The sequence below is a fragment of the Sorex araneus genome, chromosome 1 (assembly GCF_027595985.1).
Source record: "Sorex araneus isolate mSorAra2 chromosome 1, mSorAra2.pri, whole genome shotgun sequence".
In the NCBI taxonomy this organism is placed as follows: Eukaryota; Metazoa; Chordata; class Mammalia; order Eulipotyphla; family Soricidae; genus Sorex; species Sorex araneus.
The window spans coordinates 196,831,726-196,972,282 of NC_073302.1; the positions used below are offsets into that span (position 1 = coordinate 196,831,726).

General features: G+C 58.5%; 2 protein-coding genes across 5 annotated transcripts; one reads left to right on the top strand and one right to left on the bottom strand.

Annotated features, from left to right (window-relative positions):
• Positions 1-34,521: 34,521 nt before the first annotated feature.
• MCPH1 (microcephalin 1) lies at positions 34,522-96,020 on the bottom strand. Of its 4 annotated transcripts, XM_055139331.1 has the most exons (13): positions 95,915-96,020; positions 95,289-95,380; positions 93,068-93,186; positions 89,681-89,768; positions 89,228-89,342; positions 88,612-88,749; positions 88,424-88,540; positions 84,954-85,060; positions 83,533-83,570; positions 82,841-83,003; positions 73,614-73,691; positions 37,617-37,854; positions 34,522-34,716 (listed from the first exon to the last, which is right to left on the bottom strand). In XM_055139331.1, the coding sequence occupies exons 1-13, from the start codon at positions 96,012-96,014 to the stop codon at positions 34,661-34,663; spliced, it is 1,449 nt and encodes a 482-aa protein (XP_054995306.1). In that variant the 5' UTR covers positions 96,015-96,020; the 3' UTR covers positions 34,522-34,660. The 4 variants fall into 4 exon arrangements, with proteins under 4 accessions (XP_054995306.1, XP_054995322.1, XP_054995325.1 ...); XM_055139347.1 differs by lacking the exons at positions 34,522-34,716; positions 37,617-37,854 and adding an exon at positions 53,299-54,662; XM_055139350.1 differs by lacking the exons at positions 34,522-34,716; positions 37,617-37,854 and adding an exon at positions 55,788-56,189.
• Positions 50,940-73,162, top strand: ANGPT2 (angiopoietin 2). The gene is made up of 9 exons (XM_004620489.2): positions 50,940-51,359; positions 66,085-66,240; positions 67,832-67,953; positions 68,482-68,714; positions 68,894-69,021; positions 69,105-69,206; positions 69,400-69,566; positions 71,541-71,671; positions 72,113-73,162. Exons 1-9 carry the CDS (start codon positions 51,069-51,071, stop codon positions 72,271-72,273), a joined length of 1,491 nt encoding a protein of 496 aa, XP_004620546.1. The 5' UTR covers positions 50,940-51,068; the 3' UTR covers positions 72,274-73,162.
• Positions 96,021-140,557: the final 44,537 nt, after the last annotated feature.

Here is a 140,557-nt window from a genome sequence, read left to right on the forward strand (position 1 = left end):
GGGCACTGTGTTAAAGGAAATAAGTCACAGGGGAAGGACGAATAATAGACGGTCTCCACTGTGTTTGGCCCAGAGAGGAGCAAACTGACAGAACGCACTGCCGAAGCCTCAGAGCAGCCCCGGGGTGGCCAGTAGCCACCCCGGGGCATTGGTGCTGGGACTCGGGCAGTTTAGTGGCACATGTGGAAACTGCATCAGGCCCATGACCGTCGTGACCATGTTACCTCATTCATGACAATAAACATGTTTAAGTGCCATTTTTGTAATGCGAGTAAGAATCCTAAATATAATGACCTTTTTATTATTATTATTATTATTATTAGGGGGTCACACCTGGCGATGCACAGGGGTTACTCCTGGCTTTGCACTCAGGAATTACTCCTGGTTCGGGAAACCATATGGGATGCTGGGAATCAAACCCACGTCGGCCGTGTGCAAGGCAAACTCCCTCCCCACTGTACTATTGCTCCAGTCCCCATATAATAACCTTTTTAAAAATGGAAAGAAGAGGGCAGGAGTAATAGGACAGCAGGTGGGGCGTTTGCTTTGCAACACGGCTGACCCAGGTTCGATCCCTGGCAACCCATGTGGTCCCCCAAGTCCTGCCAGAAGCTATCCCTGAGTGAAAAACCAGGAGTTAGCCCAGAGCACAGCTGGGTGTGGCCTGAAAGAAAAAGAAAAGCAAAAAGAGAGAGAAACGGTGAGTTCTTGAGTTCCAGTCATACTATGCAAAGAAAGGTCTGAAAATACACTTGAAATATTCCTTTCTTCCAGTCAGAAAAACGCTCTCTGGGTGCCGGAGTCTGCATCCCCAAACAACAAAGAATGTCTGAATGCAGCCATGCCCCATGTCTCTCTTAGCGCGGGCTCCTGATGAGGCTGGGAGTTTTCTCTCTAAAAGCTGGGAACACTGTCAAGTCCCTTTTAATTTCAAATATAGTAAATGGTGGCCAGTAAGATTACTGTTCGGAAAGTTATTTGTTAAAAAGACACTGGAGGGGCTGGAGCGATAGCACAGCGGGTAGGACGTTTGCCTTGCACGCAGCCGACCCAGGTTCTAATCCCAGCATCCCATGTGGTCCCCTGAGCACGCCAGGGGTAATTCCTGAGTGAAGAGCCAGGAGTAACCCCTGTGCATCGCCGGGTGTGACCCAAAAACCAAAAAAAAAAAAAAAAAAAAAAGACCTGGAATTGGGGATTTTGTGACAGAGCTGGGAGGGGCCCTTGGGACTCTGGTGATGGGTGTTGGAATCACAGCTGCATAAGAAGTGAAATGCACAGTGCTGTCAACCATAGCACCTCAATAAAAATGGCTAAAAAAAACACCACCGTGAGTTCAACCATCATCGAATCATCATCATTTATCATTTTGTAAATCACAGTGCCTCAAGAAAAATTGAGGGGGTTGTGGCGGCCTCAGGGACAAAACTTTTTAAGACAGGAGGAAAATGTTCTTTGTTTCAGAGCCCAGACTCTCTGGAGCAGAGCCTTCCCCAAGATTTCCAAGGCTGAGAGGAAAGAAGGTTCTGGAAGAGAAGTTTAGAGAAGGTTCTGGAAGAGAAGTTTCATTCTCAGACTCTGGACACTGAGCACGAGGAATGGACAAGAAGCCTCCAGGCCCTGCTGCTGAAGGAAGTCACCTGCTGGCCCCACCCAATCCAGAGAGCAGAGGGGAAGCGTGACTGAGCATGAAGGTGAGCGTGCAAACCTGTGTGAGTGAGCATGCAAACTACCTGTGAGTTTGTGAGAACATGAGTGTGTGAAAGTGGGAGTGTGGGAGCTTGTGAGAGTGTGAGTGAGGTGTGTGCATGTGTGTGTGAGAGAGAGAGAGCATGAGTGAGTATGTGAAAGTGGGAGCGTGTTGAGGTGTGTGTGTGAGTGTGGTTCCTCATCCAGTGAGAAGTGGGGCATCTCTTTCTGGGGAGGGGTCCCTCTTGGCCTATAGCAGGCTGGCAGGGCTCTCCCATGGTGTGTGACTTACAGGAACTGTGGAGCAATGCTCCCATAGTCGGCCTGAGGCTGTCCTCCAAGGAGAGGCTGGGGGCACCCCGTCTGCTATACAGCATGGCCACTCCCCCACAAGGGTAAGTGAGGAATGAGCTGCTTAATTCCAGACCTTTACAGAACGATTTCCAGTCATTCCTTTTGTTTTTAAAATTATCCCGGGGCTGGAGCAATAGTACAGCAGGAAGGGTGTTTGCCTTGCATGCAGCTGACCCGGGTTTGATTCCTAGCATCCCATATGGTCCCCCAAGCACCACCAGGAGTAATTCCTGAGTGCAGAGCCAGGAGCAACCCGAGAGCATCACTGGGTGTGACCAAAAAGCAAAAAAAAAAATTAATATCCCACAAAGTATTCTGTATGATTGGGGCAGAAGAGATAGTACAGTAGGCAGGGCACTTGCCTTGCTTGCAGCCATTCCCAGCACTTGGCCAGGAGTGATCCCTGAGCACAGAGCCAGAAGTGATCTCTGAGTGGCAGGGGTGGCCAAACAAACAAAAAACCCCAAATTATTCTATATGCTCCTGATTTAAAATTTATTTGCTTCATGGTACCACAGTCTTTCTGGTAAGTTCTGGTAAACTGTGTTTTCTATAGATGTCTGCTAGAATGTTTTTCACGTGTCAATCAGGATAAGTCGCCATCAGCTCAGACTTCTGTCTCCACAATGATTCTCTTATTTTCCTTGCTCTGCGATTTACTGATAAGCTTCAACATCACTAGCTGTGGTTGGGGTTTGATTAGGTTTTGTAAGGGGCTACACGTAGTGATTCTCGGGGGCTGCTCTGGTCTACCAGTTGTGCTTAGGGGTCACTATGAAAGGTTCCTGCATGCACAGCTCACACTCAGCCCTGGACCACCTCCCTGGTCCCAGACTGATCTTTATCTTTCAGTTCTACATTTTGATTTTGCATACTATATTGTAAAACTTGTGCATTGCATTCAAACAAATTGTTCTTACCTTTCTATTGAATTGGCTTCTCTAGCGACTTTGCCACATCTTTTAATCAATACGGCCACAGCATTTTCTTTCTGCTCTTCTGCTTCTCCTTCGCCCTTTGGTTCCATTACAGTGTCCTTTCATTTACACGCTGATTCCCGTAAGCCACGCACAGATGGGCCTTTGAAAATGCCCCCTGACAATTTAATTTCATTGGAATTCTGGATTTGTTCTCTTCTTTCTGGTTCTCTATGTTGGGGAAAGAGCCCAGGGCCTCACACGTGCGAGGCACGCACCTCCCACGGAACTTCATCCACTGGCTTTCACAAGACAAGCACTTCCCATTTTTAACCAAAATGTTGATGTAGAAGCCTCATGATATGGATCAGTGGTTCAAGTAATTCCAGTGAAAAGAACCAAAACCAGTTCATCAGTCTAGAAGACGGATGTTTGAAATTTCTTTTTTTTTTTTTTTGGTGTTAGTTATTTTTTCACATGCCTCAGGTTCTTACTCTTGCCCAGGGCTTACTCCTGGCTCTGTGCCCAGGAGTTACTCCTGGTGGGACTCAGGGGACCATGTGGGATGCTGGGAATTGAACCATGTGCAAGTCAAACACCCTATATTATCTTATATACTATCTCTAGCCCCTGAAGCATCACTTTCTAAATAATGTCACGTTTGGGCTGAGGGGAGGACATGGATAATGGTATCCTTTGCTAACCTGACCGTCTATGCCTGTAGTTGGTGGCTGGTGGCCCCAATTGCAAACTAGTTACTTTCTGGACTAAGGCGTTATATGCTTTGAATTCACAAGCTACTCAAAATACTTAAATACCGAGGCATGATAAATCCTCTGATCACAAAGCCACATTTCCTTTTCTTTCTTCTATTGTCCTTATACATTATTTAACACCAGGTTAGTCAACTGACATTCATCTCAAACCTGTTGGACTTGGACTTGGCTCAAAACAAGAAGCTGATGGAAGAAGCACTCTTGGCCCCTGGTGAGAGGCTAAAGCCCTAAAAATGCACTAGAGGAGATTGATTTCTGTCACGTATCGTTAAATCACCAAATAAATTCAACCCAAAGCAAATATTTATCCCCACAGGGGAAAATAAAGCTTGGGTTTATAATGGACATCAGCAAAGTCCTTGGCTTAAATTATACATTAACAAAGGGCTCATGAGCTCCAGGTTATTTGGTTTAAAATCAATCACATAGACTGTCATTCTACTTATTTCTTTGTCTTCCTAATAGAGATTTAGAGTGGGACAATTTGTGCACATGGAGCATGCGTACAAGGATAGAAGACTACTTTTCTGAGTGCTATGGGCTGGAGGGATAACTAGAGTGAGGGATGCTTTTTTCTGGGAAATAATTCTCCCTCCCCTCCCCATCCCCCACCAATCCCACCAATTCCCGTTTTAAACTTTTACCTGGTAGACAAGCAAAGGTGGATTTACTTATTCTTCTCTCTCTCTCTCTCTCTCTCTCTCTCTCTCTCTCTCTCTCTCTCTCTCTCCCTCTCTCTTTCTTTTATTATCAAATCACCATGAGATACAGTTATAAAACTTTCATTTTTGAGTTTCAGTCATACAGTGATCGAACACCCATTCCTTCACCAGTGCACATTCTCCACCACCAATGTTCCCGGTATTCCCCCCACCTTCCAACCCTCCTCCCTCTGCCTCAATGACAGACAATTTCCCCCATACTCTCTCTCTCTACTTTTGGGCACCTTGGTTTGCAATACAGATACTGAGAGGCCTCTCAGGATTTAGTTATTCTTGGCAGTGCCGGAAGGAAACCAGGGTCCCCTGCTCACAAGACACGTGCCCCGCCACAGAATCCTGGGCTGTGTTTATGTCAACAGCTCTGGATTCATTGACCCCAGAGCTAGTGTGGGACACCAGACAGCAACCCAAGTCCCTCTCGCTCTTCTCTCCTGTGGCCCTTGAATGCTTTTCTTTAAAAACGATTTTGTTGAAGGCTAGAGAGAGTGCAGTGGGGAAGGCACTCACCTTGCATCCGGCAGACCCAGGTTTGATTTCCCACCACATAGGGGCCTGCAAATCTCACCAGACTATTCCATGAGCACAGAGTAAGCCCTGACTGGTGCCTGGGAATGGCTCAAAGGAGAAGCATAATGCCCCTCGTGCGTGATCTGGGTTTGATCACCGTCACCACAGAATAAATTAATAGACTAAAACTGAGTTGACTGAAGTACCCTGGCACCCAGTGTGGTCAGCACTGGGAGGTGTCCTCTGGAAGTCCAGACAGATAATTCACCATGCAGCTCACACTTTCAGCCACTCACTTGTCCCGTCCCCCTTCCCCTCTGGCTGGCCTGACTGTCAAAAATATTCTATTTATGCGTTTGTTTCTTTGTGTATCACAGAGGAGCAAAGTCATACAATATTAGTCTTTCTTGACCTGACACATTTCACTAAAGATAATACTTTTTGTACCCATCTTCACCATCATAAAGGGTGAGATTTCCCTTTTCAAATTTTCTTTTAATTTTTAGATTTTATTTTCACAAGGTTGTTCACATTAATTAACTGCATTCAATATTTCAACGCCAATCCCACCACCATGACACCTTCCCATCGCCATTGTTTCAAATTCTCCCACCGCCATTCAAGCCTGCCTGCCACAGGCAGACGCTAGATAATTTATTTTCTGTTGCTTATTATGGATATCATGAGAGGTCGCGTGACCGTGGAAGCAGCCACATGCTCCTGGAATTCTAAAATTGTAAATGATTGGAGATTTCCCTTTTTAAAATACGGTTGCTGGTAGTAGTCCACTCTTCTGTATGTGAAGATAAGGCGGAGCTGGCATGCAGAGTCTCCTTTATCTACTCCTCTCTCCATGGACACGTGTTTCCTGCCCCGGGCTGTTGTAAATAACATTGCCATGAACATCTGGGTGGCACACACACATGCACGCACGCCTATGAATTCCGATTAATTTCTATTGACGCGCGTATCCGGGAGCAGGATGACTGGGTTACGTGGAATTCCCCTGAAGTTTTGGGGCGTCCTTGTCCTGCTTTCCAGACAGCCCTGGCCTGCGTCTCACCTGGATGCTCACCCTCCTCACCTCCTCGTTCGCTCGCTCGCTCGCCTTTGTTGACGGCTGTCTGCGTGTGCGTCGCCAGCTTCCTGTTATTTTCCGAGTGGATGATGGCGCATCTGTCGGCCGCCTATTTGTCTTCTTTAGAGAAGAATCCAAGAGGTTCTCTGCCTATTTTTCATTGATCTGGGTGTTTTTGTTTGTCTGATTTGGGGGCCACACCAAGTGGTGCTCAGGGCTGACTCCTGACTCTGTGCTCGGAGGGCCACCTGGGGTACAGGGGTCTTACCCAAGTCAGCAAGGTAAGCATCCTCTCTGCTGTGTTCTCACTCAGCCTGGATATAAGCTCCTGATGTGAAAATAGGAAACGTGAATTCCAGGACCTTTCTGCGGGGCGGCCAGGGACCAGTGTGGTGGGCCTCCCCATGTTCCTCCGAGCTCCTAGAATCTTCCCCAGCATCACTTATCACCATCTAGTCTCCTTTAGCCATCTGTGATCTAATAAAATGGACCTTGATCTCTGCTCGAAAGGGTGGCCGGAGAGCCCTGTCCATTCTGGGTCAGTAAAATGGATATTGAAGTGGCCGGTGTTGCACTCCCCAGGGCCTCCCTTGGAAATCACTTCAGTTGTCCGGGCTTCAAGAAGAGATTGAGAGGCACCGACACCTGCTCTAGCCCCAGGGGTCACTCACACAGCGAGCGGACATCCTGTCCCCTGCCCCTCCTGGCCCTGGGGTCACTCACATGGGCAGGTGTCCTGTCCCTGCCCCTCGAGTCCCTGGGGTCACACATGGGGGGAGGGCATCCTGCCCCTGCCCCTCCTGGCCCAGTGTTGCTCCTGCTTCTTCCTGCCGAGAGGCATGAGGTCTGCAGCTGCCTCTTTCCTCCACTCATCCCACCATGTAAAGTAAGCACAGTGCTGGAGACAGATGCTCTGACGGGCCCAGCATCCATCCTTCTTCCCGGCACCAGAGAATCCCCGAGAGAGTCCCCCGTGTCCCCTGCCAAGGTGCCGTGCCCCGTGTGCTAATGTTCCGGCCAGGTCACAGTCTTGACCCTAGCCGTTTTATTACCTGGCTAGGGGGTGTCTGTCTCTCTGGTGACATCACTGGGACCATCCTGGTCCTTGAGGCCAGTGAGAAAGGGCAGTTCCGTGCTCCGAGGCTGGCGAGCGTCTCTCCCCCAGATTTTCTGGGCGTCACGCACTGTCTTCCTGATGGACGCTGAAGGCCTCAGATTTTGAAATGACGTTCCCTCCCCTGACCCCCTAGGAAATCCAGGCAGGTTCCTGTTGTTTTCTGAGCAGTAATTCATGTCCACGCTCCATCTCTTTGCCCAGAGGTTGTTTGCTCAATGTCCTGGCCGCCGCTTACTCACTGTCCCCACTCGTCCCAGTTCTCGGAGTCTGACCAGGTTTCTCACTGAGCAGGGCCCAGCAGCATCCCCTCCCCCGAGGGAGAGACACAGCCTGGGCAAGGGGGCCCCGCAGTTTGGCATCAGCCGGCTCCGTGGTGTCCCTCCTGGTCCACAGCCCACAGCACCAGAATCCTGATGGGCCGGCAGGGAGGAGGGGAGCCTTACCACGGCAACCGCAGAGCCAGTCTCCCACGGCGCTGTGGGGCCAGGGACGGGGGAGAGGGCGCTGTGAGCCGGACAGTGTGAGGAGGGCGCCCAGAGGCCGGCGGGCTGCAGGCCCACTTCAGCCGCGTCCAGTCTGTACAAGCCAGAGGATGCGGACAGCTGAGGCGGGGAGGGGCCAGGGAGGGTGGGGAAGGGTCCATCGCTGAGCAGGTGGACAGCAGAAAACCAGCCGGGGGAAGCCTGCACTGGCCAGCACGGTCAGCAGCGTGAAGCCTAGAGCACCCGATTTCCTGATTTCAAAAATGCTCATCAGGGCTGCAGTGAGCAAAGCACGTGGCATGGCCGCCGGGGGCCACCGGGAGAGGGGACAGAGCCAGGGCAGTTGAGGCGGCCACTCTGCCGGTGGGGTGCAGGCTGTCCCGAGAATGCGGGTGCTCAGGGGCCAAAGAAAGAAGCCGGAGTGGTCTTAAGCTGGAGTAAAACAAGCTGCTTCAAAATGAGTCAAAACCCCTGGGGCAGAACGACAGGACAGCGGGGAGGGCGCTTGCTCTGCGTGAGGCAGACCCGGGTTCAATCCCGCAGCCCAGTGATTTCCCCGAGCCCGCCAGATGTGATAGCTGAGTGCAGAGCCACTGCTGGGTGTGGCCTCCCAACAAAAACAAAGTTGGGAGGGAGGTCAAAGCCCCACATCTTAAGCACAGAGACCATGGAACCCTTTCTTTTGATTTCTTTTAGTAGATTCTCTTAATTAACTCCCTGTGAGAGAGACCCTCACAAAGCTGTTCACGATTGGGTTTCAGTCATACAGTGTTCCAATAACCCTCCACCAGTGCACATTCCCCAGCACCAGCGTTCCCTCTCTCTCTCTCTCTCTCTCTCTCTCTCTCTCTCTCTCTCTCTCTCTCTCTCTCTCTCTCTCTCTCTCTCCCCCTCCCTCCCTCTCTGTCTCTATCTCTGTCTCTGTCTCTGTCTCTCTATCTCTCTCTCCTTTTGGACATTGTTTGCAATACAGATACTGAAAGGTTATCAGGAATAAATCTTTACCTACTTTTAACACTCAGATCTTATCTAACGTGACCATTTCCAACTATTATTGTTATACTGGTCCCTTCTCCATCTTACCTACCCTCTGCCCCCCACACACTTACACACTTGTGGTAGATTCCAACCAACATTGACCAGTCCTCCTGGCCCCTGTTTTCCCTGGCTTTGCATATTAGTCTTCTTCTTCTTCTCCTTCTCCTTCTCCTTCTCCTTCTCCTTCTCCTTCTCCTTCTCCTTCTCCTTCTTCTTTTTTTAAATATGGAGCCCTTTCAAGAAAACTGGGGAAATGCCACAAGATTGAATTTGGCACAGATTTCTCAGATATAATTCCAAAAGCACTGTCAACAAAAGAATAAAACACAAATCAGAGCCTGTCTGTCTAAAAAGTGTGTGCGTGTGTGTGGCCAAAGACCCTCTGGATAGCACGGATAGTCCACCCACGGGATAGGAGAAAATATTTGCAAATCACATGTGATGAGAGAGTAATAGTCATGACATATTTTTTAAAAATGCCCATAACTCAACAAGGATCAGCCCAGGGAAAGAACAAAGGGTCTGGGACTTGGTTATCCATTCCCCAAAGAAGATATCAGATGGCCTCAAACAGCCAGAAATGGCTGTTCAGCAGCGCTGCTCACCGACTTAGCACGGCTTGAGAGCACGCACATGCCTGACCCTTGGCAGATGGGCCCAGGCAACCTCGGGGTGGATCCAAACAAAGACACTCAGGACAGCAGAGCACACAGTACGAGCACACACGTGATCACTTCACGCCCGCCCTGGGCTCACGCGGTACCTGTCAGTGGAAGGGAAAGGGGCTGGGAGAACTGGGCAGCCACAGCGAAAAATAAACAAACTGGAACTTGAGCAGATCCACGCTCTAAAGTGAACTCAGAAGGAGCCGAGGAGCGGACGCCGTGGCTCGGGGAGAGAGCACACGCTATACGTGTGTGACACCCTGAGTGCGAGTGGCAACACGGGGGGGATCACAGACCTCAGGCAAGAATCAAAGCAATAGGACTTGGATGGAGATTGCTCTAGAGCTTGGACTCATAGCCTGTAGCCGCTGCAGCTCAATCCCCGCACCCAGTCCCTGGTCACCGCCCTCCCCACGCCCACCCTTCAGGACCAGCGTGTCCAGCTCAGTCCCCACACCCGATCCCTGAGCACTGCCTCCGAGGGCCAGCGTGTCCTCTGGCTCTTACCTTGGCCATTCAATCCCGATGGCCAAGAACCTTTGCGGAGGGGGTGGCCTGGGGTCCCCGAAGCCTCTCAGGAGCTTCCCCCTCCCCCCAGTCCTAGGCAACAGCAAGCCTTGGGCTGGCCAGGCCATTCCAGCTACAACACGCCCAACACCACCCATGGGGAGAGACTGGCCCTGATTCTGGAGATGTCGTCTGGGATGTTCACCAGAGACACGGTCCTCGGGGGGATACGGGATGAGCGGGACTTCGTTACAACAAGAAGCTCCTGCTCTGTGAAAGACAGTGTCAGGAGAATTCGATAATTAGCCCCAGACGGGAGAACAAATCTGCCAGAGATAAGCCAGAGAAAGGGCTCTTACTCAAACAGGCACACGCTCCTTAACCCAGGGAGAATCAGCTGAGAAATCCAGGCCTGGGGCTCTGCGATGCCCCACCACGGGGAACAGGGACCTCAGCTCACTCATCAGACACACACAAGTCAAAGGCGGCGCTCAGTGTGGCGAATGTGAACGCCAGCCCCTCCGCCTAGTGCCAGCGCTGGTGAGGCCACGGTCTGGCGCCCCAGCCCTGGTCCCCAAGTCCACCGCTGGTGGGGAAGCCAGAGCACCCAGGAACGCAGCTGTGGGGGTCTCTCAGCCAGTGGACGTGGCTCAGAACCGGGAGTACAGGCTTTTGCATGTGTGTGTGGTTGGTACCGGCCCGGAGGGTTGTCAGGAAGGCCCAGAGACCAGAGAGAAGAGAGAGAAGTGAGTGTTCTCATACCGTAGGGCCCCGCTGTTCTCCTGGCCTAGACCTGAAAGTATTAAAAAGTTACATCCAAGGGCTGGAGCAGTAGTACAGCAGGTAGGGCGTTTGCCTTGCATGCAGCCAATCTAGGTTTGATTCCCAGCATTCCATATGGTTCCCCGAGCACCGTCAGGAGTGATTCCTAAGTGCAGAGCCAGGAGTATTCCCTGGCATCACTGGGTGTGACCAAAAAAAGAAAAAAAAAGTTACATCCATTTCTCTCTCTCTCTCTCTCTCTCTCTCTCACACACACACACACACACACACACACACACACACAGAGTTACATCTGTTACCTCTCTCACACATACAAGAAAACAACAACAGGGGCCGGAGCGATAGCACAGTGGGTAGGGCGTTTGCCTTGCACGCGGCCGACCTGGGTTCGATCCCCGGCATCCCATATGGTCCCCCAAGCACCGCCAGGAGTAATTCCTGAGTGCAGAGCCAGGAGTAACCCCTGTGCATCGCTGGGTATGACCCAAAAAGCAAAAAAAAAAAAAAAAAAAAGAAAGAAAGAAAGAAAGAAAGAAAGAAAAAAAAGAAAACAACAACAAAGAAAGTTACACCCGTGGAAACACCCCCCCTCCCCAACAACCACTCAGCTGCAGCTGCGTCCACAGAAGCTGTGGAAAACCTTTTTCAGTAGCAAAGAGACCCACGGTGGGAAGAAGACACAAGCCATTGAGCCACCGGCAGGAGACGCACTACAAAGTGCAAAAAGCAAGTGGAAGGGGCTTTATGCAGGGACAAGGACACAGCACAGGGGTAAAGGCACTTGCTTTGAAATGCCCTGAAACGGGTTCATCCCTGGCTCTCCATACGGTCCCCCTACACACTGAGGCATAGTCCCTGAGCACAGAGCCAGGGGTAAACCATGAGCAGGTGTGCCCAAAAACAAAAGAAAGAAAAAGAAAAAAGAGAGGAAGAAAAAAGAAAAGAAAAAGAGAGATAAAGAGAAAGAAAGGAAGGAAAGAAGGAAAGAAAGAGAAAGGAAGGAAGGGAAGAATGAAAGAGGGAGGGAGGAAGGAAGGGAGAAGGAAAGAGAGAGGGGGAGGAAGGAAGGAAGGAAGAAGGAAAAAAGAGAGGAAGGAAGGGCAGAAGGAAAGAGAGGAAGGAAGGAAGGAAGGAAGGAAGGAAGGAAGGAAGGAAGGAAGGAAGGAAGGAAGGAAGTAAAAAGGAAGGAAAAAAGGAAGGAGGAAAGAGAGAGGGAGGAAGAAGGAAAGAAAGAGAAAGGAAGGGAAGAAGGAAAGAGGAAGGAAGGGAAGAAGGAAAGAGGAAGGAAGAAAGGAAGGAAAAGAGGAAGGAAGAAAGGAAGGAAGGGAAGAAGGAAAGAGGAGGGAAGAAAGGAAGGAAAGAAGGAAAGAGGAAGGAAGGAAGAAAGGAAGGAAGGAAAAAAGGAAGGAGGAAAGAGAGGGAGGAAGAAGGAAAGAAAGAAAGGAAGGGAAGAAGGAAAGAGGAAGGAAGAAAGGAAGGAAGGGAAGAAGGAAAGAGGAAGGAAGAAAGGAAGGAAGGGAAGAAGGAAAGAGGAGGGAAGAAAGGAAGGGAAGACGGAAAGAGGAAGGAAGAAAGGAAGGAAGGGAAGGAAGGAAGGAAGGAAGGAAGGAAGGAAGGAAGGAAGGAAGGAAGGAAGGAAGGAAGGAAGGAAGAGAAGGAAAGAAGAGAAGGAAGAAGGAAAGAAAGAGCGAGAAAGGAAGGAAGGAAGCAGGCGAGCAAAAGCTCTCCAGGCTGGGTCCAGGCACAGGCTATTTGGAGAAGACCAAAGCTGTGGGGCAGAGAAGGAGACGGGGTGGCCAGGGTTGGTGCAAGCCGGGAGCTACCCTTGGACTGCAGAGCCCAGGGGTGGGTCCTGCCTCTGGAGGAGCTGCACAGATGGGTATTAATACCATGGGCAGGCATTAGTACCATGGAGGCATTTATACCGTGGGCAGGTATTAATAAACACCACGGGCTGGCATTAGTGTCACGGGCTGGCATTAGTGTCGTGGCCAGCAGCGGTGCACGGGCGCGTGTGAGAGAGTGGGGACCAGGGAGATGCTTTTGTTCAACACTTCCTGTACATCTAAAACTGGCTTTTAAAAAATTGTCCTCGAACTTTATAACCACCAATTATGAACAGTCTCCAGTCTGCTCTCCCGCCCTTTCCCAGCCAGAATATAAAGCAAAGGGCCATCCCCTTCGCTCGCAGGGGTGACCTCGCTCTGTGCCTATTTGTTCCGGATTTCCTGGCTGGATATTCCTCCTTCCCAGCCCAGCCTGCGGCCAGCAGAGGTTGCTAGAAGGCAGATGTGGGCGGGAGAGGAGCCGGGGCTGCCCGGCCCACACAGGCCTGGGAAAGCATTCCGGGGCAGTTGCAAAGAATTTAGAATTCTGAGGGGCGCCTGAGCCAGACCCTCCAGAAGGAAGATCGTCCGAGCAGAGCCTCTTGCTGGAAGTTCCCGTGGAAGGGAAGTCGGAGGAAGGCATTCCTCCCATTCTCTGGTGCCCGGAGGCCCCCACTAGCTAAATTCTCAAATTCTCAAGAAAACAGAAAGACATGTCACTAGAGTTCATTAAGAACCGTCAGGGCACAAGCCTGCCTTCAACAAATTTTGCTTTTTTTTTTTTTTTTTTTTTAAAAAAAAAGGAGATTCCCAGTAACAAGAGGCTGGATAGTAGGAGCTAATTTAAACACGCACTTCTCTGAGACACCTACTTAAAGGTGTGCAACGATCTGCTCTCGGCTGCTTTCATTGAAGCTTATGAGGGATTGAGAGTTGCTAATAGGTTCACTGAACTCTCAATAAAATTCTGAATGTGATTTTGCTTTCCTCCCAGAGGTTATCCAAGAAAGGAAGTGGAGAACGTTCTTTTAGAAAGCATGAAGTGGGAAAATGTTAAACTATTTATAGCAGCACTTAGCCATGGAAATCCCAGACTTCACCATCTATTTATAGTTGTGCTTTGGGTTAAAAGGGTGAAACCAGAAATCTCGAAAATGCTGTAAGCTTTTTATCCAGCAGTTGAAACTAATAAGCTGTCTCTCTGTGGTTATGATAACCAGATACTTAGAAGAGTAATTCTGGAAATGACAATAAATACAGCTTGGGTAAGAAAAAAAAATGTCTCTTTGAATCTGAAAGAGCAATTTTTTCCCGCATGGATTAAGTGGTTTTTATTTGGTTTTAAGTGTTCAAGTTATCTGCAAACTGCATTCTGCCTGGCCTGTGGGCTGGAAGGACGTGAGGGTGGGACGGCCGGGTCGGGAAAACGGGCCAGGGCTCAGCCGTGACTTCCCAGGCCTGCCGGGTCCGTGTGAGCAGGGAAGCCTGGTGAAGCCACCGCCTCTGAGCACATCTTCGCAGGAAACGGGGGCCAAGGCTCCACCGTGAGCCGCACGTTAACCCTCCTTGGTTTGGGTGGGTGGTGCTGGGAGGGCTTGGTGCTGGGCTGGTGAGGCTGTGGTGTCTGCCTGGCCAGCGCTGTGGGGGCTCCTGGGGCTGCCCAGCGAGGTACCCTGGGCTGGGGCCACGTGGAGATGGACCTTGGGATCTCTAGCACCCAAGACTTTGCCCTGTGGCACAGTCCCCTGTCTCCCCTCTGGCGGCTCCGTGGCACAGTCTCTTGCCTCCCCTCTGGCCGGCAGCATGGCCCTGTGACACTGTCTCCTGCCTCCTTTCTGGGAAGCAGCGTGGCTCTGTGGCACAGTCTCCTGCCTCCATTCCGGCTGGCAGTGCATGCCCCTGCCTGGACGTGTCCTTCGAAGACCCCAGGAACTGGGCTGTGTCACACTGTGTCCCCGGGAGGGCTGTCCCGGGGGGTCTGCTTGGGGCTCACGAGGGGCTGGGCTCGGGCATCCCCTGCCCAGGGAGGGTTTGGAGTCAGAAGGAGCGTGGCTGGGCCCTGGAGTGCAGGTGACATGGCCACAAGCAACTTAATGGAGGGGAATGTCACTCAGCGATGTCGAACATCGTGCTCTCTGTCTGTGTAGGGTGCTGTTCTCCTGCAGTGCGGCAAATCCGCAGGGAGCCCTGCAGGTGTGTGAGGGACCCCAGGCCTGCAGGTGTGTGAGGGACCCCAGACCAGGAGGTGTGTGAGGGACCCCAGGCCTGCAGGTGTGTGAGGGACCCCAGGCCTGCAGGTGTGTGAGGGACCCCAGACCAGGAGGTGTGTGAGGGACCCCAGGCCTGCAGGTGTGTGAGGGACCCCAGGCCTGCAGGTGTGTGAGGGACCCCAGGCCTGCAGGTGTGTGAGGGACCCCAGGCCTGCAGGTATGTGAGGGACCTCAGGCCTGCAGGTGTGTGAGGGACCCCAGGCCTGCAGGTGTGTGAGAGACCCCAGGCCTGCAGATGTGAGGGACCCCCAAACCCTGCACTGTGTCCAGAGGGCAGGCAGACCAGGCCCGGGTGCGGGTATGTCAGCTCAGGTCGGTGCCTGTCACCTGCAGCTGCCCTCGTGCTTCCCAGGGTGTCACCAAGTGTCACTCGAGGGCATAGCCTTGACCTCCTGTCACCTGGCCTTCGTGCCCGGGAGCCGAGGCAGTGACAGGGCCCCGAGCTCCCTAGCCCGAGGCGGAGGCCAGCCAGCCTTTGTCCCTGGACCGCATGCTGCCTTACGCCACCGCTGACGCTCGTCCTCTCCCCGGGTTCCTGTCCCCTCCCCCCTGGAAGGACTCCCTTCCTGTGGCCCGCGTGCAAGCCCAGGGCTCCTGGGGACCGCCTGTCCCCAGGGCTGTCTTCCTGGTGGGAGCGGTTTGGGCCAGACCCTCTCCCACAGTCTCGAGCTCCCTCGTCCTGCACAGCCCTTTCTCCAGGGGTCCACCCTCTGGGGACCCTTCACATCCACTGATGCCGGCCCACAACTGGCTGATGCCCTCTGTCTACATCAGAGCCACCACGAGGGAAGAAGCAGCTCCCGTCCCCCCAGCCACGGCTGAGCAGCACCAAAGCACTGACCCCCTGGCCTTCCACCTGGGCGGGACACTGATCACCCACAAATGCTTGTCACTCAGCTGGGAATAAGGCTACTTTGTTTGTCCCAGCAAGCTCCCTGGTGTGTGTGTGTGTGTGTGTGTGTGTGTGTGTGTGTGTGTGTGGGTGGGTGGGTGGTTGGGCGGGCACGGGGATGCTCCTTGGGGCGAGGGTTGCCGCCTTGGCCAGCGTCAGAGGTGACTCTGAGCCGAGTGGCTGGGCTGTTGGGACACAGTCTGTGCCCCTCGCAGCCTTTCGGAGATGTGTGTCTGCCATCAGCTGTATCCACCAGGCAGGACACAGTGTCCACCCCAGCTGGCCCCCCGGAGGAGAGCCACAGCTTCCCCTGGGTTCCATGGAACGTGTCTCCCCGCTTATCCCCGATGGCACCACCACCATCCTGCATCTGTCTAGAAATTGTGTGGTTTTTCAAGCTCCCAGCCAGTTTGCTTCCTACCCTGCTTTATATCTTCTTTTTTTTTTGAGGTGGGGAGGCTGGTTGAGGAGCACATGCATTGGTGTTCAAGGACTATTCCCGGCTCAGTGCTTGCTGGTCATTCCTGGTGGGGAGCTGTGCAGAGCAGGGTCAAACCCAGGGCTCCGGCCAAAGAGCAGGGCCCCCTCCAGTCCACTCTCCACTTCAGACCTGCTTCTGTGATAGATTCAGATCCACCTCTGTGATGCGTCTGGCTGTGGCTATCTACTTCTTTCCAGCCAGCCTAGGAGACGCTCAGATACAAGGATCCGATCTACGCCTGACACACCTCCTAGTTGAACAAGCCAGAGTGCCGAGGGTTTGGCCCCAACACGGAGCTCCGGGGGACCTTGATTTCTCGAACAGTATCTCTGTGACAAGCTCATCCCAGCACGCATGGCCCCCCGGGCATTGCCACGGAAGTGGAGAGAGGGTAGCAGGTTTGGCCCCAACGTGGAGCGTGTATCACAGCAGTGAGCACACTTTTTGCAAACAACTCCAGAGATTGCCATCAGAATTTGTAAAAAGAAAAAAGCAGCGACTCCCTGCCAGGGTGTGACACCACAGCCCAGTCCATTGGCTTTCCCAGGGCAGGACACGGTAATCCTGAGGTTCTGGAATGGGTCCCTGGTGAGTGCATCGTGCAGGAAAGCAGAGAAGCTGGTTGAATGATTTTCAAAAAGGAGAATTAAATCTGAGGAGGGTTTCTGGTTAACCATGTTAACCAGGGAATTTGGGGGACGATGGCATTTCTGTCTCGGAACATCAGGGTTAGCTGGAGATTTATTAAACGCGAAAGCTGCCAGCATCCCGACACGCCTCTTAGCAGGCTCCAGCCTTCCAGCTGCGAACTTCAGTTCCAGACGCCCTTTCCCTTGCAAGCCGTGTGTCACGGCCGTCAGCTCAGACAGGGACTGAATCCTCGCCTGATGCACGGGCGTGCTGTGTCTCCCTCTCTTCGTGAGAAGTCAGCCGTGGCAATGCCCAGGGGCCATTCAGTTACACTGAATCCACCTGATGCTTTTATCCGGAGGCTCCCTCCAAAGGTCACCAAAGGATGCTTCAGCATGTCGTCGGATGCCAGACTCAGCACCCATCAGCACTTGGTTTCACCTACAGTTGAACGTCCCGCGTGGCCGAGACCCTTTGCGTCCCCCGTCTCTGCTGACACTGTGATTCCTAGTTAGGCTGACTTCTCGATACCTGCAGCACTGGGGGGCTCCTGAGGGCGGGCATCCACTGCCTTGTCTTCCTGGGAGTGGGAGGAGGCTCTCACAGTCCTTTGGATTCAGTAGGTTTGGGAGCCAGAGGCAGGGAATTTGGCTCTGCCACTTGGAAGTGGGTGACCCCAGCAGCAGACAGTTCTGCTGCTGGGATGTTCTAGAATGTTCCCCTCTTTCATGTCCGTGACCTGCCTCTGCAGAAGTCCCTGACTTCTCAACCTCGGGGCGCTTCCTCTCCTCAGATCGTGGCTGAGGGTGCGTGAGGAATGTGAGTTCTGGCGTGGGAACAGCTGTGGGCGTCACGGGGGCTGATTGGTGTGTGGGGGCAACTGGGGTGACTGCCGAGGGGTCCCAGTTAGAGGGACATGCATGGACCCTCCTCCCAGAGGGGGGCACTGACCGGGGGCCTCCCCGACCCCTGAAGCCCGGCGGGTACAGAGCAAGGGCAGGTGTGTGTGCAGGGCGCTGGTGTGCTGGCGGAGCTGCGTCCACACTGTGGGCCATATACACACGCACACACACCTCTGCCCCGGCACCTTCTCTATGGCCCTGCAAGGGGGCCTTGTGACTTCCTCTCACTGCCCACCCATCTGTGGGCACCCAGGAGAGCTGAAGTGAGGTCTGAACAGCAGAAGGGCTGAATGAGCCAAGGGCCTCAGAGCCAACTTCCTGGGTGCTTCCCTTCATGTAGCTATCTGCCCCATGTTCTGTGGCTGCCCTCCCTGGCCACAGTTTATGCCCAGGGACCCCAGTTGACCCCCATGGACCATGGTTGACCCCCATGGACCATAGTTGATCTCCATGGACCATTGTTGACCTCCAAGAACTATAGTTGACCCCCATGGATCATGGTTGACCCCTATGGACCATGGTTGACCCCTGTGGACCACAGCTGAACCCAGTGGACCACAGTTGATCCCAGTGGACAGGTGCCCACACCAATGCCTCAGAGACCTGCACCCCATCCCCAGACCCCGCTTCTTTATTTTATTTTATTTTTAATACTTTTTTACTTTTTGGGTCATATTCGGTGATGCACAGAAGTTACTCCTGGCTCTGCACTCAGGAATTACTCCTGGTGGTGCTCAAGGGACCATATGGGATGTTGGGAATCGAACCTGGGTCAGTCACGTGCAAGGCAAACGCCCTACCTGCTGTGCTATCGCTCCAGCCCCAGCCCCTGCTTCTTTAGACCCACATCCCTAGCAACTCTGAGGGAACCTTCTGGAAGCCCCAGATTCCTGGGTGCATCAGTTTGTCCATCTACAGTTCTCCAGGGAGGTCCCTGCAAACCACCCCCTAGAGAGGCCCCCTGTCCTCGGTCACCACTCACATCTCTGGGGTCCCCACACCCCAACCCTGTCTGTCTCCCTTGACTGTCCACTGCCCCATCCTCCCTGCATAGCCACCAGAATCCTGACCCCTGTGCCCCCCATGCCTTATCGTGGTCCCTCTCTCCTTGTCCCTCTGCACCCCACTGCTGGGGCACTCCCCACCATGTTGCTTGGACCAACCCCCTCTTGCTTCATTGGTCTGCATGGTCATGCCTGGTGGTGCTCAGGGCCAGCCCCTGTCTCTGTGCTCGGGGTCACACCCATCTCCCCCTGCAGGTGTGCATTCAGCTCTTTGAGTTCTCTCCAGTCCCTGCCCTGTTCCGGGTCCCCCCAAATCTCAGCTTCCTCAGGCTGTGTCAGCCCGGTGGCAGCTGGAGCAAATCCCGGAGTGACCGGGCCGGGGAAATGGGGTCCAGCAGGCCTGGGGTTCCCCTTCCTGTCCTGGGGATGCAGGGCCCGCAGCAGGCCAGTGGGACTCCCCGGGCCCCTCCCACCCCATCAAGCCCAGGCTGAACCCCAGAGGTGCCCTTCCCGGCGTGGACACTGCTGAACATCCCTGAAGACACCCCCTCCCTGGCCCAGTGGTCCGAGGAGGGCAAAGCCCAAAGGGCGGGACCAAGTCAATGGGAAAGTAGCCCGTGAGTGCAGGAGGTGGGGGTGGGGAAGGGGGAGGCGCCCCCGCCCTGCTCTTGCTGCCTGGGCTCGCTGGGCCCCGTCTGCCCGTGAGGCGATGCCAGCCACAGTGGTTTCTGCACCTCCCATATGCAGCCTGGGGCAGGGTGGCTGCTGGGGGCCAGGAGGGTCACCTGAACTGCCTGAACAGGGTCCCCATCGGGCACTGGCCCCACACCGGGCAGGTGGGGCTTGGGGCAGGTGAAGGCAGCTGCTCTTCTGAGGGCCCCTGGTCACCTCAGAGCTTGTCAACTGGCCACAGACTTGATGGTTGACCTGAAGCCCTTGCAGAGAGGGGACTGGGGAAAGCCCTGGTGATGGCTGCCAGGGAGAGATGAGAAATCAGGGCTAGACACAGTGTGGACAGCGTGGACGGGGTCAGCATGCACGCGGACAGTGTGGTCTGACCCAGCACTCCGCAGGGTCCCCTGAGCCCGGACACATGATTCCTAAGTGCAGAGCCAGGAGTGAGCCCCGAGCACAGAGCCAGGAGTCATCCCTTGAGCACAGAGATAAGAGTCAGCCCTGAGCACAGAGATAAGAGTCAGCCCGCTGTACTATCGCTCCAGCCCCAACCCTTGCTTCTTGCAGCCCACCCTGCCCTCGCTCAGAGTCTGGGGACCGCCCTGTCTGCCCATGGCAGCTCCCCACCTGTGCCGTCCCAGTCACCGCCTTGTTGAACCGTCACCATCGCCTTCACTTTCACAGCCCAGGTAGCGGGGGCTGAGTGAGGGTCCTTCCTGCCACGCACGGGGTGTGTTGGAGCAAAATGAGTTCATCTGAGTATCGTTTATCGACTTTTCATCGGGCTCTGCGCCTCCTCTGTGCCCGACACTGCGTCCACTCCCCGCACTGGATGGACTCTCTGTCCATTCCCTGCCCCTCCCCTCCCGTCTGGGACCCACCGGCGTTCCCACTGGGAGGGCAGCGACTTCCGTGGTTTCTCGCCGCTTGGTTTGCGAGTGACTGAAGTTCCACCCGAGGCGAAAACTTTCAGTTACTTCTCACTTCCTGACTTACAGTGCTGAGCACCCCCAAGCGCAGAGCCCGTGTTCCCAGGGGTACCATGGAATTCCTCTGTGTCCACTCCCATGGGCCTCGCCGCCACGGACAGGGCACTAGTGTCCTTTTGGATCTGTGTTTCCGGGTCCTTTGGATCCTCGCCGAGCGGGCCCGGGCGCACGCGGCTGAGCCGTCCTTCTCCCTAGTGGACTCAGATGCTCTCGCATTCTTCCAGCCCCAGTGGGCCCCGCGCTGCAGTGCAGGATGGCGGTCTCCTGAGGAAGACGCGGGTGTCGGGGGCCCGTGATGCACTGACCCTAGTCCAGCTTCCAAACTTCTAGGCATTGGACTTTCTCGCGACTCCCCCGGGCGCTGGCTGTGGTCATGCCGTGTCGCCAACCCACCAAGCCTTCGGTTGTTTCCCGTGTCTCAGCCCTGCTGGGTTCCCTCCCTCCCCATGGGGTCTGCAGGAGCCAAGCCCCCGGCCCGTGTCATCGTGTCCCCAGTTCTGTTTAGGGAACAAATGCTGCGGCTTGCTGAGTCACTCCGCGTCCACCTCCCCCGCTGGGGACAAAGAGTCTTTATCCAGCTCGGGCCACTTCCCACGAGGCGGTTTGGATTGGGTTTCGGGGCCTGGCTTGGTGCTGCCTAATCGGGCCAAGCATGGGTCTGGCAGGCTCGTCCATCGTGCTGGTGGGGTCCTGGCGGACGCCCCTCTGGCCCTTGCCCTCTGGATAGACGGTGGGAGAGATGGACATGCAGATGTGGGTCTGGCAGTCTGTGGGGTTGGCACTCACAGCTCCTCTGCGCCACGAGGGATGGAAACCGTCTGTGGAGGCTGCGGGTGCCCTGCAGGGAGCCGGTGGACAAAGGCGTGCTTGGGTGCTGTGGTCAGGCCTCGGGCACCAGCAGCCCATTTGGTGGGTGCCAGCCTGGGCGGGCTCCATGGTGGCCAGATGGGGCCCTGGCCTTCTCGGTGGAGAGCTGGTGCGGGGCACTGGGCGCTGACTGCTGGCCCCGCAATGGGAGGGACGGAGTAAGGAACGAATGTCAGGAGAGAGTCTCACCTGCTCTGTGACCCCAGCGGGCCCGGCAGGGCACAGCAAGGTGGGGGCTCGGCTCTGTGCTCTGCGGCTCTGGGGCACCCTTCGGCAGAACACTGCCCTGACGCCCGTGGCCACGGCTGGGCTTCTGTGGCTGAGCCCCCATGGCCGTGGCCACTGTGCTGTGTTCCCATGGCCATGTCCCCGTGGCCATGGCTGGGGCCAGACTCTGGCCGACTGTGGTCTGTGGTGCCCCCCACCCCAGCGCTGCTTCTTCGCACAAACCCTTTCCACCTGAGAACTTCGAGAGGGGCCGGGGCCCGCAGCGTGGCACGTGCTGAGCTCGTCTCCGGCCATGGGGCGCTCAGCTTTCAGGGCAGTGTAAGAAGCAGAGGCTGGACACTGGCCCGTGTGGATGCAGCTGGAGTGGGAGCCACCCAAAGTCAGAGTGACCAGCTCGTACCTGATTTCCTGGGCGGGTCTTTGTCCTGACTCCCCCTTCCCCCCCCAGAGCCCCTGCTGAGGCCTGGCCTGGGCCCCCTGTGCGTGCTCCCTGCACCCGCCTGCCCCTTGGGTCTCTGTCCCACTCGCTTGGCCGCAGCGGACATCTGGAAGTCTGACCCCTGCCGCCCCGAGGCAGGACCAAGCCCTCTTGCCGTGGGCCTGTGAATACAGACGCTTTCCTGGGCCTGACAGCAGCGGGCGGTGGCCATGCTGAGCAGCTGCACTCGGCCTGGGGTCTGCAGGGGAGACACAGGGTCAGCAGACAGGCTCGAGGCATGTGTCCCACTCACATGAGACCCTGGGCCAGATCTCCAGCACCACACATGCACACACCTGCACACAACCGCTCACGCGTGTGCATGTACACACAGGCACATGTCCATGTGTGCAGCGTCCTGGGGATTCTAAGCTGCTGATTTGAAGCCAGGCTCTGGGGTCTGATGGGGCAGAGACTCAGGGACTGTGCCGGGCGTGGCCAGCCCCAGGGATGGGGCACCCCCAGAGGCCACAGAGAGGGGAAGGGGAGTCCTCGCAGAAGGGTCCTCCCAGAAGGAGCCAGGAGGCCACTGGGGAGCTGCAGGGGAGGGGTTCACGGAGGAGGGGGGCTTTGGGAGGGAGGGTCAGGCGACAGCAGAGTGGAGGAGGGCGCAGGAGGGGGCACTGTGGGATGGGGCCGGGGTCTTGATTTTCAGCTTGCAGAGAAAGAACATGATGAGCTGCATGGCTGTGCCCCTTCCCCAGGGCCTCCCCAGGTGCCCATGTCGCTGGGGTCTGAGTGACTCCCTGGAAGGGAAAGAGGAAGGGACACACCGGGGGCTGCAGTTTCCTCTCAAGTCAGGGATGAAGGAGCTGGTGCGGGGACAGAGCCCTGGAGAGGCGTCAGGCCAGTGACTCCGCGAGTGTCTCCCCTCCCGGATGGTGACTTGGCGTTTGACTTCACAGCACAAGCATTTCCTCTGCTCTATCGGCCTCCACGACTCTAATCCGGAACAGCTGGGGGATGTTTCAGCAGCCTGATGTATGGTTCCTCCTAAATAATTTCCACATTGTCTCGCTGGTCCCGTATCTCTCCCACATAGATGCGACGGCCACGAGCATCTCTGGACTCGGCCTTTTCCTTCTCCCAGACGTTAAGGCGAATTGCTGACCTCGGGGACCAGGGTGGGAGTTCCTGCTCACGCTGGACCTTCTGGGGGTTCCCACACAGCGGCCCCAGCCCACTAGTTTCCAAGGCTGTTGCCGGTCCCAGTGACCTCCACGAGCTCCCACCTGCCCTGACAGTAGGAAATGCCGGGACAGGCTTCCGCAGATGCTTTGTTTCATCTCCACCGGTGTTTAGAACATCTCCCATGGAGGCTTTTGTTTCTGGAACCACACCCGGCAGTGTTTAGGGCTGACTCCTGGCTCTGTGTTAGGCTCTCATGCCTGACTGGCTTGGGGGACCACATGCACATGGAGTTCTGAAGAGCAAACGGGAGCCAGCGTTGAGCAAGCCAACTGCCTTCCCCGCTGCTTTCTCTCCAGCTCCTGGTGGCGATTTTAATAACAAATGATGTTGATTGTCAAGTGCTCCCTCCCTCCCTCTCTCCCTCCCTCCCTCCCTCCCTCCCTTCCTCCCTCCCTCCCTCCCTTCCCCTCCCTCTCCCTCTCTTGCAACTTTACTTTGCTATGCTTAGAATATTTTCAGGCATTACAGAGGAGCAGAGAGGCGTGTCCACGTGGCGCAGGGGGTTGGGGGGTTCCAGGGGATCCCCCAATAGAGTTATAGGCTATAAAATCAATACCCAAAAATCCACGGCCTTCCTATATGCAAACAATGAGACAGGAAAGGGACATGAAAAAAGCAATCCCATTCACAATCCTGCCCCAGAAAATCAAGTACCTCAGAATCAGCTTAACCAAGGAAGTAAAAGACCTCTACAAAGAAAACTATAAAACACTACTCCATGAAATAAAAGAGGACATGAGGAAATGGAAACATATGCCCTGCTCATGGATAGGGAGAACCAACATTGTCAAAATGGCAATACTCCCCAAAGCATTATACAGATTCAACGCGATCCCTATAAGGATACCCATGATATTCTTCAAAGAAACAGATCAAGCAATCCTAAAATTCATATGGAACAACAAATGCCCACGGATAGCTAAAACAATTCTTGGGAAAAAGATGATGGGAGGCATCACCCTCCCCAACCTTAAACTTTACTACAAAGTGGTAACAATTAAAACAGCATGGTACTGGAACAAAGGCAGGGCTGCAGACCAATGGAACAGGGTGGAATTTCCCAACACACAATTCCAAATGTATGATCATCTAATATTTGATAAGGGAGCAAGAAATGTGAAGTGGAGCAAGGAAAGCCTGTTTAACAAATGGTGCTGGCACAACTGGACAACCACATGCAAAAGAATGGGCTTAGACCTCGACCTGACACCATGCACAAAAGTCAGATCAAAATGGATTAAAGACCTCAACATCAGACCACAAACCATAAGGTACATTGAGGACAAGGTCAGCAAATCCCTCCAGGATATTGAAGATAAAGGTATCTTCAAAGATAACATGCAACTGGCCAACCAAGTGGAAACAGAGATAAACAAATGGGACTACATTAAACTAAAAATCTTCTGCACTGCAAAAGATACAGTGACCAGAATACAAAGACAATATACAGAATGGGAAAGGATATTCACCCAATACCCATCAGATGAGGGGTTGATATCAAGGGTATATAAGGCACTGGTTGAACTCTACAAGAAGAAAACATCCAACCCCATCAGAAAATGGGGCAAAGAAATGAACAGAAACTTTCCCAAGGAAGAGATACGAATGGCCAAAAGGCACATGAAAATGTGCTCTACATCACTAATCATCAGGGAAATGCAGATCAAAACAACCATGAGATACCACCTCACACCACAGAGACTGGCACACATCCAAAAGAACAAAAGCAACCACTGTTGGAGATGATGTGGTGAGAAAGGACCCTTCTACACCGCTGGTGGGAATGCCGACTGGTTCAGCCCTTTTGGAAAACAATATGGACGCTTCTCAAAAAATTAGAAATTGAGCTCCCATTTGACCCAGCAATACCACTGCTGGGAATATATCCCGGAGAAGCAAAAAAGTATAGTCGAAATGATATCTGCACTTATATGTTCATCGCAGCACTGTTTACAATAGCCAGAATCTGGAAAAAACTCGAGTGCCCTAGAACAGATGACTGGTTAAAGAAACTTTGGTACATCTATACAATGGAATACTATGCAGCTGTTAGGAAAAAATGAAGTAATGAACTTTGCATATAAGTGGATCAACATGGAAAGTATCATGCTAAGTTAAATGAGTCAGAAAGAGAGAGAGACAGACATAGAAAGATTGAACTCATCTGTGGAATATAAAATAACAGAGTAGGAGACAAACACCCAAGAATAGTAGAAATAAGTACCAGACGGTTGACTCCATGGCTTGGAAGCTGGCCTCACATTCTGGGGAAAAGGCAGCTCAGATAGAGAAGGGAACACTAAGTAAAATGTGGTTGGAGACCACGTGCGGGAAGGGAGATGTGTGCTGAAAGTAGACTAGAGACTGAACACAATGGCCACTCAACACCCCTATTGCAAACCACAACACCCAATTGGAGAGAGAGAACAAAAGGGAGTACCCTGCCACAGAGGCAGGGTGGGGTGGGGGGAGATGGGATTGGGGGGTGGGAGGGATGCTGGGTTTATTGGTGGTGGAGAATGAGCACTGGTGAAGGGATGGGTTTCGAACATTGTATGAGGGAAACACGAGCACGAAAATGTATAAATCTGTAACTGTACTCTCACAGTGATTCACTAATAAAAAAAATAAATTAAAAAAAAAAAGAATATTTTCACTGAGGTGACATGAATTGTAGGATGACATTACTTTGTCCTCTCCCCCTTTGCCAGGAGTAGCTTGTCGCGGTTTTTCCCGGAGTTTAAGCTTACCCCAGTCTCACCTATCAAGGTGTTCCCGAATCACTCCCATCCCTTTGTTTAGCTGTAATCACTTCTCTATGCTCTCTTCCCCAAAACAGTTAATCTGCTTTCCCTTAATCTGACTCCGCTAATTTGTAAGATCAGACCTTCCTAGGACACTGAATATTATAACAATGCCTTTCTTCCCTCTTTATGCCTTTTAAATAATTTACTTTAAAGCTATGTCTTTTTTGTATAGACACAAGAAGACAATATTATGTTTTTATAACTTGGGACTTAATTGGTTTCGAATATTATTCCCTCCCAGGCAGCTGCTTTCTCCACTTAAGCCTCAGTTGCCCTCAGTTCCTAGCACCCCAAAAGCAGGGTCCCGACGAGGGATGGGACGGATCCAGGGCAAGCGGTGAGTTATGTGCTACCCTGGCATCGAGATGGGCCTGGCCAAAGTGCCTAATTCTTAACTATAAGTTAAGAGCTTGATCATAGACAAATGCTGTCATGATCCAAAAGTAATGACGAGACTGGGACCCTGCTAGGGATAGGAAAGGCTGATCTGGCCTGAGCACTGTAGTCTGAGATTGAGATGGCCCCAGGAGAGCAATTCTGTAAGCTTTAATGCATTTCTTATTGTGTCCATACAAAATTATTAATATTATGAATTCTTATATGTTTGCTGGCTGAGGAGAGGAGAAACACACTCATGGGACTCCGCCCTTGGGTGGATCCTCCTGCTGAAAGAAAATTAAGTCCTAGGAGAAGCATCCCCTGAGGGAAAGGAACTTTGCCCTATTGATTGTGACCACACCTATGTGTACGCCCCAAACCCCTCATGCTGGGGGGATTTAACTAGGCTGTAAGAGTGGGTTGGGGGCCCAGATCCACAGATCCAGAGAGAGATCCAGAGCCGGGAGAGAAGCAGAGAGAGAGAGAATGAAATAAACTGATCGAGTTTGGCCTTCTTCCTTCCGTCGCCTGCCCTTGACCGACAGCACACACAGTGGTCCAGAGCGCCAAACGCGGGCAGTGAGACAGAGCCGCCGGGAGAGCCTGCGAGTGCACACCCCCTTTGGCATGCTTTAGTTTTTTACAGCGAATCTATAACTTTAAATCTTGAGCTCACATTGAGTATCAGCATAGGCGCTACTCACCAGCTCACACTGCCTCTCTCTTGGCCCTCCACCAGTGCTCTATAGCCACTGTGCTGTCTGCTGTAGCTCTGCTCCTTGCCTGCTCACTTTCCTTCAGATGAGTGGGTACATCCGGCCTCAGTCTTCACTGACTTACCCAGCCTAGCATGATGGCCATGCCGTGGTCACCAGTGGTAAGATTCCATGCTTTGTTTTGCTTCATAAATAGCTGAGAAGTCTTTACACACACACACACACACACACACACACACACACACACACACACACACACACACACCACGCTTTCTCCTCATCAATCTGTTGATGGACATTTAGATCGAATCCACATCTTGGAACTGGTGTCAAGAATGGCAAAGTGCTGGGGCTGGAGCGATAGCACATCGGGTAGGGCGTTTGCCTTGCACGCGGCCGACCCGGGTTCTAATCCCAGCATCCCATGTGGTCCCCCAAGCACCAGCCAGGAGTAATTCCTGAGTGCATGAGCCAGAAGTAACCCCTGTGCATTGCCGGGTGTGACCCAAAAAGAAAAAAAAATTTAAAAAAAAAAAGAATGGCAAAGTGCTCCAGTGAACATAGGGTCACACACCTGTATACATTCACACCGGTGCTTCTGTGCTCTTTGGTGAGCACCTTGGGAGGTGATGGAGCTGGACCTTAGGGTGCCTCTGTCTTAGTTTTTGTGGGCTTTCTGGCGGCTGCTCTCTGAGACAGCGACCACCTCTAGCCCCCTCTGTCCTGCTCTCACTAACGTTTCTTTGCTCCAGCCCCACCCGCTGCCCCCCAGGGTGGTCATCCCAATAATTTCTCATTGTGGGGGCGATCTCTCACTCAGCATTTCCCTAATGACAGCCCTGACTCCATCTGCTCACATGCCTCCTGCCATCTCTCTGTCTTCTCTGGGAAAGATCTAGTTAGATTCTCTGCCCACTAAGGGAAAAAACAAAACGTTATGTATGTGAAGTTTCATGGTTTCTTCTTCAGATGGCCTCAAAGTTGGCTCCTGCTTGAATGTACGATCCGCCAAACCCTCCTCCCGAGAGGTCTCTTCTCTTTCTAGTTTTGGTGTTGGCTCCTTTGGCCGAGCACTTTCCATGGAGTCCCACTTGTTCACTTATGCTTTTGTTTCCGTCCTCATGGAACCGAATCCCAGCGAGCTCCTCGGGCCAGGCCAGATCTTATCTTGCACCTTCCCTTTTTTTTTTTTTTTTTTGGCTTTTTTGGGTCACACCTGGCGATGCACAGGGGTTACTCCTGGCTCTGCACTCAGGAATTACTCCTGGGGGGTGCTCAGGGGTCCATATGGGATGCTGGGAATCGAACCCGAGTCAGCCACATGCAAGGCAAACGCCCTACCCCCTGTGTTATCCCCCCAGCCCACACCTTCCTTTTTCAAATGAGCTGGAGCACATGAATTTGCAGCTCTTCATCGTTCTTGCGACACCCCTCCCCACCAATAGACCATCTGAGCACCCTGATCACTAGTCACGGGTGCACTGGAACCAACCCTGCTTTTTAATGCACAGGATTGTTATTTTATTATAATTTTAATCCTGTGAGTTGGGGATTGACAGCATGGCTAATCGGCCTTCCCGTCATTCCTACCCAGAGCCTGCCCCCGCTCTTGTCTGGGGCTAGGGACAGTCTCCAGCCGGAAGGTTCTGTAGTGCAGGATTGAATCTGGGCTGCTCTGTCTGTGGAGGCCCTGGCACCGGCCGTAATCGGGGATACTGGTCTGGGACATCTCTGGGGTTGCCGCAAAGAAGCCTGCAAACATTCCCTCTCCCGCTGTTGGGAGAGCGGGAGGGGGTTCGGAGTATTTCTTTGCGTTCTGGTAGCTTTCCAGCAGGAAGTCATCTAGCCTTAGACTTCTTAGATTATGAATTTAATCTGTTATATCTGGGCCACACTCATCAGTGCTCAGGGCTGACTCCTGGGATCAATGCCCATACTAGGGAGGGGGGCCATGGTCCCAGGTGCTGAGGTGGGGGAGCAGGGGGGGGCACACAGGACCGTGTTGACCCCGGGCCTTCTGTGTGCCAAGTATGTGCTCTGCCTACTGATGAGGCAGGGCTGCACCCGTGACTAGTGATCAGGGTGCTCAGATGGTCTATTGGTGGGGAGGGGTGTCGCTGTAACACAGCAGCGAGGGCACTTGCCTTGCATGGGTCCGACCCGAGTTTGATCCTGGCACCCCATGGGGTCCCCTGAGGGCACCAGGCGTGGTGCCTGAGGGCAGAGCTGGGAGTGAGCCCAGAGCAAGGCCAGGGGCGAGGGCCCCAAACAAAACAGAACAAAAAGATCCTCTACTTCATTTTTGTCTTTTTGGGTCACACCCAGCGATGCTCAGGGGTTACTCCTGGCTCTGCACTCAGGAATTACTCCTGGCCGTGCTCAGGGGACCATATGGGATGCTGGGAATCGAACCCGGGTCGGCTACGTGCAAGGCACATGACCTACCTGCTCCATCCCTCTACTTCTTCTTACAGTCTTGTAAGGTCTTGTAAGCTGGTGTACTTGGAGTTTAACCTTCAGCGTCAGTTGCTTCCAGAGCCCCAGCCGGCTGTGGGTAACTGCTCTCAGTGTTGCGACTCTCCGGACCCTCCACTGCATCTGTGCCATCTGTGCATTTCCCCCTTTAATTAGAGCCTGTCTGTCGCGGCCAGGTGAGTTAACTATTTGTCGACCTGAAGAACAGGAAGGTCACTCGGTGTATGGCAGTTGCCTGGCCTGTGTGAAGCCCTGGGTTCGATCCCCAGCACTGCAAAGAGAAAGCGGAACACAATTTGTTTGGTTTGATGTTTATCTTTCAGTGCATTGTTGTTCAGTCTCGATTTGATTTATTTCGGCTCTGATGTTTGCGATTTCCTTCCTTCTATTACCTCCCGCCTTTGCTCTTTCCTGCCGGGTCACTGAGGTGTGGCGGGAGGCCGGGAGACCTTCCTTGGCCCTCGTGCTGGTGCATTCCCCGTGCTCAACTCCCAGCTCGGACAAACGGTCTCTTCCTGCCTGTGGAGGCCGAGATTCCATTTTGTCTCCAGACCTTCCTTCTTCGCTGGCCCCTGGGTCGTTCAATGGCCTGTTTGTTTAACCTCTCCACCTTTATAAAGGTTCCATGTTGAGAACCGATGACCAGTTTCATATTCGCGTTTGGAACAGGTGCTTGGCATCAGGCCGGTCTTCTAAGTGTGTTGATACTCTTGTGGTGTGGCCTGGGAGAGCATCCTGGGGTGTGTGTGTGTGTGTGTGTGTGTGTTTGCTCTTCTGTGATAACTTCTTCTGTCTAAATGTCGTGTCTACTCCATCCCAAGTATTGTCGAAGGCAGATAGTTCCTTACTGATTTTTTTTTTTTTGTCTAAGCGATCGACTTATTACTATGACAGAATGATAGTTCCTGGTTTTTATTGTGGCATTGCTGTATATATCTCTCCCTCTATTTCTGTTGGTGTTTATTTGTTAACTGGCTGTATGCATGCATGGTTCATAATTTAATAAAATTGTGTAAATTTTATTTACACAGCAGCTGCACAAGCGTAAATCCAGACCCAGCAAAACCTCTTTCGGCATGGGCAACTCCTCGCAGAATGTCTCCAGCCTGAGAACTAAGCCTCGGCCCTGTGCCCGCCCAGGAGGGGAAAGGTATTTCTCTCCGGGGATGAAGGGCGCGGTGGCCGCCATATTAAGACGACCACAGATTGGGTTTTCAAGCCTGCAATTATCTAATATCTGGAAGAAATCTCCCTGGACTTCTTGTTAAAGTACAGAAATTCAAAACCTTATTTGTCTTCACAGTAGGTCTGAATCTAGTGGAGTACTCCTAACAACAATAGTGAGGTTTGTGTTGAAATATTGAATGTAACCAAAGTAAACAGAATGTAAAATGAAACTTATCAGTTACAAGGTAGGGGGTGGGGGTGCGGGATGGGAGGTGTATTGTGTGGGTTTTTTTATTTTTTTTGGTGGTGGTATATGGGCACTGGTGAAGGATGGTTGTTTCAGCATTGTATAACTGAGACCTAAGCCTGAAAGCATTGTAATCTTCCACACGGTGATTTAATAAAATAAAATTAAAAAAAATAAAAATAAAATTGCCAATCACCTTGCAGACTCTCTTTATACCTTCTTTGTCTTTTGCTAGCTTGGGATTGAAATCTCTTTTCTATAACTCTTCAACCTGTTTGTGCGTTTTCTGTCTGCAGGGAGTATCTCTGGGGGAGCCAACCCACCAGCCTCTCTGTAGGTGGGGACTTTAGTCCATTTATATCCAAAGCAATCATGAGTAGACATGTGCCCAGGGTCATGTGGTAAAACTTTTGTCTGTTGTCTCTCTGTGGCTTGGTGAGAGTCTCTGTGATATTTCTAGATTCCTTTCCCACTACAATCTGTATATCTGCTATAGGTCTTCGCCTTGTCCGCAGGAGGCCTACATAGAATCACCTTTTCATGAGTATATAACATACACTTGATAACATATACATATACTTGATAACATAAGCTTCAGTGCTTTTACAGGTCTACATTTCTCCCTCCCAATATTTTGCTGTCACATTTTACACTTTCTTGTGTATCCAAATGATTATAATCATAGGTGATTTTTAATTATTTGGGTCTTTTAACTTCTACATCCTTTTTATGAATAATCAGTCTATTAGCTTTACTCCACACTTTGATTTTCCAATAGGATCGATATCTTCATGATTCTCCTTTCTCTGCTTTATCTCTGGTCAATACATAACAAAGTCCCTGGGAATGGTGTCAGCTCTGGGCCTGGGACACCCCCCTGATGGAACCCAGCCCCTTTTCCTCTCATGCCAAAGTTCCCTAAACATTTTTGTTGGTTTCCGTTTGGTTTGGGGGCCACACCTGGCGGTGCTTGGCCGGTGTAGGTCAGGGAGAAGGCCAGGACTCGGGCCTGCCGGAACCACTCCATCCCACGGACTCGATCCCTGTCTCCTGGGACATTTCTCCTACAGCTGGTGTGGTGATAAGAGGGTCTCTTAGTTTTGTCTGTAAAACCCCATCTTCCTCAATTTTGAGCATCAGCTTTATGGGGGGGGGGTTCCAGCCTGGGCTGCACCCCCCAGGCACCTCACCTCACCCCCTCCGGGGTTACTAAGTTTCTCTGAGGCCAGGGCAGCAAGTTGGCTCCTGCATGGGGGTGTGTATGTGGGGAGGGGTCACAGCCCTCTCCCCAGGAGGGGCGCAGGCTTGAGGCGAGTTTAACCTCGGCCGTCCTCACTGGCGTTCCGCAGGGCCGGTGAGGACAGGACAGGTGTGCCCTGTGCCTTTCTGCCTGAGCAGAGCAAGGACACTGTGCTACACCCAGCGCGGGGCCTCGGGCCCACACCTTTGATTTCTGATCCGGACAAGAACCATGAGGGGCTCTGACACAGGCGGGTGGCAGGGACACGCTTGGGGCGGCTGAGGCCGGGGTGGGGGGGGGTGGGGGCTGGCCCTGGGGGAAGCCCTGTCCGGCTCTCTCTGGCTCTACCAGGCGGGAATCAAGAACGTGCCCCAAGGCTTCTCATGGCCCCCAGGGGAGAGCCCGGGTTCCCGTCTCTCTGGCTCTGGAAGAACCTTCCAAAGCTGGGGAGAAGGATGGGGGCAGGGCTCCGCTCATCCCTATGGGGCCCATCTTGCCAGGGACTTCACTGCGAGCCCCCGCCCCCACGCTCCCCTGCAAACGCCCTTTAAAGGCTGCAAAGCTCGCTCGCTCCGCGGCTTCCCCCACGAGCTCAATCAGGCACACGATCGTGCCAAACTCGTCCGCAGCCCACTCTCCGGAGAGGCAGCCCCCCGGGGCACCCTGATTAGACAGACTTGGCCCAGGTGCTCGAGGCTCTGCGGTTGGCAGGCACGAGGCCCCCGAGCGCCAGGGGGGCGAGTGGCTTTCGGAAAGTTGGCAGAGGAGGAGCGTTTCAGCTCGAGTGTACGGCGGGGGAAGACCCGGGTCAGGGCGCTCTTGCGAGAGGACGGCGTGCCCGGCTCTGGGGCAGGGGTCAGTGTCCTCTGCTGGGCTTCTCTGCTCCACGTGCCACACGGGCCATGCTGGACTGTATCTGGGCGCTCGGGCGCGGCCCGGCCCAGCAGACACAAAGGGAACTAGAGTGGGCCAGGCTCTGCAAGGCGGGGCGCCCGGGGAGGGGAGACCCCAGCCAGGCCCCGGCACAGGCGGCGGCGTTTCTGCTTACGGCCCCGACTTCCTTGCCACGCTGGGGACGGGGCCCAGAGCCTCAGGCGTGCAACTGGACGCTCTGTCTCCCGCCTCTAGGGCTGCCCCAGGCTCCACTGCATTTCGCTTGTCCATTGGGCCACACACCCAGCGGTGTTCAAGGCTTACTCCTGCCTCTGTGCTCACGGCTCGCTCTTGGCGACTCTCCGGGGACGGAGCACAGGTCGGGTGCCTGCCAGACAGACACCTTAGCCCCCACATGGCCTCTCCGGCCCAGGGAACCGCAATCTTACTGCCAGTGTTGGTCTCTTTATTCGGAGCATGTTCTCTCTCTCCTCAGCAGCTCTGTGTGGGTCTCAGGACACAAGCCTCTACTTGGCGTGCTAAGCGCATTCCCCCTGAGCTGACTCCGGGCGCGGCCGGGGGGCTGCCTTATCTGTCTCTGTTTCTGCAGCATCAGGGGTGGAGCCAGCACGCACACAGGCTAGGTGGACACGGGGCCTCTCAGCTGCCCACAGTCACATTCCTGACTTGTGTGGCTTCGGGGCCATGCCCGGCAGAGTTCAGGGGTGGCTCCTGGTGGTGCTAAGGGGGACCCTCGGAGGACTAGGCAGTGCCAGGGACTGATCTGGGTCGGCTGCATGCCAGGCAAGGCTCCCCTACCCCTTGTGGTCCCCCGAAGTGCGATCCTGACTCCAGCCCCGCGTGATGTGTCTTGTTGGTTCTGTTCCATGGCCGTGGCTCTCGCCGAGCAAGGCCCCTTTGTGGCTCTTCCTCGGTTTCCACCTGGGGTACCAGGACTGGTGGCCGAGCCCCCCCACTCACTGTCCCTTCTGCAGGTGCTGGGCAGGGGCCACCAACCCCTCCCAAGGTCACCGAGGAAACCAGAATCCGGAGATGGGCGGAGGGGGGTCACCCAGGGCCGAGGGGACCCCGGGTCTGGACTGGCACAAGTCTGGGGTTGGTCCGCCTGGGGACTCACTTTCTGCGAGGTCTGGGCTGGGGTTTACTGTGGCAGCCCCGGGACTCGCTGGGACTTGCTCTGTCCTGGCTGAGCGCACAGCCTGTCATCACGGAGTCTCGCAGGGCCCCCTGGAAGGCTGATTCTGGAATCCAGGAGGCCGTGACATGCACTGGGGGGCTTTGCAGGGGTGGGAGGAGGAAGAGAGCTGAGTGCAGGGGGTCGGTGGGTCCCGGGAGGGGCTGATGAGGCCCGACCGCAGGCTGGGCACGCTCTCCCTAGGAATGGGCTCCCCACCCCCACCCCTGTCCCACCCGGTCCCAGCTGGGAGGAGGTGCTGGAGGGCCATCGCCCGCTTCCGAAGCCGCCCCCACCAGCCCAATACGGTCGAAGCCTCGTGCCAAGAAAGATGCCAAAAAGTTCCACCACGGTCCTCGGGTCCTGCACAATTTTATTCCCACACTTAAAAAAAAACCCAGAGGGTGCCCAGTGCTGAGGCTCTGCAACCTTGAGGCTGGTTCGTCACGAGCCAGAACGGTCCAGCAATCCGCAGAGAAGGTCCCGGCAGGTCCCTACGGGGGGGACAGGTAGGGCTCGGCTGCGCAGACCTCGTGCTGAGTGATGGAGTCTAGAGAGAAGACAAACCGTCAGGCGTGGAGGGGCCCGCCCCAGGGCCCCGCTTCCTCCCGGCATCCCCGCGCCCTGCTGGCCGCCTCGGGGTCATCCTGAGAGGGACGGGGACGCAGCTCTGCACCTGGGCTGGGCCACCCCTCTGTGCACGCCGGGCACTGTGAATGGCCAGCGAGCACTGCCCTGAACTGAGAAGGCCAGTGTGCCCCCGGTACTCCACACTGTCCATTCACCCGTCACCTGCTCACCCCTACCCACTTAGCCACTCGTCTGTCTGTCCATCCGTCCATCCACTTGCCCACTCAGCCAGTCATCTGTCCGTCCATCTCCCCAGTTATTAAGTCACTGGCCTGTCCATCCACCCATTCATCCAGCCGCCCCTCCATCCCCCTTTCCCCGCTTCCTTCACTTCCTCCTGTGTCCACCCAGTGTCCATCAGCTCACCCATCCATCCATCCTCTGTCCACTCACCCCCTGGGGCAGCCCTTCCCCTCCCTCCCACAGACTGGGCTGGTGCCCACACCTGCCCGCTGTACACTGGCCTGGCGTGGGGCCCGAGCTGTGGCCGAGGTGGTGCCGGGCGCCGTGACTGGGTGAGCAGGTTTGGGCTCAGAACCACAGAGAGACCTGGACGGCGGCCGGCAGCCTGGGCCCGGTGCCGGCCTGTGGGTGCTCCAGCGGCCCCGCACGGGCCCGGCACGGGCAGAGCAGGCAGCCCGGCCTCGGAGAGACCCAGAGAGGACGTGCTGAGCCCCGGGCCACTGGCAGAACTGCGTGGGGTGTGATGCCCATGCTCGACCGCCAGCCCGCAGTGTGGCTGGTGGTGGGGGCGGGGGGTGAGGTGGGTCACTGAGTGGTGAGAGGGACTGACTGACCGAGCAGAGCTGGCCACGGAGGCTGTGCAGAGTTCAGGGACTCGCCGGACCCTGATGGTGCCCATCAGCCAGTGCCCTCAGCCCAGAGGGGCTGCCTCAGCCTCGCCGGGGGTGAGGGCCGGCGGGAATGGCCACGGGGTAACTGGCCACCAGGAATGGCCACGCCATTTCCTGAGCGGCTGCCCAGCTGACACTCGAACCCAGAGCAGAGCCCGGGACCTCCCATCCTGGCCCTTCCCGCTCCCCTTGTCTCTGCTACGTCTGGGCCCACAGCCGCCGGTGAGGCAACCCCCCACCCCCCGCCACCAGCCCCTGCGTGGGGGCTCCTGGCCCTGCGGACGAGCCACAGGCGGCACCCAAGGGTCAGCTTTGGGCCTCTCTTCCCGGTGGACGTGAGCAGGGGGCAGTGCGTGAGGCTGCCCTGGGCCACATCATGTCACCCCCAGGTTCTGCCCCAGCTGCCCCCTCATCACGCCCCTTGGGGAGCTGCGGCTGGGGACCTGCACAGGCCACTGTCGGGGTCTCCCCCCTACACTGCGGCACGAGGAGGCCGGACTGAAGCCAGCCCTTCGGACCCAGGAAGTGCGGCCGAGACTGGCCTCAGTCCAGGGCTGCGAGTGCCTCACACCGAGATGCCTGACGGGGGGAGGGGCAGGAGACATGGGGTGGTGGGAGCGTGGCCTGGCCGGGTGGGGGCTGCGGCTGGACAGTGGTGGCTGTGCCTGGCTCCCTGGCCCGCATGCCCGGTGCCCCATCCAGCCCACCCCACATCCTGGGCTTCCTGTCTCTGCTCTGGGGGCTCCCAAGGGGGGCCTGGAGGCCCAGGCCCTTCCAGCCGTTCTCGGCCAACTGGGCTGAGGGTTTCACGGGAGGGTCCACGGAAGCTGCTCGGGTCCAGCAGTGCTGGCAATCCCCCCCACCCCCACCCCCGCCTGTGGTGCTCAAGGCATTGGGGGATGGTGGGGGAGGAACCGGGGTCCGAGGCATGTGGAGGAGCGCCCTGACCACTGGGCCATCTCTCTGGCCCCTGGTCGAGGGCGGGGAGAGAAGACTGTCCCCAGGAGTCCCCATGTAGAGCCAGGTGAGGACGCTGCACCCTCCCAAGCCCACGCGAGAGCCCTCGGGCCCCTCCCCGCCGCAGTGCAGAGCTGCTCCTGCAGGATCTTGGCCGACGGCCCGACGGGGCCCTGGGGAGAGGCGGAGACGTGATCCAGGCCCGTCCAGGAGGCCGGCTCTAGTTTCACACGCTCCGTCCCGCGGATTCATGCCAGCCACACCTCGGTGGGTCCAGGGCCTCCTGGAGGCTGCCAGGCCCGGGGCTGGGCCAGGACAGAACCCCCCAGAGGAGGAGCTGGGGGTCGGACAGCGGCCTTGCCTCAGAGTGTGCGGCCGGAGGGAAGGGCTGGGAGGGATCCCCGTCTCCCCGTGCACGGAGGGAGGGGGCGGGAGGGACCCCCATCTCCCTGTGAGTGGAGGAAAGAGGCGGGAGGGACCCCTGTCTCCCCATGCGCAGAGGGAAGGGGCGGGAGGGACCCCCGTCTCTCCACGTGCTCTGGGGTTCGCTGTGGCTCTGCGAGAAAGGGGCTATCTTGGGTCCCCCCATTCCTGTCTGACCAGCTCTGTGGGGGCTGAGGCCCCATCCACCCGGGGTCCCCCCTGCCCTCCTCGGGTGCTGTGACATCCACAACCAGCCCCCCCCCGTCCCCATCCTCTCCCGAGTGGCCTCGTGCAGCCCGAGGCCAGCTAGAATGAGGTGGGGGGTGGTCCCAGAAAATCTGGTTCCCCGAGGCTGCCTCACACACCCACTGGCTTCATCTCAAGCCATTTCTTCAGGCGGATTTCGAACACAGAGCTGGACGCTGCTGGGGCCTGGGACTTCATGAGAGGTAGCAAGTGGCAGGGAGGACGGCTGGCAAGAGGCACAGGGCCTCGGGGAGGTCAGTGTGTAATGAGGGGTGGGCACTGTCCCAGGGACTCGCCTGGACAGAGGCTGGGGGGCGGGTGGCCGCCGTGAAACACCTACCCAGGATCCACTTCTCGGACAGGTGTCTGGCTGTCCCTGGCCGCCTGCCTCGGTAGGAGCCGATGACGATGCCGGCCTGGCGTGGGGTCTGCGCCAGCCGCCCCCCACACAGCCGCACCAGCTCCTGCAGCTTGCACCTGGGCGGGGCGCAGTCCGGGGCGATGAACATGGGTGGCTGGGTGGCAAACAGGCTTCCTCGGTACTGTCCGGCCGTGAGCTGGCGCTCCTGGCGACAGAGCTGGGGGCAGAGACAGGGAGGGTGAGTGGGTGGCGCCAGGGTCAGTCCCGGAGCCCCCGGCCCCCAAAGAGAAACCCGCAGGCTTGCAGTGAACCTGCAATGGGAGGACCCAGGGCAGAGGGGAGCGAGCTTGAAGCGTCTCCTAAAGCAGAAAAGGGGAAGCGCCTGGGAAGTCAGACAGGAGCGATGGGGACAGCTAAACTGGGGAGAGTAACAATGGGGGAGTAACAATGGGGGAGTAACACTGGGGGAATAACAATGGGGAGAGTAACAATGGGGGAATAACAATGGGGGAGTAACAATAGGGGAGTAACACTGGGGAGAGTAACAATGGGGGAGTAACACTGGGGAGAGTAACAATAGGGGAGTAACACTGGGGAGAGTAACAACGGGGGAGTAACACTGGGGAGAGTAACAATGGGGGAGTAACACCGGGGAGAGTAACAATGGGGGAGTAACAATGGGGAGAGTAACAATGGGGGAATAACAATGGGGAGAGTAACAGTGGGGGAGTAACACTGGGAAGTTACAACAGGGAGAGTAACCAGGAAAATAACAACGGAGAGAGTAACAGGGGAGCGCATCAGTGGGAAGAGTATCAATGGGGGAGTAACAATGGGAAGTACCAATGAGGAGAGTAACAATGGGGAGCAACAATGGGAAGTAACAAATGGGAAGCAACATGGGGAGTAACAACGGGGAACAACAGTGGCGAGAGTAACAATGGCAACTGTGAGAGCGGACAGCAGTTATGGAGACAGCATCCACGGCACAGACCAACAGGCAGCAACAAGGGGGAGGGCAAAAACGAGGGGAGTAAAAACGGGGAAAAGTAACAATGGGGACAGTAACAAACCCAAGGGCAACAACGCCAGCAATAACTGAGCAGCGGCCACATTTCAGATCTTTGCTTTAGTCCAAACTAAACTGAAATGCAGACACGCACTGCAGAGCAAGTCCTGGATGGGGGAGTGCGGGCCGGGCAGGCAGGGCCCCCAGTGGGGGCTGGCGAGGCTCCAAAGAGTGGGGGGCTACTGCCTGAGCCAGCCATGCTGCAACTGCCTGCAGGGGTCCCTGTATGCAGCCCTATAACCAAGGGGTCCCTGTACATACATGAGTCCCTGCATACACACACACACTACAGACCATGGGGTCCCCTGCACACACACTGTAGACCATGGGGTCCCCTTTACATACACACTATAGACCGTGGGGTCCCTGTACACACACTGCAGACCATGGGGTCCCCTGTACACACACACTATAGACCATGGGGTCCCTGTACACACACTATAGACCGTGGGGTCCCTGTACACACACTATAGACCGTGGGGTCCCTGTACACACACACTATAGACCATGGGGTCCCTGTACACACACTATTGACCATGGGGTCCCTGTACACACACTATAGACCGTGGGGTCCCCTGTACACACACACTATAGACCATGGGGTCCCTGTACACACACTATAGACCGTGGGGTCCCTGTACACACACTATAGACCGTGGGGTCCCTGTACACACACACTATAGACCATGGGGTCCCTGTACACACACTATTGACCGTGGGGTCCCTGTACACACACTATAGACCGTGGGGTCCCTGTACACACACTATAGACCGTGGGGTCCCTGTACACACACTATAGACCGTGGGGTCCCTGTACACACACTATAGACCGTGGGGTCCCTGTACACACACTATAGACCAGGAGGTCTCTTTACACTCTACTATAGACCATGGGGTCCCTGCACACACACTAATATAGACCATGGGGTCCCCTTTACATACACACTATAGACCGTGGGGTCCCTGTACACACACACTATAGACCATGGGGTCCCTGTACACACACTATAGACCGTGGGGTCCCTGTACACACACTATAGACCGTGGGGTCCCTGTACACACATATAGACCATGGGGTCCCTGTACACACACTATTGACCATGGGGTCCCTGTACACACACTATAGACTGTGGGGTCCCTGTACACACACTATAGACCGTGGGGTCCCTGTACACACACTATTGACCATGGGGTCCCTGTACACACACTATAGACCATGGGGTCCCTGTACACACACTATAGACCAGGAGGTCTCTTTACACTCTACTATAGACCACGGGGTCCCTGTACACACACTATAGACCGTGGGGTCCCTGTACACACATATAGACCGTGGGGTCCCTGTACACACACTATTGACCGTGGGGTCCCTGTACACACACTATAGACCGTGGGGTCCCTGTACACACACTATAGACCGTGGGGTCCCTGTACACACATTATAGACCAGGAGGTCTCTTTACACTCTACTATAGACCATGGGGTCCCCTATAGAGTAGGGGTCCATTGCACACACCGCGGCTGGCTCACTGGTCCCACCAAGCTCTCTTGGGGCCTTCACGGACAGGGTCAGTCCCTGAGGCGCCCTCAGCTGTGTCCTGCTCAGACCCGGGGAACCCATCTGTGGCCTCTGACTTCACAGGGTGCGTCTCCTGGGTGTGTTTGTGCTGTGGTCGCGGGAAGGCCCCCTGACGGGCACCTGGTATGCCCCTCGTGTGCCCGGGGGCGGGCGGCTGTCTCCTGCACCCTGTCGGCCCGAAGGGCCCTGTTTCACCTCCTCCCCAAGGCTGTCTGGCTCCTCAGATCACTCTGTCGAAACGCCGAGAACCAACCGGCCCAGCCTGCGTCTGCAGCCCGGAGGCCCGGAGCCACTGATCCAGACAGTGTGAGCCCTGGGGGGTCGTGCTGGCCCCTGTGGACAGCGACTCGGGTCAGCCTCGGGCCTGGTGCAGGACGGTGGGGGGACCCTGGCACCGACGAGGGTCTGTTTGCCTTGTGGCCACCGACCCACAGATCCCCCGGGCTGGCCCCGGAATCCTCTCCTGCACTGTCCCGACAAGCCAGGCCCGTGGCCGGGTCCAGGTGGGGCTGGTGTCCAGCCCACCAGCAGCCTGACTGCCCTCCTGCTGGGTCACCACACCCCCGCCCTGACAGAGCCCACCTGCCTGCGGGTGTAACCCACAAACCACCTAAACAAAATTTTTCTTTAGAAAGACCCTGAACACTAGCCCACGGGGAGGTCACTTGTCCCTGGCCCCTGGGGCAGGTAGCTGTCCACTCTGGAAAGCATGCGACTCTCATTCTGATCACTTCCTACACAACTGGGATCCATCTTTCAATCTGTTGGCCTGGGCTGAGCGAACTCCTTCCTTCCCTCCTTCCTGGTCTAGCCGTGGACTGGCCACCTTGTCCCCTGTGGGGGCAGCTCCACCCACTCTGCACTTCCCCGGGTCCATGGTCAGACGAGGTGGCCGTCCACCTCCCCACTGCCGGGTCCATGTTCGGATGAGGTGGCCGTCCACCTCCTCACTCCCCCGGCATCCCTGACTGTCCTCTGGGGTCACTGGGCGTCTCCGTGGGGCCTGCTGTGTGGTCACCTGGCCCGGGGCGTGCGGCCGTGGGCGTGGACGCAGTTCTTTTCCAACGGTGTGAGGAGCCCAGGAGCGGGTGTTGGGAGGGGACCGACGGGCGGAAGGAAGGAGCCCATTTAGATGTCAGCTTCGGAAAGGGGTGACAAATGTCCCACACCGGGGACAGGCTGGAATCTGGGAGTCCAGGAAAAAGGGAGCTGGGGGCAGGGGCGGCTCGCACTCTGTCCACTGGACGCGGGGGACAGACCGGGATGGAAATCGGGGGCTTGGACACGCTCAGCCCGGGCCTCTGGGGGGGGAGCAGAGGGCCTGGCAGGGGGTGCAGGGCGCCTCGCTGGTGGGTTCTGGGGGTGTGCAGGGGCCCCCAGCCGGCCGTGTGCAGGGCCAGTGCCCGCCCGCTGTCCCACCTCGGCAGCCCCGTTGACTGCATCTGAAAACAACCGGAATCAAATCCGGAGCCACGAGACGAACATCCTCTGGAGCGGGCCGAGGTGAGGGCCGGAAGCGAGCAAAGGCGCGGAGGGCGGCGGGCAGGAGGTGAGTAAGAGGAAGGGGGCGGGTCTGCGCACAGATGCCGGCACTGTCAGGGGGCTGGAATGTGCCCACCCGGGACAGGAAGGGGCCAGCCGGGCAGCTCTGCACGCGGGCCCTCTGCCCTCCCTGCCTGCCCGGTCAAACCTTCCCCAGCTGCCCACGTGCCCGCAGGGTGTACTCGTCTCCACCTGCTGGCCCGGACCCCTCACGTGGCCGTGCCCGCTCACGGGTGCTTATCTTTCAGGCCCCCAGTGAGGGTGTCCGTGGGGTGCGGGGGCCCCTGTTCCTGGCGGGCAGTGGTGCAGGGGCACCTGGCTCTCTGCTCCCCTCACCTGGGCAGGGGTCCCGATGCTGGCCTGGAGGGAGGCGTGTGCCGAGCACCCAGCGCCGAACGCCCCCCAGTGTGGTGTGGAGATGGGGCGGGGCCCACAGCAGGAGCCGCACTCCTGGGCGCCGACAGCCAGACTTGGGCAACCTTGCTTGGGCCTGGGGTGACGGGAGACTGTCAGGATTCACCCGGTGTGGAAGCTTCCGGAAGCCTCCAGCACCTTCACAGAACCCCCAGGGCCTAAATGCCCATTTCAGGTCTCTGAGAGAGCATGTGAAAGGCCCCATCACCATGTGACAGAAGGCGGGGCACAGAGACTCCAGAACAAGGGGCCTGTCTGGGCTGTGGGGGGGAGGGGGAGCCGGAGAGCATGTGTGTGTGTGTGTATGTGTGCATGTGTGTATGCGTGTATTTGTGTGTGCGTGTATTTGTGTGTGTGCATGTGTGCACGTGCGTGCATGCATGTCAGCAGGTGAGCATGCATCTGCGTGTACGCGTGTGAGTATATGGGCAACTGCCAAGTATGTGTGCACGAGTGGATGTGTCTGAGTGTGAGGATGTATGTATGCTTATGTGACAGTATGTGTACATGTGTATGTGTCTATGTGTGTGACCATATGTACATGTGTGAATGTGTGCATGAACGACGGTGGACACGGGGTTGGGGGATCCACCTGCCCAAACCCACAAGGGTCTGCCCCGAGGAGCCCTGTTCACTGGACGTGGGCAGACGGTTCATGAGACGTGGACGGGCATCGGGGAGCCCCATGCTGATGAGACCTGGGGGCTCCCTGGGCTGCGGTGGGGGCCTCCCCCCTCCCTGGGCCCCTCGCTCCATCTTGGGGTGCGGGTGACCACTGGAGCCACTTGGCCACTGCAGGAGCTCCACAGATGGACCTGCAGGCTTCAGGGAGGGCAGCCCAGTGCCACACACTCCTGCCATGAGGTAGACATACCACGAGCCCTCGAGTGAAGTGGACATGCCACGAGCCCTTGGGAAGTGGACATGCCATGAGCCTGTGTGAGGTGGACACACCAGGAGCCCCCTGCCATGAGGTGGACATGCCAGGAGCCACTGTGTGAGTGGACACGCCAAGAGCCCCTGGGAAGTGGACGTGCCACAGGGCTGTGTGAGGGGACATGCCAGGAGCCACTGTGTGAGTGGACACGCCAAGAGCCCCTGGGAAGTGGACGTGCCACAGGCCTGTGTGAGGCGACATGCCAGGAGCCACTGTGTGAGTGGACACGCCAAGAGCCCTTGGGAAGTGGACGTGCCACAAGCCCGTGTGAGGGGACACGCCACAAGCCCGCCATGAGGTGGACACGCCACAAGCCCGCCATGAGGTGGACACGCCATGAGCCCTGGCAGCACGGGGAGATGGAGACACCCTCGAGGGCACTGTGGGGACGTGGCCTCCAGCCCGACCCCTTAGGAGGGATGCGTGTGCGCCTGCACGGGGCAGCGGAGGCCCGGGCAGTGTCTGCACGTCCCGAGTGCCAGTGCTTGGCCAAAAGGAGTGCCGGATCTCCAGGGGATTTCCTCCCCCCGCCCCACCTGACCACCGATACTTTGAAAAAGCAAAACCCGAATGAAGATAAAAAGTCAGTCAAAGGGAAAACTACCACGCGGCCATTCCCAGCAACAGATGACTCAGAGAGCACCTGAGAATCCCGGCCGGGACGCGCGGGGCTTCCTGCCTCAATAAAATACCAAACAAGTTGTGTTTCCTTTACAAATAACCGATTACATCAAGGCCTGTTCCTATAATCTCAGCTTTTTGTCTCCCTTCCAACATTTTCTTTGGCAAATGCAGAAACATTCTAATTAAAGTGGGGAGGCAAACAAGCACCATTCACCAGGGCCAGAGAAATGGGCCCAGCACGGCCCAGCCCTGTCCCTGGCCGTGTCCCCCCCAGGAGGAAGGCTCCTTTGGCGGGGGTCACGTAAGCGCCGTGCTCCGGCCCAGCTGCCCACGCGGGCAGACACGCTAAGGATTATCCACAGGTGAGCCCGTGCGTGTGCGGGCAGGACCCTGTGGGCACGGAGGCTGCGACGCTGCCCAGAAGCCCCTGGCAGGGCCCTTGTGCCCCTGTGCTGCATATGGCCACGCGGGACGCCGGCCTGGCCGTGGATGCCACCTCACCCGCCCTAAGTCGGAGGGCCGGGGGAACGGGCAGCCACGTGCCACCCCCAAGCACGCCCCGGGCCTGGGCTCCTGCCCCCACAGCCCTGGACCTCGTGGGCTGAGCCTGATGAAGCCCCTGCCGCCATCCCTCACGGCTTCCTGGAACAGACATGGCCAGTGGGACGCGCACGTCAGCGCCACGGAGGCTGGAGTGTCTGGTGGCCGCGTGGGGGTCGGGCTCCCGGGAGCAGATCCTGTTTTCATGGCCACATCCTGGGGCAGCGGAGGACCAGGATGGAGAGGAAGTCACACCGGCCCCGGCCATCCGTGGGGACATTGGTCTTCAGGGGAAGGGCAGATCAACACGCCTGATCCCTGGAACTGTCCCTCCATCGCTCACCATCGCTGTCCGTCCGTCTGTCCAGCACTGAGAGCAGCCACTTGATGAGAGCCGAGGCCCATTTCTGTGAGCTCATGCTGACCACGGTGGTCACTCACCCACATGCCGCACCGAGCACCCTGACTGGCCCTCACCCTGGCCCAGGGCAGACGGACGGCGGGACTTGGGCAACAGTGAGGCTGCTCGAAGCCCGTCTGGGTGCCTGAGCCGGGGGTCCTGACTATCCCCGGACTGGCCAGGCGGCTGCAGGCTCACGCTACTGCACTCTGGGACCCCAAACGCCTTCCAACCTCCCCAGCCACAAACCAGATGTCAGCCGGACCCTGTTCCCCCGACCCACCCCCAGACAGCAGCCCCTGCCGGGCCCAGTGTCCACGTGCAGTGCCAGCAGCGGGCAGTGCTGCCCCAGTGCCCAGAACCTGCACCCAAAGCCCGCCTGGACTCACCGAGAGGGGAGACCCAGCCCTGTAGCTGAAGGTGGGAACATCCCGCTGTGTGGCTAGACCCCAGGGGACCCCACGTGAGGATGCTGTGCTGGGTGGGGTGTCGGCGTGAGCCCAGCTCTACAGCACCCCGCAGCTTCCCTGGGGGTGGGGTGCGTCCCCTTGCAGTGGGTGCAGTGGGGTGTGCCTTCAGTGCTGTGGGGGGGCAGAACTCGGCCCGTCCCCAAGCTCATGTGACTGCAAACACCCGGTGCCCACATGGAAGGACATGGAAAAGATTGGGTCCCTGCGGTAAGCCCCAGGGGACAGAGCACTCCCACACCTCCCCCTGCAGTACAGGCGACCCCGCACACCTTGCCCTGCAGGGACAAAACACATCTGGGTGACCTCACACACCTCCCCCTGCAGCGATGGGACATTCACAGGCAACCCCACACATCTCCCCCTGCAGGGACAAAACACATCACACACCTCCCGCTGCAGTGACAGGTTGTAGAGCTGGGGACAAGTCCAAGGGCTGCTGCACCTGGTACTTGGAATTCTGGTGCTGGGAAACAGCGGGTGGGTCACGGGGAGTGATGCCCGCCCCACCTACTCCCCGACAAACCTGGGGAAGCCCCTTCCCCTGGTGGCACTGCGCAGGGGGAGGCAGTGTGGGGCAGAGGCGGGGGCGGTGGGTGGGGGCTGCCCCATGGCCGGACAGCAGACAGACGTTCCTCGATGACTGCCTGGATCACCGTGCAGGCCCGGGGGGGGGGGGTACCCACATCACGGGCCCTGGGCTGAGCTGGAGCCGTGAGGCTGCGGTGAGCCATCGAGCGGGGTCTCAGAGCAGACAGATGGGGCATCTGGCCAGGGGGTGCACGCACGGGGACATGAGCACTTGAGGCTGCACCAGCAAGGATTCGTCAAGAAAGCCACGACTGAAGGGCGGGAGGGCCAGGGCCAGGGCGGCATGGGGACACCTGCCTTCACGAGCTGGCCGGGTCCACCCCGGGCACCCCGCACGGTCTCCCAGGCACCACCAGGAGTGGCCCCTGACACAGACTGTGGGGTTCCTGGACATGGGGACGGGAGCAGGGCGGGTGCAGGGAGCACAGGAGCGTGGAGCACAGGAGCCTGGGAAAGGCCCAGCTGGCACGGCTGTCCTGGGTGGTCCCACTGTACGCAAGACTCCAGGATCTCACGATCTCCCCTAGGTCGCTGAACCACACACCAGGAGTTTGGAGAAAAGCAAGTTCTTCTCTGTACTGTTTGGCTATAGTAGCATTGTGGGGTTTTCAAAACACACTGGAATTCTTTCTTTTTTTTTGGGGGGGCCCAACGTAGTGATGAGCCAGCTTCCTCTTGGCTCTGTGCTCAGGGCTCACTCCTGGGGGGCTCCGGGGACCATATGGGGTCCCGGGTGTGCTGGGTGCCAGGCAGACACCACCCCCCCTACCTGACCCCCTGCTGTAATACTGCTCCGACTGTGAAATTATTCTTCTTGGAAAAACAAACTAGGTACCTCAACTAGTTACCTTTCTTTTTCTTTCTGAACACCCTCCTTTCCTTCTGACCTTTGGGCCAGACGCTTTTTGAACCCAGACCCTTTCCTTCAAACAATCATTTGGGGGAAGTACTGGATTATTCCTCTCTGTGGGTTGGGCCACACCCAGCAGTACTTAGGACTGACTCCCGGCTCTGTGCTCAGAGCTCACTTCCGGCTCTGTGCTCAGGGCTCACTCCCGGCTCTGTGCTCAGAGATCATCCCCAGCTCTGTGCTCAGGGCTCACTCCCGGCTCTGTGCTCAGGGCTTACTGCTGCTGGTGTGCGGGGACTGGATGGAGGCTGGCCACACGCAAGGTAAGCGCATTTCAACCTCTGGCCCGTCTCTCGGGCCAGTGCTGTCTTAGCAGCGGGGCACCAGGCGCTGCTGGATGCGGGGGTCAGGAGGAACGGGGTGGTGGGGAGAGGGCTCTGCCGAGCCCTGTGCAGGAGCCCCGGGTTCCATGCCTGGGCCGCACGGTTCCAAGTCACGCAGGCAGTGGTCCCCGAGCCGCAGGTGTGGGTCGAGAGGAGAGACTCAGCCCTGAGCGGGCGACTCGGAGCGCCCTGTGTGGGGCGCAAACCTCGCTTTTAATGCCAAATTATTTATCAGCATCCGAAGATCATTCTTCAAAAATTATATATAATTCTTCAGAAACTCCTTTTTTTTTAGGCATGTTACTCCAACATCGAGCCCGATTTCCCACAGGAAGAATTTTTTCATACCAGCTTCGAGGGACGGAAACCCCCCAAGGGGGCAGGCGGCTTCTCTCCCCTCTGACCGGGTCATTTTATTCCTGCTCGCCCCCGCCCCGAGCGCCGATCCATCTCTGTGCAAATAGCACACGTGACACTCACGGCTGCTCTCACGGGGGTGCCCAAAAGGCACCAGAGAGCCTGGACTTAGGGACTCAGATCCCGCAAACACTTCTGGGGGCCGGCGGGAAGCGGGGACACCTGCGCCGAGGGGCTGTCTCGGAGGGGGGCCTTCGGCAGCATGGGGAGGGGGGCCCAGGGCGAGGCGAGGAGCGGGCAGGGCCCGGCACAGGCGGCCCGAGAGCTGCTTCTGCCCGAGCGGACAGGACCAGAGTGGCCGGTGGTGGCACGGTCAGCAAACGCCGCGCCCATTGTTTCGGCCTTTCATCCGCCGCCTTTTAAAAGCTGTGACTTGGATCTTGACCTTTTGGGCATTTTTTCCCCCCCGATGGGGAGATAAAATATTCTATGCAAATATCAGAGGATGAAAATATTTAACAATCAAACAAAACGTGAGATAACTTTGGGCAGCGGGGAAGTTACTGTATATCAAGTAAAACATTTCTGAAAATTCTGGGAATTCATGATGAAATCCTAAAAAGTAAAAACAACACACATCATAATCATCGGGCTCCCCCTGCCCCCCGCCAGTCTTCTGGGGACACGGGACACAGGGTCTTCCCTGCAGGTGCTGGGCCTGTGTGGGGCAGGACAGAGGCAGGAAGCTCTGGAATGTTTTGTGCTTCTTGTTCGAAACGGGCCAGCACCGCGCCCTCCCTGACACGCAGGCAGCTCGGCCGCCCGGGAGGGCCCGCGCGCATCCCCGCGGCTGGTCCAGCCGCAGAGGGCAGCTCGGCTACGGAACAGAAATACTGGGCGGGGTGGGGAAGGGGCTGTGGGTTCCTCTGGGGTGGGCGTGGGGCACTGTCCTCCCAGGCACCTCCTTTAGTCCTTCTCTGGAACCCCACGTCTGGGGGAGCTTTCCCTCCCCCGACACCCCCGTCTCCACGACACTCGGGAAGGGTCCGGAGCAGGCCTGGCAGTGGGGTTTGGTGTAGACGGAGTGGGGGCTGGGCTCTGGCACAGGGGTGGGGGGGAGGGGCAGCCTCCTGCTCTTCAGTGACTGCAGGCTGCCTGCACCCCCAAGGTCTGTAGGAGCCCCCATACCAGGCACTCAGCTGTACACACACCACACACACATACACACACACACAAACACACACCACACACACACGCAAACTAAGCCGTGCACACACAGATGCAGACACACGAGCATAGAGACACATGCGCACACAGGTGTCCACACACATGCACGTGCGCACACGACTGGACAATGCACACTGGTACACTTACATGAAACACATATGCACATGCACCCACATGTACAAAATCATGTGTACTCACACGCACACCACAGATGCATATACAGGCACACACACTTATGCACGCATATATGTACGTGTGCCCACACACTCATATGACATCACACATGTGCATGCACATGTGCAGACACATGTGCAGACACATGCGCACACATGCATGCACACATGTGCACATAGGTGCACTCACACAATCATGCACGCAGGATGAATGTGAGTGTGACAAGCACAGCGCAGTATGACCAAGCAGCCTGCACCCCGACTGCCTGGCCTTGGCTGGGGTGAGCCACCTTCCAGGGCCTCTCACGGGCCCATTCTGGCCCCGACACTTAGGCCCATGACTGCAGGGGACCTCAAGCCAGAAGCGGATCCTCCTTCTGGCCTGTCTGCTGAGGCCGCTCTGTTCTGGGGCACATGGCTAATGGGGCCCCCTGTGTTCCCTGGGAAGGACACGGAGCCTCAGGCTGGCAGGGAAGAGCCTGTGCAGAGGGACGGGGCAGGGGTGAGAGGGATAGGGCAGGGGTTAAGCAGTTGGCCCTGCACAGCCCCCAGCTGCTCTGTGGGGTCCCTGTCCTGCGGGTGCTCCTGTGGCCCCAAGCAGAGCCCCCTGCAGGCTGATGCCGTGTAGACCCTGCACTGCCTTGGGGAAGGTGCTGGCCAGTGTCAGCACGGCTGAGCACTGGGGTGGGGAGCGGGGGGGTGGGGGGTGGGGATGGGGGGGCCAGTTCCCTGGCAGCGGGGTGTGGCTGTCAGGGTCTCTGCCCAGTACAGTGCGTGTGGGGGGCTGCCCTGAAATGAGTCGGGAGATGCCCTCCAGGGCCCAGTCTGGCAGTGGGGGCGGGAATGGCCGCGTCCCCACGGCAACGCTGACAAGGCCACACTGGAAACACAGCCCCTCTCCCTCAGGGTGTGCACAGATGTGCATACCTGCCCTCGTACATGACAGCTGACAGCTGCAGGCACACCAACATGCTGCCACACCCCTGCAAGTGCCCCATGCACACACACTACATGCATGCACGCAGAACATATATGCATATACAACACGCATACACAGCACATCTGCGCTTGCACTACACACATGCACACAGAACACCCACATTACATGCATGCATAGAGCACACACGCATGCATTACACATATGCACACAGCACACAAGCACACAGCACACACATGCACGCACTACGCACAGCACACAGAAGCACACAGCACACACACGCATGCACACACAGCACACACACGCAGGCACACACACTGGAGCTGAATTCCAAGCAGCGCTGTGGGGCTTCTCCCACTCCGGGAGCAGAGGAAGGGATGAGCTGGAGCTGTAAAACCTCGGGACCCACAGCAAGCCCCGGGCGGGGGCAGGGCCAGGAGAGCCCCGAGGGAGAGGGGCAGGCGGAGGGGACCCGCGGGGGGCCCCACACTGTGGCGGACCCTGCACAAGGAGGGGGCTCTCTCGCTTAGGAGTCCCCGCCACAGCCCGGACACGGCTCTAGGAGAGGAGACCTCCCCCGCTCCCCCCTCCCCCCAACGCGCAGCACCCCACCCCTGCCCGGCAAGTTTACCCGGGAAGTATTTTCCCCACAGAAAGGCAGAGTTTACAAGAGCAAAAAGTCTTCCTCTCCGCAATAACCAAAATAAACCCGAGTCCTGACATATTTGTAGTGTTTTTATTCCTAGAGGAAAAAACAGGAACTTTCATTGTGCTGGGGAGCGGCAGCTATTTACCGGCCAGCCGCATCACCCGCCGAACACTGGAGCCCTCCAGACAAAGGGGCCGGCCCGCGCCTCTCTCTCGAGGAACCGTCGGTGGGGGAGCGGGGAGCCGCCGAGACGGACCCGACCCGGGGCCCGGGGAACACCGAGGGGCTTTCCCCCGGGGCTCGGCTCTGTGGCGCGGCTCCGCTGGACGCACACAGGCAGGCGCCCAGATTTCCTGGCCAGTGACCCCCCGCAGGAAGATAACGGACCAGCCCCGAGGGCGGAGCCCCTGGCTGCTTCTGGCCGCACTTATCGACTTATCATATAAGGAGCGAGAGTGATTGATTCGGACCCTACTGGCAGACGGGAGCAGCGGGCCGGCACAGCCTCCCCCGCAGGCAGTGGACGGCAGCCTCCGGACCGTGGAGCCCATCGAGGAGGAGGAGGAGGAGGAGGAGGAGGAGGAGGAGGGCAGAGGGGGAGTCTCATTGATGGACCTGGAGCGGCGGCCGCAGAGCCCGGGGCTTGAGGGCTCGGCTTAGGACGGGGCGTCCGCGTGGAGCCAGGAGGGAGAATGTGGCAGCTCCTGGCCCTGGCGCTGGGCTGTGAGCTGGCGGCGGCCGCAGCCTACAGCAGCCTCCGCCGGGGCGTGGAGAGCAGCGCGGGCCGGCGGCAGCACCAGGTGCAGCACGGCGCCTGCAGCTACACCTTCCTCCTGCCCGAGGTGGACAACTGCCGCTCGGCGTCCAGCGCCTACGTGTCCAACGCCGTGCAGAGGGACGCGCCGCTGGACTACGACGACTCGGCCCAGCGGCTGCAAGTGCTGGAGAACATCATGGAGAACAACACGCAGTGGCTGATGAAGGTAGGGCCGGCCGGCGGGGAGAGCCGGGAAGCCGCAGGCAGGGCAGCGGCCGGCGGAGGGCTGACCGCCCCCTCCCCCGCCCGGGCTCTGCGGCTGAGTCCCAAGTTCCTGAATTTACTGCTAGGAGGACTGGAAACCTCCCTCCCTGCCGGCTTTCTCAGAGCCGCGGGGAGAGGCTGGCGGGGCCGGAGGGTCGGAGGAGGGTCGGCAGCGCTTTTCCGGGGCAGAGCCCAGAGCCCGGGGCTTGCTGCGCCCCCTGGCCGCGCTGCCGCCCGCACCCGGACCGCGGGAGCTGCTCTGACGGGCCCTGTCAGCGCTCCCTCACTTCTCCCGTGGTTTCACACTCGGTCCCACACCCTCCGCATGGAGGCTCTGCGTGCGCCGCCCCCCTCACTCAGCGCTTTCCCCAGATAAAGGTGAGCTGCCACCTGTGAGCCCCGGTCCGGACCCTCCGCCGGCTCAGAGTAGCTCGGGAGGAGTTCGGGCTTCTCAGGAACCCGCTAGCCTGGGAGGAGGCATCGGAGGCAGTGGGGGCTGCAGGGACGGAGGGGGAGAGCCAGCAGGGGAGCAGGAGCTTCCCGCGGGGCAGGTGGGGGATGCAGCGTAGCAGCACTCCCCTCGCGCCCCCAGAACCCCGGTCTCCGGGCACTCATGTCCCAGCCCTGCAGCGATGCCGCACCGTGACCCAGACAGGGGGCGGCAGGTCCGCACGCACGGCACGCAGGTCTCTGCTCCCTCCGGGCACCCGCGCCGAGTCGCCCCATGCACTCTGACAGGTGTGTGTGTGCGTGTGCGTGTGTGCGCGCGCAGGTGTGTGTACACGTGTGCACGCAGGTGCATCTGCGTGAGCGTGTGAGCGCGAACCACACAAGGTCCAGAGGACGTTTTCCCATCTGCCCCGCGGGTAGGTCGCCCTTTCGGACAGACAGTCAGGACACATGAAAGAATGTTTTGCCGAATGCAGAGGTTGCTGAATTGCCTTTGCTTGATGAAGCCGGCGGGAGACTCCATCAGCAGAGCTCCTGTTTCTTCCTTAGATAAACACCCCCCCTTCTCGGGGTCCTTGCAATGCTGTTTCAAGGAAAAGGGCAAGGAATTCTACATGAGGTGACCCAGTTTTTTCCGCTCCAGGTTCAGCGAGTAAATATTTGAACAGTAGCACAATGGAATTTCCAAATTCCTTCTTGAGCTCAGTTAGCTAAACGGCCCCCAGACCGCGACTGTTGATCTTGCCGCCAGCACCTGCACCTGCTCCCCTGCGCACCTAAGCCCCCTGGAGGAGGCAGCCCACCTGGAGGAGGGGGGAGGAGGAGGAGGAGGAGGAGGAGGAGGCGGCAGGCGCTGAGAGGCAGGACTGATGCCCCCCGCTGGGTCTCCCTGGCTGTTTTGTCACCTGGGCTAATAAACAGGGGCTAGAGCTGGGCTGGCCCCAGTCAGGCACGGAGGAGAAAGCACCACTCGCTCCTCTGCCCCTCCCGTTCTGGAGAGCGGCAGGTTTGAAAAGTTCCCTCGATTTCCTTGCCACTCCCCCCAGTCAGCACTAAGAATGCTGGGGAGTTGGGAGGGGGTGTGCTGGCTGGAGGGGGAGAAGGGGAGAGGGAGGGAGAGGGGGAGAGAGAAGGGGAGAGAGGAAGAGAGAGAGGAAAGAGAGAGGGAGAGGAGAGGAGAGGAGAGGAGAGGAGAGGAGAGGAGAGGAGAGGAGAGGAGAGGAGAGGAGAGGAGAGGAGAGGAGAGGAGAGGAGGGGAGAGGAGAGGAGAGGAGAGGAGAGAGAGGAAGAAAGAGGGAGAGAGGGGAGAGAGGAAGAGAGAGAGGAAAGAGAGAGGGAGAGGAGAGGAGAGGAGAGGAGAGGAGAGGAGAGGAGAGGAGGAGAGAGAGGAAGAGAGAGGGAGAGAGGGGAGAGAGGGAGAGAAAGGAGAGGAGTGAAGAGGGAGAGAGGGATAGAGGGGGAGAGAGGGAGAGGAGAGGAGGGAGCGAGTCCGGAGCAAGGGCAGAGAGCGCAGGGGAGGGGAGGAGACCCTGAAACGTTGGGGCAAACAGTTGAGGGAAGCAGCTGGCACACATGCCCGGGCTGGCCAGCATCGCCACCCACGCGGCCCGTGACCCCGCGTAGGCAGGCCGGGGTCCTCTGGCCAGCGGAAGCAGGGGAGGAAGCACGCGGCAGCTCTTTCACACAGGAATGCCGCGGCATAAACAACCGCGGCCCATTGTGCCCGCACTCGGTGTTTTGAGAACTGCAGCGAAGCCTCTGAGGTGGACGTAAACATTTCCTCTGCCCCCGCGGCTGCTTCTCTCCAGGGCAGGCGGGGGCTGGGGCTGGCGGCCCTGTTTCTGCACGTGGGCAGGCGCAGGCCCTCGGGAGGGAGCCGGGGTTCGAGAGTCCGGGTGCGGCTTGAGGGAGGCCTGCTCCGTCCCGGGCACCCCATGACCCCGAGCACCAGGGCGGCCAAGCCCCACATGGCTGTCCGGGGGACGCGGGTGCGAGAGGACGAGAAGCCTGGGGCTGCCGACACATGTGCCCAGTGCCGCGTGTTATATCGTCATGGGCAGTCCTGACCCCGCAGGGCTGCGGCAGGACGAGGTTCCGTGTCCCGTGTCCACATCACGCGTCTCGGTGGCGCTGTTGTGGGACCCCAGAACGCCTCCCCTGGGCTCTTGCTTCTGTCTCTGGCCCTTGGCGCTGATGGGAGGGGAGGGGGCTCACGGGGCCATCCCCAAACGGGGTCTCGGATGTAGCCCAGAGAGGCGGGCCAGTGCTTGGCCTGGCTCCTGCCTCTGCACTCGGGGGCCATCTGGGGTGCTGGGGGCAGAGCCTGGGCCGGCCGCGCTCAAGGCAAGGGCCCTCCCCGCCGCTCTGTATTCGGGGCCCTCAGGAGGCTGGGGAGCCCCAGACCTGTGTGTGGGCCACGTGACATACACACACACACACACAGAGCAGGACTCTGGGTGGACAGACGCTCCAGCGCCCACGAGGACTGCCCCCAGACAGTGCCCTTCAGCAGAGCCCTGGCCAGCGTCCGCCCTGCGCGGCGACTCACTGACTTTCCTTAAGATGGAAATGAGCTGAATGGAAGCGGGAGAGGGAAAGTAAGCGCAGAGCCGGGCACACACGTCTCTCATGCTCCCCCTCACCCCAGGAGTCGACAGGGGGGGTCTGTTCTGCCAGAAGATTCTGGAGTTTTCTCGAACTCTCCTGCCAGAGAGTCACTGGCGTGGCAGTGGTTGCTCGGGCATGCGGCTGTGGTGCGGGCTCCTTCCCGGTCTGCTGACGTCAAGAGCCGACCCCTGTGCGCACGGTTCAGCCACTGAAGCACAAACATTCCCTCAGCAAACACTCACCCACGGGCCAGCGTGTGCCCAGGTGTGTCAGAGGGGGGCGGGAAATGCCCGGTGCCCTTGTGTCCTGATTCCTACACACTCACCCACACAGACACTCATGCTGCCCCCAAGCATACCCACACACATACACTCAGACACACTTGCACACACACACACACACTGTTCAGACACTTGTCATCACACTCACCTGGCAAACTCACACACACACACTCAATCACGCTCAATACTCACACACCACACATACCACTTACGCACTCACATCACACACACACACCACTCACACTCATACACCCAGACATTCACTCACACACACACACCCCATTCACATTCATACACACAAGACTACACTCATATACCCAAACACACCCACACCCACACCACATAGACACACCGCTCACACTCTCACTCTCACGCACACACACACACACACACACACTCATACCCTCACAACACGCCACTCACGCACACACTCATACTTACACACACACACACACACACACACACACACACACACACACTCTCTCTCTCTCTGGCCTTCCCAGACCACACTCTGGTCTGCCTCTGAACGCTGGCGGGAAGCTGACCGGGCAGCAGGGCTGGAATCTGCCCCTGTTGGCTGCCCCCTTCCCGCCCCCCCTCCCCCGTCTTGGCTCTGTCCAGGTCCCGGGGGACCTGCGGGCCCCGGAAGTGCGTGCACCAGCCCTGTGTCTCAGCCCTGCGTGCGGCAGCCCTGAGAGTGTGCGAGAGGCTCAGTCGGCTGCTCCTCTGGACTGCCGGGCACTCGGCAGCGTTTCTCCACCAGGGGCTCGTGGAATCGGGGTGACCTCGAGGCTGGGCTCTGCCAAGGAACGGTGACAATGGCCCCGGCTGAGACGGCAGCACCCCCACTAGGTTGTTAGCCACGATCTTGTCTTTGGGATCTCGAGAAAATGGCCCTGGACAGCCGAGCTCAGAAGCCCGCGGGCCGACTGGTCTCGGTCGGAAGTCGTGGGGCAGAGAGGCACAGGACACGGTTGTTTTGCTGAATAACAAAACAATCAAATTCCAACCACAAGCTAATTATCTATGCTTAACATTTGGCATATGTGTATGAAGTTCCTTTTTATTTTTAACTGCGGAGGAATGGATTCTTAAATTTCCTTAAAAACAAGAAAACAACTTGCCCAACTCTAACTTAATAAAGTGTTAATGACAGGAATTCCTGAGCAGGGCTCGGGGCTCGCCGAGCCGGGGAGCGCCGGGCAGGCGGCCGTGCTGGGGAGTCTGTTTTCCGTGAAGGAAGCGTGGAAAGCCAGATCGTGTCCCCACAAACAACAACACGGTCTGTGACACAGGGCCACGAACGGCCCGCGTTCACACGTGGCTCCTTTCTTGGCGGGTCACTAACACGGGCCTCTTCCGGGACGTCTGTGGCACTGAACTCACTGCCGAGGGGACGGCAGTCGGAGGAAAGAGAATCCCGGGGCACGCACCCCTACCCCGATGTCTCACGGCTGTTAAGGAATAAGAGGCTGGTGCTGGAGCAGCAGTGCCGTGGGGAGGACCTGGCCTCACACTCGGCTGATCTGGGTTCGATCACTGGCACCCCATATGGCGCCCCTCTGCATGGAGCCTGGAGTCATCCCTGAGCACCACTGGTGTGACCCCCCAACCCCTCACCCCGAAGGAGAAGGTGGAGCGACCCTCTGGGCAGAGTTCTCTTCATGGCCTGGCCACCTCCGGCCCTCCTGTGGGGCGGTTCTCAGCCACAGTCCCCGGGGGCTCCCGGCTCTGCCTCCCCCAGAGCGCTGAGAATTCTTGTGAAAAGGGCTGTGGCGAGGACGAGCTTCTCCTGGACCAGGTGTCCACTGGTGGGCACCTGGAGTCGGGGGCACGAAACCCAGGGGGCTGCCGAGATGCTGCTCGCTGAACGGTGGTGCCAGGGAGGGGGTGCAGGTCCCCTGCCTCCTCACCGATGGGCGGCAGAGTCAAACCCAGAGCCGACTCGAGCAAGGGCGGGATAGGCCAGTCTGGGCTGCATTCAGGGAGCGCTGTCCCGTGGCACGGGAAGACAGCACACACGCAGACACATGTGAACATGCATGCAGACATATATACGGATGCATGCACACACATGCACAGATATATATACGCAGACATACAGAGGCACATACACATGCACACAGATACATACAGAAACACATGCACACACTCAGATACACAGACACGCACACACATGCACAGAGACATATATACACACACATGCATGCACACACAGCTATACACACATACACTTGCAGACAAGCGTGCAGACACGCACACGTTCACACACACACGTGCATGCATGTGCATCTGCACAGAGAAGCCTATGGACTTTGTACCACAGGCTGTTACCTCTGGACTCCGTGGCCGGGTGGGCTTCGAGCTGCCCCAGGTGGTTCCCGGGAGGAAGCGAGGCTGATGGAAGCCTGTGTGTGCAGGAGCAGCCCCGGTGCCAGCTCCGGGTAAACCCCGAGAGCACTGCTGGGGAGCACTCACTCAGGATGGGTCAGCATGACCCGGGCATACACGGGGGCAGGAACTTCGCACAGGGCCCAGAGCCCTCAGTGCAGGGGCAGGGGAGAAGGCGGGCAGCAGGAGTGTGCTGGGCACGTGGCTGGCCCTGGGTGGACCCTGAGTGCCAGGAGCTGCCCCAAGAGTCACTGGGTGTGCTGGGGGCTGTGAGCACGGGGTGGTCACCACTCAGCAGGCCGGTGCAGGCCACTCAGCTCCCCCAGCTCCCCGGCTCCTCTCCAGCCTCTAGCAGCGCCTGCCCTGCGGCACTTTCCCTCCTCAGATCTCCCGAATCGTGCTTGGCCTCGATCACCTGCCTATCGGCCAGCACCATACATGTGCACACACATACGCACGCACACATGACAAGTACACTCGTGCACACATACATGCATGCATGCAACACCCACATGCATGCGTGCACACGCATACAAATGCATGCACACGCACACCCACCCACATGCATGCATGTACATGCACTCACATGAATACACACACAGCACGCACACCCACGTGCATGCACACCCATAAATGCATGCACGCACATGCATACCCACATGCATAAGCACATGTGTGTGCACATGCACATACATGGCACACACATGCATGCTCTGCACTGTGGCCCCTCTCCCCCTGCACGTGCTGGGCTGAGCCTGCCTTGGGGGCAGCCGGGTGGCCTGTGAGTAAGGTGAACAGGGGCCTGTCCCAGCCTTGAGCTGACTGCTGTGGTGTCTCTGGCCGACTGTCATGGACAGCAGGGACCGTCCGACCCAGGCAGCCCTTCTTGGTGCCGTAGCCTTTTGCTGAAGAGCACTTGGCCCACACAGGCCCTGGAGGCCGGCAGCGTCTGGCCGCAAGCGCGGTTGGTGCTGACCGGCCTCCTGGAGCCAGCACCCTGCTGACTCGCTCCAGAGCGGGGCCGAGCCCGTGGGGGTGGGGCAGTCAGGCCGCTTTTCCCAGGGGGCTCTGCAGAGACCCAGACCTGGTGCTGACAGCAGGGCCATGTCCACCAAGAACCAGAGCAGCGGGCGTGTGTGTGTGTGTGTGTGTGTGTGTGTGTGTGTGTGTGTGTGTGTGTATGCGCGCACTGTCAGCCCCGTGGGCCTGCAGGTGTTAGGGCTGGGCCGTGGCAGCCACCACAGCGACGTCTGTTCCGAAAACGGACATTCGAGGCTCACATTCGGAGGGCGACAGACACACACAATTGACCACAGGGAACCTGCGCCTGCCACCTGCCCGCCGTGGGCCCGGCACGCACCCCATTCCCGCAGCCCCAAGTCCTGCATGGCCGTCCCCTCCCCTCCCGCGCCTGCAGCCCAGGGCTGTGTGGAGGGTCCGGGCACTCTCAGAGAGAGGCGGAGGCCAGGGCGCAGGCCTGCTGACAGGCCCCACGGCCCGGACAGTGAGACGGCCTGGCACGGACCTGTCTGTCTCTGGTCCCGGGTCCGGGACCCGGATCCTGAGGTGACCCAGCCGCCCCTTCAGTCAGGAGGGAGGAGCCCCAGCGTGCAGATGCGGAGTCGGCGATGAGCGACGCTTCTCCTGACTCCGGCAGTGCAGGGAGGGGGGTCGGAATTTTCCACAGGCGGGGTGGGAGGCGGAGGGTGAGGGGCGACCCTGCAGGACAGGGCTCATCATGGAGACTGACTCAGCCCCGGCCCGCCCACCACAGGCATGTGGAGTCCCACTGAACACGGACTCCGCGGCCGCCCTGGCCCTGCGTGTCACCGGGCTGGTTAGGGGCCAGTCTGGCGGGCGGGCAAACGTGGCAAGCGAAGTACAAATTAGGGGCAGCGGCAGCAGGCCCGGGCGGGCCTGGCTGAAACCAGCACACATTCCATTCCCCCTTCTGGCTCGCAGAGACTCGGGCCCACGGGCCGTGCCACCCCTGGGCGCTGCCTCGGCCCGGCCCGGCCGTGTGGGTGAGGAGCCCCAGCTCAGGACACGCGGTTTCTAAGCCACGTGGTTCTCCTTCTAACCCGCTCTGCGTCCTGGGTGGAGGCCGTAGTTCGAGGCGGGAGGAGGAGACGTCCAGGCCAACACCCTGCCTCAGACCAGACTCAGTGACCGGAGGCCAGAGGCTCAGGACACCCTCCCCAGGCCCATTCCCACGCGGCTTCTACGACAGCTAAACCCCGGCTGGGTGCAGTGGCCGGCGGCCCTCAGGACGACAGGCTGGCCTGCTGCGGGCTGACCGAGGTCGAGGGGTGTCAGCGTCCCTGTGATGGTGGCAGAAATCTCCCGGGAGCTCCGTGGGTTTGCAGGGGCCCCCCTGGGTGCCCTGGGCGCAGGTTGGAACGTGCCACTGTTTCGCTAGTCGCAATCATGGGAAAGAGCCAGGCAGGGCCTGACGTGCCCATTGCGGGTGAGACCTGGGGGGAGAGGCGGCCGAGACCCCCGCCCTCGGCTGACAGTGTAGTCAAGAGGGCCCTCTCGGAGGCGGGGGAGACAGCAGCGAGACTGCCCGCACTGGGCCGACCCTTCCGCCCACTCTCTGCCCATTCTGCGCCCGTCCCGGCAGGCCACAGGGGCACCCACGGTCTTTCTCTGTGGAGCTCAGACCCGGCAGCCCATGACTCAGACGTTTATTTATTTATTATTTATTTTTAGACTAATGGGAACGGCCTGGATTCTTTCCTGGTCTTCCAAGAGCAAATGCCTTTGATGCTTGATCCGGAAAGAATGGCGTTTCGGAACGTGGAACGAGTGATTTACCTGACTGAGCGCTCTCGGGAAGGCTGGGGCCCTCAGACACGTGGTCGGAGGCCACTTGTCCAGAGCTCGGGTTTCATGTCTGGGTTCTGGGGGTGACTCCTGGCTGTGCGGGCCACTCCCAGCAGTGCCGGGGGCGACTGGCAGGCCCCCCCACCCCCCGCCACCGCCCCGTCTGGCCTGACTGCATTTCCTCAGGTGCTGGCTGGGCCGTGATGGGAGTGTTTTCAGGGCTAAGTAAAGCTCCCACTGGGTGCGTGGTCCCGAGTCTCAAACACTCGGCCATCCATTCACTCACTCACCCATTCATTCTCCAAGGCCTTCTCTCTGGCTCCTCGTCCCCGGAAGCCGACCCCACAGGAGACGAGTGGAGGCGAGTCATCTGTCGGGCAGGAGCTCAGGAAGTTTCCTCCTGGCTTCCAGCCAGCAACTTACCCTCGGGTGCCCCCAAGACCGTCCCTCCCCGCCCAGCCGGTCGGGGCAGCCCTGAGCCCTTTGCTGGGGCTCCTGCTGCTGGACACGATGCCGGGACTGTACAGAACAGTGACCATCACGGCTGAAACATCGGCCTGGGGGAGGCTGGGAGGGGGTGACTCACCCGCCCTGGGGAGACTCCGCGCGTGGGGCGCCCGGGCTCCGTCACTAACACCAGAGGGCCTCTCAGTGCCAGGAGCCGCTAAGGACCACCAGGTGTGGCCTTGAACCGAGGGACAGACACATGAATGACCAGGGCCAGACACCTGGACATTAAATGGCTGCAGGGGTGCCCCCTCCCCCCATCAGGTCCACCATACCCCGGGGGGGGGGGCAGCATTTGCAAACCAAAGAGAATTTCCACTGTGAGGGGGAAAAGCAGCAGCTCGTGGGAATGAGCTCAGCAAACAGTGCTCTGGGAGTTCCAGTCTGGTGGCCCTGACTTGGGGCCTCGGCCAGCGGGCAGCATCCAGGCAGGGCTGTGCAGCCGTGCCGGAGTCCTGAGCCTCCTGCACTCGGGCATCTGCTCTGCGAGGACTCACCACGGCCTCTTCTCCAATGGCCTGACAGCTGCAGCTGCGGCTGGATCTCACGGCCACCCTCGCACAGCAGCGGTCAAGGGCACTGCCCCGGGCCCCGGGGCCTGGGCCTTCAAAGGACGAGAGATGTGTGACTGCTTGTGTGTGGTGTGCAGGGACAGACAGTGCCAAGACATGCGGTGTGCATGCATGTGGTGTGCAGGGGCAGATGTGGTGCCAGGACATGCTATGTGCACACATGTGGTGTGTAGGGCAGACAGTGCTGGGATGCCACATACATGCGTGCGGTATGCAGGGCAGATGCAGTGACAGGACACGCTGTGTACACACAGGTGGTGTGCAGAATAGTTGTACTGGAACATGCCGTGTACACACAGGTGGTTTGCAGGGCAGACAGTGCTCAGACATGCTGTGTACATGCAAATGTATACAGGGGCAATACATACCAGCACGTGTGTGTGCTGGGTGCTGGTGTCCAGGGCAGGAAACTGGAAGGTCCAAGTCTGGAGCTGGCTGGTCTGGCCCCTCCAAAGGCCATGTGTCCTCACAACAGGGAACGGGGCAGAAGTGGGGCCCAGCAGGGTTGGCTTCCGGTGGGGTATGGACGAGCTACAGGTGGTGTGATGTGGTGTAGATGGCCAGGCACTGTGTCCAAGGCCCCTGGCCTGTCTCTCGTACCCCGGGGCCCCCAGTCCTAATGCGGAGATGAGAAATCAAGCAAGTGGTACTTAAAGCCAGTGGGATTTGCTTGTTGACAGTGCCACGTGGGACGCACCAAAGCCCGTGTCGTGGCACAGGCAGCCGTGAGCCTCCGGGGCGGCCAGTCAGGGCGTAGGTACTTGGCCCTGGGCACCTGAGGGTTGCTCTGTATGTGCGGTCATCTGCGCATGTCCACCTGTTCATGTATGATGCTGCGTGTCCCTGTGTGTCTGTGTAAGGGGTCACAGTCATGCTACTTCACCCCCCGTTGGAGATGCTGGCGAGGAAACACAGAATTTCCTCTTGGGGGTCACAGTCCCCCAGTGGGTAAGAACAGATCACAGAGACGGGTCCCCGGGAGGGCTCGGGCGAGGCCCTCAGACGGGTCCCCGGGAGGGCACGGGCGAGGCCCTCAGACAGGTCCATGGGAGGGCGCGGGCGAGGCCCTCAGACGGGTCCCCGGGAGGGCTCGGGCGAGGCCCTCAGACGGGTCCCCGGGAGGGCACGGGCGAGGCCCTCAGACGGGTCCATGGGAGGGCGCGGGCGAGGCCCTCAGACGGGTCCATGGGAGGGCGCGGGCGAGGCCCTCAGACGGGTCCCCGGGAGGGCGCGGGCGAGGCCCTCAGAGGGGTCCCCGGGAGGGCGCGGGCGAGGCCCTCAGACGGGTCCCCGGGAGGGCGCGGGCGAGGCCCTCAGACGGGTCCATGGGAGGGCGCGGGCGAGGCCCTCAGACGGGTCCCCGGGAGGGCGCGGGCGAGGCCCTCAGAGGGGTCCCCGGGAGGGCGCGGGCGAGGCCCTCAGACGGGTCCCCGGGAGGGCGCGGGCGAGGCCCTCAGACGGGTCCCCGGGAGGGCGCGGGCGAGGCCCTCAGACGGGTCCCCGGGAGAGCGCGGGCGAGGCCCTCAGACGGGTCCCCGGGAGGGCGCGGGCGAGGCCCTCAGACGGGTCCCCGGGAGGGCGCGGGCGAGGCCCTCAGACGGGTCCCCGGGAGGGCGCGGGCGAGGCCCTCAGAGGGGTCCCCGGGAGGGCACGGGCGAGGCCCTCAGACGGGTCCATGGGAGGGCGCGGGCGAGGCCCTCAGACGGGTCCATGGGAGGGCTCGGGCGAGGCCCTCAGACGGGTCCCCGGGAGGGCACGGGCGAGGCCCTCAGACGGGTCCATGGGAGGGCGCGGGCGAGGCCCTCAGACGGGTCCATGGGAGGGCGCGGGCGAGGCCCTCAGACGGGTCCCCGGGAGGGCGCGGGCGAGGCCCTCAGAGGGGTCCCCGGGAGGGCGCGGGCGAGGCCCTCAGACGGGTCCCCGGGAGGGCGCGGGCGAGGCCCTCAGACGGGTCCATGGGAGGGCGCGGGCGAGGCCCTCAGACGGGTCCCCGGGAGGGCGCGGGCGAGGCCCTCAGAGGGGTCCCCGGGAGGGCGCGGGCGAGGCCCTCAGACGGGTCCCCGGGAGGGCGCGGGCGAGGCCCTCAGACGGGTCCCCGGGAGAGCGCGGGCGAGGCCCTCAGACGGGTCCCCGGGAGGGCGCGGGCGAGGCCCTCAGACGGGTCCCCGGGAGGGCGCGGGCGAGGCCCTCAGAGGGGTCCCCGGGAGGGCGCGGGCGAGGCCCTCAGACGGGTCCCCGGGAGGGCGCGGGCGAGGCCCTCAGACGGGTCCCCGGGAGGGCGCGGGCGAGGCCCTCAGACGGGTCCCCGGGAGAGCGCGGGCGAGGCCCTCAGACGGGTCCCCGGGAGGGCGCGGGCGAGGCCCTCAGACGGGTCCATGGGAGGGCGCGGGCGAGGCCCTCAGACGGGTCCCCGGGAGGGCGCGGGCGAGGCCCTCAGACGGGTCCCCGGGAGGGCGTGGGCGAGGCCCTCAGACGGGTCCATGGGAGGGCACGGGCGAGGCTCTCAGACGGGTCCCCGGGAGGGCGCGGGCGAGGCCCTCAGACGGGTCCATGGGAGGGCACGGGCGAGGCTCTCAGACGGGTCCCCGGGAGGGCGCGGGAGAGGCCCTCAGACGGGTCCATGGGAGGGCACGGGCGAGGCTCTCAGACGGGTCCCCGGGAGGGCGCGGGAGAGGCCCTCAGACGGGTCCCCGGGAGGGCACGGGCGAGGCCCACATCAGTCTTCAAGGCCGTGGCAGCTTCTGTGTGCCGGGGGGACACCAGGCACTGCGCCCCTCCAGGGAGCACACAGAAGACAGTGAGGGGAGGAAGAGGCTGCTGCTGTCTACACACGGGGGACTCTGGGGCTCGGAGGGGTCCCTGTCTGGGAGCCGCCACCTTGGGGAGACCTCGGTACTCCAGGGTTCCGCTGCAGACACAGGCCGAGGAGCACGGCCAGGCCCTGTGTGTGTGCCAGGAGCAACACCGGCCGTGGGTGCTCGCGCTCTGCCCCGTAGCACCCCAGCACAGGCAGCCCCACTGGCAGTCAGGCAGGCGTGTGGCCCCCGGTCTCTGCAGACCAGGAAGGGGGCGTGAGGGGGCACAGGGAGGTGAGTACGGGACCCACCCCCTTCCCCGCGGCGGTGGGACCTGACACAAGGCTCACAGAGGTGAGAAGCTGGGGGAGGCAGGAGGGCTGGTTCGGGCCCCTCTCCCGGGGATGCCAATGCACATACCTGCACTCACACTGTGTGTACACGCCACACACTGCATCTGCACACACGTGCACATGCACACACACAGACACGCATCTATAACATGCTTCCCTCAGACATGTCACACATGCATTCCTCCTCCCCTATCCACTGCATCTGCACACACATGCACGCACACACACACATTTGTAACATGTGTTTCTCAGAGGTATGTGTCACACATGGGTACAAGTCCTCCGGCCCCATCCACCGTGTCTGTGCGCGCGCGTGCCCACACATGCGCGGACACCCATCTGTAACATGTGTCTCTCACAGCTAGGTATCACACACAGGTCTATGTCCTCCTGCCCCATCTACTGCGCCTGGACACACACACACACACACACACGACACCCATCTGTAACAGGTGACTCTCACAGCTAGGTATCACACACAGGTCTATGTCCTCCTGCCCCATCTACTGCGCCTGGACACACACACACACACACACACACACACACACACACACACGGACATGCACCTGAACCTCTCCCCTCATAGACCCGTGCCCTGCATGTCCATGCCCTGCCCGGCTGGAAAGTCGGGCCCAGGGGTGTTTGCGTCCTCTCGTGTCCAGACGCTGGAGAGAAGGGGACGGGCCCGAGAAAAGCTGAAGGTCCGGCTCTCTCTGTGTCCTTCAAAGCTCCATGTCTGATTTTAACCTCGAATGGACGATGAGCAGTTCCGTGGTGAGCAGTCTGACCGCTGCCCGAGGCCCAGCGAGGGGCCCCTTCAGGAGTGGGGCGAGCGAGGCCCCCTCACACCCCGCTGTAAATCATCACTGCGGAGCATGGACTCAGCCCAACTCCAGCCGCGTGTTTCTTCACAGCCCCAACTTCCCAGAAGAAAATATTAGCTCTGCGGGTGTCAGGGGGGAAGCGGGGAGACTCGTGCTGCCTGACCTTTCACCTCAAAATTCCATTTCTCCCACGGTGATGAGGGCGAGAGTGTGTGTGTGTGTGTGTGTGTGTGTGTGTGTGTGTGTGTGAAGTTACAGACTACTTCCTACAAATTCTGATCTCGTTTATACTACAGATGTAAACAATCAGTTAACGTTTAAACATTTAAAAACATGGGGGAGGATGGAAACATCAGGGCAGGCTACAGTGCTGGGAGCGGGGCCCATAGGGAGCTGGGCCCATAGGGATGACGTCACAGGGGAGTTGGGCCCTTGGGGATGATGTCACTGGAGCTGGGTCCCCTGGGGATGATGTCACTCGGCTGGACCCAAGTGCTGCTATTTGATGTGATAGGATGATAGTTAGCGTCTCGGTGACCCAAGGAAGCTACAGGCAGCCCCGGGAGTCGGACCCCCAGTTCCGCCCAGCTCAGCACCTGGAGAAGCAGGGAGTGAGGGCTCAGCGTGGACAGGGGCCAGGGGAGTCGGGGGAGAAGGTGGGGCACAGGCGTGCCTGCTTGGAAGCTGACCTGGACAGCTCTCCGGGCTCACTATGAGCAGAGAAGGGTCTGCTGGCGAGGAAGAGCGAGCACTGGGCATCCGTGGCTTATAGACATCCGAGGGACGACAAGGTGAACATGGGGAGGGTTTCTGTGGGTGCCCGTGAGTGGAGTTGACAGGCAAGGGTGCAGGAGGAGGAGGGAGAGGGAAGGGGAGGCGCGAAGGGGGTAAGGCAGAGGCAACCGTAGCCGCTGCACTGTGAGGGGTGAGTCACCTAAGACAGCACCATCCCGGGGCTTAGGACAGGCAGAGGTCTGGCACTGGCCCTACTGGCCACTGCCTCGGGCCCCCCAAGGTTCCCTGAGTCCACCAGGGGTGACCGTGAGTGCCGAGCTGGGTGTGAGCCCCACCTCCCCCACAGCTGGAGAGCTACATCCAGGCCAGCGTGAAGAAGGAGATGGTGGAGATGCAGCAGCACGCCGTGCACAACCAGACGGCCGCCATGCTGGAGATCGGCACCCACCTGCTCAACCAGACGGCCGCGCAGACGCGCAAGCTCACGGACGTCGAGGCGCAGGTGAGCGGCCCCGCGCCCGTGTGCCCACAGGAGGAGGCAGCGCCCGTGCAGGCTCGCAAGCCCTGGGGATGCTCTCGACCACGCTCTGAGAGAGAGAGACTGCAGGGGTCAGGATGGCCAACGGCGACCGGCCTGAGCCACGGAGCCACCCTGCTCCCGCCCGGCCCCTTCTGAGCACGGGGGCCAGAGACTCCGGGGTGGACAGACGCCCTGGCACTGGGAGGGCACTGAGGGCACAGCCCCATCGCGGGGCCTGCTATGAGCCGGCAAGGATGGGACGGGGGCACTTCGCGCAGTGGGGAACGTGGCTGACAGCTGCGAAAGGTACTTCCAAGCCTGGCCTGCAGCCCTGTGGCCGGCGGGTGGTGTAGACGCGACTCTGAGTACGGCTGTCCCCGACCGTGGCCCCGGGATGACCGTGGGTGATTTCCAGAGCAGCTGGAAGACCCTGGGGCTGGGCGCCAGAGAGAAGGGAGGGCAGTGAGCCACGAGGTGCGCGGGCGGGGGGAGGGCGGCACAGGGCACAACAGCAGGGCCTGGCATGGCAGTGCCCCACCTGTCCTGGCCAGGATGACCGGAGGGAAGTGCAGTTTCCCCCGCAGATCCCCTGCTGGAGCACCAGGGCCGTGACAGGGGAAAAGATGAAAGCCGAAACACGCCCACCATTACCCACCGCGCCTGCGGCCTCACAGGGTGCCCGGAGAGCCGGGGCATCGGAGAAGGGTCAGGAGGCAGTGCGGGGACAGGGGCAGGGGCCCCCAGCCCGGGCCCGAGTCACACCCCATCGCAGCCCCTTCCCATGGTGTGCGCTGGCTGGGGCGGGCTGACCACCCGGCCCAGGAGGGCCTGCGGGCCCACTGCCCGCACAGGGACAGCCAGCCTCAGGACGGGGCCCGGGCCCCTTCCCGGGAACAATCCCTGTGCCCCTGACATCACCTCCGGAGCGGACAGAGGATGTGAGTAACGGCTCTTCCTGCAAGGGGCCGGGGTGACCTCACACAAAGGGACAATGACCCCACAGCGCATGCCACGGGCCCCTGCCGAGCCCCCGGCCAGGCCCCCGCCGAGCCCCCGCCTAGCCGGCCCAAGCGGACTGTGTTTCTATGGTTTCCGCTCTGTCAGTGGTGAAGCTTCTCCAAATAGGAAAAAGGAAGACGAACAAGAAAAACAGGGGCCAGGTGAGGACTGGGTGGGGCTCGGGGGCATCGGCCCGGGAGCTGATGGAAGAGCCTTTGCTCGCCCGGCAGCAAGAGCCCCTGTCCAACACCATCCTCGATCCGTCCGATCAACAACCGACGTCTGACAGGATTATTCTAGACACCCCACCCCACTGTGGCATGGAAACATCCTTTCCTTGGCTGGCCAGAGCCACCCCGGGCTCCTTGGACCCATTCCCCAACAGGCACAGACGGATGCCCCACACTCAGACAGGCCCCTGGGGGCCGCAGCTTCTCTGGGGACGGCCAAGGGTCCGTGCTCGGCAAAGGGAACGTGTTTCCGCCATGTTTGCCGGATCTCCAAGGGCACAACTAGGAGGCGTCCCGACCAATGCAAAACATGACGAACAGAATTTCTGCTTTGTTGGCTTTAGGTATTAAACCAGACCACAAGACTTGAGCTCCAACTTCTAGAACATTCCCTGTCTACAAACAAACTGGAAAAACAGATTTTGGATCAGACCAGTGAAATCAACAAACTGCAGGATAAGAACAGGTAACAGGGTACTTCAGAGAAGGGGACGGGGACCCTGGAACAGCACACAGCTGCCCTCAGCATCTCCCCCCACTGTGTACATATGCAGCACACTTCACGCACACACCTGTGTATACGTGTGGCACTCTGCATGCACACACCCGTGTACACATGCAGCACCCTGCACGAACACACCTACGTACACATGCAGCACACTGTGCATACACCCATGTACACACAGCACTCTGTAAGCACACACCTGTGTACGCATGCAGCACACTGCACAACACCCATGTACATACAGCACTGCACGAACATGCTTGTGTACAAACGCAACACTGCACACAATGCCTGTGTATACATGCAGCACTCGGCATGCACACACCTGTACACACACAGCACTCTGCGTGCACACACAACACCTGTGTACACGCACACACATACAGGTCTCTGGTGCTGCCTCAGCCCCAAGCGGCTCCCCGGCACCCCGCGTCCCTGGGCTGTGGAGCTGGGGTCCTCCTGAGACCTGACCGCCTGTCCCCGCCACAGCGTCCTGGAGCGGAAGGTGCTGGACATGGAGGGCCAGCACGTGCTGCAGCTGCGCTCCCTGCGGGAGGAGAAGGACCAGCTGCAGGCGCTGCTGTCCAAGCAGAGCTCCGTCATCGAGGCGCTCGAGAGGCAGCTGGCCAGCGCCACGGTCAACAGCTCCGCGCTGCAGAAGCAGCAGCACCACCTCATGGACACGGTGCACGGGCTGCTGGCCATGCTGTCCACCGCGGCCCGTGAGTCCTGGCCACAGCGCTGAAGGCTCAGGAGAGCCTGGGGGGAGGGAGGAGGGATAGGCGTAGGGAGGAGGACCAGGGTGGGAGGAAGGATGGGGTAGAGGAGGGCTAGGTGGGGAGGAGTGGGGGGGGGGGAGGAGGGCGAAGGCTGTGCCCTCACGTGCTCCCTTGGCTGGCAGCTAAGAACACCCTCGCGGCTAAGGAGCCCCCCGCCACGTTCAGCGACTGTGCCCAGGTGCTGAAGTCGGGGCTCACGGCCAGCGGCGTCTACACACTCACCTTCCCCAACTCCTCCCGGGAGCTCAAGGTGCCGGCGGGTGGGGCGGGCCGGGCGCCACCAAGGGCAGTCTGGGAGGAGCCCTGGTGGCTGAACGCCAGCTGCCCCCACAGGCCTACTGCGACATGGACACGGGCGGAGGGGGCTGGACCGTCATCCAGAGGCGCCAAGACGGCAGCGTGGACTTCCAGAGGACGTGGGCGGAGTACAAAGAGGTGGGTGGCCTGTGCACGGGCCCACGAGGAGGGACCCCGGAGCACAGAGCCAGGAGTCAGCCCCGAGAACCAGCCCCCCCCGCCGACAGGGCCTCAGAACAGGGGAGGGCAGGGCCCCCTCCACACAGACGACCCGGCGGGGCGGCGTGTCTGAGCGGTCTCGGCCCTGCGCCCTTCCCCCCTCGCCCTGCAGGGCTTCGGCGACCCGGCGGGTGAGCACTGGCTGGGGAACGAGTTTGTGGCCCAGGTGACCTCTCAGCGGCGGTTCCTGCTCCGGATCCAGCTGCAGGACTGGGAGGGGAACGAGGCCTACTCACTCTACGAGCACTTTTACCTGGCCCGGGAGGAGCTCAACTACCGGTAAGGCTGCGCGCACCCGGGCAGCAGCTGCAGCTCACAATCTGCCTCCTGGCTGTGAGGGTGGGAGACGCCCCCGGGTGCGCTGGGCAGGCCGGAGGAGGGTCATGGTGCCAAGTGCTGGGCACCCGTGTGAGCACAGGCGTCAGTTCTCCCGAGAGCCAGCCCCCAGCGTCTCAGGGCCTGGGGTCAGGGCTGGACTCGATTCCCAGGCACCTCCCGGGTGGCCTTCCCAGGGCGAAGGGCCCAAGAGTCGGGACAGAGGTGCCCACCAGGCCCCGACGCGAGCACCCTCATCCTGCCCATGCAGGGCCTGACCCCTCGCCCCATCCACCCCAGGCCCTGGACCCAGCACGGCCACTGTGGGCCAGTGCGGTAAGCGGGCAGAGCAGAGAAGCGCCGGGCCCCGCTGCGGCAGAGACGAGCAGAACGGCTTCTAGACACGGGCCGTCTGCCACCGTTTTCCCTCCAACCTAAATATTTTTCCACCTGGCAACAGTCCGGACTCCACAGCAGAGGAATTAGACGAAGGAGGAAAGAAACACAAAAATTAAGAATTAAGAGTATTTGTACAGGGAGACTTTACAAATGGCCCATATGTACACTGACATATGAAAACAGTCTAAACCGAGATGGCTCCTAACAGAGATGTCCCCGGGTAAGAGCAGCCCTTGGAGGGGCCGCTTAGAGACACGCTGCTTCCAGCTCACTCTGACTGACTTGGCAGCCGGGGATCGCTTCTTTATCCAAAGCTATGACCCCAATAAAACAGGGTGTCACTGCGATAAGGACTGTGCTGTGATAAAGCACAGGCAAGCCCAGGGCTTTGGGGCGCTGATCTCCCAGTAACGCAGAGGGGTCTTTCCTAAGGGAACGGCCCCTCGAGGCTAGAAAACAGAAAAACCCACATCCCAAGAGCTGGATCAGGGGCTGGAGTGATAGCACAGCGGGTAGGGCGTTTGTCTTGCACTCGACCGACCCAGGTTCGATTCCCAGCATTCCATATGGTCCCCTGAGCACCGCCAGGAGTAATTCCTGAGTGCAGAGCCAGGAGTAACCCCTGTGCATCGCCGGGTGTGACCCAAAAAGAAAAAAAAAATAAAGAGCTGGATCAGGAGGTTTTTCTGGGCAGTGGTGGCCACACCCAGCAGTGCTCGGGCAGACTCCTGGCTCTGTGCTCAGGGATCGGTCCTAGTGTGGCTCAGGGGGACAGGATGGGGTGCTGGGATCCAGCCTCTGGGACAGCTGTGAGCCTGGCCAACGCCCCGCCCACGTGTGGCCTCTGGCCAGATTCTTTTCATTGAAAGGAGAAACGCTTTGTACCTCACGCTCTTACTGGGCCTTCCTCAACCTCCCTGCTGCCTCTGGTGGGACTGAGGTGGGTCTGGGCTCGGCAGAGGCCACTGGTGTCCCACCGAGAAGGACAGTCTCGGTGGCTTCAGGCTTCAAGTCTGAGGCTTCGGGCCCCTGTAGGACAGTGAGTGTCTTTGGGCCATCCCAGGCAGTGGCTGTTGTCACTAAGCAGCCTCAGTCCCCACGGGCCACAGGGCTGAGGGCCCAGCGACCAGGTGGCCGGCAGACAGCCCTCGCCCATCTCCCTGGGGAGACCCAATGGGCAGCAGCTCTGCGGGGTCTCGCCCGGGGGTGGCAGGTGCCCCCAGGTGGGTGGCAGTGGCCTCATGCTGCAGTGCTTCTGCTCTGGATTCCGGACTCCCCCCTCCACCACAGTCTCAGTGCTCCAGCCCTAGCCTCCTCCCTGCCGTCTGTCTGCAAGTGGCAGGAAAACAAGTTCAGGCCCTGCAGGCTGTGCTGCCGCACTGGGGGGTCCCGGAAACACCCCCCTTGGGTGCCAACTGGTTCCTGTTCACAGCTGTCCCGAGTGGGCAGGGCACGTGTGCCTGGGGGGCGCTCTGGGCTGGAGTTCCTGTCCGGTCAGCCGCTCCTTTTCGACTGTTTTTCCCTCTCGCTCGCGCCCAGGATCCACCTGCAGGGCCTCTCGGGCACGGCCGGCAAACTCAGCAGCATCAGCCAGCCGGGGAACGACTTCAGCACCAAGGATGCCGACAACGACAAGTGCATCTGCAGGTGCTCCCAGATGCTCACTGGAGGTGGGTCTGAGGGCGCCGAGCGCAGAGGCCCACTCGGAGGGTGTCTGGAGAGGGGGTCCCCGGGCACAGACAGACAACGGCAGGGCCCTGGGTGAGTCCTGGGTGCAGTGAGGCAGAGACACGCCCGCAAGCACAGAGGCCCCGGGTGGGGGCCACCAGCATGAGGGCGTCCAGCCCGGGCAGCAGAGCAGTCTGTGGCCCTGAGAGCCTCGTGTCCGGCTGTGCCCGGGGACCTGACCTGCTGTTGGGGGAAGGCATGGGGCGGGGCCTACTGTGTGGGCACGGGCAGCAGGAGTGGCCCCACCCCCAGGGAAACCATGTGTCACAGGCTCACGCCCAGGGGGCACACGGGACACATGGGCAGCCGGGCAGCGTCCCCTAGAGGTGGCCCTGGGCGCCTCCTGCAGGGCCCAGCCCTGATGTCCACGCTCGGCTCCACAGGCTGGTGGTTCGATGCCTGCGGCCCCTCCAACCTCAACGGCCTGTACTACCCGCAGAGGCAGAGCACCAGCAAGTTCAACGGCATCAAGTGGTACTACTGGAAAGGCTCAGGCTACTCGCTCAGGGGCACCACCATGATGATCCGGCCCGCCGACTCCTGAGGGCACACGGCAGCCTCGCCTCGACGCCTGGCCACCACCACACAACACACACATACACGCACACATGCACACACACGCAAGCATGCACATGCACACACGCATACATACACACATGCACATGCAGACGCATGCATGCACACACATACATACGCATGCACACGCACACACGCATGCACACACACACGCACACACACATGCACGCAGGCATGGTGGGGCTTAGGGGAGGCCTCTGGGCCGTCTGGGTGGGCTGTGAAGGGGACAGACCATGGCGGTGTCCTTCGGGGAGTAACTGGAAGGTGGCCGAGCCCTCGGCCAGGCTCTGTGCAATCTCTGCCTGTGGCCGAGCCGCGGAGGCCAGTCACAGCACAGCAAGGACGCGAAGCCCTCTGGGGCGCTTCACCTCTGACCTTGGTGACAATACAGCCGACTGCGGCCACCCCTCTTGGGCACATGTGGGTCCTGCTGCCAAGTCAGCTCAGACCAGTCCTGGACAGACTCGATGGAACCTTCCAGTCTGGGCTCTGGGGCTTCCCCGCCCTCTGGTAGTGATTAAATATAACTTATTAGGCGAGCTGACACCTCTCTCGCCACGCCGGGCGCCTCTCCCGCACCGTCCACCCGAGGTGGGGCTGGGGAGCTGCAGGCCAGAGCCCCCGGACACCTCTCTCCTGAAGGTGGCCGGGAAAATCACGAGGCCAGAGTCCATCCTGCTGCAGGGGCCAGGTGAACTCCGGGTGGGCACGGGGGGACAGGTGGACGGCTGGGCAGACCCAGGGGGACGGGTGGACGCTGGGCGGACGCAGGGGCCTGTACTCCCCTCGGCACAGACTGGCAAAGCAGCTGACTGGGACCCAAAGCACAGGAAGCTCCCACACATCCCCCAGCGCGTCCCTACCACGCCACACCCGGCCGCCGCCTGCCTGGCCCTGAGTACACCTGCTGTCAGGCGGGAGCACGAAGGCTGAGGCCACGGGGCTGAGTCAGAGGTCACAGCCTCACCCCCTCAGCCCCATCCTCCTCGCTCACGTGAACGAGGGTCTGCATGCACGGCGCTGTACGGGCAACCAGGAACACACAGGGATCTCAGGCACTCAGCACTGTACGGCAATTCGGCAGTGGGCACGGTAGGGCTGCGGGCGCTGTACGGGCGTGGGCGCTGTTGGGCCCCCCCGCCTCCACAGTCCTCTGACTCAGCCTGCACAGGCCTCGCCCCTCACTCCTGCCCCCTGCTGAGTCCTCACGGGAGCACCCAGCCCTGACACGCATGGCCTGTCTGCATCAGGCTGACCACACTTCCCCGGCACGCGGAAGAAAGGAAGAAAAGAAACCATCAGACTCACCGGCGCCGCGGGGAAGTGGCTGTGCAGCTCAAAAGGCTCTTCGGGGACCCAGTGGCCGGCCTCGAGAGACCACAGCACCTGCGGGCGGGAGCGGGAAGGGCTGATGAGGTGCTGTCTGTAAATTCACAACGTAATTCTCGGGGGCTGCTGCTGCTGCTGGACATGTGTGTGCGTTCGGTGGCCCTGAGCCACCTCCTCACCTCCCCAGGGCTCCCCAGCCAACAGACACAGAGAGACAGGGAGACGGGAGCCTGGGGACCCCAGCCTGATGGTGAGAATGGCCCGTTTAACGCAGAGTTGCCAGCACACTTACAGGACACCTGAAGGGGGGCTGAGGCAAGGACAGGTGTGATGGTCATTTACATAGACAAACATCTGGCAGAGGAAATTCTCTTAGGGAGATCAACTCAAGGAGACACTGTCTCCCAGGGACAACTGCATTGCTTTTACATTTCCCTCTAATTATAAAAATTATCAATACTGGCAGTTGTTTGGACAAACACAGTAAGAGACAAAGATCCCAACACTTATTTCACTGGGCTGAAAGCAGGCAAGGCTTTTAACACTTGGTTGTCTGGGCTCTGAGAGCAAGCAAGGCTTTTACCGTAAATCCCAGACTAAGTCCCCAGGCCAGTTCAGCTAGTCCTTTCCCATGGGGGTCCTGTCTCTTAGGTTGTAACAGTTTGCATCAAGACCATGTATTTATACTTTCTAGAATGTCCCATTTCGATGCCGGGTAGTTTTGCCACTCGCCCCGGGTCCATCCCAGTCCAACGGCAGGACCTCCCTTTTGGGGTGTTAGGAAATACAGAAACTGAAGCCGGAGTCAAGTAGTTATGACCAAGTAATTATGCCCAGGAGCAGATATATTTGAGCATCAATCAACTCCCAAATATTAGGAGCACAGCATTCATGGTCTTTCTGTGTTTAACCAAAGAACATTGCTCTATAGTAAAATACAAAAAGACGATAGGGAAAGTAGAAAAGCAGGTACAAACATACAACACTTCAAATACAAAGCAGTACAAATACAAGTTCAGAATTACCAGAAAGTTTTGGCTTACAAGTAATCAAGATTGGCTTGGGAACTGTGACAATGAGAGGTAAAAAACAAGGGAAAGGTTACAAATAAACTTTAACTAGGTTAGGGATGCTAGCAAGGGCAGGTTAAACTTGTTGGGAGGAAGAAAGGGGCCAACTAACGGATGAAGCCTAAAGCACTTAGGGTTACTATCCAACACAAAGGAAAGGTAGATGATAGACTGTAACCAAATTAGGGATGTTAGCAAGGGCATGGGAAGCTTCCCTGGGAGGAGGAAAGGGGCAATTCACCGGTGAAGCCGAAAACACTTAGGGTTGATATCCAACACTGTCCACGGGCAGTGTGGGCACCAGGTGCGGCCCCAACCCGCGGGCAGCGCTCTGTTCTGTGCTGAGAGTCCCTCCAGGCTCCGGCAGAGTGGCCTCAGGCTCCCGAGACCCTGTTTCCCCGAATCCCCAGAACTGCCCGGCCACGGCACAGGCCAGTCACTCCACAGCCCGCTGGACACAAGAGCCGGCACATCCACATGCGGGGGGAGGGGAAATGGCTTCTGGCAGGGCCGGCATTAGAAGTCGAAGAGGCACAGAGGGACGCGGCCGTACCAGAGCTGGGGCCAGGAGTGGACAGGGCAGCAGACAGGGGACACAGCTGACCCACAGTGCAGGGAGAGGAATGGACAGGACAGCAGATGGGTGACAGAGCTGTCCCCGAGCACTGGGGAGAAGAGTGGACAGGACAGTAGACAGGGAACGCAGCTGACCCAGAGCACGGGGAGTGGACAGGACAGCAGATGGAGACGTGGCCGTTCCCGAGCGCAGGGAGAGTGGATAGGACCGCAGAGAGGGACGCAGGGAGAGTGGATAGGACCGCAGACAGGGATGCAGCTGACCCAGAGCATGGGAAGTGGACAGGACAGCAGACGGGGACGTGGCGTTCCCGAGCGCAGGGAGAGTGGACCGGACAGCAGACGGGGGACGCAGCTGACCTAGAGCGCGGGCAGAGTGGACAGAACAGCAGACGAGGGGACATGGCCATCTCTGAGTGGGGCTTCTGGACACTGTTGCAGAGAAGCGCAATGCTGCTGCTCAAAGGAGGGAGCACGTCGAGTCGGGGCCGAGTCCCCTGTGGGTCTGGCCTGCACAGAGCCCAGAGAGGTTGGGCCGGGGGCCCAGGGGTCGCCTGCTGCCCAGAACTAAAAAGTTGAATGGGGTGAATGCTGAGGGTGGGAGCGAGGTGGCACAAGGCTGGGCCAGCCGCGGCAGGGAGAAGCCTCAGGAGGTGATGCTCAGGCTCCCGGGGCTGTTCACAGCCGCCTAGAAGCCTCAGCATGGACGAGGAGCGAGCTGGACAGTGCCGGCAGGGGGCCTGGAACAGCTAAGGGCGCCCCCCAGCCCTGCCCCCACGGCGGACAGTGAACGGCCAGAGTGGTCACCAAGGACCCGTGCATTGTGAGAAACCAGCAGGAAGTGGAATGAGACCAAGGCTCAGCCAGGCACCCACGTTCCTTCACATATGTGAACATGTGAACATGTGTGACCATGGGAAGATACACAGGGACAGGGGGAGCATGTGCACACAGACATGTGCGTGGACATGCATTTGTGTGTGAACATGTGTGCATGTCTAAGTGAGTGCACAGTGCTGAATCTTCTGTGTGTGTTAAGTAGGCATATGTGTGAGAGTATGAACACGTGTATGAACATGTGTTGAATGTGCATGAAAGCATGAGCACGTACGTATGAACACATGTGAATGTGCTGGGGTGTGTGAGCATGGGTGTGTGCATGTGCTTGTCAGTGCCGTGCTCAGCAGCCTTGGAAACTCTACTTGCTCTTGTAAACTTTCCATTTTGGAGACTCCCAGAGGGACAGGAACCCTGCCCAGACTGGACGGGCAATTCCCACTGTGCCCCTCCCGCCTCGCGTCAGTGCCCAGCTTGGTCCCAGGGGATTCCCGCCGGCAGGCCGCTGGAACTCGGCTGGGCTTGGAGCAAATGGGAAGTGGCGGCAGCGCAAAGGCCCTACGGCGCTGACTCCCTGGTCCCCGTCCTCAGCTTCCCTGCGAGGCCCCATGGCTCCAACTCCTGACCCACGTCCTCAGTTTCCCTGCAAGGCCCTGTAGCTCCAACTCCCTGACCTGTGTTGCCCTCGGGTCCCCGTGAGGGTTGGAGCTGCCCAGCACAGACCCTGGAGGTGAATGGGGTCCCCCTGCGGGTCTGCTCACGGTGCGCCCCGAGGCCTGGCCAAGGTCCTCTTGTGAGAAGCAGACAAAGGCTTCCTGGGGGTGGAGGGTGGACAGTCCTGTCTCCTGGGAAGAGGCAGATCCACGCTGTCACTTTCCACATTTGAGTCTGTAGTTCCCCTGCCTTGGGGGCTCCCAGACCCCAGGGCCAGCAGCGACTCCACAACAGGTGACTGAGGCTTATGGTGACAGCCAAGTCCCCTCCCACCATCAGACGGAAGCAACGAGAAGAAACACTGTTCTCCAGAGCATCTCAGAACCACTCCCTGAGGGCCGCTCCGCATGGCCGACCAGCCCCTGGGCCCTGCTGTGCCCTCAGTCACCAGCCCGGTCTAGCTCCCGCCTCTCTTTAAATTATTTTTTTAAATAAAAGCAATTTTTTATAGTTTATACTAATCACTTTGAAAAACAGATCCCAAGAATTAATGTTAATTCTCCTAACTATACTTAGAAGATTCTAGTTTTACTAATTAGTAAACTCAGAAAATTGATATTGGTGACAGGGATGTAAAGAGAACGTCAATTGAGGGGACTTTAAACAGATTCAGCCTCAGTGGAAAATAGTGTTGTTTTTATTTAAAAGATTAAAAACAAAACCACCATGATCTGGCTACATACAGATAGACATATGTGTAAGTATGCCCATACATATAGATATATAAATGATATAGGTGTATATGTGTTGAGCTACATATGCTATACTGGTATTTCACTACATATGTCTGTTTAGGAATATATATCCCACGTGGTCCCCTGAGCACCAAGTGTGATCCCTGAGGGGCTGAAGTTACAGTACAGTGGCTGGGCATTTGCCTGCATGTGGCCACTTGGGTTTGATCCCCACATCCCCTATGGTCTCCTGAGCACTGTCAGGATTCCGGAGTGCAGAGGGGGGAGTAACCTCTGAGCATTGCTGGGTGTGACCCCAAAAGTCATAAAAAGGGGAAAAAGAGAGGGATCCTTGAGCACAGGGACAGGATCAAGCTCTGAAAACTGGTGGGTGTGGACCAAAACACAGAAAGAGAGAAAGGAAAAAAAATGTGAAAGACAACACAAGTGCTAATTGCAGCTGCTGCCGCTAACCGCTTTTCTCTCTTCCATGATGCTCAGGGCTCTGGAGTAAGTTGCTTCAAGTGTCCGGCCTGTATTTCTGAAACCTCTTAGACAGGTCCTTCTCACTGGTGTGAGGCGCTATCTTTCCATCATCTCGACTCGTACTGCCCCCTTGATCAGTGAATCTGAGCATTTTCCATGTTCCTAGTGTCGATCCCTTACCTAGGTCCCTCCTCAGAGCCGGGCAGGAGAGGCAGGCGAGGTGAGGGAGCGCCCGCCCCACACTGGGCGAGTGGAGGAGTGAATGTTCATGGCGGGAAGCACCACCCCCGGCTCCACCCCAATTCTGCCTGGGCTCCTCCAAGCTCCTGACATGGAAAAAGGAGACCAGAGAAAGGGCAATTCCGGGCAGTCCCTGTGGCCTGCTGGGCCGCAGCCCCCGTGGACACGCTGCGAAGCGGGGCGGGATGCCCCAGCGCCTCGCCACTGGCCAAGCATCTTTCTGAATAGCACGACCCCAAGTTCTCTTATCAGAAGGAACACAGAGCGATGAGGAGCACGTCCCAGAGGAACTGGAATGAGCCGCAGAAACACAGGGCTGGAGACGGACGGTGGGGACGAGCAGTGTCCCCGGCGCTCACTCCGCCTGCGATCAAACATGCTGAAACATGCTTTCCCCAGACAGAGCATCCTGACGATGAGGCACACGAGGCACGTGGCCTTCACAACAAACAGCACGGCACAGGGCTGGATCGAACACTCAGACTCGGCAGGGCCAAGACCCATACCCGGGGCCCCTCCCTCCCTTTCAGCCAGCCTGACTTCTGGGTGGACCCCAAGCTTCCAATTCCAGCAAGCCAGATCTGAGGGATGTCACTGCCGGAGAAGTGACCCGACCCTTGGTTTCTGCCTTAGGAAGTGCCCCTTTGAGTGTTGCTGAGTGCCGCCCCCCGCTTGGCAAGCTGTGGACTGGACAGCTCTGCATCTGCAACCTTCCCGCTCTCGGGCCCATCAGGCTGACCCCAGTGGCCTCACACAAGTCCCGCCTCGCTGCTGGCAGAGGGGTCAGGGGCTCATGGCTGCCTCTCAGCGGCGGAAGGCAGTGGTGAGGAGGCAGGAGAACCACACACACACAAGAACACACAGCACATGCACCCCCCCCCAGCATACATGCACATACGCATGTGCACCCACATGCACACGCGCATGCACCCACGTGTATCTGCACACATGCACACACGTGCGCACACACGCACCCATACAATGCACATGCACAAACATGCATACACCCACATGCACACAGGAACACACATGTTGGTATACAACATCCCATAATCTCAGGCCTAGCTAGGCCTGGATGTAAACGGTTTATGTTTTGGTTACTGTAACTTTAATGGCGGTCACTGTTTCCGTTGGTTGATTTGCATATTTGCCTATGTGGCTGAATATGATTGGTTTGTATGTTAATTTTATAAATAAAAGGAGGTTGAACAGGCTGCTCTCGGGCAGGCCATAACACAAAACCTCCGGAGGCAGTCCTGTGACCCTCCCACAAAAATATATTTATTCTCCGAGTCAAGTGCCTCTGACTCTCCGGTAAAATTGCAACATTGTTGCAACACACACATATGCACCCACATGTACTTTCACACATAGGCACACGCACACAGACCCACACATGCATACACATGTACCTGCACATATGCACATGCACACACATGCACCCATATGATGCACACACGGACCTGCACATATACACACACATGCACACATGCACCTGAGCGCGCGCGCACACACACGCGCGCACGCACACACACACACACACACACACACACACACACACACACACACACACACACGAGGGAGACCCAAAGGAAGCAGCAGCAAAGGCAGCAAACTTGTGTCTAAGAGACGAGGCAGGACGTCTCCGAGGGCGTCTGTGAGACTGTGAGATTCCGGCCCGCATTTTTCTGTGGTAACTTCCTGCCGCCGTGGACAGGACACAGGCGACTCCTGACACCATTTGCTATTTCTGAGCCTCTGCTGGATGGGTCAGTGTGAAGCAGCAGAGACACGAAGGGCACAGCGAGTGGGCATGGCCCAGCACCTGGGGGCGGCCAGTGTCCGTGGCAGAGACCCCCGCAGCCCTGCTTGTTTTCGCCGTGACCCCAGTTCTGCCGCGCTGCGAGACTCCTCCGCAGGGGAGTCCCAGACACTGCACAAACCCCGAAAGAAAACACGGCAGCGATGTTTGCCTTGGAGGCGAGCTGAGGCCGCGGGCCAGGAGGGATGTTTTAAGGATCGCCCAGACCCTGGGCAGGGCGGGCCGGGCCCGAGAGCCCCTCCTCCCACCGAGGAAATGCGGCAGCAGTCAGAGCCAGGGCACCCCGGAGCAGACACGGTCTGGGCACCTGCTCCTCTCAAGCGCCCGGTCTGAGCCAGGAGACTCGGCCTGGCTTGCTCAGGCCCAGAGTCAGAGCCCGGCACCCCGGGCCTGGCCCTGCGCCGTACACGGAGCGGGGGAGGCCTCCTGCTGTCCATCCTAGTGTTAGGCTAAATTCTGTCAGAACGAGAGGGCTGCGGCCTCGCAGGAAGCAACGGCTGCCTCTCGCTCTGGCACTGGAGGGCGGCTGCCCCCGGGGCCCCGTGTCCCACATGGTGACGGCTGGGAGGGCCCTGCCTGCTCCCTCTGGGAACACGGTGACGCCCGCTGAGGCCTGGGAGACGGGCTGTGGAGACTCTGGAGGCTGATGCACGTGGCGTCCCTTTCACAGGGGGACCCAGACAAGGTGTCTCTCACTCAACACCACGGGAGGAACGCCAGCTCCTGGCCTGGGCTGAGCCACCCGGGCGGCAGTTGGGCCACGCCTGGTCGATTCCTGGCAATGTGGGGTTCGGGGACGCTGTTGTCAATGAGGCGTCTGACTCCTGACATACAGCTGAGAGCTGAGCACTGGCCGCGGAGCCATGTGGAGCCGTTCCGGGTCATCACCTCCAGACCCTTGCGTGGAGGACTCTCCACATGACCGCTGAGTACTGAGGGCCACGCTCTCGCCCAGGGCCCCTGTGAGTACTGAGGGCCACGCCCTCGCCCCTTGCTCTCCCCATATCCTGGGGAGACTGTGGATTCCCGTTTGAACTTCCTGACTCGTGACTAATCTCCAGGTCCTCATTCTGTCTCCGGAGGTCGCCCTCCCTAAGATCCCATCTGCTTCTTCCTTCTCCGTCCTGCGGTTACTAAACTGTTCCCAGTAGCCTCTTGGGACCTTTTTGTATTTCTGAGGTGTCCATTGTCATTTCTCCCCTTTCCATTTTTGATTCAAGTTATTTGGGTCTTCTTGTCTTCCTAAGTCTAGTTAAGCGTCTGTCGATCTTATTTATCATTTCAAAAAAACAGCTCCTGATTTTACTTACCCTTTAAATAACTTTCCTGATTTCTGCCATTGATCTCTGCTCCAGTTTTTATTATTTCCTTCCCCCTATTTTTAGACTCACACGTTGTTCTGCCTGTAGTGTCTCTAGCTGGGAGGTGTGTTCTCCTGCTGGATGTGGCGCCACCTTGCACGTCCCCTGGTGGTCTGTCTCACTGATGCACGTGGACCGCTTTTATTTCTTCTCCATTTCCTCGTTGACCCAATGGCTGTCTGACAGGATGTTGCTCCATTTCCAGTGTTAGAGCTTTTCCTGTCCGTTTTCTTCTGCAGGAGCGGGGGTCGGACCTGGCAGTGCTGGGGGCCACTCCTGCTCCAGCGCTGCTCTGGGCTGCCGGGGGTGCCAGGGCCAGTGCTACGGCCCCTCAGGCTCTCTCTCTGGGTCTGTGCTTCTCACTGCCCGTTCCCTCTTCCGGACAGGTGCCTGAGAAGGTGCCGGCTGGGCCTTCTGCCTGTGTGACTTCCTGTCACAACACGCCGTGTGTCCCACATTCTGGATGCGAGTTCTTTTGGCCGGTCTTCCGTCCCGCTCCCGTGGTATCAGGATTTCCTCAGGCCCACGCGCTGCCCCTTCCGCTGTGCCCTGTGTGGATGAGCCGAGTCGCTTCCCTCCTGTCCCCTGGTGCCTGCAGCCAGCAGAAGAGCCTGCCATGGTCTGTGTCTCGCCACTTTCTCTCTGCCCTTAAACACCACACCACTTCAGGTGCTAAATCCAAGTGCGTCTTTCCTAAACCAGGGTCAAGAAGGTTTTATCCTGCACCACATCTGAGGGGCTTGTCACGCATTTCTGGGTCCCTTCTGAGGTGATCGATCTGGGAGGCAGTGAGGAGAAGATGAGGGTCCGAGGCAGAGCCCACAGGGCCGAGAGCAGGCTCTGCAGGTGGGGGCTGGCTTCCTAGCCCCCAGGTCCCCCTGAGCAATGAGCTGTGAGCAGCCCCTGGGCACTGCCGAGGGAGGCCCCGAACAAAACAGAGAGGCAACAGCCACCCCGCAGCTCTGGGGGACGTGAAGGTCGAAGACAGACGCAAGCACGGCGAGAGCCAGCTCCCACCTCCGTGAATAATGCACACGGGCACAAAAACACACAGCCTGCCTAGGAACTGGGGCATAGCGACGCAGATGCAAATGGGGCCCGGAGAACAGTCCTGCCCTAAGTGAACCCATCTGTGGGAGCTGCCCGAGATGGCTGCTGCGTGGGGGACAGTGACCGGCTTCGAGAAGGTGACTTGGTGCTGGCCCCCACACCGCCCCACCTGCTTCCGCCGCTGGCCCGGAGGTCGCAATCCTGAGGCCGTGGCGGAGGCAAAGGTCCCGAGGAGAGAGAAGAACGAGACACAAGTGAGGAGAGTCCAGGGGGGCACAGCCGGGTGGCGGGGTGGGCTTGGCATCGGGTCAGAGACGCAGCAGGACAGCACCCGCAGGGGCTCCCCCACCCCCAGGAGGGCCCCTGGCAGACTCACCCACTCCCAGGACAGCACCCAGCAGCCGCGGGCCAGGCCCAGGAGCACACTGAGTGTGCGCAGGGGCGCGCCGGCCAGCACGTGGGTGGTGTGGTCATTTACTTCCTGTGCCACGGAGAAGCCCTGCAGCTTGTCCAGCACCTGGGTGACGAGGCTCCGTTCCCTGGGGACAGGAACAGGCAGTGAGTGGGCACAGTGGGGGGACAGTGACGGCCACTATAGTCCCCTACAGCTACGGGGCACGGTGCTAGGGGACACCTAGCTGCACAGTGCTGTCCCGTCACGCTGCAGTGGCTGAGCTGGGATGGGCGCAGATGCCAGGTACGGCGCTGGCTGGGTGGCTGGGAAGGCCGAGGGTCGAGGGGCTGGCTGGCTGCCCAGCCCGCCTGCCCGCCCACCGTCTTCTCTGGCTCCCCGATTCAGACACGACTCTGTGGGGGCCGGAGCCACCGGTGCAGACAGCTGCTCAAGGCCTCAGAAACAACCCCCGGGAGAGAAGGGGCCGGCTAGTGGTTCAGGCCCTGCCCGGGGCACAGGTGGTGCTAGCAGGCCGCTGCGAACGTCGGCCGGTGCCCTCGGGACTGACGGACCCAAGAGTGCGGGGACTGGGCCCCTCAGGCCGTTCACACCATGCGGGGCTCTCTGGGGCCAGACGCCCCTCCCCTCCTTTCGCTGTCGGGCCCCGTACTCACTCGGACGGCAGGCTCGTCATCACCAGCGTGCGTGTGGGCTGGGAAAGAGAAGGCAGGAGACCCGGTGAGAAGCACAAGGGCGGCCCAGGGAAACCAGCTGCCCACGGTCTCCGCAAAGCCGCGCCCCTTCGAGAGACCCAAACGCCTCCCCCCGAGGGGAACAGCAGTCTGTGAGCCTGGCTGCGTGGACACAGGTGCCCGGCCCCTCAGGAGTCGGTGTTGGCAGGGACCCGGCAGAGCCCGGCAGGCAGGCCTCCCCGCATGGCAGGACCCCGGGAGGTGCCGAGCTCAGGGCACTGCAGCCCAGGCCCCCTGCGGGGTCACGCCCTGTCTCTCCAGCTGACCCTGCCTCTGCAGGGCGCACCTGCCCGTGCCCGGGACCACGTGGGCGCCCCCCAGTAAGGGATGAGGGTTAGCGGGGTGGACGCCGGGGGGCCCCACCTGCCCCCTCCAGCCAGCCTCTCTGCACCTTTCCAGGGCCTGTGAGCACTGTGGATGCTCCTGGGACTCGGGTGCCTTAGGAACAGAAGGGGCAGGGACAGGTGAGCCTGTCTGCACCAAAAGCAGACGGTTCTGTGGGGAACAAACACCGCACAGGGATTTCCACACGGAGCCTGCGGAGCCTCATGGCCGGGGGCCCTCACTGTTCTCTCTGTCCCGCGTGGCCACATGCCTTCTCTCTCCTGTCCCCCACGGCCAGACGCCCTCGCTCTCCCCGTTGCTGTGCCCTCTGTCCCCCGTGCCCGTCGCACACGCTCACTGCTGAGGTGCTGATCCACCTGAGCACGTGCCCATTTGCCAGAGAGCAGCTGCCAGCGTCCCGGGGAGGCTTCATCCCGCTGCAGTGCCGAGCTGCTGTGCGAGCCGTCCCCTCCACGGTGACGCTTTCACTCCCCTCAATCACCCTGCACCAACGAGCAGGAACTCATTCTGATCTCATGTTGGAAGGCGGCCTCTGTCCACACCCGGGCGCCCCGTGGACGGGACTGGACAAAGCTCAGTCTTACCGGAAACGGCTCTGAAGAGCCCCGGGGACGCCAGGCCGAGGTGCGGTTCTGGCTCTGGGGTGGCGGGGCTGCCCAGGCCCTCGGGAGAGTCTGAGGTGGGGAAGGGGCTCTGAGGCCCTTGGCCCCTCCCCCCAAGCTCTCGCTCAGGCCTGAGTCCAGGCAGAACGGAGCTTGGACGCTTAGGGGGGCTTTTCCCAGACACCTCTCCAATCCCCCCCGCGCCCCGCCCCTGCAGCACACCCAGCGGGGGGTGGGTTTGGCTTCCAGGGGAGTGAGCAGATGGGAGTGGACAGCCATGGACGGCTTGGACACCCCCGGTGGGCTCACCGCCCAGAGAGCTGCGGGTCACAGGTTGTCCGGGTGTGGAGCCCAGCCCCCCTCACCCGGTCCCCAGCCTCAGGGGCTCACACCCACCTTGGGGCCTTCCCTGCTCCTCCTCGCTAGCTTGTGAGGGTCCTGCTGGCCCTGGCGTTCTTCCAGGGGCCCCGCGGTGTCGGGCCGTGCCAGGCCACTCTGCACACCTGGAACCAAGCAGACGGCAGGTCGGTGACAATCTTGCAGGGTCACTGATCATTACCAACATGGTGGAGGGAGGCACCGACACAGAGGAGGGGCCGGGGGCTTGGGTGCGTGGCACCCAGGGTCCCAGCCCCCTCGCCAGCCCCCGCCACAAGCCTTTGTGGGGTTTGGGGCTTAAATGTGGGTTTGCAAAATTGTCTTCAAGTGAATTTATGAAGCACTGTCAGGAAACTGTCTGTGCAGCCGCTTTATACACCTGCACTCCATGGCATGTGGAGATTCCTGTCGGAAAGGGGCCGGGGCAGGGGGTGGGACTGAGGGATGCCCACCCTCGGTGTCTCTCCCCCTCACTTGCATTTCACGAGCCTGGTTCCCCCTCAGTCCAGGTGCGAGCCCGCCAGGGTCTCGGTGGCAGCTCTGAAGTGTCCCTGGGGCCACAGCTCGTGGACAGCGAGTGGCTTCCTGCATGTAGTCACCCGCCTTCAGGCTCCAGCGGTGGACAGCGGCCATCTGGAACCCTCTGCAACCCCCTGAGAAGAGCAGCTCAGCGATCCGAGCACTGACGGACCCTTGTGCTCTAATTCCGTCTGAAAATAAGTGTTTCCAGTGTCTCCGGATGACCCTGGGCGGAACTGGCCACTTCCATGACAAGGGGCCCATATGCTGTTCTGTTCCCCTTCACGTGTACTGACACAGGGGAACCAGCAGGCGTCAGCTACGAAAATGCCACTGGGACAGTTGGCTAGCGGGTGGCGGGAATACTCTCTGCAGGGACAGCTGGCTAACGGGTGATGGGAACTCCCTCTGCAGGGACAGCTGGCTAACAGGTGATGGGAACACCATCTTCAGGGACAGTTGGCTAACAGGTGATGGAACAACCCTCTGCAGAGACAGTTGGCTAATGGGTGATGGAACCACCCTCTGCAAGGACAGTTGGCTAGAGGATGATGGGAACACCCTCAGCAAGGACAGTTGGCTAACAGCTGACGGAACAACCCTCTGCGGGGACAGTTGGCTAACAGGTGATGGGAACACCATCTTCAGGGACAGTTGGCTAACAGGTGATGGAACAACCCTCTGCAGGGACAGTTGGCTAACAGGTGATGGGAACACCATCTTCAGGGACAGTTGGCTAACGGGTGATGGGAACACCCTCTGCAGGGACAGTTGGCTAACAGCTGACGGAACAACCCTCTGCGGGGACAGTTGGCTAACAGGTGATGGGAACACCATCTTCAGGGACAGTTGGCTAACAGGTGATGGAACAACCCTCTGCGGGGACAGTTGGCTAACAGGTGATGGGAACACCATCTTCAGGGACAGTTGGCTAACAGGTGATGGAACAACCCTCTGCGGGGACAGTTGGCTAACAGGTGATGGGAACACCATCTTCAGGGACAGTTGGCTAGTGGGTGATAGGAACACCATCTACAGGGATGGTTGGCTAAAGGGTGATGGGTACACCCATTGCAGTGACAGTCAGCTAATGGGTGATGGGAACACCACGGCTGAGCAGTTGGTTAACGGGTGACAGGAACACCCTCTGCAGTCAGCTAATCCCTGACGGGAACACCTTCTGCAGTTAGCTACAGGTGATAGGAACACCCTGCGTAGCAACAGCTGACGGAAACACCTGTGTAGTGACAGGTGGCTGAAGGGTGACGGGAACACCCTCTGTAGGGACAAGTTCCATAAAGCATCTTGCCAACACCAAAGTCCTGCTAACTGGCGGGTGACGGGAAGGGGCCACAGTCGGTGAGAGACCGGCGCACTGGAGTCAGCCAGTTTCTCAGGGTCCCGTCCGTGGGCACAGGCACACCCAGACCCACCACACGGCCAAGGGCGCCCATCACTGGGGGCGGCAGTAGGTCGGAGGAATCCTCCCGGGGAGCCTATATGCTCCCAGCAAGGCTCTCAGCGGGTCCCTGTGTGGCGAGACAGAGGACTACGAGGCCCATGGGCATGCGCCACTGCAGAGCGCAGTGGTGGTGCAGACTGACCCAGCTTCTGGGGGGCATGCGGCTGCCAGGACTCGGCCCTTTCCCTTGGTACACGCCTGACCCAGAGGGATGGACACAACACCCCTGAACCCCCGGGAAGCAGCCTGGGGAGAGCGCCCACTTGGGCCCTGCAGAGCTGGGACTCAGCAGACATGCCTTGCACAGGGGGGGACCTTTAATGGGGGCACGGCGGGGTGGGTGTGGACAGGGGGGAGCCTCCCGCCCCTGCACCCACAGAGGGGGTGCTGCTCAGGTCCGTCAGGCTGGGCGGCTCGTGGGGGGCCCGGCTCTGCGTAACTGTGGCCCTGGGGCTCTTCCCGAGGCAGGAGAAATCCAAGGTCTCTAACATGGTCCTCCTCTCCCGCTTGGAGAGACTTCTGCAGTGGCTGAGCGCCAGAGTGGCTGGGGGCGGGGTGCCCAGAAGCTTCTGCGAGAGCCTCTCGTTCAGGTTGTCGGCGGAGAAGTAGTCGTCATAGGAATCCCCGCAGTCAGAAGGGGGAGACTGGGACGGGGGGAACAGCTGGAGCCGAGGCCCAGGGGGCGCCGTGGGGGGCCGGGCCCGCCTTGTGCTGCAGTCTCGATCGGCGGCTGCCGGGGAGGGAGACCCCTTCTCATCTGTCCCCTCCGAGGGCCACTCTGGGGTGCCCATGCCAGTGTCTGCCCACGTTGGTCCTTGCCGAGGGGTGCAGGGATGAAGGGGGGTGGGTGGCGCCATGATCCTCAGGGTCTCACCGCCGTCACTGCCACCCGGGCCCGCACAGAGCCGTGCGGCGACGGGCTCGTCTGCAAGAGATGGGGGCTTGCCAGGGGCAGCACTCACTGCCTCCGGCCCCCCACCCCAGACCAGACTCAGTGGTCAGCAGCACCTCTGGGACTCAGCTACTCGCTCCCCACCCCCCCGGGTCCCGTAGACAGGCTGTGCTGGATCCCAGAAGCACTTCAAAGGTCCCTGGACATGCGTCGCGCAGAGCTGGCCCTGCAGGGCTCTGGCAGTGGTGGGGAGCCAAGAGCATCCTCCAGCCACAGGCCTGCTGGACCCCGGGCCGCGGGACCTGCAGGTGCCCCGAGTTTCTGGTGGCAGCACAGGGGCCTCCAGAGACGCGGACTCGAGGACGGGGAAAGGCGGGCGGCTGGGGCAGGATCGGGGGAGCCCGGGTCCCGAAGGAGATGGACACCCAGCCCCACCATGCGGGATGGGCGAGCCCTGCAGGACCCCCTGAGCGCGGCCATGATCCAAGGGCCAGTGAGGGCAAAGCTGTGCAGTGCGCCCTCTTGCTACGAAAGCGTTTCTCTTGTCAGGAGACCCGAGAAGAGCCCACAGTGCCCTGAGAGTCCGACGGTGCCATGGGCAAGGGGCTCACATACCCGGACATGCAGCGTCGTACGATGGGGCCAGACGGGCTTCCGCAGAGGGGGTGTCTCCATGGCCTTCACCGCTGTCACCGCTGTTGAGGCTGTGAGTCACCTCGGCGCTCTGTGATGCTGGGACAGACCGGTGGGTCAGGAGCGCCCTCAGGCCAGACCCCCACCCCGAGCAGGCATGAGGCACTCACAGGTGGGCGACAGGTTCTCCCGCTTCTCCTTCATCTCCTGCAGCCTCTGCTCCATGGAGTGGTGCTGGCGGCTCAGGGCGGCCGTGGGGCTGTACAGCAGCGCCCCGCTGGACTCGAACATGAGAACAGGGTCGTCCTCTGGAACAGGCACAAGACCATGAAGCTCCGAGAAGCCCGACCCCCCTCACAGGGGTGTCCCACCTGGCACAGGGCCCTCCCCCTCAAAAGAGGTTCCCCCCTCACATGAGGTCCCCAAGGGGCTTGCACTCCACAGTTCTCCCGCCCCAATACTGCCAGGGGCTCCCCACAATGCTGCCACCTCCGCCCCCAGGGAGCTGCACTTGGGCCTGAGATGCCAGTGAAGGCCGTGCGTGGACAGCGGGGGTCCCGGGCTGCCACATTAGGCTGCGCCGCGCCAAGTGTCCCCTGCCCTGCCTGTTCCCAGCTCTGCCCAGAGGGGGAGGGACACTGAGGGTCTCCCACCCACAGAGCGCTCCAGGCTCTGCCGAGTCCGGGAAGGCTGCAGCACCCACTCGTGTCCATTCAGGTGACAACAAGTGCCCATCTTAGGCGAGCGGCGGGCACGTGTGAAATCAGAGGACTGCGGGTCCCTCACCCAGCCTCGTCTTCTGCTGCTGCAGCTCCAGCGCCATCTTCTCCATCTTCTTCCTCAGCCTCTTGTCATTTTCTGGCGTTTTGGGGGTGAAGTCTTTGGGCTGCATGCACTTACGCTGTGCAGACATACAGAGTTAGGGGGCTGCGCAGGAGACGCAGGCGCCTTCCACAGGGGGGGCCTCCTGCACTGACTGCCATGGAACCTTCCAGAAGAGGCCGGATGACAGCACGGAGCCCGGGCCAGGCAGGGAGCCCCCGGCAGTGCCTGCACACACCAGCCCCCATGCCCCAACCCCGGCCACATTCAGGTCCCCTTCCGCCTGCGCCCACCCCCAACTGTGACACAGCAGGAAACCAGAGCAGCTGGCTGGTGGCCCAGGGGGCCAGGGGGAGTCACCACCCAGGGTCTCCCGTGGGGAGGCAAGGCTGACTCAGAGGCCACAGCACGACTCACCTTCCTCCCTGCCAGGCTGGGGACGCGGCTGTGGGTGTTGGTGGCGGGGAACAGGGCCTCGTCCACGCGCTCCCCCGCCAGCCGGCACCTGCGGGACGAGTTGGTGTGAATGACGGCCTGGCCACACGCAGGCACGGGAAAGGCCGGGCACAGAACTCTGCTCTGTCTCGGGCACTGGCCCGTGCACTGTGGCCCCCCGAGCTCCGTGTGGCCCCTCCTCCTGTCCAGCTCCACCGGGCCACGTCGCCGAGGGTGATACGGCAGCGACCCAGAGCCACCACTGGTGTGAAGGGTCAGCAGCCACAGAGCATCTGCCCTGGCCCAGCACTGAGGGGGCAGGACCCAGAGCAGGACCCCCCACCCCCGCCCTGACGGCACAGGTTGGGGACAGTCCTTTCACAACTCGGCCCTCACCACGCTGGCCCGTGAAGGGGCTCAGTGGTCCCCAGGGAAGGCGCCTGAGTGCGACCTCTCCACGGGACAGGCGGCACCTGGGGAAGCAGCTCACCCACCGCACGGGCTGCCAAGGACTGCAGGGACTGGCCTTGGTGGTAGGGGGCAGGGCAGTCCACCGGGTGCCGCAGGGCCATACCCAGTTGGAGGACGGGGCAGCAGGGCCTGGAGATGTGGCTGGGGCCATCAATAGCAACCCAGGGCGGTCCCCAGAGACAGGAGGGAGCAGCACGTTCCCGCACCCAGGACACTCCCGCTGGTGTCCAGCAGGCCGGCTGCTGCCATCTGGCGCCACCCTGTGGCCATCCATCAGAGATGGACAGTGGAGGACGGCAGGCGATGGCACAGGACTCGAGGGGCACGTTTCTGTCTGCAGTGAGTCCCCAGAGGCCCCCAGACAGAAAGAAGACTCGACCCAAGATGACACAGTGAGGTCTACGGCATCACAAGAACTTCATGACCTCAGACAGGTGTTAAGTACAGCAGAACCCGCACATGCGAACATGCAAGACAAAATCAGTTTCTCACGCCGGCAACGAGCAACCTAAGACCGAACAGGGAAACGGCATCTCCGGGCACCCACAGTGCCCTGAGCCCGCTGCAGGTGTGGCCCTAGAGAACCAAACCCAAAACCGAAACTGAGAGAACGTCCACACCAGCACCCGAAGAAACAGCGTCGCCAAGAGAAACGAAGCCTAAGAATATCAGGACTCAGCCCGGGGAGGTGGGCCAGGACAGAGGCCACACTGCTTGCGGGGGGGCCGTGACGGACCCCAAGAACCTCCCTGAGCAGTAGCAGGGGCGGGTCTTGGTGGCCCCCAGAGTCACCAGGCTGTCGGGCCAGAGCAATAAATGGGACAGTGGACAGGTCACTTGTCTTGCACACGGCCAAGCTGAGTTTGATCCCTGGCATATCATGTGGTACCGACTGTGCCAGGAGTGACCCCAGAGCACCGTGGGTGTGGCCCCAAACCAACCAAACCATCGCCAGGGCGAGCAGTGACCCTCACTCAGGCTGACGAAGACGGGAACCTCGGGTGCAGTAAAGCAGGAACACGTCAGTCAGACACCCAGTTCCCCGACTGCAGAGGGACAAATGCTCGCCCCGGGACCCTCGGGGAAAAGGCCAGGAGGCCATTAGAGCCGAAGCACCTTGCAAAGCCCCAGCAGGGCCAGGCTGGCGGAGAGGAGCGCGCACAGCCCACCGAGTCCATGGAGGCCCTCGTTCGCTCTCAGGTGCCAGGGTGGGAAGGAGGACACGGCTCACGGGCTGGCCACTGAGGGGCCACGCAAAGCCCAGCTGGATGCACGAGTGGAGCACCCGCAGGGCGGTATCGGCAGCCCTCAGCAGCGCCCTGGGGGGAGGGAGAGCGAGACCGGTGACACGGGGAGGATGGAGAGGGGTGGGCGTGTGCCGGAGACCAACAGGTACCGGGAGGACAGCAACACGCGAGGCCAGTCTCAGGGGCGAGTTGCAAAACTGCTCGTTTATTCAAGGCTCGAAGTGGGGTGGATGGGCTGGGGGGGCGGGGTGAGGTGGACGGACTGGGGACAGTGCGCCGGACGGGCCAAACGCAGGCTCTGTGCAGGAGGCTCGCACCCACCACTGCGTATCCCACGAGGAGCCCCGAGCCAGAGCGGGAAGACGAGCAACACGCAGGCAGCCTGGAAGGCACCGCAGCAGGCCATGAGCCGCCACGCCGCCCCAGCACCTTCCCAGCACCTCGCCAGCTGCTGTCCGGGCACAGAGGGTCAGGGGCCCTCCAGCATCAGCTCGTGGCCTCACCTGCCACTGCCATGTGTCCTCCGGCATCTGACTCCACGGAAACCAGAGACTGGTCCACCCCCGCCTCCCAAGCACTTGGAGTACGTTTGGGCAGTGCCATGGATGGGGGCCCGGGCAACCCCAGAATCTGATCGGCTCCCCACTTAGCCCGTCCTGCCCACCAGCCGTCCCGGGGCACCCAGAGGAGCTTCCCACCTGCTTTCCACGCTGCAGCCAACATCCTCCACCTGAGCAGGCCCGAGCACACAGCCGCCCTCCCTGGCAGCCCCTCCCTCACACCTTCTGGGGACGGCGACGTCCAGAGAGGGCAAGGAGGGGCACGTTTCTTGCCCCAAGCTGCAGGCTGCGCCCGGCTCAGCCTCTGTGGAAACTGAGGAGGTTCCTGGAAAGACACAGAAGACTGGGGGCCGTGCACTAGGGCAGCCGGGAGGGCACTTGCCCGCCAATAGCCAACCCAGGTCGGGTCCCTGCTCCGCAGCCCTGGGCCCACAGCCGGGAGTGAGCCCTGAGCACAAAGCCAGGAGTGACCCTGAACACAGAGCTGGGAGTGAGCCCTGAGCACCAGCGGGTATGGTCCCAAATCAAGTAAAGACCACGGGGCCACCCTTCTCAGCACCTTCCTCACACATAGTGCTCATTGCAGCTCTGGCTCATCCAAGCTCTTGGAAACAACCAGGAATCCAGTGAGGGGAGGATGAAGAAAGGGGGTTACAGGGACCTACAACCGGGATGGGCCTGGAGGGGGCAGCTGAGCACTGAGCGATGAGCACACAAGGCCTATCTCTCGGGACGTGGAGGGCCAGGACGCAGTAGGGGAGCAGCAGAGTCGGAACAGTCAGCCCCCACTGCAGGAGAGCCAGTCCCGACACATGCGGGCGTGGACCACAGACGGCAGAGTGACCACACAGACCGTGCCCATTCCAGAGCAATCAGATCCGGGAGAGGCACTGGCCCCTTCCACGAGACCAGGCCAGCGGACACGGGCAGGGCAGGAGATGATGGAGGCCACATCCAGGGGCCTGTGGCAAAACTCCTTCCTCTGGTGGCAGCTGCAGCTGGTGACCGGCCCACAGCCCCCTTCCTGCCACCAGCTGCAGTCCTGCAGGAGAGCGGGCGGCCACAGAGTGGGCAGCACGGTCGCCACTCACCTGTCCACCCAAAGCACGGAGACCAGCTTTGTGCCCAGCTGCTGCGCCTTGTCCCAGGTGCTCTGGTAGCCGTCTTTGAAGACCACGTGCGTCACCCGCTTGCTGAGCTTCCTGGAAACCTGCAAAGAGAAGAAATGGAGCCACTGCCACTCCCACCTGGGACTCCGGCCACGCACGACGCGCCTGGCTCCTGCAGGACACGCACGGGGCGTCTCTGGACACGGGGCTGCTCGGGCTCAATTCCCACCAAGAGTGAGCCCTGGGCAAGACTCAAGGGAACGAAAGAAACCCATGAAAAGCCAAGCTGGCCACTTGGAGGAGAAGACTCGGGACCCTGGGAGGGACACAGGTGTCTGGACACAGGCGACTACTTCCTCCTGTTACCTGCAGTTCCAAAAGGACCTTTAAAAGGGACTGCTCGTGGGGCTGGAACAATAGCACAGCGGGTAGGGTGTTTGCTTTGCATGCAGTCAATCTGGGTTTGATTCCGAGCATCCCATATGGTCCCCTGAGCACTGCCAAGAGTTAATTTCTGAGTGCAGAGCCAGGGGTAACCCTTGAGCACCGCAGGGTGTGACCCAAAAAGAATAAAAAAGGGGGGGCTGCTCAGAGTCGCAGCAAACAAGAGAGAAGGAAATAAAATGGCCTTAAAACAAGAGGTTCGGCCCTGGAAGCGTGGTGTCCGTCCCCCTTGGCTGCTACCAGCCCGACCCCACTGCCCCACTGGTGTTCCTGGAGCTCCCCACGCACTCGGACCCGGGCACAGCCTCAGTGGCGATCCCAGCAAGGGGTCTGTTTGCCTTGGGAGCGCCAGGGATCTGAATGCTGAGTTTTTGGAGGGGGCGAGTGAGTTCAGGAGTCCCTGGAAGTCACAGATTTTAACATGGCCCAGCAGGGCGAGAAGCTGCGCAGAATCAGGACACACCGAGGACAGCGTTCAGCCAGGAGAGGACGCCAAGGCTAATGGTCACTCCCGGGGAAGACAGATGCAGCCGCTGCTTCACGCCAGGGACAGAGCCAGGTCCCAGAAGCTCCGGTGACGGCGTTCCCAGCACAGTGCGGGCGCAATCTCGGGAGCCAGGACACAGGACCAGCTGCTGCCCAGGCAGACACTCGCACCCTCCCAGTCAGCAACAAAGCCACGGCGCTCAGCCCACGAGGAAAGTGTCGGATGCTCGAGCCAGGTACCGCAGGGGCCCAGGGCACAGCTGTGGCTGGACATGCTTGGGATGGGCTGCGAGCTGGCAGGAGAGCATCCTGGCTCGGCCCCGTGGGAGCTGCTCAGAGGCGCCACTTCCCCGCATGGCCGTCCTGCCTTCAAGGCTGCGAGAGCCACAGCACAGACAAGGGAAAAAACCCGGAGACGTGGTGGGAAGGGCAGCGCTCAGCCCCCAGGCCTCCAGGGATGAGAGGAAACAGGGAGACAGGCGGGACCCCAGGCTGACTGCCAGGCCTTCTGCCCTGAGTGACTGTCCCCGGCCTACAGCCTCACCCCTCACTCCCCTCCACAGGGTGTGTTCGGTTCGAGGATTCTGGTCCACACCCAGTGATGCTCAGGGTGACTCCTGGCTCTGTGCTCAGGGTCACCTCTGTGATGTCGGGGATGGAACTTAGATGACACCCAAGGCAAGCACCCCAGGCGCTGTCCTGTGTCCAGCCCAGCCCCTCCGCAGTGCTTCACTGCCTGTAGCCTGGAAGCTTCTCGGGGCCGCCTCCCGAGTCCCAGTCCTGATTCCCCACCTGGGGCCCTGCCAGGGACCGGAAGGCATGGTGGGCATCAGGCAGTCTGCCTGGCTCCCCTGCGGATACGCGGTGCTGTCCTGGCCCAGGCCCGCCAGAACACCCGCGAGTCTCCGAGCCACACAAGGTGTCCGCCCCAAGCTGGCACGATGCGAACCCAGTTCAGGTGTGCGTGGGGGCTTCTGATCAGGCTCACTGGTGCACAGTCCTCAGGTGTGCATCGCCGGAGGCCGTGAGCCGCCCCAGGTGTCTGCAGCCGAGCTCAGACTCTCCATGGGGCTCCAGCACCCACCAGCTGCCTCCTCCAGACTCCCCTGGGGCCAAGTGACCAGGGCAGAGTCGGCGCCCCTCCCCTCCGAACCCCCACACCTGTGCCCCTACTGGCTCCTTCCCAGCTCCTTCCTTCCCTCCTCTCTGCAAGCCCCCAGAGGAGACGGTGTAGATGACTAGGGCGAGCCAGGTGTGCGGGGAACGGACTCACCTGTGCCCCCATCTGCACAAGCTGGTCCGTGAAGGTCTTGGAGTAGTTTTCTGTTCCGTTGGCCGACCACACTTCCACATACGCCACGACTCCTGAGAGCAAACCAGGGCGTGATGGGTGACGGGGCTGCAGGACTGGCCAGGGCGGGCAGGGGCAGGGGCAGGGGTGGGCGAGCAGGGCTGCCCGGGCGCCGCGATTTCCCCCGGCCGCACGGACACCGTCTAAAAGCCTGTCTGCGGCTCTGGCCAGCCAGCAGCGACGGGGGCCTCTGCGGGGGGCCCTGTGCCAGGCCGGCAGGGAAGCACCTTCCCCGAGGGGGGCAGAGCCCACCCGAGGCCCCACGCTCGGGCCGAGAACCCCTCCCTGCCTCCTGCCCACTGCGGACCCTGCAGACCCCCGCGGCGGCCACCCTCGCCGGACCCGAGCCCGGCAGGTCCGGCTCAGTGTCCGCGCCCACCCCCCGGGGCCTGGGGACGCCAGCACGTGCGGGGACGGCGTCCCGGGGGCAGCCCCGACCCTGACGGTGATCGGTCCCCGCGCACCTGGGGAGCAGGACACCCCCGCCCCGGGCCAGAAACCCATCCCGGGCTCAGGACCCCCGCCCGGAGCAGGCCAGTCCGCCTCACCGCCAAGAAACGGGGTCGCGCCGCTCCCGGGGGCCGCCATGGGGCCGACGGCCGGAAACCGCCGCTCGCGCGCGCCGCGAGAATTTGGACGGGCGCCCATTGCGCACGCGCGCGGAGCCCCCGCCCATTCCCCGCCCCAGGGCCCGCCCCTCCCCGGCTCCGACCCGCCCCTCGTCCAGGCTCCGTCCCTCTCCGACTCTGCCGGTCACGCAAGACTCCGCCCCCTCCCAGACTCCATCCCGCCCCTCGCCCCGCCCCGCCCCTCCCCCAGGTTCCGCCCCCTCCCAGACTCCGCTTCGCCCCGCCCCGTAGCCCGAGGCTCCGCCCCCTCTCAGGTCTCGCCCCTCTCTGCCCAGGGCCCGCCCCACCCTCTCAGGCCCCGCCCCTCCCCGCGGCCCCGCCCCTCCCTCCCGCCGGGACTCCCTCCCGCCCGCCCGCCCTGGAATTCCAGGGGCGTTTCCGATGCCGAGTCTCTCTGGCTGCAGCTGGAGCAAACACTGCAGTTTCGCACATTCTCTGCCTCCAGCGCCGCAAACGTTTTCGCCCGCGATTCCCTATAGAAACGTTGCAGTTTTCGGTCTTAGGAAAGTCCAACCTCCGGTTTGGGTTAATTTCGGTGCCCAGTATGAGGAAGGGACCAAAGCTCATAGTTTGCGTCTAGAAACCAGGCACTTTTTGCTAAAAAAATTATAAAGTTTTATATATATATATATATATATATATATATATATATATATAGTTCCCCACTGTGCTGCACTGTGATCCCGTGTCCCCACCCACCGCTGCTGGGGGGGGCAACCCAAGGGTGGGTCAGCCTGGTGGCCAGGGCCTGAGCTGGGGAGCACCAGCGGTGGGGCTGGAGTCTCTTCCCTAGGAGAGGACCACGGGATGGGCTGTTTCCAGAGAAGGCAGCTTCCAGAGCACTCCCTGTGGGTGAGGCTGCCGGGTGCCCTTATCTCCCCGGCCAGGCTTCTGGGGACGGACCGGGTGAGAGGACATTCCTGTCAGAAAGGCTGCTGGCCACCTCTCCTCACCCAGCTGGACGTGTTTTGGCTCCACGTTTTCAGGACTATTGTCATGGATGTGTGGGCTGGAGTTCCTGTCCAGTGGCTCATGGGTCCACACGCCAACATGAGCCTGTTCCATTGCCGGAAGTCACAACAGTGCTGTGAAATCAAGGTGTGCAGCGTGTACCAGCTTCAGGAAGCAAAGACTTGGGACCCCCGATGACCGGGGCCGGCCACTGCTTCTCTCCCGTCTTTCCCGAGCTCACAGACTCACCCGCCAGTGGCTTCACATCAGCAGTCGTCACCTCGCCCCTGGGAGGCTGTGACCTTCCTGCTACAGGCACTATGGGCTCACAGAGGGATTCTGGGGCCCCCGACACCCTGAAGGGGCGCCCCAGGGCGAAGACGTCCTTCCTCAGTCCCAGGGGTGGGGATGGGGGGGACTCCAGCAGGACCCTGCAGGCGGCACTGCCCCGTGTCACCAGCAGGGTTGGGGGTGACCCTTAGCTGGCTGAGCGGCTTCCTCCTCTGCCTGACAGGCCTGAGCGGAGGGTCCCCCTGGTCACCTCGGGTCAGTCTGAGGTAGAAGCGAAGACTCTGGCTTCCCTCCACACAAGCGAGCTCCCTAACGGGAATGCTGTTGGTGGGCGTGGGATGGAAAGAGCGAAAGACATCTCAGAACTCAGGAACAGTCACGGTCACACTCTGGCGATGTGGAGACGCAAGGACACGTTGGCCCAGCTAAGGGGGCCCCAGAGGGACCCAGGAGGCCCAGCGCAGCTGGGGAGTGGGAGTAGGGGACCCACAGGGCATGTGTGATTGTGGGGCACGTGGATTTCTTGCTTCAGCTGCGGGGCTGTGCACGGGTCCGGGCATCCCTGTGTAGCTGTGCAGGGGGCTGGAGAATGGACGTGCTGCTGGGTCCACGCTCCACACAGGCCAGCGACTGCAGGGATGGACCCAGGGCCTCAGCCAGGGGCCACCTGGACCTGGAGCCCAGCCATGTGCCACAGCAACAGACGTGGGACCTTGTAGTGAATGGGAAATCTAATGTTCTCCTGTGGCACTTCTAGAACATTATTCTAGGAGCATCATAAACCCAACAAACTCCACCATGGGTTCAAACAAGAGCTGAGCTGAGCAGAAATGTTTCCCCCTCAGCCGTCTGTATGAGAGACACAGCTGGACTCAGTTTCTCCTCATTTCTACTGGGACCTGCAGAGGCCACCACACAGCCTGACACTGGTGGCCCCGTGTGAGTTGAGCAGATGAAAAATTTGTGAGGTTGCCACTACAGCAAACACGAGCCTTAAAACAAAAAGTTCAAAGACCAGAGCAGCCATCATTTGAAACTGTGGAGAACACAGAGTGGCTGGCTGGGGCAGTGGTCAGTGCTGGAGTGGGTTTTAGCACAGTGGGTGCTGGCACAGGCTTGAGCCAGACCCTCCTTCCTCCTAAGGCCGAGTGTGAGCCAGGGTGCTGTCACTCAATCCTCCAGTGTCACCTACCTGCCTTGCTTCTGGCGGCCGTGACACAGATGTGAAAACATCTCCCCAAACCTGGCTTCTGATGGCTCGAGACAGAAACCCTGAGCGGGAATTGCCAGCTGGGAAGCCGTCACCTCAGATTTAAGAAATCCGTTTCAAAGGACGCTTCATACCTGTGCGCCCGCAGCAGAGCAGAAGGCCCTCCTGGTAACGCGTGACCATCGGCCGGACCTACGCGGGTGCCGAGAGGCGTTCTGGAACCCTGAGTTTCTTTCCCTCAACACCTAGAACTCGAGGACGCTGCAACACCGAGGGAGCGAGCACAGGAAGGGAATAAAGGAGGGGTGTGGTGGGAGAGCATGTTTGACCCCAGCCCCTGAGAAGAGAAAACGATGAAACGGAATGTGTGTGGAAGACAGAGGGCTTGTGTGCAGCAGGAGGAAGGGACAGGACCCTGCACCGGGGCAGGAAAGGGGTGTCTGCACCCATTCACACTGTCAGCGGCTGCAGACGGCTCCGTCTGCCCCTTGCATGCTCTGGCAGGAAATCTGGCTTCAAGCCCCAGCGCCCATGGTCTCCAGAACACCCCGGAGTGACCCCGGGTCACAGCCAGGAGCAGCACCTGAGCTCTGCTGGGTGTGGCCCCCACGGTTGGTGTTTTACACTCCCCTGATACAAAGAGTGGATTGAAAGTTAACAAAGGGGATTTACATAACTCCTTTTGGCTGTTGTTGCTTTGGGGCCACACGGAGCAGAACTCAGGGTTCACTCCTGGCAGTGTCCGAGGGAACAAATGGGGTGCTGGGTCTGGAACCCAGGTCAGCTGTGTGCAAAGCTGGTGCCCTGCCCACTGCACTAGGCCCCCAGCCCCCTCTCAGACTCGACTCTGCCCAAGGCTTGGCTTCTGTCCAGGTGACAGTTCTTTGCTTTCACGGTACTGAACATGCCACCACACTTGGTTCCTGTGGAAGTCGATGTGGAGTTCTCGTTCTGTTCAGCAGGGAGAACCCTTCGTAGGGCGCAGCCGAGAGAATAGACGGAGAGCCCGGAGGAGGGAGAAAAGGCCTTTCTTTATTCTATGGCAGTTACAGTATTTACACCTCCTTGTTGGGAGGAGGTGGTGCCAGGACCCCCAACAGAAATGCAGGGTGTGGCACGGGATTTAGCTAGTAATAAACAAATGCTGATAGGATAAGATCAGTAAGATTAGGAGTGGCAACCTTTGCTAGGTGTGGCATGGGGTTAGCTAGTGATAAACAAATAGTGACAGGATAAGATCAGTAAGGTAAAATGGCTCCCTACAGGTTCCTTTTATTTACTTATTTGGCTCCTTTCTGTAAAATCCTGTCGATTTTTAGACCGGTATTCCCTGAGAGACAGCTTTATTTGTTCTTTAGGCTCGACTTCCTTCAGCTCCGTGAACACATTGAGAACAATGGGTCCAATGTTAGTCTGGTACGTTCGTCCCCCGCAGGAATAACTCCCCGAGAGAGCTCTCTTCCTGTGTTACTAACATACGTCTGTGTGTATGTATATATGCACGTCATGTACCTGTATGCGTGTCGATGTCCATTTTGTGGTCACACCTGGCTGTGCTCGGGGCTCGATCCTGGTGGGGCTCAGGGGACCTGTGGGGTGCCAGGGGCTGGTGCCAGGCCCGAGGCTGCCCACTCTGCTGTACCCCACTGTGTCTTCTCTCTGTCTCTCCTTTCCTCTGAGCCCTCAGCATTCGCAGTTCCGTCATGTGGTCTCTGCGGAACTGAAACCGCCCTTCCAGCCTTCGCAACTGCAGAGCTTATTAGAGTGGCGAGGAGCAGTTGATTTGCTTAATAATTTTCCTGCACTAACACCTGTAATAAGTGTACTTTCCTTTGGGTTAGTTTTTAGCCCACTCCTGGTGGTTCTCGGGGCTAACTCCATTCTGCGTTCAGGACTCACTCCTGGCACGGCTCCGGAGACCTTCTGCAGTGCTCTCCGCCACCTCCCATGAATTATTAAGTTTTTTGCCCCTAAAATCACATTAGCTTTGTGGCCAGAGGTTTCCTCCAGCTGGCCCGGAACAGCCTCTATCTGTCAGAGGCAAGAGCATGCTACAGGGAGGCCCCAGCACTCACAGGACACTGGACATTTCCTCCTCCCCCAGACCCTGAGGTCCCGGGGCCTGCCCGGCCCTCCACATCCCCAAGAATTCTGTCATTCCCACATTTCCTGCCACATAATCTTTAAAAAAATTTTTATTTTATTGAATAAAATTATTTTATTGAATAAAATAAAATAGTTACAAGCTTTCATGCTTGGGTTACAATCACACAATGATCAAACACCCAACCCTCCACCAGTGCACATTCCCACCCCCAATATCTCTGGTATACCCCCCCTCCTCATGCCTCCATTTCCCATACTCTCTCTCTTCTTCCGGGCATTATGGTTTGCAATACAGGTACTGAGAGGTTATCATGTCTGGTCCATTATCTATTTTCAACACACATCGCTCATCCCAACCGATTCCTCCAACCATCACTTTCTTAGTGATCCCGTCTCTATTCCATCTGCCTTCTCCTCTCTGCTCATGAAGCAGGCTTCCAGCTATGGGGCAATCCTCCTGGCCCTTGTATCTACTGTCCTTGGGTGTCAGCCTCATGTTATGTTATTTTATACTCCACAAATGAGTGCAGGAGGACACCTTTTCTGATGTAAAAGATGGGTAGGAGGGACTGGAACAATTTCATATATGGTAGGGCATTTGCCTTGCATGTGCCCAACCTGGATTTTATCTCAGGCGGCTGCCAGTGTGGCCCAAATACACACACAAAACCAAACAAACAAACAAAAAAAGAAATGGGTTAGGGGCCTGGTGTTTCAAAGAGTGTTGAAGTAAACTTATATGATGAAGTAAAAAAAAAACAAACAAGATACTTTCTACTGTAATTGTGTTTGCCTAGCCATATAATTAGGTTTCCCTGTTATTTCTGGTAAAATATCCTAACTATGGACAATTATTTCATTTTTATTTTTCTAGCTAGTTAAGGGAATATCAAAGTTTTATTTATTTATTTATATACTTTTTTATTAATGAATCACCATGAGGGTACAGATACAGATTTACATATGTTCGTGTTTGTGTTTCAGTCATTCACTGCTTGAGTACCCATCCCTCCACCAGTGCCCGTTCTCCACTGGTGACCCCAGCATCCCTCCCACCCCTACCATCCCATCCCCACCCCACTCCGCCTCTGTGGCAGGGCGTTCCCTTTTGCTCTCTCTCTCTCTCTCTCTCTCTCTCTCTCTCTCTCTCTCTCTCTCTCTCTCTCTCTCTCTCTCTCTCTCTCTCTCTCTCTCCTTTTGGCTGTTGTGGCTTGCAATGGAGGTTTTGGGTGGCCATCGTGTTCAATCTACAGTCTGCTTTCAGCACGCCTCTCCCATCCTGAGCGGGTCCTCCCACCACACTTTACTTAGTGTTCCCTTCTCTATCTGAGCTGCCCTTTCCCCCAGCAGCCACATAATCTTGATCAGCTACTTGATCACATCAATTTTATAACAGCATGCTTATAAATTTTTTTTGACAGATGCCCCAGAGAAAACATTATTTTCTAAGCAAGGTAAAATAAAGAGAAACCCCATGAAAAGAAATTTTTAGGGGACATTCTCACAGGTACACACACACACACACACACACACACACACACACACACACACACACACAGAGTAGTTCCTGCCTGGGGCCCTGGGAGCCTGCACCCCCTCCCCTCTGCAGAGATGGGTGCTGGTCGGTTCTCTGGGTCTCTGGGGCCAGGCCGGGCACAGCTTGCGATGTCTGTTATTGCAGAGCTGACCCTCTCCAGCTGCTAGTGACCGTCTGCTGGGGACACTGACTCCGACCCTGAGTGCCAAGGTTTCGTGTGCGTAGTGATCCTGGGTGTGTGTGTGGGGGAGTCACTGGTTTGCTCCCTTGCCTGTAGCTGCCTCGAGCTTTTCCCCGGCTCAGCCCTGGTGGCCCCTCCAGGCCATCCCCCAACTCCCGCCGTGCCGATAAGCATCTCCGGTATGGATTTGCCGGCTGGTGGGCATTTAGCTCCCAGTCTGGGGCGATTAGCAATCACGCTGCTCCAAATATGCACACGCCACACAGAACAGGCCTTGTGCTGGGGTTTCTCCTCATTCAGCACCTGGAAGCTGAGTTTCTGGCTCCTGTAGCGAGCCGTCTGGCCTTAGGAGAGAACAGTTTTCCAGAACCCTCGCACCATCATCCGCCCCAGAAAGGGGAGACGCCCCCGCCATGTACCACCCGTGCTGTAGCTCTCATTTCTGTCCCTGCCTCCTTGCCTTTCTTAGCAGACACGGAAGTCGCGTGTTCGTGCGTGTGTGTGTGTGTGTGTGTATATATGTGTGCGCGCATGCGCCTGTCTGTGGGGGGGCACACCCAGCTGTGCTCAGAGGTCACCACTGCAAGTGCTTGTGGGACCTTGTGGGAATCTGGGGACCAAACCTGAGGTGGCCGAGTGCAAGGCCGACGCCCCCGCCCCGCACTCTCTGGCCCTCTCCGAGTTTTCTTGGCATATGTAAACGTTGACTGTTTTCACAGCAAAAGCATGTTTTATCAAAGCTTCCGTTTCCGAGTTTGCTATCACTGTTCTGATAACTCAGCCTCCCATGGGGCTGTTTAGGTCACAACAACATTAGAAGTCAGGCAAAGACCCGGTTCTCATCTCTGTTAGACTGGACACAGACACTTCCATTGACCCAGAAGTTCAGTGACCCGAGCATCCCCGACCGCCCCATGGGGGCTGCTCCCCACAGTTCGTGAGCAGTAATCCCAAACTCTCAGGAAACTGGTGGCCAGAGTGGCCAGTCCTCAGCCCAGACCACACAGCCTAGGCTCAGCCACTGGCCACGGGGATGCTGCCTGCCCTTCTGCCGGACAGTGTCCCTCTGGAAGACGCACTGAGCCGCCTTCTTCAGGCCCGTCCTGAGAGAGAATTCTGGAAACTGTGCGGGGAGCGGTCTGCAGGTCATCTGGGCAGCGAGTCCCCAGGGGCATCTGTCTGGGAGGGCTGGCTGCCTGGAAGGAGGTTCCGGCTGTGCTGAGAGCCTCGGCCGGTCCCTGCGTGCCCCACGGAGGGCTGGCACTTCTGTGCTCACCGCAGGGCCTGCGCCACCTCCACAGAGGCCAGTTTGGCCTGGACTCGCGTTTGCTGAGACTGGTCAGAGGAGCACAGACACCCAGAAGGCAACCTAGGAGCCGCAGTTACGCCCCACGCCACGAGATGGCGCTGCCCCCCTTTGGAAGCTGCGAGCCTGGCAGGTGGGACGCAGTCTGGACCCCGCACTCGTCAGTGATTCAGGTCCAACCCCAGGCGGCTGCAGCGGCACCCAGTGAGCAGAAAACACTCTCGGGGCGCCTGTTCCAACCCGCCACGTCGGCACGCACATGCCCCAGCGCTGCACTCACTCGCGGGGCACGGGACACACGCGCAGTTCGGCGTGCAAACACGCAGCGACATGCATGAAACATGCGTGAAATATATGCATGCAGCAATCAACACACATGAGCATGTGTGGACAGATGCGTGTGTGAAACACATAACTAAACACGTAGGCCTATGTGGACGCGTGTGTAAACTGGAGCATATGCTAATGACTACATGTCAATCTATAGGGATAAATATATATGGCAACATATGCAAATCTATTTGGATAGCTATGTATAAACATCTAGGAGTGAATATATATAGGAATGATTACATATAAATATGGATAAAATATACAAATCAATATTTATAAATGGATATGAACAACTATATATGAACAAAAACATATAAATATATAAAATATGTATGCATGAAGAGATAGGAATGTCTAAATAGACATGAATAAATATGTAACCAGGTATGAATAAATGTGCACATAAATATGGATGACACTCATGGCCTATACAGAAATACATACATGCACATAAATTCCTGTGTGCATATGTAGGCATGCCATAAGTACACGACGAATGCACATCCACCTCTGGATGCACGTGTGCCTTTCCCCAGAGGCACGTGGACGCATGAGTCCGCGCAATGTCACTGCAGTGCTGTGAACTCGGTATATCCACGCCGGGTATTGGTTTTCCTTTTCCAGGTCTAATTCTGTTCCAACTGGTCCTTCAGCGAGTGCAGCCCCCCTGCACTCTGGCACGAATCATGAGGCTGCTCTGTGCCGTGGCCCAGCTTTCCATCCTGGTCTGACAGGCTGACAGCACCTGGGCTCTCTCGAGGATGGCGACTGAGCGTTTCTCCACACGTGCACACCAAGACACGGATGGTGCCGTGCCATCACCTGTGTGCTCACAGTTTTCCCGCCTGTTCTCCTCCGTCTCCCGCTCCCCAGCCGTGGTCCTCCCACTCCCCACATGTGTCCTCCCACTCTACATTTGGTTCTCCCACTTCCCATGTGTGGTCCTCCCACTCCTGACACTTAGTCCTCCTGGTCCCCGTGCTTGGTGCTCCCGCTCCCCACGCTTGGTGCTCCTGCTCTCCCAGGTATGGTCCTCCCACTCCCCGTGCTTGGTCCTCTGGCCCCCACGCTCTCTATCCCCGCCACATAACACCACCTCCCTCCTCTCCTGCCCGCCTTGCACCTGGACGTGATCTTTCCGAAGTCCAAATGAGATCGTCTCACTCTGCTTGGAGTCCTCACCTCCAGGAGCGGCTTCTCGCCACTCTGAATGACGCTCAAGGACCGAGTCGTGGCTGAGGACGACACCCTCCTGCTGCAGCGCACCCTGGTCACTCTATCCTCCATCCTTCTCTTCCGCCCCCACTCCGACTTCTGCCCGAAACCTTGGGCTTCCGGTTCCCTTTCTCTCGCTTACTCCTGTCGTGTGTGCATGTGTGTCTACACGTGTGTGCGTGTGTGAGTGCATGTGTGTATACCCTGCATGTGTGTGCACATGTGTGTGCTTGCATACATGTGTGTATGCATGTGTGTGCACCGAGCCCTCCTGCTCATGCCTGGTGCTGGAGCACTGGAAGTACGTGGGGCCTCCAGTGTGGAACTCAGTGATTCTCGTGGGCCCAGGTGGTGCCTGGGAGAGGGGTCAGCCCTGTGTCAGGCTCTGCTCCTTTGTGCTTTGGTTCCTGTGGAAATGTCACTGTTCCACAGGAGAGACCCTTCTCAGAGGCATTCTACTTGGCTGCCTTTTGCGGGGAACCTGGGAAGCCGTAGTTTATTTTTTTTGGAGACAAGCTTTCTTTTATATTTATATTTTATTTCCTTTTTTGGGTCACACCCAGCAATGCTCAGGGGTTACTCCTGGCTCTGTGCTCAGGAATTACTCCTGGCGGTGCTTGGGGAACCCATATGGGATGCCGGGGATTGAACCCAGATCAGCCACATGCAAGGCAAATGCCCTCCCCACTCTGCTATAGCTCCGGCCCCTGGGAAGCCGTAGTTTTTATCTCCTTCTTCTCTCCCTCTCTACCCACCTGCCCTTCTGGTGTTTTTATGTCATGTCTTGCTCTAGATTTTTATCTTCCAAATGGCAGAGATCTCTGTTTCCCTCTGGGTTCAGTCCTCACCCCTTGGAATAATTAGCAGCATGGCAGGCATTTAATAAATCCCCTGTCCAGGTCGGGCTGGGGGGGAGTGGGGGGCACATTCCCTATAGTACGCAGCCTCAGAGAAAGGACAGCCACTGAATGTGGAAGGAAAACATCTGATCGGAATCTTTTTTTTTTTTTTTTGCTTTTTGGGTCACACCCAGCGATGCTCAGGGGTTACTCCTGGCTTTGCACTCAGGAAATACTCCTGGCAGTGCTTGGGGGACCATATGGGATGCTGGGGATCGAACCCGGGCCGGCCGCGTGCAAGGCAAACACCCTACCCACTGTGCTATCGCTCCGGCCCCTGATCGGAATCTTTTTTAAAAATTTATTTATTTATTTTTAATTAGTGAATCACCATGAGTTACAGTTACAAACTTGTGAACTTTCATGTTTGCATTTTGTTTATATTCCTCCACCAGTTGCCCAGTCCCCTCCACCAATGTTCCCAGTATCCCTCCCACCCTCCCACCCCATCCCCCCGCCCCACCCCACCTCTGTGGCAGGGCATTCCCCCATGTTCTCTCTCTCTCCTTTTGGGTGTTGTGGTTTGCAACAGAGGCACCACATGACCATCGTGTTTGGTCTATATTCTATTTTCAGAGTGCGTCTCCCATCCCGTGCAGGTCCTCAAACCACACTTTACCTGGTGTCCCCTTCTCTATGTGAGTTGCCCCTTCCTCCAGCATGTGGAGCCAGCTTCCAAGACTTGGAGCCAACCTCCTGGTACTTATCTCTACTGATCTGAATCTTAACTGGACTTGCTAGTCATGGCCATTGTGCTATACAGACATCCAAGTAAGTCATTTTCAAACTTTCCAAGCAACCAGGTGTTTAATACACAGAGAAAGAACCTGTGATGAGCAAGAATGAGCAGCCTTGCTTCAGCCCCGTTCCCTTATTGTCAGTAGGGAAACAACAGTCGACATACGGGTCTGTGACCAACAGAATTTCAACAGAGAGGCTGAGGCCACACGGGAGGACAAGGACCTCCCTAGGTGCACCGGGGTGGCAGTGCCCGCTTGGAAAGATGAGCTTCCATTCTGCTTCCTTCCTCCTTGTCCCCCAATAAAAACAGATGCTAAACTGGGGTTGGAGGGACAGTTGAATGGACTGAGCACAGGCTCTGGAGGCAGGAATCCTGGGTTTGAGCTCTGGCGGGGCCTGGTCCCTCGAGTGCCACCAGGGGCAACCTCAGTGCCTGGAGCTAAGCGTGGTCCCCAAGCAACACTGGAGGTCACTCCCAAATAGACAAAAGCCCAAAGCAAATTATAGGCTGAAGGCAAACACCCCAAATGAAAAATATTTAGAAGGAAAATGCAGGAGAAAATGTTAGTTCTCTTAGAGAAAGCAAAGATTTCTTAGATAAGCAACACCGATAAACTGTTTTTTAAAATTTAAACGTTTTGCTCTTCAAAAGACACACCATCCAGAAACAAAAAAATGCAAGTCAGAGGTTGAGAGAAAATGTATCTGATAGTACTTGTCGAGCAGTATTTAAGCCACTCAATATTATTTAATAAGAAGCACTCAGCAAAGAAAAGGGTAAAGGAGTGGATAGAAGGCAAAGAAATGGCCCATGAAAAGCTGCTCAGTATCATTAGTCACCAGGGAACGGGGCTGGAATCACAGGGTAAGACCATTTCACACCTGCCATCACAGCTGAGATGAAAGACTAAAAGTATGAAATGTTGATGGGGACAAGACAATTAGCACCCTCCGCTGTTTTGGGTAGGAGTGAAAAATGGCTCAATTATCTTGGAAACACAGTTTCTTGGGAGATCAAACACACCCGTTCTATGCAGCCCTGAAAATCCTCTCCTAGCTGCTCACCCTAGCAACACCAAAGGCCACGTCCACCCGAGGTTTGCTGGGGAATGTTTGTGTTAGTGGTTCAGGCTAGGCTCTGGAAAGAGTCTAGGCAGATACTTGGCACCCTGCAGCTTGGCATGGCGGAATTCTACTCAGCCGTGAAAAAGAAATGAGCAGTTGACGCAGCAAGGACCAGCCAGCCCTGCACAGTACTCTGTTGTATGAATTCCCCAGGTGCAGATGTGTGTGTGTGTGTGTGTGTGTGTGTGTGTGTGTGTGTGTGCTCAGTGGGGTTGTATATTTAGAGATCTAATGCAGGTGACAAGTCATTTAGAGTGAGCCCACCGGTGCTCTCTTGAGGGCTGGGATGAGGAGAGCATCACAGATTGACTGAAACACCCTATTTCTCTTGGCATCGGTCTTTATTCTTGTGCAAACACATCTATCTGGACACTGTAAGCAGCGCGTGTCCATGTCTGCCATCCACACTTAGCAGATGGAATCTTTTTCTGTTCCTCTTCCTCCTCCTCCTCTTCTTCCTTCTTCCTTCTTCTTCCTTCTTCCTTCTTTCTTTCTTCTTCCTTCTTCTTCTTCCAAAGCTGCCCCCTGAAAACGAGACTCCCTGGAACAGAATGTCACATCACAGCAGAATTTCTTCCCGAGATTCCACATGACATTTGACAGCAACACTCAACAGTGAATGGGGCTGCAAGAACATGGACTCCAGGGGTCCTGTTTGTTGGTTCAGCAAGGAAGGGTGTCAGCCTGGGAAGTTCATGAGGCCACACTGGGCAGCCCTCCCAGGATGCGCCAGAGAGAGTAGCTGTCTGCAGCCCCCCGCCGGAAGCAAGAACAGTCCCTCTGTCGATGGGGAAGCTGGGTGTCAGCTTCTCTGATTGTCGTCGCTTTCTGAGCCGAAATTTTCCTGTTCCCGGTAGATGAACTTGGCTGCTGGTCTGGTATACAGAGGGAGGAAACCAGCAAGGCTTAAGGAAGGAAGCTCCGTCTCTGTGAGGAGTCTATACTGGGTCTTCTAAGCAGAACCATTAAAAGAAACAAGACACCTGTGTGCAAACTCAAGGGGAATCGGGCAACATGGACCCTGATGGGGTTTGGTGAACCAGTGCCGAGGAGAGAAAGGCATGGCCCGGGGGCTGACAAAACTCCAGAAACACGGAGTTAAAATCCAGGGGCTATTTTCTCATCTGCTGGAGGGCCAAGGAGAGAATGAAGGGTGTCCAGGGAGGGGCAGCTCCAGCCGAATTTCACTTGCTTCCAAAAGTTCCATGATTGTCGGTCCCATCAAACATCATTAGAAATAAAACATGACGGGCTGGGGGTGGGGTAGGGAAAATGGGAGAGAAGCTGGAGCCCCTGGTGCTGGGAAACGTGCACCGAGAGAGGGATGGGTGTATCCCTCTGTATGCCTGAATCCTAATCGTGAAGAGCTTTGTAAGGGTCTTTCTCATGGGGACTCAATTAAAAACAGACAAAAAATGTGGCAGGAGGGAAACTGGGGACATCGGTGGTGGGAAATGCACACTGGTGGAGGGATGGGTGTTGGAACATTGTTTGGCTAAAACCCAACCACGAACGGCCTTGTGATTGTGTATCTCAGGGTGATTCAATTGTAAAGAAACAAAGCACGAATATCGGAACTTGTTAGTCACGTGGCGATTTGATGGCGCCGTGGAGATGTGTGTGGCACAGGGTAGAAACGGAACATTTCTGAGTGAGGAGAACAACTTCTGCTACTTGGATGGAACAACGAGCGGCTTTGCAAGTGAGGTTTTATTGCAGACCTGTGAATGTTTTCTTTTGCTTATTTATTTTGGGGCCTCAGAGGCAGTGTCAGGGGCCTGGACATGCCCCTGGGGACTCTCAGCCAGCAGGACCGAGGGTCAGTGCTGGACTCTGGGGATGTGGTGCTGCTCAGGCCATGGGGGCCTGACCCGGCTGTGTGCAGGGGCCTCCAGCGTGGCAGGGAGGACGTGAGGAACACGGGAGGGCTGAGATAGAGTCCACACCCTGCATCCCTGACCCTTCTACTATCTCCCATCTCTTGCCAACATTTACAAATAGATCTGACGTGGATCACAGATGTGATCTGCATTGCTCTAAAGTTAGGCCAGTCACAGGTAATGCTGAAGCACGAACTGCTTGGCCCCACCCCTGGCGGCATGAAGCCAGAGCTGCAGTCCCCAGCCGGCGGCAGGCAGCTGTTCCGCGTGCTGGAGAGCAAAGTCCTTCCGGACTGTGCCTTGGGCGTCCGCAGCTCTGAGTGGACGCCCCTCCCGGGCAGTGCAGTAACATCTCCTGCTATTAGGGGAGCAATCTAATGGGCGTCTAAAAAGTGGTGATGAATAGCCTCAATTAAAACCATGCACCTGAGGATTTATGGTGGAGTCCGGGAGTTCCTATCTGGAGGAACAGACATTCTCAAAGATGAGCTACATGAAATCTCATTACGCATCAACACGAGCGAACCTTAGTAATTGATTTGATGATCCGGATACGAACTCGGATTCTTCATTAAGTGAAATCTTATCTACTCTGCAAAAAAAAAAAAAAAAAAAGTTTCCTGGACTGGAGAGACGCTGGACTGGAGAGACGGTGCAGGGCCAAGGTGCGCCTTGCATGTGGCGGGCCCAGATGGATGCCTGACCTCATGTCATGATCCCCTGAGCACAGAGCCAGGAGTAAGTCCTGAGCACACCCTGCTGTGCCCCCCATGCCCCCGCCCTGCGATGTCTCTGTCCACTCGGTTCTGTGCCTCTGCGCACACCTGTGTCCTGCCTTCTCCGCACCAGACCCTGGCGGGCCCTGAGCAGGACGTTCAGCTGCCAGCTTCCACCCTCGTCCCGGGTTCTCAGTGCCCAGCTGGGCGCAGGCGCATGGCCTTAGCCCGGCTCTCCGCAGCCTTCTCCTGAGAGACTCGAACCACATGTGTCCCTGGGCGCTGCCCCGGCCCTGGCCAGTGGCGGACAGTGTGAGCAGGCGCCTGAGAATGAGGCACGGCGCGGGTCCTGCTGGGCGAGGCCAATGCAGGGTGTCGGCGCTGGGGACGCCTCTGTCCTTTGGTCACCCGCGACCCTAACTAAGTGACAGGGCACGCCCGAGGCCTTGGAGAAGCAGAGCCCCTGGGAACACAAGGGGCGCTCAGGCAGGTGTGGGCTTGGCCTGCGCCTGCTGCCCATCCGCTGCCCGGGACGCACCAGCGTCCGGCGGCGTCACCTGTGCATGCGCGCGGCTGGGGGCGGCGGTGCGTGTCCAGGACGTGCATGTGAGGTGGGAGGAGCCCCGCTCCGGGTGCTCAGTTTGTCCGGTGTCCCGGCGGGCTACTGGCCGGTGTCTCAGCTGTCTGCTGTCCAGTGCCCCAGCAGTCTGCTGAGCCGTGGCTGGCCCGCACACCCACCAAGGACCCCGCCCGGCCCAGGGCATAGCCTGGTTGCGCGCACTTTGGAATAGCGACCCTGGACGATATTTTCTCTCGACGCTGGGAGCCCCCACAGTGAGACCCTCACCCCAGTGCTGAACCGCTCAGACTCCACTGAGAGGGGGAGCAGTGCCGGGCGCACCGTGGACTTGACCACTGACCCTCGCCGGAGCAGACGGGGCGCCCCAACCCCTTCTGAGGCACCAGAGCTGCTGTGAGCACCGTGTGGATACTGCCCCCCTCGCCCCTTCCCCCCTCCCCCCACGGCTCTGCAGCCCCGCAGGAGCGAGGAGGTGACCACGGGGTCCTTCAAACCCCGCTTACTGGCCCTGGGCAGGTTTGGGACCTGCGGGCCAAGGCCAAAGACAGCATGGCAACCCCTGCTCTTGGGTGAGTAGCCCCGGGGGCCGGGTGCGCCTGTGCTTCTGGGGGGTTCTTGGCCCCGTTTCCGTATTTTAAGCCTGTGGAGGGAGCCAACAGTGGCTCACCCTCGCCCCGTGTTGGTTGTCCCTGTGGTGGCTGGGTGGCTGGGACCACAGCTGGACGTGTGTGGAGAGCCTCCACAGGACCGTGCTTCGAAAACAACACCTATTTCTTGTTAATTGCACCGTGCTTTGAAAATAACTCCTAATAAGGAAACAGGATGTCCTGCCACGCCCACGAGGTATAACTAGCCTATCAGCTGCAGACACTTGGGCGTAAACAAGCAGCGAGAGGGATATAAGGGGGGTGGGGGGGAAGTCACCTAGCTAGAGGTTCCCCCTCGTGCATCCCTCTCTCCTCCACTTTGTTCCCCCTCGTTCCTGTTTTTCCCCTTTCATGGAAAGTCCCTGAATAAATCGTGGCAAGAAGGATCTCCGAGTTGCGTGTTTCTTCGCTGGTCGAAGCGGCGCACGACAGCTGGTTTGTCTGTACGGGGAACCCGACCTCCAGTACCCTCCGGTCGATTCAGAACTTGCTGCGATTCAGGCCGATGAAGTTCCTGTGGTGAGTCAGGACCATAAAATCCATGGATGTGTATGTTTTGTTCGTAGGTTGGGTTTTTATTTGTCTTTCCTTCTGTTTTTTTGCTTTTGCTTTCTATGCCTACATTAAGGATCAGAAGTGTGGTAAGGCTGCACAACCGGGACAAGTCGTGTTAGAAGAGACAAAGAAGGAACTGTTGGACAGAGGCAGCCATCATGGCATTGTAGCCTCTGAGCTAGAGGAGGGTTCGGACGTGGAAAGCGAGGCCTCTAGGGGAACCCCACTGATGCAGGGATGCGCCCCAAAAAAGAGAGGAAGGCCCCGAGAACCATCCATGACCCGTCCGTCTTTATCCCTCGCTACGTCAATTTCAGCAGGGACGGGCTAATGGGGATTCTGACCCCCCTATTGAGGAAGCTGATAATGACTGGTCACATGATAGTGACCGATACTTGCCGCTAAAAGGCTCTGAGGATGATCCGACCCCTTATCTTAACAAACCGGGAGGCGGACTTTCCTTTGCAAACCCCAGGCTCTGGGCAGAAGTTAGGCGAGAGTTGCAGTTAACTTATCCTGTTTTTGAAGATAATAATCAACAGCGATATCATGAGCCCCTAGATTTTAAAATAATAAAGTCCTTGGCAGAATCAGTAAAGATGTATGGAGCCAACGCGGCATTTACTGTAACCCAAGTAGAAGGCTTATTCAGATATTGTATGACCCCAAATGATTGGCAACAGGTGGCTAGAGCGGCGTTGACGCCCGGCCAATACTTGGACTGGCGCACCTTCCTAATGGAATTTGCAAAATTGAGCAAGCTCTTAGTGCTGCTGGCAATACACGCGTGCAGCCTGAGTTTCCCATTTTACTTTGTGTGCTTCCAACATATGGGCAGCCTACTGCAGTCCTATGGCAGGAGGGACCCCTTCTGTGGATTCATCCTAGGTTCTCTCCCGCAGAAGCCGTGGAGTTATACCCTGAAGCTGTAGCCTGTTTGGCTATGATTGGTATTCAGAACTGCTTGCAATACTTTGGAAAACTTCCAGATACTCTTATAACCCCCTATAATTCCACTCAAATAGTTTCTTTGTGTAACTTACATGATGATTGGGCGATCTCCGATTTTCTTTTCCCAATATTATTGATAATCATTATCCCAAACATCCACTAATGACCTTCTTTAAAACCCATCCGGTAATTTTCCCCAAAGTCACCTCTTATGTACCCCTTCGGGATGTTCCAAACATTTATACTGATGGTTCAAGTACAGGCTGGGGGGCTTATATGATAGAGGGTCAGGATCCTATTCGTATGCAATTTCCAACTACGTCCCCTCAAGTTGTGGAACTCCGCATTGTCTTGACAGTGTTTGAGCATTGCCCCTTTGCTTTCAATTTGATCTCTGATTCACGGTATGTTGTAAACGCTCTTTGCTCACTCGAGGTGGCAGGACCCATAAAGGCCTCCAGTTTGATAGCCTCCTTGTTATCTGCTTTACAGCAAATTCTTTGGACCCGTGAAAAACCATTTTTTGTCACACATATCCGCTCTCACACAGGCCTTCCGGGTCCCTTAGCAGAAGGCAATGCTTGTGTTGATGCACTCACTAGACCATGTTGTTTTGTTATTCAGTCTCCTTTACAATTAGCAAAAAATTTTCATGACCGCTTCCATGTTTCTTCTCGGGCCCTTCAACGTAGATTTCGGATGCCTCGGCAATTGTTTTACATTGTCCACACTGTGTCCCTTTTCTCCCTGCCCCCTCCATGGGCATAAACCCTCATGGTCTTGTGCCTTTACGCATTTGGCAAATGGATGTTACACATTTCTCGCATTTGGCAGGCTCAAATATCTCCATGTATCCGTGGACACATGCTCCGGTATCATTCATGCCACTCCCCTTTCTGGAGAGCAGTCCACAAATGTTATCTGTCATTGCCTTGAAGCATGGGCAGCCTGGGGCATCCCAGCCCAACTGAAAACAGATAACGGTCCGGCATACACCTCTGCAAATTTCACCGCATTTTGTGCCCAGATGGGAGTCTCTTTATCTCATGGCCTCCCGTATAACCCACAGGGACAGGGCATCGTTGAGCGTGCCCATTCCACCCTTAAAGCATGCCTGATAAAACAAAAAGGGGGAGTTGGCCTGGGACGGCCCCCTCGAGAAAGAACCTCTATTGCAATTTTACTCTAAATTTCTTGATTATTGATGATAAGGGCACCTCCCCTGCAGACAGGCATTCTTCAAAGATCCCTGTGTGCCAAGGATATGTTAAATGGAAGGATATCCTTTCTGGTGAATGGCACGGCCCGGACCCCGTGTTAACCTGGGCCAGGGGTTCTGTTTGTGTTTTTCCACAGGACAGGGCAGAACCAGTGTGGATTCCTGAATGCCTGACACGGAAGACTGCGCCCCCAGTAGACCAAGAGGTGGAAACCTGTGCTCCTGTTCAGCCTGGTTCCTGTGATGATATGAGCTGAAGAAGCAGCTTTTTGGGCCACTGCTACAACATGGCCTGCTTTAATCCCTTCCTTACCCACCTTAATAATAAGACCAGAGTAGAAGTCCCCTCTATTTTATAAAAGAGTGGGTGGAGTGGGAGTAGAACTATCCTTATTGCTTCTCACTGCTTTGGTTTTTGCCTGGTGTCTATACAAAATGCAGCAAGAACAACTTCTTACAAAGGCGTGATATTTACAGGTATCCCAGTCCTGGAGGCACAGCAATCCCCCAAGCTTTGGCTTGCAACTTTGAAATAATAATCTCGCTCAGAACAATCAGGTCTAGCCGGATATAGCAAAGGTGTTATGCAGCTGAGAGCCCTTAACTGCAGGGGACCTCCTGTAGTTGAGTTTGAAAGGGTGCACTATACCCCACCTGACCCTTGGACCAACCTAAGACAGGGACCTACAAGCGAGAGGGCTCCCAATGACGGGTAAGGCCAAGGGGGCTGAGGTCGCTATGCAGACTTGCTGTTTAAAACAAAAAGGGGGAACTGTGGAGAGCCTCCACTGACTGTGCTTCGTAAACAACACCTGTTTCTTGTTAATTGCACGGTGCTTCGAAAATAACTCCTAATAAGGAAACAGGATGTCCTGTCACGCCCACAAGGTGTAACTAGCCTATCAGCTGCAGACACTTGGGCGTAAACAAGCAGCGAGAGGGATATAAGGGGGGAAGTCACCTAGCTAGAGGTTCCCCCTTGTGCGTCCCTCTCTCCTCGTTCCCCCTCGTTCCCGGTTTTTCCCCTTTCGTGGAAAGTCCCTGAATAAATCGTGGCAAGAAGGATCTCTGAGTTGCGTGTTTCTTCGCTGGTCGAAGCGGCGCGTGACAGACGTGTGTGCACAGAGCCCCAGGCGGCAGGACCCCTGACCCGTCACCGGTGCTGCTCAGCCTGGAAGAAACAAGGACACAAAGCCACCAAGGGGACCCAAGGAGGGGCAGGGGGCCTGTCTGCGCAGGGTCCCCACGTCCTTCCAGTTCTAGGAACCTTCTGGAAAAGGCAGTGCTGGGGCTGGTGCTCGCCGGGGTGTAGGGGGCTGCTGCTGGCACCGAGGGCCTGTCCTTCGGGGACCTGAGTCGCCGCTGGGCTCAGGCGGGGGTGGTTTAAGGGTCTCTGGGGTGACTGCGGGGTCCCCCAGCTCCTGGTTCCCGGCGATGCCTTCGGTTCACGTTGCTGCTATTTGGCTGCAGACCTAACTCTGCCGGGAAAGTGTCCACGACAGGGCTCGGGTCGTTCGGCTTCTTGGTTCCCCACGCTGCTGTCCATGGGTGGCCTTGGGCCTGGCGCACCCTTGCCCGCACCCCCTCCCTTGCACCGAGCCTGCTCCTTTCTGAGAAGGAGCGAGGCCGTCTCCTCCCTCCCCAGCCCTGTCCATGTTACTCGGACCCTGGTCTCCACACTTCATGCCTAGATTATCCCACAAGCCAGAGGCCGTGCTGGAAACCCCTTTGCACCCTGGGATTCGCAGGCCATGGACTGACCTGCTGGCCCCCGGCGTTGCCCTCCCTGCCGCATCCCTGCCCCTAACTGGACGCTTTCCCGGAGGAGGGGAAGGCTGCATGTTTGTCCCGCACTGGCCGGCCTTACATGTTGGCGTCTTAGCTGCTCGCTAAGTGCCGCCAGCTCTGTGGGCCCCCGACGGCCCCGGCCACACGGCGTCAGGAATTTCATTTCCCGAGATTTCTCCCGGGGCCGCGGGTGCTTGTGCACTGCTGACTGCTGACTGCTGACTGCTGGCGGGACAGGTCAGCCGGCCCTGACCGTGCTGGGCAGGGGTGGGGGTCGGGTGGGGCCTGCACTGGCGCGTGTGTGGGGTGCCCGCTCCCCCCGAGAGCCCAGGGCGCTGTTGCTCTGCCGCCGCCTTGCGGGTTTCCAGGGCCTCGGAGAACTGCCGACTCACGCCCTCGATTCTGTCCCGCACCCGATCCCCTCCCCAACCCACAGGCTGGCGTTTGCGTGGTGCTGTGGCCGTTTCCCTCCTGTGTCATGGCTCCGAGTCTCAGGACGTGGCCGCGACACACCGAGTCAATGATCTTGGCTGAGCGTTTCCTGCAGCTTAGTGCACGGTCCGTTCCGTGAGGTCCCTGAGTGCTTGGAAAGTAAACTGCTGGTCGCTGCCAGGGGTCAGCAGGGCCGGTGGGAGCGGGTGCCAGTGTTTGGTCGGTATTTTATCTCTCCTTGGATTATTTCATCTTCGGCTTGTTCTGTCACCAGCCCCCTGGCATCTTAAACTCTGCTCAACTGGACATTTGAAACCGTTTTCCCTTGTAAATTGGTTAGACTGGAGTGATAGCACAGTGGGTAGCGGGTGCATTTGCCTTGCACGCAGCCGACACAGCTGACGTGGCCGACCCGGGTTTGATTTTTCCGTCCCTCTCGGAGAGCCCGGCAAGCTACTCAGAGTGTCCTGCCCGCACAGCAGAACCTGAAAAAGCTACCCGTGGTATATTCAATATGCCAGCAGCAGTAACAAGTCTCACAATGGAGACGTTACCGGTGCCCGCTCGAGCAAATCGATGAACAACGGGACGACAGTCCAGTACAGTACTACAGTACTAAATTGTTTGGAAACTTGGTATCTGGTCTCACAGAGGTTCGAAGGGGATTTTTCTGGTCACGAGCTGCTCGGGTGAGGACTGTGGGGAGGATGGGCACTGCCGACTTCTCTGGTCCCAGCAACTGCACCTTCCTCCTGTGTCTGTCCCTGGGTGCGTCTGCTCCCCCGCACCCCTGACTTCATGCATCCTGCCGGCTGTGTTTGCCCGGAGATCCCTGCTGTGTTCTGACCCTGGGGTCAGCACTTCTCTGTTTGACTCCTGCCTTGTGTTTCATTCATTCCTTCCCATCCTGTTTCTGTTCTTTTAAGTCCTCTCCTGGTACTTACATGCCAGGGAGCCCCGAAGGTGACCACTGTCCCATAGCTGTGTGTGTGGGGGTGGAGGATGGGGGGCAGTGGAGGGTGGCCCTAGGCTCAGAGTAGCACCTGTGTATTCTGGGTGTGGCGTATGTGGGCAGATGCCCTGTGTTGGCTGTCTTGGGGAGGGTGGGGCCGTGTCACCTCTGGCTCAGCGGGGCAGGGTCTGCTTCCCAGACAACTGTTGGGGGGGGCACTGAGGGCCCGAGGGGAACACCCAAGGCTTCTTGCCTACTGACTGGCCCAGCAGGACATAAGAAAGGGAATGAGGGAAGACAGACGCCCCGGTCTGTGCTCAGACAGCTTCAGAGCTGGTTGCCCGGAGCCCTTGCTAGAAACAAGGCCCCGAGCTGTCTCGTTCTGGGGGCCGGGCTGCTGTGCCCAGAGTTGGCATCGTCAGGGACCAGGCAGGACACAGGACATGGATGTTAGCATCAGAATATGTATGTGGTCCATCAACATGAGAAAATTGCTCACTACCATTTTCTTAAGTTTTGCCCATCAGGTAAGGTGCTTGCTGCATGTGGCCAAGCTGAGCTCGATTCTGGCACCTCTTATAGTACCCTGAGCACTACCAGGAGTGAGCCCCGAGCACAGAGCCAGGAGTCAGTCCTGAGCACAGAGCCAGGAGTTATCCCTGAGCGCAGAGCCAGGAAGGGAGCCCTGAGCGCAGAGCCAGGAAGGGAGCCCTGAGCACAGAGCCAGGAGTCAGCCCTGAGCACAGAGCCAGGAGTCAGCCCTGAGCACAGAGCCAGGAGTTATCCCTGAGCACACAGCCAGGAGTCAGCCCTGAGCACACTGGGTGTGGCCCCTTCCAGTTTCTTTTGCTCTTTTGTCTCTTCCCAGGATCTCATGCCGATAAAGGTCAGAACTCAGGCGCCGGTGGCTTTACCGCTGCCTTATGTCTGGGCTCTGCTTTTGGGCCTTATTAGCGATCTCTCTGCTTTCTACCTCCGACTCTTCAGCCATCTGGAACTTCAATCATATATTGAGTTGTTGATTATCAAATTATCTTTAAAATTTTTTATTTACTTGTTTTGGGGCAACACTTGGCTGTGCTCGGGGCTTCCTCCTGGCTCTGCACTCGGGGGTCACTCCTGGTGGGACTCGGGGGAACCTACGGGGTGCCAGGGATCAAACCCGGCTTGGCTGCGTGCCAGGCCAGCGCCCCCTCCCCTGTACTGTCTGGGCTCGTAGCTCTAGTGCTGAGATGATCTTCAGTCTTTGAAGGTGCTAGTGTGGGTTTCCTGGCGGGCCCGGGGCTGCCGGGTGCTTGGCTCTCAGTGCTGTCCGGAAGCTCATCCTTCTGCAGAGCAGGGGGGCGGCCTCGGTATGTGTGGGGGCACCCTGAGTCTGCTGCTAGGGGGCCCTCATGCCGGCCTGCTTTCGAGCCTGAGGCCCATGTTGGTGTGTTCATTTCCTTGCCCCTTCCTGGGCCACCAGGGCGGAGGGACTTGAGGCCGTGTTTTATTTCGGCTCAGGACCTCGGGGACCATTTTCTCTGTGTTTTCCTTGCTCGGAGCTGCCCGGGCCTGTCAGGGACACCCCAGACAGGGGCCACCGCGTCCATGTCCCTGCTCTGCCCCGTGCCTTGGAGGCCTTGGCGTGCCTGCTCTGGGCACTCGCCCGTCTCGCCTCCACCCGCCAGTGCTCGGGAGATGTGCTGCTCTCGAAGCAAGCCAAGGTGCTCTCCTGCCACTTCTGCCCCAAGGGTGGGGGCTGCAGCCGGCCCGAGAACGCTGACCCACAGTCGGGGTCTGGCCCTGCCTGGCCCAGCTCTCAGCGCGGGGGCGGGGCAGCCATGAGCCCAACAACCTGGACGCTGGCACCGCCCCGTTGCAGGGGCCGATGGCACAGCCGTGTGGAGGCTGGGTCAGGGTCCCCCACCCCGCAGCGCAGCTAGGTCAGTGCCCCCCTCCCCCGTGCTGGGGCAGTGTCCCCCTCATCCCCGGTGCTGGGCCAGCCCCCACCCCTCCCCTGCAGCTGGATGCTGGTCGGCCCCTTCCCAGCCTGTCCTGGGAAACTATTGATCTGCTTGCCCCCACCAGAGGGCCCGCTTTCTGAGCCGCAGCCCTGCCTGTGGCCTCGCTGTCCCTGCAGCCGTCCTGGACACGCTGGTCGGGGCTGGTGCTGGGGCCGCCCGCTCTGCTCTGCGTCCTTCCGGGGTCTCTGCCCAGCCGGGAGAGGGGGGTCAGGCCAAGCCTGCAGGCTCAGTCAGGACTGTGTCCAGGCGCCGGATGGTTCTGGAACGTGCAGTCAGAGTTGGTGGCTGGAGTGGCGGCTGCGGCACAGGGCACTGGCCAGGCCTAGGGGCTCCCAATGGCCGCCCCCCCTGAGCACCTTGTCCCCAGCAGCAAGGCGGGTGCCTGGGACTCAGCTCGTGGCAGTGCTTCTGGCTCCTTCGTACCGGTCTGACTGAGGGTGCTGGGCCCGGTGGCCTGGGTGCTGCTTCCAGCCCACCAGGAGCCTTTCCCAGTGGGCCCGGGACCCCGGGCTACACAGCCCATGTGGTTGACCAGTGTTCCTGGCCCTTGGGGCCTGGCAGAACCACGTGCTGCAGGGGAGCAGGTGGATGCCCAGAGTCAGGCTGGGTTTGGCTGAGGGTCTCTGGCGACGAGATGCCACAGGGGATCCTCCAGCCTCTCCGGGCCCAGAGAGGCTCCTGCCCCCAGCTCGGCTCTGGACTGGGTACCAGGCAGGACCTTGGCCTTAGAACCCACGACTCTCCATGTTTGCCCACGAGGACCCTCCCGGGAAGCGTCACCCTAGCCAGAGGGAGAAACAGCCGAATGAGCCTCCTGGGCAGGACGGGAGCCATCCATGTGGACCCCCGGGCATAGCTGGTGGCCCTGGTCCATCCAGGTGGCATGTGGGGGCAAGGTGGGGGCATCTGCTAGTGATGCCACTGGTCCCCAAAGCACAGAGATGGTGATTCTGTGGACGTGGTTCCGGAGCTGGGTCCCAGTGATGGAGATGGGTGGGGAGGGGCTGGTTTCAAGGGCAGCTTCTGTCTGGGCTGGTGGAAGCTTCCAGAGAAAGGTGGAGGGTTGTTGTGCAGCAGAGCCGTCGTACCCCACACCCTGGTGTGCCTGGATGGGGCTGAGGTGGTGGATTCGGGCTTCTTCTCACCACCGAACAGGTCACCTCTAACAACACACGTGATGGCGTGGGCGTCTCCATGGGCTTCTGCTTCTCCCTCGAGACCTGGGCTCTGGGTCTGGAATGACCGTCCCTCAGAGGAGGCACCGAGGAAGGCACAGACATGCGGGCGCCCGGCGGCTTGGGGAGGTGGCTTCCGTCCTGTAGAAATGAGACCCACACGCTGTGGTCACACGTGTTCGGAGAGGTGTGAGGCTGCACCCCTAAAACATAGACTGTCCTGTGAGCGCGTGTCAGCTCATTCAAGAAAAATGGGTGATGAATTTTCCCACTCAGAAACGGCCCGTCCTTTGGAAAGTCAGAGGCCTGGCGCTACAAATTTGATGAAAAACACTTAAAAAGTGAAGTGCATTAAAGACTTTCGTGTTCTGGGAGAGCGGCCCCTGCATTATTAATGCCTCCTCGTCGCCCTGCTGGAATAAGTCAGAGCCGTCCCTGAGCATCGTCACTCACCTGTCACCTCCCGTCAGCAGAGGCCACGCGAGCCTCTCCCCGCCATGCCTGTGGCATGCAGATCCGTCCCCACACGCCCTGGGGCCTCTCCACTGGGTGACAGGATGACAGACGTGGGGGATGGTGGCAGAGAAGCGGGAGCAGGCACCGGCCTGAATTTAGATGTGTCCCTTGGTGTCCCCGCTCTGGTGGCTCTCCTAAGTGGCTGGGGAACGGGGCAACGTAAGGGTAGCTGACGTTCAGAACAGCACACAAGGGGCCAGAGCGATGGCACAGCAGAGAGGGCATTTGCCTTGCATGTGGCCAACCCGGATTCGCTCCCCAGCATCCCATCTGGTCCCCTAAGCACTGCCAGGAGTCATTCCTGAGTGCAGAGCCAGGAGGGGGAACCCCTGAGCATCCCTGTGTGTGACCCCAAAAACCAAAAAAAAAAAAAAGAAAGAAAAGCATGCAAATCAGAGGTACCCTTGGAACAAGTTTCTAGATCAGGATAGAACATTCTAGAAGCTGACCTTCCTCCCCAACTCCTCCCTGTCAGCTGCCCGTGTGCCTGGGGCAGCGTGTCCATGGCTTCAAACACCCTCCGCTCCCTCCACTTCTGAGGTCCGTAAGTGCCGTCGCCTGCAGTGTCTCTGACGGCATTTTCTGCAGGTCGTGAGGCTGGTGGTCGGTTGTGGCTCACGTCCTCGTCGTGGCCGTGGCCCAGGCCTTATCTCTCCACATGGCTTAGTCCTCGTGGCGTTGGGGTCAGTTCCAGGCGCTCTCCTCCGCCTCTCTGCCAAGCTGGGTTAGCGTCAAGAAGGTGGTGGGCTCTGAAGAATGACCGCTGGGGTCTTCCTCCCATGAGTTTCAGCCTTTCTGGACGGGGGTCGTGGCATCCCAGCGTGCTGGCCACTAGCCACGGGGACGGCCACTTCGGGGTCCTGCCTGACCACACTGATTGTCTTTTTCCTTTTTCCTATTGGGTTGTCTTCCCATTTTTCACTGATTCATGGACATCAAGAAATCTTTGGTCATGAATATTTTATAGGATGTGCTTCTCGTGAATCTGCTCTACCCAGCGTCCCGCTAGCTCACTCTGGACGGGGCCTTTGGAGGGATGGAAATTCTTCATTGTAATGCATGGCCACTGAGCAGAGCTTTGCAATTCTTCCCTTTTTGGAGAGTGTCTTGTGGGATATAGTTCCCTACCTCAAGGACAAAAAGAGAGGGTTTTTTTTTTTTCTTTCCAGCTTTATTATCCTGAGGCTAAGGGAGGGGACGCAGGGGCTGGGAGATAGGAAAGAGGGTGTAAGATGGGGAGGGGACCCATCAATATTCTTTAAGGAAATTTGGAAAGGGACAGTATCCCCCTTGCTTCTTTCCCACCCGCAGTGCTGTGCTGTGTGCTTCTGACTTACTCCTGGACCGACATTTCCAGCGGGGAGCCCCACTTGGAGCCGTAGTCCAGCGGGGAGGGCATCTGCCTTTCACGAGGCTGAGTGGGGTTTGACCCCTGATGCCCCATATGGCCTTCCGAGCCCTGCCACGAGCCATCACTGAGCTCAGAACTAGCCCTGACACCACTGGGAGTGACTCCCTGCGAAAGTCAGGGAACTGCCGTGAGAGGTGGGGCCCCGGGTAGAGTGACGGGCCCCCTCAGGGAGCCCAGCCGGCCTGCGGGCAGGCTCGGGACTCTCCCGGTCCCCTTCCTGGGAGTGACCCCGAGGTGTCTGTGTGAGTTGGGGGAAGGAATGCGGGGGAATCAGGGAGAGCACTGTAGGGGTGAGGGAGACCCAGCCTCACGGCCGTCAGTCCTGGCCTCCGCGTGGCTCTGTCTGGAGTCGGGGTCACGGATGTGACCTCTCTGTTCTGGATGCATCCTGCCTCCTGTCCCCAGTGCGGGGCATGGAGACCCGGTGTCCTCCGAGGGGCAGGGGGGGTGCAGCCCAGGGCTCTGGAGGGTGCGGGCAGTCTCTGCTGTGCCCACCCATGCCTGGAACAGGGTCTGCTGCTGCCCAGTGTCCATCCTCGTGCCGAGTGGCCGCCTTCTCTGGAGAGCCCTGACTTGCACGGGGACAGGCCGGGCTCCAGGCTGTTCCCAGTGGCCGGAACCTGGCCTGCTCTGTGCTGATGACAGCAGGGACTGGCCGTGCGGTCCCGATCTGCTTCCGGCTGCCCCTGGCGACACTGGCTGGGGGGAGATGCCCTCAGGGGCTCTCGGCAGGACAGGGCTCGGGCCTGTGTCCAGTGTCCAGGGGCAACGGGAGGGTAGAGGGGCGGCTGGGAGCCAGTGCAGCTCTGTGGAGGAAGGTGGGCACCTGTCTGTCGGGGCTTATCCACTTCCTGCATTAGTCTTCTGGTGGGGGTACATCAGGCCGTGCTCAGAGCTGACTCCTATCTCTGTCTTTGTGCTTTGTGCTCAGGGCTCACTCTTGGCTCTGTGCTCAGCATCACTCCTGGCTCTGTGCTCAGGGATGACTCCTGGTGGTGCTCAGGGTTCACTCCCCACATTGCTCATCCCAGAGTGCTCATATATGATTACAGTGCTCAGCATAGAGTGCTCAGACCTGACCTCCACAGTGTTCATTCCAGAGTGCTCAGACCTGACCCCTACGGTGCTCGGCATAGAGTGTTCAGACCTGGTTCCCACAGTGCTCATCCCAGAGTACTCAGGCCTGACCCCACAGTGCTCATCCCAGAGTGCTCAGACATGGTTCCCACAGTGCTCATCCCAGAGTACTCAGGCCTGACCCCACAGTGCTTGGCATAGAGTGCCCCTCCCCTGTCAGCCCAGCATTGCACTGGGTTTGGGTCCAGGCCTGGAACTGGGGCGCTCATCCTCTGAGCAGACAGGGCCCTGCAGCTCTCTCCCTGGGTCCCACAGCCCTGCCCCACCCCGGGGCCCCACATCAGCATGGGCGCACTGTCCTGCTCACAGCCTGCAGAGGAGCTGGCTGGGCCTACCTTGCAGCTAGGGCTGCTGCAGACGGGCCTCGAGGGAGGCGGGGAGGACGGACTGAGGGAGGCCGGGGAGGACGGACTGAGGGAGGCGGGGAGGATGGACTGAGGGAGGTGGGGAGGACGGACTGAGGGAGACGGGGAGGACGGACTGAGGGAGGTGGGGAGGACGGACTGAGGGAGGTGGGGAGGACGGGCTGAGGGAGGCGGGGAGGACGGACTCAGGGAAGTGGGGAGGATGGACTGAGGGAGGCAGGGAGGACGGACTGAGGGAGGCTGGGAGATGGACTGAGGGAGGCGGGGAGGACGGGCTGAGGGAGGCGGGGAGGACGGACTCAGGGAAGTGGGGAGGATGGACTGAGGGAGGCGGGGAGGACGGACTGAGAGAGGTGGGGAGGATGGACTGAGGGAGGCAGGGAGGACGGACTGAGGGAGGCGGGGAGGACGGACTGAGGGAGGCGGGGAGGACGGACTGAGGGAGACAGGGAGGACGGACTGAGGGAGGCGGGGAGGACGGACTGAGGGAGGTGGGGAGGACGGACTGAGGGAGACGGGGAGGACGGACTGAGGGAGACGGGGAGGACGGACTGAGGGAGGTGGGGAGGACGGGCTGAGGGAGGCGGGGAGGACGGACTCAGGGAAGTGGGGAGGATGGACTGAGGGAGGCGGGGAGGACGGACTGAGGGAGGCGGGGAGGACGGACTCAGGGAAGTGGGGAGGATGGACTGAGGGAGGTGGGGAGGACGGACTGAGGGAGACGGGGAGGACGGACTGAGGGAGGCGGGGAGGACGGACTGAGGGAGGTGGGGAGGACGGGCTGAGGGAGGCGGGGAGGACGGACTCAGGGAAGTGGGGAGGATGGACTGAGGGAGGCGGGGAGGACGGACTGAGAGAGGTGGGGAGGATGGACTGAGGGAGGCAGGGAGGACGGACTGAGGGAGGCTGGGAGATGGACTGAGGGAGGCGGGGAGGACGGACTGAGGGAGGTGGGGAGGATGGACTGAGGGAGGCGGGGAGGATGGACTGAGGGAGGTGGGGAGGACGGAATGAGGGAGACGGGGAGGATGGACTGAGGGAGGCGGGGAGGATGGACTGAGGGAGGCAGGGAGGACGGACTGAGGGAGGCAAGAGGACTGAGACTGAAAGAGGTGGGGAGGATGGACTGAGGGACGCGGGGAGGACTGAGACTGAGGGAGGCGGGGAGGACTGAGACTGAGGGAGGCGGGGAGGACGGACTGAGGGAGGCGGGAGGATGGACTGAGGGAGGTGGGGAGGACGGACTGAGGGAGGCGGGGAGGATGGACTGAGGGACGCGGGGAGGATTGAGACTGAGGGAGGTGGGGAGGACAAACTGAGGGAGGCGGGAGGACGGACTGAGGGAGGCGGGGAGGACTTAGACTGAGAGAGGCGGGGAGGACAGACTGAGGGAGGCGGGAGGATGGACTGAGGGAGGCGGGAGGATGGACTGAGGGAGGTGGGGAGGACGGACTGAGGGAGGCAGGGAGGACAGACTGAGGGAGGCCGGGAGGATGGACTGAGGGAGGTGGGGAGGACGGACTGAAGGAGGCGGGGAGGATAGACTGAGGGAGGCAGGAGGATGGACTGAGGGAGGTGGGGAGGATGGACTGAGGGAGGCAGGGAGGACGGAATGAGGGAGGTGGGGAGGATGGACTGAGGGAGGCGGGAGGATGGACTGAGGGAGGTGGGGAGGACTTAGACTGAGGGAGGCGGGAGGACGGACTGAGGGAGGCGGGGAGGACTTAGACTGAGGGAGGCGGGGAGGACAGACTGAGGGAGGCGGGGAGGATGGACTGAGGGAGGCGGGAGGATGGACTGAGGGAGGTGGGGAGGATGGACTGAGGGAGGCGGGAGGATGGACTGAGGGAGGTGGGGAGGACGGACTGAGGGAGGCGGGAGGATGGACTGAGGGAGGTGGGGAGGACTTAGACTGAGGGAGGTGGGAGGACGGACTGAGGGAGGCAGGGAGGACTTAGACTGAGGGAGGCGGGGAGGACAGACTGAGGGAGGCGGGGAGGACTTAGACTGAGGGAGGCGGGGAGGACAGACTGAGGGAGGCCGGGAGGATAGACTGAGGGAGGTGGGGAGGACGGACTGAGGGAGCTGGGGAGGACTGAGACTGAGGGAGGCGGGAGGATGGACTGAGGGTGGTGGGGAGGACTGAGACTGAGGGAGACGGGGAGGACGGACTGAGGGAGGCGGGAGGATGGTTGAGGGAGGTGGGTAGGACTGAGACTGAGAGAGGCGGGGAGGACAGACTGAGGGAGGTGGGAGGATGGACTGAGGGAGGCGGGAGGATGGACTGAGGGAGGTGGGGAGGACGGACTGAGGGAGGCAGGGAGGACAGACTGAGGGAGGCCGGGAGGATGGACTGAGGGAGGTGGGGAGGACGGACTGAAGGAGGCGGGGAGGATAGACTGAGGGAGGCAGGAGGATGGACTGAGGGAGGTGGGGAGGATGGACTGAGGGAGGCAGGGAGGACGGACTGAGGGAGGTGGGGAGGATGGACTGAGGGAGGCGGGAGGATGGACTGAGGGAGGTGGGGAGGACTTAGACTGAGGGAGGCGGGAGGACGGACTGAGGGAGGCGGGGAGGACTTAGACTGAGGGAGGCGGGGAGGACAGACTGAGGGAGGCGGGGAGGATGGACTGAGGGAGGCGGGAGGATGGACTGAGGGAGGTGGGGAGGATGGACTGAGGGAGGCGGGAGGATGGACTGAGGGAGGTGGGGAGGACAGACTGAGGGAGGCGGGAGGATGGACTGAGGGAGGTGGGGAGGACCTAGACTGAGGGAGGTGGGAGGACGGACTGAGGGAGGCGGGGAGGACTTAGACTGAGGGAGGCGGGGAGGACAGACTGAGGGAGGCCGGGAGGATAGACTGAGGGAGGTGGGGAGGACGGACTGAGGGAGGTGGGGAGGACTGAGACTGAGGGAGGTGGGAGGATGGACTGAGGGAGGCGGGGAGGACGGACTGAGGGAGGCGGGAGGATGGTTGAGGGAGGTGGGGAGGACTGAGACTGAGGGAGGCGGGGAGACGGACTGAGGGAGGCGGGGAGGACGGACTGAAGGAGGCGGGGAGGATGGACTGAGGGAGGCGGGAGGATGGACTGAGGGAGGCGGGAGGATGGACTGAGGGAGGTGGGGAGGATGGACTGAGGGAGGCGGGGAGGACGGACTGAGGGAGGTGGGGAGGACGGACTCTCCTGCAGGGCCAAGTGCGGTTTGGAGACGTGGTGCCTCTGTGCCGTGTCCCGGGACGCCGTCCAGGCCGTGTCCCTCTGAGCTCCGGGTCACAGTCCACTGGAAACATCTCAGTTTTGCCGTCAGACGTAAAATCTGGGTTCAGTGAAACCTTACACGTAACTGTTTAAGTCAAAGGAGGGCGTGTTCCAGCCGGGGCTCGGGCCCACGACATGACCCACGGGAGGGGATGTGGAGAGACAGCCCCTTCGGGGGCATCCCAGCCGAGGGCAGCACGCCGCAGGCACAGGGCTGAGTGGGGGGGTGTTTGCATGAGTATGTGCCATGTGGGAGTGTGTGAGTGTGTTTGTGCGAGTGTATGTTTGCGTGAGTGTGTGTGCATGCAAGTGGAGTGTAGGAGTGAGTGCATGCGGGTGTATGTTTGTGTGAGTATGGATACGAGTGTGTGTGTGTCACTGTGAGTGTGGCTATAGGTTTCTCTGAGTGCATGTCTCTGTGTGTGTGTTTATGTGTGAGTGGGTGTGACTGGATTCTTGTGTGAGTGTAAGCGTGAGTATGAATGTGTGTTTGTGTGTTTGCATGTGTGTACGAGTGTATGAGTGTGAGAGAGTGCACATGGGTGTGAATGTGTGAGTGTGTGTGTGTGTGTGTGTTGCATATGGAAGAAGCTGAGTGGTTTCTCCAGGGGATTCTTTAGTCGTGGGTGACTGTTGGTCCCTGGCTTCTGACTGGGGCTCCTCTGCGTCCCGGGGTTTGGTGCTGGGGACAGAGAGCAAGGAACCCAGCCACCGCGAGAAGCTCTTGGATGCCGTTTCCTGTGAGTCCAAAACCATCAGAGGATGCTGAGGCTTGTCAATGCTTCGCCACATTTATCAGAACATTTATTTTTTTTTGATTCGTCCAGTGACCTAGCATTTTTATTGATTGATTTTTAAATATCACAGTGGCCTTTTGTTCCTGGGATAAATACCGCCTGGTAATGCGGGCATTGTCTGCCTGCAGGCTGAGGGGTGGGGGGGCTGGGGTTTCATGGAGAATGTCTGTGGCTGGAGATTTTCTTCCTTGTAACGTCTTGATGACTTTGTGGAGCGTCATTCAGCCTCACACGGTTGGTTACGAGGTAGGTTCTATTTTCTTTATTAAGTATGTGGGGGAAGCGGCCAGTCAAGTCATCTGGGCTTGAAAGTTTCTTCATTTTAAGTTTTCAGTTATTTCCCAGAGGTTGTTTATTCCTTTGGAGTGAGCTTTGGTGACTGACGTGTATCTCTCATGGAACACGTGGTTCACATATGTTATCAAGTGTGTAGATATGTGACATTGCTCCTCATATCCCCAAATTATCCTTTCCATGTTTATAGGGCCTTGAGTGATGTTCATTTGGTGCCTGGAAGGGAATGATTCTCTCTCCCTGTCTCTCCCCCTCCCTCTCTCTCTCTCTCCTGTCTCTCTCCCTCTCTCCCTCCCTCTCTCTCTCTCCTCTCTCTCTCCCTCTCTCCCTCCCTCCCTCTCTCTGCCCCTCTCTCCCCTCTCTATTCTCATTCCCTTTCTCTCCCCCCTCTGTCCCCTCTCTCTCTCCCTCTCTCCCTCTCCCTCTCATTCCCTTTCTCTGTCCCTCTTTCTCTGCCCTTCTCTCCCTCTCTCCCAGCCCCTCCCTCTCTCTTCCTCTTGTTCCCTTTCTCTCTCCCTCTCTCTGCCCCTCTCTCCCTCCTTCCTTGTCCCTCCCTCTGTCCCTCCTTTTCTCTCTCCTCTCTTCCTCTTTCTATCTCCCTCTCTCCCTCCTCTCTCTTTCTCTCTCTCCCTCTCTCTATTCCTTTTTCTCTTTCTCTCTCCCTCTCCTCATTCCCTTTCTCTCTCTCCCTCTCTCTGCCCCTCTCTCCCTCCGTGCCTGTCCCTCCCTCTCTCCCTTTCTTTCCCTCCTTCTCTCCCTCTCTTCCCCTCTCTCTCCCCTCTCTCCTCTCTCTCCCTCTCCTTGCCTTCACTCATCTGCTACATGTTTTATTAATTTTATCGAGTTGTTCAGAATAAGCTTTTTCTTCCTTGGACTTTTCTCTGTTGCTTCTGTATTTTATTGACTTTACTCCTAGTGATTCCTTCCCTTCTGGTTTCTCTGGGTCTAATTTGTGCCTGTGGCCAGGTGGTTGAGGTGGGGTCCCGGCTGTGGATTCAGGCTGTTTCCCCTCTGCTCACCCTGTCTGGTTGTGTGCTCTCGGCCGCATGCATCCCTGTTGACGTGTGCGGGCCCGGGGCTCCTGTTCATCGGAACATCTTGTGATATCTCTTTGTTCTCCTGGGTCCGTAGGTTTGCTCAGAGATGGGCTGTCTAATTTTGCAAGATGTGGCATAGTTGGGGAAGTTTCGTGTATTTTTCTAAGATTTATCTAGGTATTTGGTTGTTTCCCTGTCTAATCCTCTGTTGTCTGCTGTGCTTCAGTTCTTTGGAAGGTTTGTTGGTTTTTTATTGAAAACAATTCCCTCAGCCTGACATGTCGGGGGTCCCTCGAGACTGTTGGTGGGGCAGCTGCTGGACTCGGATGCGGGTCACGGCGTTTAGCTGGCTCGGCAGCCTTAACTAGTCTTCAGGGCTCTACAGTAACTCTTGCCTTGGTTATGCCGCGGGTCCTAAGCAAGGTCTGATGAGGTAAACACTTGACTGAGAGTTAGCCATGTGCAGTATGTCCGATGCCATAATTCTTGCTGGAATTTGGTACCTGTGAAATGACTGTTGCGGTCATTCACAGAGGGGTCACGTCCAGCTGTTTAGGAAGAAGGTCACAGACTCTTTGAAGTGTAGGGCTGGGCCTGGGTGTGGGGACAGGAGGTTAAAGAGACCACGGGCTTCTCTGACTCCTGACCAGTCACCCGGCCACCCTCCCATCCCTATGCCCATCACCTCACCCCTTCCTCTCTGCCTTCCCTGCTTCCCTCTCAGCACCTGTGGAACCATCATCTCTGTCCTGGGCCCTGCGTGTCTCCCGTCCGTCCGTAACCCCCTGCCTGCTCCTGTCTCCCCGGTGCAGGGCCTGGCTGACCTCAGCACACCCTGGGAACTGCCCCGTGAACTCAGGGGCTTGGCGCCTGCGGGTGGGGCTGAGGGGGGGCAGATGCGAGGAGGGGACGGAGCCTCACAGAGGAGGCGCTGGTTCCAGGATGCTCAGGGCTGCCGGGACAGGGGGTCCCTGAGGTCGTGGGGGCTTGTTCTCGCCTCACCCGCCCGTTCCGCTCTGCCTCCGGCACCCAAGACTTTCCCGAGAGTCGGACCCGCTGGAGGCCCTGTCACCAGCTGAAAGGCCAAGGGTGACGCCTCGCACTGGGGCGACTTGGTTGGATGTAGCATTGATTCTGTTGCTGGATTCTAGAACAGTCTCTGCAGTGCATGGGGTGCAGGCCTGGGGGTCTGCTGGTGAGGCGGGTGGGGACGTGTCAGGAGACGGACCCTCCCTCAGCTGCGTGTGGTGCTTTCCCGGAACCACAGCCCGTTTGCAGCTCCTAACCAGAGTGAGCCCGGGCACAGCTGCAGAGTGAACCCCGGATGGCGGAAGGGGGTAGAGATCTGCAGCCGGGGTCCTGGGGGTGGGGCGGGCTCTGGACAGAGACTCTCCCATGAGTCCCTCTAGAAGGCGTGGGGTGGGAGCCAGGGGGAAGCCCCCCGTGGCCTGGCCTGCCTGCCTCCCAGGAGTGAACAGCCAGTCCCGGAAGCGGGCACGGCCTCCACGCGCCTTTCTGAGCCCCGGAGCCTTGCTTCCCTTGGGGGGCGGGGCGAGGGGGTGCTCTGAACTTATAATTAAGCTTACAATTACTTGCTGGCTCATCTCAACTTTAATTACTTTCTCTTTCTCCACTTTGCAATTAGCTGATGCGGCTACAAATCTCTGTCACATACTTAATCTTCATGGAGTGCGTTTGGCTGCATGCATGCAAGGCGGTGGCCCTTGGTCACGGGCGTCCCTATCGTGGCAGGGGGAGTTGGCGGCTTAACAGAGGATGGGGGTGTGTGTTCTGCAGGTTCCCCTTCCGGGCTGACAGGTTCCTCATCAGAGGGGTCAGGAGCCCGGTGTCTGAGCGGCTCCATCTGGGTCACAGACCCTGCCCAGACTGTCACGTGCCTTTACATTGTGACCAGGAATCCCACAGGCGAAAACTGACTACCTGGGGGGCCAAGGCACGAGACGGGGGAGCTGGGGCCACAGGAAGGAACCGAGGCTGGAAGGGGATGTCGTGCGGGAAACGTGGAGAAAAGCTGGTGGGCTGATTCTGAGGGTCCCTGGACAGGGCCAAGGGAAGAGCTGGGACCCCTACCATCTCCTCTCTGCTCCCTGGACGTCTGCGGCCAGTGAAAGCGGCTGTGGTGGGGGTGCGAGAGGGCAGCCCCTCTGAGATCCCTCGCGTCTGTGGGGAAGGAGAAGCCGAGGTCCGATCTCTGCCCGCTGCAGGGAGCTTGGGGGCAGCCCGGCTCTGGATCCTGGGGGCTGGGGGCTGGAGGAGACCCCCGGGGAAGGACACCGGAGGCAAAGGGGAGAAGACCCCAAGAGGCTGCAGGGTCTGTGAGATGCAGCACGTCTCCCTGGCCGGCTCTCCAGGGCGCAGAGCCCAGTCCTGAGTCTGCCCGGGGCGTCTGCTGGTGTCCTGGGTGACGGGGCATTTGGGGTGCATTCCTCAGAGCCAGGAAGGCCGAGGGGGCCCGTGGGCAGAGCGGGCATCCATGGGCATCCACGGCACTCACGGCCTGGAGTCACAGTCAGGGGCCGGCTGTGGGCTCCTGTCCGGGCAGATATCCGAGGAAGGCCAGCCGACAGAGAGCTCAGGGCGGGAGGGAGCAGAGTCTGGCTTTTGGGGGCTCTGAGACAGGAGCAGGGAGCAGGAGCCAGCAGGCAACGGTGGATCATGGGCCCAGGGTCCCCCCACAGCTCGGCCGGCCGGAGAACATGTCTGTCTTGCTGTCTCCTGCTTGCCCCTCAGCTGGCTGCTGCCCCTGCTCGGCCTGACTCTGGGTCTTCCGCAAATGTAACCATGCAGTCCACATTCTTTCACCCGCCTTGCTTTGCCTAGACCCTGTCGGGAAGCCCGCCCGTGTGGCCCTGTGGGGCTGAGCTGACCGGCTGCCCCTGCTCCATCCCGCCTCTGGCCTCTTGCTTGAGTCTCCCGTGGGGCCAGGGGGAACTGTGCAGTCCTGGACGCTCCCACACTGGGCTCTCGGCAGACCTGGGGGTGTTCTGGTGGACAGGCGAAGGTCCACGGTGACTCACGGGAGGCCACGTGCTTGCCCCCACCTGGTCAGCCTCCCGGGCACACGGCGGTGGCCGGTTTCGCTGATTCCTCGAGATTAAGGATGGTGACTATCTCTGTACGTTCAGGACCGTCTGGATCTTTCAGTTATGAAGTCCTGGGCCATTTATTCCTCGCCCATTTCCCTGTTGCATTCTGCTTTTTCTCTTTTAGTTTTGGGGCCACACCCCATGATGTTCAGGGCGCATGTCGGACTCGGGAGTTGCCGAGCGGCCTTGCGCCTTGCGAAGCATTCAGCCCGGGTTATTCACACGCAAGGCAAGGGCCCCACCCCTGTGCCGTCTCTGGACCTATTCGGAAGGATTTTTAGCTCTCACTTTCTTCTACATAATGTTCTCTTGTCAGTTCAATACACCACACTAGTGGGCTACACTAGCACGCAACAGGGACGAATGGAGACATTATTGGTGCCCGCTCGAGCAAATCGAAAATCAACGGGATGACAAGTAACAAGTGTCAAATACATTGTAGTAATCTTCCCTCACTCATGGTTTGACTTTTAATTTTTGTATAGTAAGTTTTCACGGAAATTTTCGTGATATAAGAGATTTAATTTCTGAATCTTTCGTATTTTCTTTTCTTCTTTGTGTCTTGTTTAGTATTTCCTCCTCCAAAGCTCAGGAAGATACAAGTATGTGTGTGTGTGTGGGGGGGGGGTGTTTCCGGTTTAAAACCTCATCCAGCAGTGTGAGACAGGGACAATGTTCCAAGTTTTCCTGTGGGCATCTATGTAACCAAGGACTCTGCGGAAAGGCATTTCTCCTCTGCTGTGCAGCGCCAGTCTGACTCGCCAGCTCACACTTTCACATATGAGCGGGTCTCTCGATGACTCCACTTTAATCTCAGACCCAGACCTAGAGCAGACCTACCTTGGGTCATTTTTCAGAAATGTCTAGTTTGATCTTAGCATTGGTCTCCCCGACGTGAAACTTTGTATCTCTGTGTCACTTCTCATGGACCCGGGGACTCACTGGCATTGAATCTAAGTAATTGGAGTCTTGTCATGTTACATTGTTTGCTTTGTCAAGAATTTATCTTACGACTTTGAAAGTTCCCCCACCCCCACTCGCTTAGATTCCTGTGTAAAAGTCTTGCAGAATTGCACCTGCCCCCGGCCTGGGCCTTGCGAGAACTGGTCCCTTCACGCTGCTGCTCGCAAGGGACCTTGGGGTGCACTGTGCTCATGGTGGGTGCACTTGTGCCCTGTGTGGCTCTGTGCTTGGGGAGTCTGTGTGGTGATCCCCCAGGTGCTCCGAGGGTGCAGGACCCTGCAGTGCTCACACGATGCTCCCCGGGTACAGGGCTCTATAGTGCTCCCCTGGGTGCTCCTAGGGTAAAGGGCCATGCAGTGCTCCCCTGGTGCTCCCAGGGTAAAGGGTCCTGCAATGCTCCCCGGGTGCTCCCAGGGTACAGGGCCCTATAGTGCTCCCTTGGGTGGTCCTAGGGTAAAGGGTCCTGCAGTGCTCCCCAAGTGATCCCAGGGTACAGGGCCCTACAGTGCTCCCTGGGTGCTCCCAGGGTATAGAGCCCTGCAGTGCTCACACGATGCTCCCAGGAAGGATCCCTGAACCATGTCTGCCTTCAGGGCTTCCCCTGCAGTGCTCGGTGACCCCACGGTGCTGGGGCTGGGAGCTGGCTCTGCCCACGTGCAGCCTCTCAGCTCCTGCTCTGAGCGCCGTCTCCAGCTAGAGAGGGGACAGGGCCAAGGCCGCTCGCCCACCCCTGCAGCGACAGTGTCCCCTGCCCAGCTTGGGGGGGTGTGGGGTGGTGAGCTTCCATCTGGGGCTTCCTTAGGGATCGCCTTCAGCTCCTCTGCTCAGCCCTGCCTCTCCCTTCCCCTGAGCCGTCTGGGTCTGCCTGGGTTTCTCCGCCGTGCTCAGGAGTCAAGGCAAGGCCAGCCGCATTTTAGGGGCTTTGTAGAAACGGAGCTGCACGTGGACCCCGTCAGCCAGAGCAGAGGCACGCCAGCTTCTGCAGGAGCTTGTGAGTGTGGGTGCCCAGTAACGGCCGGGCTTCTCCGGCCAGAGACGTACAGCGCCTGCTCCAGCCTTGATGTGATCAACGCTGCTTCCCTCCCTAGCCGGGGCTCTCTCCTGAGCACTGCTGGGTGTGGCCCCTGCTCCCCCTAAGAGGGGCTTCTTGTGGGGAAGGGTCCATCAGGAGCTTTCCTTCCAAGGGGCTCCTTCTTTTTGTGCAGGGAAAGCGCAGCTCCTGAGGGCCCTAACCACAGCTGTCTTCCAGTGATTAAGATCTGGCGATAAAAGACAAAATTTGGAGAGGCACGACATGACATAAATGTTTATCGTGTTGAATTAAGAAGTCCAGTGGTGTTACTGCAAAGGAACACAAGTGTGTGTCTCTCATAAAACAAACCGGGCAATCGTAAAGTAACAGCAGACCCATCTGTCAGGGAGGTGCTGAGGGAAGCGGAGGAGAGGCAGGGACAGGAGGGAGAGGGGAGCAGAGAGAGGGAGGGAGGAGGGGAGAAAGAAGAAGGCGGAGAGAAGAAGGAGGAAGAGTGGGAGGAGGCAGAGGGAGGAGGGAGAGAGGGAGGAAGGAGGCAGAGGGAGGAGAACAGGGAGAAGAAGGAAGAGAGGGGGTGAGGGAGAGGAGAGTTGGAGAAAGGAGAGAAGGAGGGAGAGGGGAGAGGGGGAGGAGAAAAGAGAGGCGGGAGAAAAGGGGGGAGGAGGGAGGGGAAGGAGGGGAGGTGAGGGGGAAGGGGCTGTGTACCCCAGAACAGTCAGTGGGAAAGGGGAAGCCCTGGGCTGCCGACCCTCATCGCCCTCCCCGAGTCCCCTTTGCTCCCTGGCCAGGAGTGGGGAAGCTGGTGTCTGTCTATCAGGGAGCGTCCCTGGGGCTCCCCAGTCCAGTCTCTCCTCCACTACCCCTGGACATTCGGTCCAGTGATAACGGTGCTGGCGTGGATGGTGCGTCTCCCAGCTCGGAAGGGTATGGGATGAGACGGCGCTGGGGGCCACTGGGTCCTCCTGGGCAGGTGGCCTTGCTCCGTTGCCAGTGTTCCTGTGTGCACGACCAAGAGCCAGCTCAGCGTTCCCTGTTCCCGCCAGCGTTCCCGCCGGGCTAATTTGTGGGCGACTGTATGTCCAGCAGTGCCCTCTTGGGGAGAAGGAGGAGATCTTACTTGGGCACTTTTGCTTTGAAACAAATACATTAAGATTTCTGGGATTGCTGGGGTCATAGTGATAATACAGAAGCAGGGAGGGGGAAGGGGGGCTTCCCTTGCACGGGGGGGCAGGGGGAGGGGGAAGAGGGGCTTCCCTTGCACGGGGGGGCAGGGGGAGGGGGAAGGGGGCTTCCCTTGCACGTGGCCAACTTGGGTTCGGTTCCCCGAGCACCACCAGGAGTGACTCCTGAGTGCAGAGCCAGGGGGAACCCCTGAACACTCCCAGGTGTGGCCCCCAAACAAACACACAAAAGGATTTTCTAGCGTCTTGTCTTTCCTTCTGTGGAAAGGCCTCGCAGTGTCCGTGGCCACGTTATATGGTTGCAGTTGGCACTGGAAGAACATCTGGTGCAGATGGAGCAGGAATCCCTGTTTGGTTTCCAGAAACAGAAGCACGAAACGTCACATCTCCCCCGCTGTGATTTATCTGAATATCCCAGGGCCAGCAGAGTAAGGGGCCGAAGTGAACAGGGCATAATAGTTCTCGAGAAATGGTGTTTCTCCAGATTATAGAAATGCTTTTTATTTAGCCGCCCTGTACCCTGTTGGCCATATGGGAAATAGATGGGACAAGTTGGCCTGCAGGGATGCTCATAAAACTGTTTATGAGTTAGTTCTAAGGACATTTTCCTGTGCTGGATCCCAAAGTTGTTTCTGTATAAACACCAAAGTAGCTTGAATATTTTTCTGATAATGCATTCATTATCTCCTGTTATGTATTTGAAAGTCATTAAAGTTTGTTAATATTGAGCTGCTATTCATTACGGAAGTCTAAACCTTCATATTAGCATCTTGCTAACCAGGATATTTTAATATTTTTGCTGTAATGTTGTACCTTAACTCTAAATTAACTTTCATCAATCCGCAATTTCATATGCGATGACTTCATAAAAAAATTAAATCTCATTAAGTGTTCCAGATAACTGAAGTTGAATTCTGTGAAATGACAGTAAACTGTTTGGGAGTGTGTTTTAATTACTTTTGAGTTAACTCTGAAATTTTTTATAGATGCATCTGTGCTATTTTATTAGCCTGTTTTCCCCCCTCAGGATGATCGAGCTTATGTTTAATTTTAAACATGTATCTACTGATAGCCCTGGGGTATAAATAATTCGAGTAAAGTTGCCAGGACTTTACTGCTGCAAAAAGAAGTCAGGTGACACCTTCGTGCCGGAGACGCATTTCCAGATCTCCAGGATGTGATTCGCCACCGCAAAATCCCCCCTTTCCCTGTATCCAGGCCATGTGACCTACACGGTCAATAACGACTTTGAACTCTGATTCCTCACGCTCCTCTTTAAAATAGGATGTTAGGAACCGAGTGCTAGCACCCTGCGTTGCTCCCAGCAGTTGGCCCAGGTCCAATCCCCAGCACCCGTAGGGTCCCCTGAGCACAGAGCCAGGGGTCAGCCCTGAGCACTGCCAAGTGTGGCTCAGAAACAAAAATAAAGTAGAATGATGCTCAGTCAAGCTGTAGCATAGTTGTAGCATAATTGTGGGCAACTCTTCACCTGGTTGTTAAGTTGGGGAGCAGGCAGCTTTCAGAATGTTTACATGGAAATGACCCAAGTGTGAAAAATCGTATGTAAGTTAAAGATCAACAAGGTTCTTTCCCTGACTCTGATTTCTGGTTCTGCCTGAGCGCTGCTTGCTTTGGTGGGCCTCCGTTTCCCCACGGTCCCATTGGACTCAATCTCAGAATCTTTTCTGCTCTTTCTTCCTCTCCATCTTTTTCACTTCCCACCACATTTATTGGGGGGAGACAACAACAACAAAATCTACCTTTATCAGGAGAGAGAAATGATAAATCATAGAGAAATGGTAAATCATAGAGATGGTCGAGGCAAAGATCTGATGGTGATGGAATGACTCCTTGGTTCAAATCTGCAGAAATGTGGAGAAATGTGGAGAAGTTAAGCCACTGGGTAGCAGGGTCTGCAGGCTAGGAAGGGGGCTGGGGTCTGCAGGTTGGGATGGGGGGTGGGGTCTGCAGGCTAAAATGGTGGGTTGTGGTCTACAGGCTGGGATGGTGGGTCGGGGTCTGGAGGCTGGGATGGGGGTGGGGTCTGCAGGCTGGAATGGGGGACCCATATGTGATGCCACAGATCAAACCTGGATCAGCTGCATGCAAGGTAAGCACCTCACCCCTTGACTATCTCTCTGGTTTGAAATAACACAATTTAAAAACCAATGACATAGTAGATGTCATTTTCCTGCAACACACAGCTCAGATTCTTGTTTTGTGCTGATTTATTTATTACCTTGTACGGGTAAATCCTGCCACTTCCCATTCATATCTGCCTTTGCTCTCCCCACCCCCCCTTTTCTCTTGCTACTAATATCAATGTCCAGCATTGGTCTCTCTCTATTTTTTACGACCTTGTGTCTGTTCATCAGCTTGCTAATCCCACAGTGGGATAAAGATGAAGCCCACCAGTAACTGTCCTTCCCACTTTGCCCGGCCTCCTCGAGCTCCGTCCATCTTTTCATAAATGGCAAAACCATTCTCCTCTGGGCAGCCGCTGGTTTTCTGGTGTGTCACGGAGGCACCGTCTGGCTACAGGTCTCACGGGGCTGCAGCTGTGACCTTCATGGGTGTAACCAGCTTGCGGGCCACCCGGGAAGGTGACCATCCGTGTGTCCAGGCCCTCGAGTCCTTCCCGCACATGCTCAGGGGCGCTTCAGCTGCAGCTTGTCTGGGCAGTACCAAGGTGCTTTCCCAGAACATGGAACGTTCCCCGCTCCCCGCCCGCCCGGCTTCTAACTGCTTCCAGGCGGGCGGCCCGGTGCTGCCGACGGCCGTGGGGCTCAGCTTTATTCTTGTCCCCGTGATGCATAAAGCCGTTACCTTCATTGCCCGCCGGCTCTCGGCAGAAGCGTCTGTTCTGTGCTCTGCCCTCCTTCCCTCACTGCTCACGCGTGTCGGTTATTTTTGTGCGGAGGCCCCCTCCCGTCCGCAGCTGTCTTCATGTTCTGTTCACAGTTTCCTCGTTGGCCAAGGGCTTTCCAGTCCAACCTCGCTGGAGGTATTTGCTTTCATTTTCTTTGCAGTTGTGGTCTTGATGGGTCTTTTATGTAACAGGGATTTTATAACTTTACTTTTTCCAGCATGCTTGATCCCTTACAAAAAAAAAATTTTTTTTTAAGAGATTTTCTTTTAACTTCACAACTTGAGTATTTTAGGTATGTTAGCGGATTTGGGCAACACTTTTCTGCAGAGCTTTGACACCCCAGGGCATTCTTAGTGGGTTTTAGTCCCCCGCTTAATAATTTTGAATACTTTGTGAACTGGAGATACTCGTTTCCTGGAATATTTGACTTTTGTGACGACTGAGACGTACCTGTGGCTGGGTGCGACTCCTTGTGGGGTCCCGGAAGGCCGCCTCGGGCTGCTTAGCGTCTCCGCCTGCAGGTGTCCAGAGCTGACGTGCTATGGACGGGCCACGGGCTCACACGCCACATGGGCCTGGAGACTGGTTCCAGCTGGTCCCAGGTCAGCCCTCTGAGGAGTTCTGCCATGCTGAGGGTCCTGTCTGCAACCAGCAAAGTCGCATGTACCCTTCAGGAGCTCCCCCAAACCCGGCAGCTGCCATACTCCTGACAGTTCCCTCTGCTGGGGAAGGGAAGGAAAGTCCCACAGAGCTCTGTGCAGTGGACACTGGGATCCGGGGTCCTTTCCACTAGGAGCTGGGCCCTGGGGCTGGTCTCCGGTGACCAGCAGCATTACCACACTCCGTTGCCAGGACATTGGGCATGGTGGGCAGGAGTCGGGAATCCTTCGAGAGCCGTGTCTCCTGCAGGGTGCCAAGCGACAACCTGGCAGGGCTGCTTGGTCCAGAGCCCCCAGAAGGGGCATCCCAGGGCCTGGCAGCGGGGGGATCATGGGAAGGGGGGCTCTCAGGCTGCCCTCTCTGGGGTCTCACAAGGGGAGGGTGAAGCGGCTGGCCGAGGGCAGTGGCAGTGGTGGAGGCCTGCCAGGCTGGGTTGGCTGTTGGCACAGACTGCCCATGAGCCGGCCAGTGCCCTGGCACGGGAAGGAGCAGCTCAGGGGCTGGTCTGCAGACCTGGTGCGGCCCTCTCCCCCTCGTGACTGCCGAGACCCGGCTGCTTCTGCCCCTCTTGGAGGGCCTGTTCGGGGGCAAGGGGAGATGGGCCAGGACTGACTCAGGCCCTGTTCCTTGGAGCTGGACTTGGTGGATGTGAGTCTCAGTTTACAGAGGTGAGACCCCCTTACCCGGGGCCTCATGTGTCCTGCGCCCTGGCAGCCCCCCAGGAGACAGACTGGCCTGGGGATTGGGTGGTCAGAGGCGGCCAGTTTCGAGAAGGCATGTAGGGGTCTCCTCCAGCTCCCACACCGGCCAGCCCCCCAGGGCCAGCCCTTGGCCTTCTGGCGGGCACCCCAGTGTCATTAGCAATGCCACCCACTCTGCAGAAGTGGCCGCAACGTGGCCCTGAGCCCCTGCCCGAGCGGAGGAGCCGGGCAGAGTTCCCGGGGCCTGGGAACGCCGTGTAGACTGTGCATTCCTCACAGCCTCTCCCGACAGGCTAATCTCCACAATTTGATTCCAGGGAAAGATCAAGACACTTATTAAATCTCATCTTTGTCATTGCTAATTAAACCACCCATTCAGCTCCGTGGAATAAGTTTCTACAGCAGAGCCACCACTCAGCCCCAGAAAGGGCCTTT

What these genes read in the sequence shown, in the direction of transcription:
- ANGPT2 (XM_004620489.2), top strand. Translation starts at nt 51,069, where the DNA reads ATGTGGCAGCTCCTGGCCCTGGCGCTGGGCTGTGAGCTGGCGGCGGCC. An exon ending in TCACGGACGTCGAGGCGCAG is followed by an intron (nt 66,241 to 67,831) that starts GTGAGCGGCCCC and finishes TGTTGGCTTTAG; the next exon opens with GTATTAAACCAGACCACAAG. An exon ending in CTCCCAGATGCTCACTGGAG is followed by an intron (nt 71,672 to 72,112) that starts GTGGGTCTGAGG and finishes TCGGCTCCACAG; the next exon opens with GCTGGTGGTTCGATGCCTGC.
- MCPH1 (XM_055139331.1), bottom strand. Translation starts at nt 96,014, where the DNA reads ATGGGCGCCCGTCCAAATTCTCGCGGCGCGCGCGAGCGGCGGTTTCCG. An exon ending in GCAGCAGAAGACGAGGCTGG is followed by an intron (nt 88,750 to 89,227) that starts GTGAGGGACCCG and finishes TGCCTGTTCCAG; the next exon opens with AGGACGACCCTGTTCTCATG. An exon ending in GTACGACGCTGCATGTCCGG is followed by an intron (nt 85,061 to 88,423) that starts GTATGTGAGCCC and finishes GCTTGGTTCCAG; the next exon opens with GTGTGCAGAGTGGCCTGGCA.